The sequence below is a fragment of the Engystomops pustulosus genome, chromosome 10 (genome assembly GCF_040894005.1).
Source record: "Engystomops pustulosus chromosome 10, aEngPut4.maternal, whole genome shotgun sequence".
Classification (NCBI taxonomy): Eukaryota; Metazoa; Chordata; class Amphibia; order Anura; family Leptodactylidae; genus Engystomops; species Engystomops pustulosus.
The window spans coordinates 40,561,823-40,683,718 of record NC_092420.1 but is presented as its reverse complement, the minus strand read 5'-3'; the positions used below and the strand labels follow the sequence as shown (position 1 = coordinate 40,683,718).

The following is a 121,896-nucleotide window of genomic DNA, read 5'->3' as shown; positions in this document are numbered from 1 at the left end:
CATTTCAGGTACATCAATAGGAATTATAACAATTCCAATATATGTTCACAGTATTTACATCATATTCCTCATACAAAACATTTACAATGCATGGAACTGGCTCCTGCGTAGGTGCACAGACGGAAATCCCGGTGAGTCAAGCCAGGGCCCGCATATTTTCTTAAATCGCTTCTCTGCCTTCCTTTTGATATAAACCCCCTTTTCCAACCTTATTATCTAATTAATTTTATTAATGAACTCCTGTTTAGTCAGGGGAGCGGCCTGTATCCAATGGTACGCAATCAATTTTCTTGCTTAGTACAACATACGGGCTATGCCCAGCTGCACTCCTCTTTCATCTGACACCTCATCTACCCATCCCAAGACACAGACCATGGGAGTGGCAGGGATCTGCACATCATATACCTTCCTTGCAAGTGCTAGTACCTCCTTCCAGAAGCACCCAGGTGAGGACACTACCACATCTGGGTCACTCCTTATACCAATCCTACATAACCACACTGGGGTCTTGTATGTTCTATGACACATGAATAGTTGTGAGAGTCTTTGCTAGGAGACAGCTCAGGTGTCCAGACTAGGATAGATGTCCTAGTCTGGACACCTATCCTGTCTATTTTTCTGTTATGAGCCCTTTATCAGCTTCCCACTTAGATTGTCAGCGGGAATTTTTTATGGTATTCGTCAAGTAGTTGCCTATATATTATCAATATTTTTCCCCTGCCTCTCCTGGAGAAATCAGAATATTGATTACCAAATGATGTTTAATTGTCATGGGGGTACTCCTCATTTGAGTATCCAAAGCATGCCTTAGCTGAAGGTACCTATAAAACATGCTATGCGGCAGCTGGAACTCCTCACATAACTGCTCAAAGCTCTTTACTACGCCATCTGATACTACTTGCGCTACCCTATGGATCCCCTTAGGTGACTAAATTGCAAGATGTTGGAGTATGGGAAACTGAGGGAGTTGCCGGTTCCTCCATAAGGGAGTATATTTCGTGCAGCCCTCTAGTCCCAGCATCAGTTTGGCCCTACTCCACACTTCGATTAAGATCGCCACCGTAGGGAGCATGTCAGGGGGTTGGGTCTGGGCACCTATCTCCAGAAGATAGAGAGGGGGTCTACCTCCATTGCAGAAAGGCATTCCACTATTATAAAGCTACCCGGCTGTTCCCACCCCTTCAGCTGCTGTAGCTGGGCAGCTAGAAAATAAAGATATGGGTTGGGCACTGCTAGTCCCCCTTCATCTTTCGCTCTTTGCAGCGTCTCCAAACGAATTCACGCCACTTTCTTCCGCCAGATCAAGGACTTAAATATACTTTGTATACGATAAAAGTTTGACATTGGGATCTATACTGGTGAATTGTGCAGTAGATAGAGAAATTGTGGCATTAATACCATCTTGGTCAGGTTTGCTCTCCCGACTACAGACAGGGGTAACTTACACCATGCATCCACCTTTTCTAGAGCTCTGACCATCATTGGTTGAATGTTTAGGGATATATAATCCTTGGGATTAGCCGACACCCACACACCCAGGTACTTAAATGATGAAACTACTTGTAACTGACCTGTATGGAAGTTCCCAGGAAGAGGGTCTAGAGCAGTAATGGCGAACCTTTAAGCGGCCGAGTGGCCAAACTGTAACCCAAACCGCCCTTATTTATCGCGAGGTGCCACCAAAAATTAAAGCAGTAACTTATTGCTCCCTGTTTTTCAATAACTTTCAATCAAATTGGCCTCCTGAGGACAGCAACACAACAGAAAAATGGAAAATTTGCATTATTCTAGCTTCTTTCCAGTGTCCCTCTACACACAGAGAATCGTGAGGACAGCAGGTGGTCCTCCAAAGATAATTTGGTCCTGTCTACTCATTCTCCTTCTTCCTACAGTCCCAAGTAGAAAGTATCACTTTAAGATTCTTTGAGTCCTGTCTGGTGTGCTGGGGCGATGGCCTCTGACGTTTGTTGATAATGTGTTTTTAGGAGGTCCTTGCGCCTCTATCCAGTCTTCTTTTGTAGCATCACTAGGGTCTAACACATAGCTCTCCTTGTAAATTGTAAGATATTCATGCTTTTTAGCCTTATGCCCACAGATTACACAGTGAAATAGCCCTCTAATGGAGGATTTTAAAGCATCCCACAACCAGTGGGTGGACACTGAGTCCTGATTATTCCTAAAAAAATCCCTGACAGCCTCCTCAACCTCCCCTGTTGAGAATTTGTAGCTAGAATGGATTGAGGCGCTACAGACACCCACCCCTCCACCCCCGTGTCTGTAGCCCTAACCAGTGTAACCAACACGGGGAAGTGATCTGAAACACTTCGAGGCTGGTACACAACATCTACCACATGCTGTATTACCTGATTATTACCTACAGCCATATCAATTCTAGATAGAGAGTTATGGGAGGCGGAAAAACAAGAATATTGTCTAATATCCGGGTACCGCTGACGCCAAATATCCACTTCCTGCAAGAGTCGTGCCAACACCTTGGATGTCGCCCCACTCACCCCACCCATCGATGAGAATCTATCAAGACTGGGGTTAAGACACTGGGTGAAAATCTCCAACTATAATAACTGGGACCCCAAGGGCTTCTGCAAGGGCTTTTTTAGTACCACTCTCAAATATGGTGGGGGCATATAAACAGCTACCAACATCAGTTCCAGATTATTTATGCGACAGTGTAGGCAAATATATCGCCCTTCCGTATTTATATGGTTGGCAAAACATTCGAAGGGAATCTTTCTGTTAACGAGTATACCTACCCCGCTTGAATGTGTGGAAAAGATGGACTGGTATGCTACTCCCATCCACACCCTCTTAAGACCCTGTATAGAATCGGCTACTAGATGGGTGTCCATCAGACATAACACCGCTGGTTGGTACTGTTGTATTGCATTAAGCACAGCATAGCGCTTAGAAGAATCCCCCAGACCCTGAATGTTCCAAGCTACTATATTCCATTGAGTTGCTATACCTGGTGTGTGATAATAAGCTTTTATGGCCCCCTCGGTCTACCCTCATACACCTCCCATCGTTCTTCCCTTTTTGTCCCTCTCTCCGCCAGTGCATTATAAAAACACAAATTCAACACTTTCCCCACCTGTACGATCTCCGTCCCGAAACATCAAACACATTCTCCAAAGATTCATCGTACCCTTCAATACTAGAGGTGCACCTGGGGTGCAAGCAGGAATGGAAATTCCCTCCCCACAAAAAAAAGTGGATTAACTAACTCGACTGGGTAGCATTTAAAACCAGTCCTCCCGCTAAGTACAAGAATGATAGGACCCATTTAACCTTATAATATTCATGGCTCACACCCGCAGTTGTGCCAGATAGAACATGGAGTATCGTAAATCCAAGGCTCTCAATCTTCGTTTAACACTCATAAATTGTGCCCTCTTTCGCGGCACTTCAGACGAAAAATGGAGATCCTGCTGTTATCAATAACGAGGTCATTTGCGCAGGATTATATCACGGTCCTTGCAATCTAGGATCCGAATTGGCAGGCGGGAGGGGTCTAGAGGGGACACAATGTGCCCTTTCTATTGCGACCAAGGGGGTGAGGGTTTCCTTCCCGAACACCCCCATAAGCCAGTCCTCAAAGAAATCTCCGGGGTTTTTTCCTTCAGCTCTTTCAGGCACACCAATCAGCCGTAGGTTATTCCTACGTAGACGATTTTCCATGTCATCAGCCTTATTCTTTAGGGCAGCCACATCATTCTGCAGCCTGGATACATTACACTGGACTGGTAGGAATCTCTCTTCCAGCTCCCCCACATGCTCTTCCAAGGCTCCCACTCTCTCTGACACCTTGCGCATATCATGTCTTGTGATGTTGACATCTTCCCTGACACCTCCAATTGTTTCTGTGAGAGAAGTCAGGACTGCAGAACTGCAGTGTTGGACTGCAATGAACACATCGGCTAGCGTGGGTTCAGGAGGCCAAACAGTAGAGGCTGTGCCTGGAGCTGCTGCTGTATCTTTAGAGCGTTGGGGGAAGGGGGCCACGAGGTCCGCATATGGTTCTGAGGAGGCTCCCTCCAGTGTGGCTGATGGTAGCAGAGGCCATTCCTCTTGGTCATTTCCCACCTCTCCCCATTCTGTGCCCGTTGGGTCACCCATCTTCTGCTGCAGGGTTCCAGGCAACTTGGCTCACGATAAAAAATTGGCCAAGAAAAAAGGATTTGTGGTAAGAGAACCATTGCGAAAGAAAGTGGCAGCTTATCCCCTATCTATATCCTACCTATTGTTTCCCTGATTAAAGGTCTTAAATTTAAAGTATCGAATTCCCCAATTTTCGCAGATATTTTAACACCCAAATATTTGAGGGAATCTTTACACAAAACAATTTCACTTGTGTCCAGCTGTTCTCCCTTATAGACGGGTGTCTAGAGGCAGCAGAAAGGTTTTTTTCCAATTAATTTGAAACCCTGAATATTGGTCAAACTCTCTGACAATCTCCTCTATCCTAGGTATCAACACTGATCTTAATAGCCAATTGCTCAATAAAATGAGCAAAAAGGAGAGGGGACAGCCTCGTCTGGTACCTCTATTTAAAGGAAAGGGTTCTGACTCTATCCCATTTACGGCGACCTTAGCTTTTGGTGAACTGTACAGGCTTTCAACCCAGTTCATAAAAATAGGCCCAAAGACAAATCTACGCATGACTTCCTATAGGAACCTCCACTCGACCCTATCAAATGCCTTAACCGCGTCTAATGAGAGGATCGAGCTGAGGCTCCCCTCTCCCTCCTCCAAAGTTACAAATAGTCTGTTAAGACGGTCATAAACCCCTTTTGGTCCTCATGAACGATATTGGTGAAACCCTTCTGAAGTCTTCAGGCAAGTACTTTTGCTAATATCTTGGCATCAGTATTAATTAACCCTAGAATGCATACCTGGGGCCTCGCAGGCCCGCTCTGTTAATTGTTTTCTTTTTACTGCAAGATTACTTTAGTTAGAATTCTGAAACTCTAGGTATTCCTCAGTTATATAGTTGTTAGTCATTTCCAGTTGTTCATATATTTTTATGTTACAGGCATTTCGGTATAATAACATTTTTTTTTTGAATATCCCATATTCACATACCTGGGGACTTTTAGGCCCGTATTAGGTTTACATGTGATCCCAAGTCTTTTTTTCTTTACTGTTGCTGGGAAAAACTTTGACTTAGTCTTTTTGACTCTGCTGTTGCTGTGCAGAAGTTGGAAACAGATAAATTGGCCCCTATTAGCTACATCTAGAATCTTTTTATCAAGAACTGTACTAAGCACTACCATTCTAGTGAAAATGTGACAGTGGATGAACAACTTCTTGCATTTAGGGGACGTTGCAAATTCATTCAGTATATGCCCAGCAAACCTTCTAAATATGGTATTAAAATTTTCTGGATGTGTGATGCTGCAAGCTGAATGAATGGTCTGATTTACTGTGGCAAAGATGTTGATGCTCCAGTCCAGAAGGACTTATGTTGTGATGTAGTAAAAACACTTGCTAAACCAATTTTCCATCCTGGAAAAAATATAACAATGGACAACTACTTTACTAGTCTAGAACTGGTCAATTTTTTGCTTCAGAAACAAATTACAATTCTTGGTACAATGAAGCAAAACTGCAGAGAAATTCCTCCAATCATGAAGCACAATCAACATCGACAACTTTATAATAGTGTATTTGACTTCTGCAATCAAGCGACAATGGTTTCTTATAAAGCTAAGAAAAATAAATCGGTAATATTACTGAGTACAATGCACCATGATGGAAGTATAGACACCAATAACAGGAAACGGAAACCCAAAATAGTCTTGCATTATAATAAAAACAAAGGAGGAGTTGACAAGATGGGCGAAATGATTGGAGAGTATACGTGCAAGAAGCAGACAAAACGTTGCTCTATAGTTCTTTTTTATAATATGCTCGATGTGTCAGCCCTCAATACCTACATTGTTTATAGTGAGACTCATCCAGAATTCCATGCCAACAGAAAGGACAAGAGACGTCTATACTTGACGGAACTTTGCTATGAACTTTTAATGCCTATTATGATGGAGAGAAGCAGCACAAAATGTTTGCCAAGGCAAACAACAGAAGCTATGATCAGAGGTGGCAGGGCCGGATTAAGGTTGGTGGGGGCCCATGGGCGCAAAACATGGTGGAGGCCCCCATTGAATGTAGTCCAGACAGGGAACAGCAATTGCTATATACCGACCCCCAGCAATAACTATATACAGCCTCCCCAGTAATCACTGTATACAGCTCCCCCAGCAACCACTGTATACAGCTCCCCCAGCAACCACTGTATACAGCTCCCCCAGCAACCACTGTATACAGCTCCCCCAGCAATCACTATATACAGCTCCCCCAGCAACCACTGTATACATCCCCCCCAGCATCACTATATACAGCTCCCCCAGCAATCACTATATACAGCTTCCCCAGCAACCACTGTATACAGCTCCCCCAGCAATCACTGTATACAGCTCCCCCAGCAATCACTATATACAGCTTCCCCAGCAACCACTGTATACAGCTCCCCAGCAACCACTGTATACAGCTCCCCCAGCAACCACTGTATACACCCCCCCCAGCAACCACTGTATACAGCTCCCCCAGCAACCACTATATACAGTTCCCCCAGCAATCACTATATACAGCTCCCCCAGCAATCACTGTATACATCCCCCCCAGCAATCACTGTATACAGCTCCCCCAGCAATCACTATATACAGCTTCCCCAGCAACCACTGTATACAGCTCCCCCAGCAATCACTGTATACAGCTCCCCCAGCAACCACTGTATACAGCTCCCCCAGCAACCACTGTATACAGCTCCCCCAGCAACCACTGTATACAGCTCCCCCAGCTATCACTGTATACAGCTCCCCCAGCAAACATTATATACAGCTCCCCCAGCAATCACTATATACAGCTCCCCCAGCAATCACTGTATACAGCCTCCAGCAATCACTGTATACAGCTCCCCCAGCAATCACTATATACAGCTCCCCCAGCAATCACTATATACAGCTCCCCCAGCAATCACTATATACATTCCCCCTATAATAACTATATGCACCCCTATAATAACTATATACACCCCCCTATAACAACTAAATACAGTGCCCCTATAATAACTATATACACCCCCTATAACAACTATTTACAGTGCCCCTATGATAACTAAATACACCCCCCTATAATAACTATATACACCCCCCTATAATAACTATATACAGTTCCCTATAATAACTATATACAGACCCCTATGATAACTATGTACACCCTATAATAACTATATACACCCCCCTATAATAACTATATACAGTATCCCTATAACTATATACAGTTCCCTGTAATAACTATATACAGACCCCTATTATAACTATGTACACCCCTATAATAACTATATAAACCCCCTATAACTATACACAGTGCCCCTATAATAACTATATACACCCCCTATAACAGCTATATACAGTGCCCCTATAATAACTATATATACCCCCTTAATAACTATATACAGCGCCCCTATAATAACTATATACACCCCCTATAATAACTATATACACCCCTATAATAAATATATACAATCCCCCTATAACAACTTTATACAGATTCCTATTATTGCTATACACCCCCCCACACATAATAAATATATACAAACCCCCCCCCCCCCCAATAATAACCATATACAGTTCTAGATATAATACTAAAATTGTACTCACCCTCCATCGTTCCCACGATGCGCGCTGTCTTCATCCTCCCTCGCGTTGTTAGGGTGGAGATCGGATGTAAACAAAGATGGCGGCGCCCTGCTACAGCCCGCGCCGTGAGTCGCGCCGCGGTGACGTCACATGCTGTGACGTCACACTCGGCGCCGTGACCCAGCGGCAGGGCGCCGCCATCTTCATTTACATTGGATCGTCTATGGCAGAGCAGGGAACTTATTGTTCCCTCGCTCTGCCATAGACTAAAGGCAGAAACATCGGCGGGATTCGGCCCGCGGCCTGGGTAGCCCGGCGCCGAATATATTGCTGGCGATTCGGGCGGTCATGCGACCGCCCGAATCGCCCCAATTTGGTGGGGGCCCCTCTTAAAGGCGAAGTGGTGGGGGCCCCGGGGCTCGCGCCCCGCGAGCCCCCCCTATGATCCGGCTCTGAGAGGTGGTATACGTTTTGAGGAACATCCAGAGCCAAGAGATAAAAAAGAAACCGATGTTACATTTGTCCAGCAAAGAAGGACAGGAAATCGGAGCGTGTCTGTACTACTTGAGGACAAAATGTCTGCAAGGATCATTCTTCCGAACAGATAACGTGTGAAAGATGTTGCAGCCATTAGTAAATTCAAAAAGGAAACTTTGAAAAGGGATATTCCTGCAGCATGTTTACTGCAACTTTTATATAAAAAAACTTTTAGACAGAAAAACGTTATTATAAAGAGTTATATCGAATGAGTATATTGGGCGTTTTAAGCCCGTTCAGTTACTTTATTGTTGTTTTTTGCACAAAATTATTTTGAATTATTCACATCTTAGGATGCATTCTCACTAGCGCTGGTGTCTGCCAGGAGGTGATCCGTAATGGATATGATCTCTTGGTAACTCCAGTTAAGGCTGCCGGAATGCCCGGATTCTACCAGCCTTTGCTGGGGACACCAGGAGGTCAGATCCATTACAGATCCCCTTCCGGCAGACACCAGTGCTAGTAGGAATGCATCCTTACTTTGCATTTTTCAAATAAACTTTGAAAAGTATTTTTATTTAAGTTATTCCATGTTATTTGCATACGGGCCTAAAAGGCCCCAGGTATGTAATAGTGTAGATTTCTATGGTCATGCATTCTAGGGTTAAGGAAATTGGTCTATAAGACCCCATGTCCAGCAAATCCTTCTCCATTTTAGGGATCAGAATCATACATGCCTCTGCCATGGTATCGGAGACCCTCCCTCTCCTATAAATTTCTTCCATCATATCTAACATCATAGACAGCAGCACTGCTGCCCAAACGGAAGACCGTCTGGTCCTGGAGCTGTATCTTTAGTACATGTGTCTATCGTTATCCCCAATTCTATAAGAGTAATTGGTGCTTCCAACATATCTACCTGTTCTTGAGATAAGCGTGGGAAGTTAATATCCTCCAAATATCCCTCAATCTCCGCACAGCTTTAATTGCATGTAGACTCATATAGGGCCTTATAAAAAATTCTGAATTGTAACCGAATCTGATCTTGATCATTGTACAGTTTCCCATTATATTGTCTAATAGCTGTTACGGTCTTATTTCCACTCCGCGTATTTTTAATCATTTTCACCAGCAATTTCCCTGGCTGCCCTCCTTCCGTTAAGTTAGATTGTCCAGAAAAGAAAATCTTATGTTGAGATTTCTCCACCAAAAACCCATCGTATTTTTCTTTTGCTTCAGTGTATCTATTCTTATTTTCGTCACCCCGTCCACACTTGTAAGGGAATGTTCCACTGCCTTTCTCAAAGCTTCTTCTATTTTTAGCAAAATTAATAGTCTGCGAGAGTGTACTTCTAATAAATTTAAAGGAGTTAACATGATCTATCCTGGACATAGTATTGTGTGTTTTACTATAACAAAAGAATACCTTTCTCATTTCATATTTAGCCCTCCAAATATCATATAACCCTGTGTCATCACAGAAATTGATGACAAACAGTCCAGTTTAGCACCAAACACCATATTTTAACCCTTACATGACTCAGCCTCTTTTGGCGTTAAGGACGCGGCCCCATTTTTCAAATCTAGCCCGTGTCACTATAAGGCCCCTTCCACACTAGCGAGTGTGATGCGATGAACTCGCATCACACTCGCAACGCAAGCTGCCGGGAACGCACGGCCCGAACGCTGCACCGCGGGAGTGAACTGACATGCTGAGTTCACTCCCGCGGTGCAGCGTTCGGGCCGTGCGTTCCCGGCAGCTTGCGTTGCGAGTGTGATGCGAGTTCATCGCATCACACTCGCTAGTGTGGAAGGGGCCTAAGTGGTTATAGCTTTGGTACGCTATGAGATATTCAGGGGATTTTGAGACCGTTTTCTTGTGACACATTGTACTTCAAATTAGTTTTAAACTTTGGATGAAATCTTTTGATTTTAGTTATGAAAAAAAACAAAATTTGGCAAAAATTTGAAAAAATTCTTTATTTTCAACGTTCTAAATTCTCTACTTTTGATGCAGATAGTCATAGCACCCAAATAAATTCATAACTTACATTTCCCAAATGTCTGCTTTATGTTGGATGGTTTTTTAAGATTCCACATTCCACATTTACTAGAATGTTATGAGGCTCAGAATTTAGGTATAATTTTTCACATTTTTTGTAAAATCACCAAAACCCATATTTAGATGGACCTGCTCAAATTCTAATTGAAACTGAGAGGCCTAAATAATAGCAAGACTCATAAATTACCCCATTATGGAAACTACACCCCTCAACGTATGAAAAACCACTTTTAAGAAGTTTGTTAACCCTTTAGGTGTTTTATAGAGGTTAAAACAAAATGGAGGTGCAGACTACAATTTTTTTTTTTACAATACACTCATTTTGGGTGGAAAATTAAACATTTTCAATGGATTAAATGAAAAAAGGCTCCACAAAGTTTGATACCCAATTTCTCTCGAGTACACCGATACCCTATATGTTGTGGTAACCTGCAGTATGGGCGCACGGCCGGGAATAGAAGGGAAGGAGGCGCCATGCAGATCAGATTTGCTATGTCCCATTGTACAGGCTATAATTTTTTTCTTTTTTTAATGTGGACCTATAGGGGCTTATTTCTTTTGCCTCATGAGATGCACTTTTCTGGTATGTAATTTTGGGGCATCTATAGCTAACTGGTGAGATTTTATTAACTCTTTGTTGGTAGTGGAAATGAAAATCATAAATTTTTAGGAAAAATTTTGTGTTTTTTTTTTTTGGGCCATTAACCATTCCATAAAAATAGTTTATTATTTTTATTCTATGGGTCGCCACCATTACGAAAAAGATCTTTTATTTTTTCAAATTTTTACTGAATAAAAAGTAATTTGGCAAAAATGTTGTTAATTTTAGCATCACCGTCTTTCATTTGCATAACTTTTTTTATTTTTCGCCTCACAAATCTGCTTAAGGGCTTATTTTTTGCAAGAAGGACTGCATAACATTTTTTAAATCACTTGTTAGAGCATTTTTTATAGGGTATTAATTGAAAATTATCTTTTTTTTGGAGCTTTGCGATCTTTGCGGATCTAATAATGATTCTGTTTTATTATGCAGATTGTTACGGACGCAGGGATACCAAATATGTGGGGGTTTTGTGTATTTTATTCAATTGTACTGTATAAAAACTAATTTGGAGAAAATCATTTTAGCATCATCATCTTTTTATATGCATAACTTTTTTATTTTTCAGCTGACAAATCTGGTTAGGGGCTTATTTTTTTGCCAGAAAAGTTGTTCTTTTTAGTGGGCTTATTATAGAGTGCATAACAAAAAATAGGGAGATACAAAAACGCCAGGATACATTCCGTATCTCCTAAAAAGCAATGCAAAAAGACAAATCTGCCACATTTATCAAACTCTCCCCAATCAATCTGTAATCTATGTTTGAGTGTATCAATACTGACACCCCTCTTAAATATATATCACAGTAGGAATGGTATTCCTAAGCCACCCAATGTTTCGTGGAAGCGGATTTTTGTGTGTGCTAAGAGTGAATCTGTGGTGTGGGTGATTGTGGACTGAGTATAAATGTGATAGCAAGGCACTTTCTTAGTTTCACAATTTAAATAGCTTTTTTTTCCTCTTTCTTTGCCTGGGCTGCTAATTGGGAGGAGGGATTAGTGTTTACACCTGATAAATTAAGTGGGAGTAACTCAGTTTTGATCTTGCTCAGTTTTGGCTTGTGGTTCTGAGTGGAGTTGAAAAAAGCAGAGTTTGAAAAAGAGAAGTCCACAGAACTGTAAGTAATCTTTATTTTATATCTCCATTTATATACTCCTCACAGTTTTGTAACTAGGATATGGCTAGCAAGATTGGTGGAATGCTCCAGTGCACACTCAGGTTGAATACCGCTGCGACAGATGTGCCCATATTTTACTACTGGGAGCTCGTGTTAGAGATCTGGAGAAAGATATTGCACAGCTGCGAGCAATCGTCAATCTTGAAAGGAGTATGCTGCTCACTGAGCAAGCAATAAGCAGGGTAGAAGTGGAGGGTGGAGAGCTAAGCCAGCAGGGCCAGGTGGGTAGCTGGGTTACTGTAAATAGAGGGGGTAGAAAGGGGTCAAAGAAAAGGAAGGAAGACTCTGAACATCCAAGCAAAATTGTGCAATGATGTAAGGACCTCAGCGTCAGAAATTCTCCGGAATTCTACCTGTGCCATGTGCTACACAGAGAAGACAGCGGGAGCTCAGGGAGTTAAATGCATGGCTCAGATCCTGGTGTAGAGCAAAGGTATTTGGGATCCTAGAGCACTGGGTTTACTTTTCATTGGTGTACAAGCTGTTTTCCGCAGATAACTTGCACCTAAATGGAAGGGGGGCTGCTGTGCAGCGGTGGCGGAGTATTTAAACTAGGATCGGGTGAGGAGGAAAAGGAAGACACTAAAGGGGTAGACAGGTCAGAGAGGGGACAAGTTATTTTGGTGGGTGGTGAGGTGGGCGGTGCATGCGGGACTAATGCAGTGGATAAGGAGATCCACAAGTTACAAAGCAGTAGTGAAGATATATGTGCCGGTAAAATTACTTTAAATCAGATAAATAAATAAATGTGGAAAATTAAAGTGTATGTTCACAAATGCCAGAAGTATCACAGGCAAAATGAGTGAGCTTGAGGCTCTGCTATTAGAGGAACAGTTAGATGTTGTTGGTGTAGCAGAGACATGGCTCGATGCATCGCATGATTTGGGGTGTTAACCCCTTCCCGACATTTGACGTAATAGTACTGCATCGCGGGAGGTGCGTTCCCGCAAAATGCAGTACTATTACGTCAAGCTTCTGGCCCCGGCTCCTGAACGGAGCCGGGCCAGAAGCTGCGGGTGTCGGCTATATGTTATAGCTGACACCCGCCTCTAACACCCGCGATCGGAGATTTCTCCGATCGCGGGTGTTAACCCCTAACACGCCGCGGTCGCGCTGACCGCGGTGTGTTAGAGGCATTTAAAGTTATTGAAAGTTGAATCGGACCCCCCCGCGGCGCTTACTGGGGGGGTCCGCTCCTCCGATCGCAGCCCCGGGACTGCCGGTGCCCGTGGCTGCGCGATCCTCCTCTCGGTGCCGGGTCCCTGCCTCCTGGCAGGACCCGGCTGTAAGACACTGGGCATGCGCAGCATGCTCAGTGTCTTACATTACACAGTGCAATACATCTGTATTGCACTGTGTAACCTGTAAAATAGCTTGAACAAGTGATCAGAAGATCACTTGTTCAAGCTAAGATGTCAGTAAATGTAAAAAAATTAAAAATAAATAAATAAAGGTTTTTTACAGTAAAAATAAATAATAAAAGAAAGTGAAAGTCCCCCCAAACACCACATTTCCCTTTACACAAGTAATAAAGTATAAAAAACACTAAATCACGAAAAAACCCCACTCATTTGGTATCGCCGCTTCCGTAACAATCTGTACAATAAATCCTAATCATAATTGGACCCGTTCGGTGAATGTGGTAAAAAAAAAAAAAACCAAAAACTTGCCAAAAATTAAAACTTTTTATCAAATTGCTTTACAAAAAATGTTCTAAAAAGTGATCCGAAAAAGTTACAAGTACCAAAATGATACCAATAAGAAGAGCAACTTGTCACACAAAAAATAAGCTTACAACCAGCTCCGTAAACCAAAAAATACTATAATTATGCTGCTATAAAAATGGCAATACTAAAACAAATGCAATTTTTTCTATTCTAGTTTTCCTTCAATAAAATTGGACAAATAAAAATAAAACTATATAAATGAGGTATCACCGTAATCGTAGTGATCCGTAGAAAAAGATAATATATTATTGTTATGCTACAGTGAACAACCCCCCAAAAAAATGCTAAAAATCCAAAACAAGAATTGATGATTTTATTTTCCTCCACACGTAAAAAGTTAATAAAATTTCTTCAATAAGCTAAAAACCCACTAAAATTAAGTTTTTTTTTACAGTGCATCTCGTCTCGCAAAAAATAAGCCCTTATTTGTCTAAATTGCTTAAAAAATAAATAAAGATTGTATAGCCTATTCCCAACGAGCGTTGTTATAGAACGGTGCGGCGGGTAGTGACTTTCCAACACCGGTCAGGGTAAGACGGCGGCTGTTCACTGATCGGGGTAAGACGGTGGTTGTTCCTGACAGCCATCCATCCTGCCCCATGGACCAGAAGGGTTACGTCCCCCCCACACACCCCCAGTTTATTATCGCTGCTATTGGCTCATCAATTCAGACGAGCCGATAGCAGCGAATTTACTTATGACGTCAGTAATACCGGTCACCATGTCTATAGACACGGTGATCGGGGCAGGGTGGCGGCTGTTCCTGACAGCCACCAATTTTGCCTTGCGGTCCAGAGGGGTTTTGTTGCCCCCCTCTGTCCATGTTTGCCGCTATTTGCTGGTCGATTTGGTCCAGCCAAAAGCAGCAATATTCGTCACAATGGGCATCGCTAGGGTGAATAAAAGCAACACTTGGTGATAATTTCCCTACTAAAACGAAGATTTGGTACAAAAGTGCGGGCCGTGTACATTGTACAGATTATGGTGTACAACTCTTACGAGCTGTTCCAATGTGCAGGTCCTGCCGTATCATTTCTCCGTTTTCAAGAGGAAGATATTAGGAAACTAATATTGGGACAAGAAGGACGGGCCCCAGTACCTCTGGTTTAAATGTTCCTGTGTTTTGCCAGGACAGCATTTTCCCGGTGAATTCTGCTGCTTCTAATGGTAGGACTCAATAAAGAGTCTGTTCCAAAAGAGAAGTTAGGATGGACACTACATACTACTAAGAGACCTGCGACAACTCCAGAGTGACAAAAGTTTAGTTGGTCCCCTGGTATATTCTACCTCCTTATACACATTTCACAATTCACGCCCAACCTATTGTGAATTAATTTCGGTAAAATGAATAATTGTAACAACTGTTATGTCCCGTTGCTCCCTATAACCCTCCATTATTTCATAAGGGGCGCCACATAACGGGCACTGAACTTTCCAGAAATAATTGCAATTGCCATCTTGGACTCCGTTGCACATCATATTTGGAAACCACCTATATGTTCAAAATGCTCATTTCACCACGTGTATTACACTACACCACATATTACACCTTGCTATATTCCCCAAGGGGTGTACATTCAACAATTAGGGTCACTTTTCGGGTTTTCCTCTGTTTTGGTACCACTACGGCTCTCCAAATGCATCCTGACACATGTGAAGGATTTCTTACAAATTTGGCCTCTAAAAGACAAACATCCCTCTTTTCCTCTACTGTGCGCCCATAAAGCATTTTATATGCACATGTGGGGTACTTCTACACTCGGGAGAAATAGTTTTACACCTTTTTTGGGGTTATTTAATATATTATCCCTTGTGGCTTACATAAATTAGGGGTAAAGTGACATTTATAGGAAAATTTTCACCTTTTTAATGATTCGGGCCTAATTGGATCATTCACCTGTAGGGGCAAATACATATATTACCCATTGCAAAATTCTCTAAGGGGTGTGCATTCAAAGATTAGGGTCACTTTTCGGATTCTTATCTGTTTTATACCACTAGGGTTCTCCAAATGCATGTCAAACATTTCTGTCAAATTTGGCTTCTAAAAGGCAAACATTCCCCTTTCCTTTTACTGTGCGCCCATATAACATTTTATATACACATGTGGGGTACTTCTACACTCGAGAGAAATAGGTTTACACATTTTGAGGGGTTATTACATTTTTTTATCCCTTGTGGCTATATAAAATTAAATAGATAAAAGGTGAACATTTTCTTATAAAGGTCATTTTACTCCTAAGTCCTAATTAAATCAAACACCTTTACGGACAAATACACATATTACACCTTGCTAAATTCTCTAAGGGGTGTGCTTTCCAAAATGGTGATACTTGTTGGGGTTCCCCTCTGTTTTGGTACCGCTACGGCTCTCTAAATGCATCCTGACACATGTAAAGGATGTCTGTCAAATTTGCCTTCTAAAAGGCCAACGCCCCTCTTTCCCTTCTGAGCTTCACTGCGTACCCATACAACATTTTATTTGCATGTGTGGGGCAATTTTATACTCGGGAGAAATGCTAGTACACATTTTTTGGGGTTGTTTCATCTTTAATGCCTTATGGGATACAAAAATTAGCCGTAAAAGTGACTTTTTTGGGAAAATGTTCACCTTTTTCCTTTTAGGGACCTAATTGAAGCAAACACCTGTAGGGGAAAATACACATATTACACCTTGCTAAATTCTCCAAAGGGTGCACTTTACAAAATGGTGACACTTGTTGGGGTTCCCCTCTGTTTTGGTACCACTAGGGCTCTCCAAATGCATCCTGACACATGTAAAGGATGATTGTCAAATCTGGCTTCTAAAAGGCCAAAGCCCCACTTTCCCTTCTGAGCCCTACTGTGCACCCATACAACACTTTATATGCAAAAGTGGTGCAGTTCTGTGCTTAGGAGAAATAGTTTTACACATTTATGGGGTTGTTTCATCTTTTATCCCTTGTGGCTTACAAAAATTTGGGGTAAAAGTGACTTTTTTGAGAAAATTTTCACCTTTTTTCCCTTTTGGGGCCTAATTGAATCAAACACCTATTGGGGAAAATACACAAATTACACGTTGCTAAACTCTCCAAGGGGTGTACTTTCCAAAATGGTGTCTCATGTTGGGGCTTTCCTCTGTTTTGGTACCACAATGGCTCTCCAAATGCATCCTGACACATGTAAACTTTTTCAGCCATATTTGCCCTGCAAAAACGAAACAACGCTCTTTCCATTCCAAGTGCCCCCCTGTGCCCGTACAGCAGGGTACAGTGACAAAATGGGTATTGGCATACTCAAGAGGAATTGCCCTCAACATTGTAAAATGCATTTTCCTTTTTAACCCATTGTGAAGGTGCAAATTTTAGTGTTAAATGAATCTATATTAAGATAAAATTACATTTCTCTAATTTCACTTTCATTTATCTTTCACGCTCATGAAACGCTCATAGGGTTAACAAAATTCCCAAAGGTTGTTTTGAATATTTTGAGGGGTGTAGTTTCTAAAATGGTGTCATTTGTGGGGGGTTTCTGTCATGTGGGCCTTATAAAGCCACTTCTAACTAAATTGACCCTCCAAAAGTAGGTTTTGATGATTTTCGTAAAAATCTGAAAAATTGCACCTAAAGTTATAAGCCTCCTAACATCCAAAATAAAGGAAAAGATGTTTGAAAAATGATGCCAAGTTAAAGAAGACATATGGAAAATGTTAGTTATCAAGTTATTTTAGTGCTATGACCAACTTTCCAAAAAGTAGAAAATTTTTAATTTGGAAAACATTGTTTTTTTCAAAATTTTTGCCAAATTTCCATTTATTTCATAAATAAATACTAAATATATTTATTAAATTTCTCAACCAGCATGAAGTACAATGTGTCACGAAAAAACAATCTTAAAATCAACTGGATATGTTAAAGCGTTCCAAAGTTATAACCACTTAAATAGACACATGTCAGATTTTAAAAAATGGTCCGTGTCAGGAAGGTGAAAAGTGGCTTCAGCGTTAAGGGGTTAATATTCAAGGTTTTACATTCTTTCGGAAAGACAGGGCAAATAGGAGAGGAGGTGGTGTATGTCTGTATGTCAGAAGAGACTTAAAAGCAATTGTGAATGAGAAAGTGGTCTCAGAAGACTGTGAGGAGGTTGAAACTTTGTGGGTTGAAATTCAAAGCCAAGAGAGCTTTGAGAAAAAGATTTTTGGTGTAATTTATAGACCTTCTAACATCTCTGAGGAAATGGAGTGTGCTGCACAGGAGGAGACCATAGTGATAATGGGAGACTTTAACTTTCCAAATATAAATTGGGGTCTGGGCTCTTCTTCATCTGTGAAGGGGAGACATTTTATCAACTTTCTCCAGGATAATTTTATGGTGCAGCTTGTACAAGGTCCCACTAAAGGTGATGCATTGTTGGGCAATTAATGAGAAAACGAGGGCATTCAAAAAAATATAAATTTGACGGGTCACCTGAGGCTTTCAATACTTACAAAAAAACTTACCAAAATTTGTAAAAAAAAAGAAATCAAAATCATCCAAAATACAAAATGAAAAGACAGGTGGCTAAAGATAGTAAAAGAAAATTTTAAGTATAGCAATGCAAAAAAAAAAAAAAGGGGGTCAGAACAGGTTGCACCCCTTTATTCTGAAAATGGGGCATCGCTGACTGGAGACCAAGAGAAGGCGGAGATACTTAATAGGTTTTTTAGCTCTGTTTACACGATAGAAGAAAGAACTTCTGACGTGGGTGGTGCCAGTGTGGGTCATGCAGCCTGTAATATACTAGACTGGCTGAATGTAGACATGATCCAATCAATAAAATCAATGTGCACAAGGTCCCTGGACCAGATGGGTTACACCCCAGAGTCCTTAAAGAACTCAGTTCTGTTATTGAAGTACCGCTGTGTAAAATTTTCAGGGATTCTGTAATGTCTGATGTGGTGCCAAGTGATTGGCGCAAGGCAAATGTAGTACCGATATATAAAAAGGGCTCTAGAACTTAACCTAGCTTAACTTCCATTGTGGGGAAAATATTGGAAGGGTTAGTAAAAGACTATATACTGGAGTATGTGACATCAAATAGTATAATAAGTGACAACCAGCATGGGTTTACTAAGAATAGAAGTTGTCAAACTAACCTAATCTGCTTCTATGAAGAGGTGAGCAGATGCCTGGATGAAGGAGCAGCTGTGGATATTGTGTTCTAGGACTTTGCAAAGGCATTTGACATGATCCCTCGTAGATGTCTGGGGAGACTAGACTTGACTAGTGCGAGGATGGAGGACTAGCCCTGTGGGGAGGGATTCTGGGGGAGGATAGAGGACTACACCTGGGGTGGTGGGGGTTTGCTGTGTGAGAAAAAAAAAACTAACCTCGGTGGCTCTTCATTTTTTACAACACCATGGCAGTTGTACGAGAGGTCTCAGTTTTGTAGGCCTGGAGAAAGTGACACTGAATATCAGAGGAGGTAACCTTACACCTTTACTTCTACGTAGTGAATCCAGATGGATTTATACGCTGGACACCATGGCTCCTAGGGGCCTGAACGAGGAACTTTTGTTCACCGGTCACTATAAAACATAAATCTTTGATTCACCATCCCATTTTCCTGTTCACCCACATCCCTTCACGGCTCATTCCTATTTTCCACATTCATTTGTCTTTAGGACATCATACTCAGTCCATTCCGTACACCTAGACTGCTTCCATTTCACATTCACTCTCACACTCTTGGACCCCTTACATTTTTGTGTTTATTTTTTTTTTTTGGGCCCTCTTAAATCACTACAGTTTGATGTTTTTGTTTTTGCCTCTTTCTCACTCTCCTTTTTAAGTTTCAGATACTATTCACTCCTGTGGAATGGGATGGTTTTGTGAGACACGGTAACCGGTGATCCGTTCCTGACTACGCTTTATAAGAATATCTGCGGTGTTATCCTTGGAACCTCCTCCCCATACTCCAGGCCACGACCTCCACGCCACTTCATGCTCTCCTGCGTTGTCTTCTTTGAATATATCCTCATGCCTTGACGTGGTCGCTTTGTCTAGACTTCATTTGGCTCATATTACTGATTGTCCTTTGCTGCTCTCGGGTCTGTTCCTTTTAGCTTTTGGGAGGTGTTGGTATGTCTGTATTTACATATTTATTCGTTTAGTGATCATTTTTTTATATATATACTCTATATTACATACTTTATCTTGTTATACCTATTTCAATTTAATATATTTTCCACCATTTATGCATATGATTGTTTTTCCTGCTGCTCTGGCTTGGTCCGGCCTGCCCCCCCCCCCTTTTGAGGCTTCCCCCCCCCCCTCCCTTTCTTCTATAACAAACTGCATTATTGACTAGGTTCCCTATAGATATTTCGTCGTACAAAACATGCCTTTACCGTGTTCTAATGCATTCTATGTGGACTTCCAATCCTCAGGAACCTTATAAGGAGCCTTTTCCTAGGTTATACGTTGGTTGGCACATGCCCTTAAATTTTAATAGGGGTTATTCCCATAGAACTCCTGGTAGACATGTATGAATTGGATATATAGTGACATCATTCATACATGCTGACGTCTGGGCTTGTCCCAAATGGCCGCTTCATACTTAGGTTCAGGTCATACTTTCCAAGTAAGAACGTTCGAGCTTTTGTCGCCGTTCAGCCAATATTTATCTCATACCCTGGAGGTTTGATAATTAAGGAACCACATCACCGCATAAATCCAACCTTTGTTGGTACCTCATCCTATTTCACGCATATTTGGACATGATTTCACAATTTATTTCTCTATTCTTGCACCGTATAGATATTTCTTATCCAACATGGAACTGTACTGTACTGAACTGTACATCTTTGTGTTTTTTATTTTTTGTGCCACATGATCACCGACGCCCAATGTCGATTGATTTATGTTTCAATGTTCACAGGTTGAGATGTAGAATCATACACCCACACCTTGTCTTATCCTTCATATGTTTTTACTTTATCTATGCGTACATTTTCGTGCCTACGACAGGCACCGCATTGCTAGGCTTTTTCTTTGAATTTATTTGTAAGACTCCTTTTGATATTTATGTCTTATCGATATACATACGCCGTCTATGCAATCTGCTCCAGCCTCGTCTTGTAGGATGCGGTTTCTAAGGATCTACACTTTACTTATATTTTCATACAGTCCTATTTATGTGTAATATATATTTATGTGTATTATGTTTGTATCTTTCTGTCTATTACACATTTTTCGTATTTATTTTCAATCAGCAGTTTTCTATTGGGATACACTGTGTTTTCACATACCGTTTAAATTGTGACAGCTTGATTCACATTTATTTCTATTTATTTTTGTTTTCTGTACAATGGGTTTTTCATTGCGCTCTAGTTTATAATAATGTGTTATGAGAGGCGCCACTCACTCTATTCAACAATAGTAGTACATGACTCTCCTTGTTAGGAGGGTTATATAACTTTTTGCAAAACGTTTTTAGGACCTCCATGGGTGACCTTCTCATTGGTCATATACTATTATACCATGCGCCGAATAATATCTATAGCCGCCGTATCATACAGTACATGATTGACTGACCATCTCTGTCTGTGTTGCCAAATGTTCCCCTTCTCTGTACTTACCTTAATTGAAGCATTCCGACTATGGACACGCTCGTTTTAAATTTATATCGATAGGAACCTTTAGTCCACCAGCAGCGTTCCCGTTCTTTTTGGGTATACACACCCCACTTCCGGTCCGGTGGAACGCACCACCATCTTGGATCAGGTCTCCGCGCATGACCGGATATGATGTCACGTGGGGGTGGGACCTCCCCAGGGGGGGTGGCCGGCTTGTTTTGTGTCAGAGCAGCAAGGTATTTAAACCAGATACCTACAACAGGTAGACATCCCCTGACGAAGCCCGTGCATCGGGCGATACGCGTGGGGCCTCCCTGCTCTCCCCTCTCTGTACGGTAATACTATTTATTTATTGAGTATATTGTTTACACTATTGGGCATGATTGTGATTGCCTTATCTTCATAAGGCTGCTATTATTTATTTGAATGTCCTTGTTTGTCACATATCTTATTCCACTCAGTAGTTACCGTATTTGTATACATTTGCACTATTTTTATACTTGTGCTTTCAGTACTATATAATGAATTCTGCCATGCTGGGGAGTATGTCTGCTTTGCTACCCTTTCTTACAGGGTTTTTAATTGTTTTTAAGATTCACATATTCTCTAATAAAATTTGATATTTTTTCACCCATATACATCTGCCTTTCTGTGTCTTGCCATTTATGTTGTTCTCAGATGTGGGTTATTTATTACTTGGCCACACACTGCCCCAATTCTATACATATCAGATACTGTGTGAGAAGGTGGTAGCAGACATGGAGGGGGGCTACTTAAACCCTTAGGACGCAGGGTTTTCTCGCTCTCCACCTTCAAATATCCATAACTTTTTCATTTTTACGTGTACAGAGCTGTATGAGGGCTTATTTTGTGCTTAACAAATTTTACTTTCATGTGCTGCAATTTATTATTCCATGCGGTGTACCAGGAAGTAGGAAAAAAATTCCAAATGTGAAAAAATTGAAAAAAGGGCATGTGCGTCACATTCTTGTGGGCTCAGTTTTTACTACTTTTACTCTGCACTCCAAATAACACCTCTACTTTATTCTTTGGTTTGGGACGATCACGGTGATACCAAAGCGTTTTTAAGAAACTGTTCCTCACAGGGGGAAAGAGATCTTCAGGGCCTCAGATTTCATATAATTGATTTTAAAATTCTAAGATAGCTGTATCTTTCAAATTCTTGACCTAAAGACTGGAGAGAGACACAAAGTGGAAATATGTATAGAAGGTTGTACGTGTGCCGCTTACTGGGGGTTCCGATCTTTTCTCGGCAGAGGTCTGCTGAGTGCCCCGGGGCTTCCCTGATGTCCTGAGAAGTCAGATCCCTTCAGTTTTAAAAAAATTTATAAAAAACCCTAAAAATTCAAATCCCCCCCCCCCTTTCCCTTGAACTGATATAAATATTAACCCCTTAACCACTTGGCCTTTTTAGTTTTCACTTCCATTTTTCACTCCCCACCTTCAAAAATCTATAACTTTTTTTTCCCATATAAAGAGCTCTGTGATGGCTTAATTTTTTGTGTAACAAATTGCTCTTCATAGTGACTGTATTTAATATTCCATGTTGTGTACTGGGAAGCGGGAAAAAAAAAAATCCAAATGCAGTGAAAATGGTGAAAAAAAAAAAAACGCATTTGCGACGTTTTCTTGTGGGCTTGAATTTTACAGCTTTCACTGTGTGCCCCAAAAGACATGTCTACGATAACAAATTTGTATAGGTTTTTAAAATGTTCATACATTTACAAAAATTAAAACCTCCTGTCCAAAATAATTTTTTTTAAAATTTTGCCATTTTCTGTGACTTTTGATGGTGTTTTCATTGCTATAATTTTAAGGACTGAGCCATTTTGAAAAATCTATTTTAAAAAAAAATCAATAAAAAGTGATCAAAAGATCGCAATTTTCAGCTATGGGGTAAACAAAGTGAAAAAACGTTATTATATTTTGACAGATGGGGCATTTTTGGACGCTGCGAAAATCTCCACTGAACATTTTTTTCACCATTTTCACTGCATTTGGAATCTTTTTCCTGCTTCCCAGTACACGGCATGGAATATTAAATACCGTCACTATGAAGTGCAATTTGTTACGCAAAAGATAAGCCATCACAGAGCTCTTTATGTGGAAAAAAAATAAAAAAGTTATAGATTTTTGAAGGTTGGTGAGTGAAAATGGAAGTGAAAAAACTAAAAAAGGCCAGGTCGTTAAGTGGTCAAAAACAAAAGTTCTACTCGGTTGGATACGTTAGAGCTTTCCGAAGTTATAACCACTTATAGTGACACATCAGATTTGAAAAAGATGGGCCGTGTCAGGAAGGTGAACAGTGGCTTCGGTGTTAAGTGGTTAATTTACCATTACTCGTTCTGAAAAAAAAGGTTCTATAAAACATACTGAAAATCACAATATTTGTTTCATAAAAAGTTATGTTTTAGTATTCCACATTATGTTCAGTGATTGGAGTTTAACGTTTGGAATACATACTGGGAACCATACTGGGAATTGAATTCGATCTAGTCTAACTACAGGGAAAACAACTTTAGATGTATACAGGTGGTGAACCTAGCCTCTCTGGTGCCTGAGGCGAATTATAGAAAGAAACCCCCCCTCAGGTCAAAATGTTATATACTGTGCTTAGTGGTAAAATTCAATTGGGGTACCCATGGATCACAAAACTGATTGGAGAAACTTGTCACCCATGCTCCCTGCCATATAATGTGCCTCTGTCTAAAATGCTTTTTCCGTTGGCCCCATCTGTGCTCTTTTTTCTGTTGTCTGCCTTTATATGAAGGCGGCTGCAGAAAAGGGGACACTATAATACCCCTTTTTCTATACTCCCACATACAGCTATAATATCCCCTAGTCTTTGGCCTTTTCACGATGAGAGGAAAAAAAAAACTATACATAACGTATGTTCCCTAGTATAAGCAAAGGCACCTATTCTCACCACAAAATAAAATAAAAATGCAGCTGCTATGTTTAAATAAAATGTTCATTGCAGAGCTCCCCCCCCCCCCCGCTAATGAAATGTGCACTGCAGAGCGCCCCCCCGGCTAATGAAATGATCACCGCAGAGCCCCCCCCCTCACTAATGAAATGATCACTGCAGAGCACCCCTTTGCTAATGAAATGATCACTGCAGAGCACCTCTTTAAAGGATCTTTAATGAACAGCGAATTGAAAATGTGTTATTTTCAAGAGTATATACAAGAATCTTGTCCTTAGAGGAATACCCCTTTAAGTTAAATTATGAAAACAAAAATACATTCACACACAATTTAAATATATGGGTATATTTATGTATTTTATTTTTTACTTAACATTTACAAATCGCATTTGTGTTTTAGGTTACTCATACAATAAGTATCATCATTGATCCTGGCCAGCATAAAAGCTAGGAAGAAATTCAGTAGGTTGTGGACTCTCAGTCTCGTGGAAATATCGCATAATGTGTGTTCTTTGCTTCCACACCTTGATAGTTTCTTCTAAATCCATCTTCCCCTTTAGAAAAAACCATAACAAGACAAGTTTAAATACATTTGACACATTTTAGGCAACAATTGCAAAAGAAAGTGGTTATGACGATAAAGCTTTTAACATCCCCCAGTTGTTGCAAAGATTGTACTTTGTCTTCTTGAAAAACAAATTGGGCGATATAAATGGTCACATATTTGGAAAAAAATAAAAATCACCATTCATCATTTCAGTCATAATTTAAGTCACACAGCCTAAATTACTTGATAACAGAAACATAGTAAATGTGTTTATAAATTCTGAATACAATGAAGAGTGATTTGAGAGGGATATTTACATAGTTACTACTAAAACCAGATCTATTACTATAATAGAAGTATGAAAAATAGTAATGAATTATTGAGCAAAGTCCTTACCATAGGCATTGAGGCTTTGAACTACAAAGCCTCATTTGCACATGTTAATTACATCTAGAACATGAGCCGAGACGAAATGCCTATTCCTTCAGCTTATACAGCAGACCTACACACCAAGGGTATGCTACATGAAGGACACATCAAAAAGGGCCTGACAAAGGTATTCGATCTTTCACGCCTTTCCAGACCTCACGTCTTATCACAGGGATCAAATGAACAAGCCTGGTTGTGGTTTAGTTCCCTCCAAAAAGTTAAACAATGGAAAATCATATCCATAACTTTTGACATAATGTGTAGTTATGAACCCCCACCAATGGGGTAGAGTTGAGGGATATTACTTTAGCTTCCTTTTAAATGCCAGAATTGTTGCGGCTTGGAAAGAGGTTCAAATGACATAACACCCCTGTTCTTAGGCATTGCCATTGGCCACTCCCAGGGGACTAGAGATATAGCTCTGCATACAAAAAGGTACACTCTTTTCTTAATGAAATGTGCAGCCTTAGCATAGCTGCCTCCCCCCTGAAGCTTCCTAATTAATAAAGCTCCACATTCACTCACCATTGACTGTAAGTAAAAGGACAATTAGAGAGCATGATTAGCACCAAAAGGGAGCCCCACAGCACCCTGGTGCCGTACCAGGAGCACCCGGGCATAAGTAGCATAATTTAACCCCTTAACGACGCGCGCCGTAATAGTAGGCAGCTCGTCGGGTGTGGATCTTCCAAAAGACCTGAGGCTCTCTCGTTTTAACCCATTCATTACAATGTGCGATTTATACATTTTAATGAATGAGGTGTAAGATCTCCATATACTGTCATACTGTAGTATGTCAGTATATGATAGGATAAATCAGACAACCTAGGGTTAAAGAACCTTAGGGGGTCTGTAAACAATAAAAATAAGCTTAAAAAAACCTAAAAATTCAAATCACCCCCCTTTCCCCAGAACTGATATAAATAAACAGTAAAAAGCATAAACACATTAAGTATCGCCGTGTCCGTAAATGACAAAGTTTATTCACTGCGTTCAACCCCGTAACGGAAAATATCTCCCAAAAATTGCACTTTTTTGCCATTTTGAAAAAATATAAAATAATTCAATAAAGATACCAAAAGGTTGTACAGCCCTAAAAATTGTAACATTGAAAAAGTCATCAAAAGTCGCACAAAATGACACCACCCACAGCTCCGTATGAAAAGGTTATTAGCTCCAGAATATGGCAAAATCAAAAAAACATTTGTAGAGGAGGTTTTAATTTCTGTAAACGTATGAAAACATAAAACCTACACAAATTTTGTATCCTCATGAACATACCGACGCAAAGAATAAAGTAGACATGTCATTTGGGGCGCAAAGTGAAAACCGTAAAATCCAAGCCCACAAGAAAATGGCGCAAATGTGTTTTTTTTTTTCACCATTTACACTACATTTTGAATTATTTCCCCGCTTCCCAGTACATGGCATGGAATATTTCAATACAATCACTGCGAAGTGCAATTTGTTAGGCAAAAAACAAGCCGTCACAGAGATTTTTACGTGTAAAACTAAAAAAGTTAGATTTTTTTTTTTTTTTTTATAAAGGTGGGGAGTGAAAAATGGAAATGAAAAAAACAAAAAAGGGCCAGGTCGTTAACCCCTTCCCGACATTTGACGTAATAGTACTGCATCGGGGGAAGTGTGTTCCCGCAATTTGCAGTACTATTACGTCAAGCTTCTGGCGCCGGCTGTATATTATAGCCGACACCAGCCTCTAACAACTGCGACCGTAGATTTCTCCGTTCGTGGCTGTTAACCCCTAACGCCGCGGTTGCAGCGGCACAAGGGACATTTAACAAGAATCCGACCCCCTGCGGTGCTTACCGTTCGTAGCCCTGGGACTGCCAGTGCCCTGGGGCTGCACAATCCTCTTCCAGGAGCCGGGTCCTGCCTTCTGCTCAGTGTCTTAGTTTTTAAAAATAAAAATAAATAATAAGAAAGTGAAAGTCCCCCCAAACACCACATTTCCCTGTACACAAGTACTAAAGTACAAAAACACTAAATCACAAAAAAAACCACTTATTTGGTATTGCTGCATCCATAACAATCTATACAATAAACCATAATTATAATTGGACCCGCTCGGTGAACGAGGTTTAAAAAAAATAAAAAAAAAAATTTGAAAAAAAATGAAAATTTTTGGCAAGTTTTTTATTTTATTTTTTTAAATAGCTTTACAAACAATGTTCTAAAAAGTGATCCAAAAAAGTTACAAGCACCAAAATGATACCACTGAAAAGAACAGAACTGAAAAGAACTTGTCACACAAAAAATAAGCTCACAACCAGCACTGTCAACCAAATAATACTATAGTTATGCCGCTGTAAAAAATGGAAATACTTAAACAAATGCAATTTTTTCTATTCTAGTCTTCCTTCAATAAAATTGGGCAAATATAAATTAAACTATATAAATGAGGTATCACAGTAATCATAGCGATCCTTTTACACAACACATTCACAATTCATGCCCAACCTGTTGGGAATTCATTTCGGTAAAATGAATAATTGTAACAACTGTTTGGTCACATTGCTCCCTATACCCCTCCATTATTTCATTGTGGAATAAAGTTTGCAAACTAGGGGCACTTGTGGGTTTTATGTTTTTTATTTAGGTTTTCTATTTCCCCTCCAATCTCTGGATTTGTTAGCACATCCTTTATAATTCTCCAAGTTCTTTATTTATTATTATTTATTTATATTCCAAGTGCTCTATCATTTTGGAGCCCTGCTGGATTTTCTGGCTAGCATTTAGGATCACATGTTGGGTCTTTCTCGCATCAGGAAATATGGCTTCCTAATCATAGAGCCGACATTTTACAGTGGCACAAACTGGGCACCACATAATGGGCACTGAACTTTCCAGAAATAATTGCAATTTCCATCTTGGACTCCATTGCGCATCATATTTGGAAACCACCTATATGTTAAAAATTCTCATTTCACCATGTGTATTACACTACACCACACCACACATTACACCTAAATTCCCCAAGGGGTGTACATTCAACAATTAGGGTCACTTTTCAGGTTTTCCTCTGTTTTGGTACAACTACGGCTCTCCAAATGTATCCTGACACATGTGAAGGAATTTTGTCAAATTTGGCTTCTAAAAGACAAATATCCCTCTTTTCCTCTACTGTGCGCCCATAAAGCATTTTATATGCACATGTGGGGTACTTCTACACTTGGGAGAAATAGTTTTACACCTTTTTCGTGGTTATTTTTAGGGCCTAACTGGATCATTCACCTGTAGGGGCAAATACATATATTACACATAGCGAAATTCTCTAAGGGGTGTGCGTTCAAAAATTAGGGTCACTTTTCGGATTCTTATCTGTTTTATACCACTAGGGTTCTCCAAATGCATGTAAAACATTTCTTTCAAATTTGGCTTCTCAAAGGAAAACATTCCTCTTTCCTTCTGTGCGCCCATACAACATTTTATATACATATGTGAGGTACTTCTACACTCGAGAGAAATAGGTTTACACATTTTGGGGGGGTTATAACATTTTTTTTTATCCTAAAAATTAGGGGTAAAATGACCTTTATAGGAAATGCTTCCCCTTTAACCCCTTAAGGACGCAGCCATTTTACAGCTTAAGGCTCAGCCCCATATTTTGGATTCTGACTTGCGTCGCTTTTTATGGTTATAACTTTTTAATACTGTTACTTATCAAAGCGATTCTGAGATTGTTTTTTCCCACATGTTGTACTTCATTTTAGTGGTAAATGTTGGCTGATAAGTTTTGCGTTTATTTGCCAAAAAAGGAAAAAATGATGAATTTTTTTTTTTTTAAATTTCACTTTTTTGAAATCATTACATTTTCAGGCAGATAGATCTACCGCCTAAATAAGTTGCCGAATAACATTTCCCATTTGTCTACATTTTCATCATTTCTGAAATGTCTGGATAATTTATTTTGATGTCGTGCGGCTTACAAATCGAATAGCGATTTTCCGTATTTTCAGAATTTACTCTTTTGCGGATAAATACTGTTTTGAATGAAATTTTACATATTTATCATCAAAACCCCCTATATAATCAACCCATTTTCAAATATTCACCCCTCAAACTATGAGAAACAGCTTTAAGGAAGATCGTTAACTCCTTGAGATCTTCATAGTAGTTGAATCAAAATGGAGGTGAAATTTAGAATGGTCAAATTGTGTCGGTTATACGTTCATTTAGCCCTAAAATTTACACATTTCCAAAAGATAAAAAGAGAAAACCCACCATACAATTTTTATGCAATTTCTCGCAAGTACAGAGACCCCCACATGTGGCCGTTACTTGTTTTATGGGCGCACAGCGAGGCGCAGAAGGGAAGGAGCGCCCTGCAGCTGCCAGGATTTTTGTTTCCTCATTGGCCCCTTTTGTAGGCTATAAAATTTCCGCTTTTTTGTTGTTGGGGCCATGTGACAGCATTTTTTTTGCGGGATGAGATGCTTTTTCCAGTGTTGCCATTTTGGGGTTGGTATCACCTATTGTTGAAAATTTAGGAACTCGTTTTTGAGGGCAGGAGTAGATAAGCATCCATTCTGTACTGGATTTTTCACCTTTTTTTTTTCGTGTTCACCGTTTAGCCTAACAATCATGTTATCTTTATTCTATGGGTCGATACGATTACGGTGATTTACTAAATTTGTCAAATAAAACCGTAAAGTGGGAAAAATCTATCATTTTTGCATTGCAGTCTTCCAAGTGGCATAAGATTTTAACTTTTTTGGCTACAGAGCTGGTTGATGGCTTGTTTTTTTGCGGGAGATATTGTACTTTGCACCAGTATCATTCTAGAGTACAGGCAGTCCCCGGGTTATATACAAGATAGGGTCCGGAGGTTTGTTCTAAAGTTGAATTTGTATGCAAGTCGAAACTGTATATTTTATAATTGTAGATCCAGACAAAGAAAAATTTAGCCTCAGTGACAATTGGAGATTAAACATTTTTTTTCTGTAATGGGACCAAGAATTATCAATAAAGCTTCATTACAGACACCTTTTCACTTTTTTTTTTTTTTTTAACGGCGTTCATCGTACGGGTTAAATAGTGATTTATTCTACGGGTTGTTACGGACACAGTGATACTATATATGTGGGGTTTTTGTTATGATTTAGACTTTTTTTGGGTTATATGTCTCTTTATATGTTATTGGGCTTATGGGCATCTTTATTGATTACTTTTTTTTTTTATTGAATAACATTTTATTTTTTATTTTTTTTTTAGTTTTTCACTTTTTCCACAATGGGACATGAACAAGCAATAATCTGATTGCTTGTTCATTGTAATACTCTGCAATATTCATGTATTGCAGGGTATTAGCAGTGTCAGCCTATGCACTTGCATAGGCTGCCACTGTGCCAGTAAGTTGACGTCACTGACGCCATCTTACTGGAAATGCCTGCAGGCAGTACTAGGGACCAGATTGGACCCCAGCACTTCCATAGTAGCGATCGATGCCCCCCGTAAACGGTTCAAGGGGGCCAATCATGGGGGAAAGATCCCCCAGAGGCATTTAACGGGTTACACACCCGCGATCGGAGCCCACTCCGATCGCGGGTATTACACTGGGGTGCCGGCTATTAGTTACAGCCGGCACCCAGTTTTTCCCGATGCCGGTTCGGCTCCGATCCAGAGCAGAGCCGGCATCAGCTCTGGGGGTTAAGTCCTAATTAAATCAAACACCTTTATGGACAAATACACATTTTACACCTTGCTAAATTCTCTAAGGGGTGTGCTTTCCAAAATGGTGACACTTTTTGGGGTTACCCTTTGTTTTGGTACCACTACAGCTCTCTAAATGCATCCTGACACATGTAAAGGATGTCTGTCAAATTTGGCTTCTAAAAGGCCAGTCCCTCTTTCCCTTCTGAGCTTCACTGCGTACCCATACATTTTATTTGCATGTGTGGGGAAATTTTATACTCTGGAGAAATGCTAGTACACATTTTTTGGGGTCGTTTCATCTTTAATGCCTTAAGGGATACAAAAATTAGCCGTAAAAGTGACTTTGGGAAAATTTTCATCTTTTTCCTTTTAGGGACCTAATTGAAGCAAACACCTCTAGGGGCAAATACACATATCACACCTTGCTAAATTCTCCAAAGGCTGCACTTTTCAAAATGTTGACACTTGTTGGGGTTCCCCTCTGTTTTGGTACCACTAGGGCTCTCCAAATGCAACCAAATGTAAAGGATGCCTGTCAAATTTGGGGCCTAATTGAATCAAACACCTGTTGGGGCAAATACACAAATTACACCTTGCTAAACTCTCCAAGGGGTGTACTTTCCAAAATGGTGTCTCTTGTTGGGGCTTTCCTCTGTTTTGGTACCATTAGGGCTCTCCAAATGCATTCTGACACATCAAAACTTTTTCAGCCATATTTGCCTTCCAAAAACAAAACAGCGCTCTTTCCATTCCAAGTGCCCCCCTGTGCCTGTACAGCAGGGAACAGTGACAAAATGGGTATTGGCATACTCAGGAGGAATTGCACTAAACATTGTAAAATTTATTTTCCTTTTTAACCCATTGTGAATGTCCAAATTTTAGTGTTCAATGAATCTATTGTAAGATAAAATTACATTCCTGTAATTTCACTTTCATTTTTCACCCTCATGAAACGCTCACAGGGTTAACAAATTTCCCAAAGGGTGTTTTGAATATTCTGAGGGTTGTAGTTTCTAAAATGGTGTCATTTGTGGGGGGTTTCTGTCATGTGGGCCTGATAAAGTCACTTCTAACTAAATTGACCCTCCAAAAGTAGGTTTTGATGATTTTCGTGAAAATCTGAAAAATTGCACCTAAAGTTATAAGCCTCCTAACATCCTAAATAAAGGAAAAGATGTTTGAAAAATGATGCCAAGTTAAAGCAGGCATATGGAAAATGTTAGTTAAGTTATTTTAGTGATATGACCAACTTTTTAAAAAGTTGAAAAAAACAATGTTTTTCAAATTCTAAATTTTCCACAAATTCTATTTATTTCATAAATAAATACTAAACATAATGCTTAAATTTCTCAAACATGAAGTACAATGTGTCACAAAAAAAAAAAATCTCAAAACTGGATATGTTAAAGCGTTCCAAAGTTATTACTACTTAAATAGACACGTAAGATTTTTTAAAAAATGGTCCGTGTCAGGAAGGTGAAAAGTGGCTTTGGCGTTAAGGGGTTAAAGGAAACCTACCATTTGATTTGAACATACTTTAGGAATGCTGTAGCTACACTGGTGCAGGATCATATCTTGGGTAATCCCTGTGCCGAGTAGTTGCTGATAAAACAGATATAACATTATGATAATGAAGCTCTGTTCCTTCTATGGCTCCTTCAGCACTTGCTTCCGCGTTTCTCCTAGCTTGTGAGTTTTTCTTGGCCGGAGAAGATGATGCAAATCACTCTTCTCCTTGCCAGACAGAATAGTTAACTGCTGCACCCTCCCCCAACTGCTGTGTATGAGTGATCCAGCTCAGGTAGATTAGTGCTTGACTTGTCATGCTCAACTAACTTCCATTTGTAATTACAAGCTCAGTGTTGATCTAGGCAGCCAAGCTGTCCCAGCTTTCCCAAGGTCCTGAATGTTCCAATTGTTTTTTCAGCAAACCACTCAGCTCGGGGATTTACCAAGATATGATCCAGCATCAGTGTAGCTACAGCAGTCTCAAGGTATGTTTGCGTCATAATGCATCAAATCAAAAGGTAGGTTTCCTTTAAGGGGTTAAGAAACGATTTTTTGCAAAAACAATAACATTTTATCTCTATTGCAGATAAGATCCTGCATCACGATACCAAATGCAACAAAAAGGTATGCTCTCTTTAAATTGTGGTTTTCCTAAGTGGAAGACACAGCCACCATCAGTGAGGTAGTGGGAGAAAGGAAGGTAAAGAATTCCTTTTATTTTGGCCAGGGAGTTCGGAGAAAGAATTCTACTGTATTCATATGTGATATTTAAATAGAATGAGATACACTGGAAATTGGAACTGTATTGACACAGTTTTAAAATTACACTAATTTTTTGTATTGGCTTTAGAAATTTATATCCATTTCTATTAAAAAAAAATTTGCATTAAATGTAGTTATATGTGCTTAAATGGTTATAAATATAAGGCGACGAGGGGGGGGGGGGGGGCGCGTGATTTGCGCATGGAGGAGTGAAGACGTGCCGCAACTGAGCTCCCGGGCCTGACTACTCCAGTTGTCCTCCATAACCCAGTGAACCCGGAATTTCTCACCATATGGGAAACAGGAGAAGGACCAGAGCCTCTAGCGCAAGTCACACCGGCGATCGCGGATCCATCGCTTCATATTTTGACTCGGCTGAGTCTTCCAGCAACGCAGTGTGCAGATCCAAGATGCCCACGGCGCATGATTCTCCGGCCTGCTCGGAAGCTACGCACATGTCACCACCGCCCTCACAGGTACCTCCATGTCAGCCCACAGCATAGACTCGGACCGGCGTGCTCACCTAGAATCACTCCCGACCAAGGCACACCTGGAAGGCCTGGTGAGCTGTCTGGAGGCCTCATATAAGAAGGAGGTGGACTCGGTGAAACAGGAGTTGAGACAGTTGGGCCATAGAATTGCTGATGCCAAGTCCAGGCAAGAGGATATCTGGGATTTTCTCTCAGAACACCACAGGGTAATATAGGCCCACGCCATGTCCATAAGAGACATCTTCTCCGCCCAAGAAGATCTGGAAAATCGTCATAGACTGAACAATATACGCATTAGGGGCTTACCCGAATCTATAGAGGCTAAAGAACTGGACTCTGTAGCTCAACTGCTGTTTGCTGACCTACTAGATGATCCAGCGCTACCCCCAGTCGAGTTGGATAGGATTCATTGTACACTAGGCCCTAAACCTACAGATAACCAACGTCCCAGGGACGTAGTGTGCAGAGTTCATTTTTTCAAGATGAAAGAGCAGTTAATGAGAGCAGCTAGAACCAAAGAGCATGTGCTTTACCTGGATTAAAAAAAAAAAAATCACTTTTTTGCCTGATTTGGCACGTCGCACCATACAGCAACGAAGACAGTGGGTGGAAGCACTCAATGCAATACTACACATGGAGGAGCTGAAGGCTAGTGATGAGGGCAAACATGACCTTTTTCATAATACTTGGAGTCCCTGGATCACTTTTAGAACCCTCCCAGCCACAGAAACTTGGCCAATGGCTAGCAACCCAACATCTTCAAATATAACTTCTGGACCCAGGGTGCGTCTCCCTACCCTTTCTTTCCCCTATGTGATCTTGTGTACCCATGTTGTTCACACTATGTTAATTGCATTTTTGTTTGTGGTTCTTTTTGGACTGTCAGTTTTTTGATATGCCTGTTCCATTACATTTGATATCATAATGCACTTAATTCTGCCAATCTAAACATTCAACATAATAGAACCCTTATACTTGATATGATCAATCAATTTAAACTCTTCCCTTCAAGCAAGAGTGACACCATAAACAACTCAATGTGCTACAGTATACAATAATTCTTTACATTACAATATCTTCCGTTTTTAAAAATTTTCAAAACACAGAGCTCTGCCTCTACTCTCCCTACCTCTCTAACAACAATCTAACAAATGAACAGGAACCTCCCAGGTCATCACTCGAGTAAACAACTCCCACATTTGCCCAGAACCTCCAACCTACCCCATCGTAAAAACTGCTGAAATATGGTTGTAAAGTGTTAGACCACTCACATATCTGCTCCACTGAAGAGACTTCAGTTTATTTTGTAGGGTGTGTTTTTTTTTTTCAAAATCAGAGACAATCCCTTAAAAGTGCCTAAAGTGAAAGAAGGTGAGTTATGGCAGAAGAGGCTGTGCCAATAGTATTATTTTGAATGAGGGTACAATACTCAACATCTGACAGTGGCAATTTATACCAGATACAAAAATATGAAAGAAAAAAAAAAATTCAGGGGCCCACATTGCCTTTAGCTGTGTGTTTATGACGCCGCCCTCTATGCAGACAGCTGAAGGGATAGAGAGCCTCCTCTGCTGTGAGGGAAAATCTCTTCGGTACTTGCTCATCACAAGACTCTACCAAGGAGAGATTTCCCTTGCTACATAGAGGTCTAGGAGGGAGAAGGCACAAACTTGGTCTATTATGGGCCTAACATTAATTATCCGATCAAAACTATGGTCATCTCTGGGTGAGCACTGTGTTTTATTGGCAGAATGCAAAAACATCAATGGCTTCGAAGCGCATCCTATTCATGGCCGTGTAGAACCTCACAGTGTGGTGCAAAATGTGTGTACTCCCCGACTGTCTGCTTCTTTACTAGCCCCATAAGCAGTATTCTGCCACAATATTTTTGTATGTTTTTGCTGCAGTTGCGGGGTCAACTTGTGCATAAAAAGAAGTGGAGTTTTTGGCAATATGTTGTGCAGCATAGAGATCTGAAGATTATAATAAAATTTAAGAGATATGATTAGATGCAACTTAAGGGTGGTGTGGAGATTTAACCTACCAATATTGAGTATAGAAGGCAGGACATTACTACTCAAATGCTGTAGATTCTAGGTTGATGGGAGGATTTTTCTTTAGCTGAAAGCTTCAAAAGAGTTGTGTTTCATTATAAGCCTCATGTACGGGTAGAGATGTGTCTACTTCCATATCACTCTTTATGCTAATCCATTGTCCTTTTTATTCATTTTTTTTTTTTAAGACTATGCATTACTCTATCAAGACTGCAGTTATAGTGGATCCAGAAGCAGATGAATAAAAATATCCAACTCAAAACGGAAATTCCAAAGAAAATTAACCACCTTTATAAATTATTTAAATATAAACTGGGAAAGCGGAGTCTTAAGTTTTTGTGCCACATATACTAATGGGGAATGCGTGTCTTACAAAGAAAGCGGACAAACTACAGGCTTTACTGAACTCTGGAGGACCTGTTGCCTCTTGTGTTTTAGTGAAACTTGTTTACATGGTGATGTCAATGAAACTGCAATTTCTGAAGATGGTTTTTTTACGTTTAGGGGGGATAGAGTGGCGAAGTTTTGTGGTAAGCGAGGCGGGGGCTTCATAGTTTACCTCAAATGTGTGCCTCAAATCAGATTACCATCAGGCTACAGTTTTGTAGTAAGGACATTGAAATATTGGCATTTGTGCCAAGACCCTAGGGAATTTATGGCAATTATGGTATTGTGTACATTCCACCTTCAGCTGTACTGAATGATGCTTGTTCTAAACTACATAATGAAATGGCCATCTTACAGACCAGATACATACATTTGTCATATGTGGCGATTTAATCATGCTAGAATCTGTGACCTTTTTCTATCACCCCACCAGTATGTCAAGTTTCCAACTAGAGGCAGTAAAATATTAGATTTAGCCTTCTCAAATGTTCTGATGTTTTCAAGTGAGTTTAAAGGAGGATAAATCTGACTGTACGGTTTGGGGTTTACCTAGCATTGACTTACATAAGGACTTGGATGAAACCATAGATTTAGTGACTGATTTTCTCTGTAAAGCAAACCTTCGGTTACAAAGGACCTAAAAGATGCTATTTGGAAAAAAAGAGGCAGGCGTGCTTGAAGGGTAATGTAGACAAACCTAGGACATTGCAAAAAGCTCAAAACATAAAATCAGGGAGTGTAAAAAAACAATTCTAAAACAAAATTAGAAGCTTAAATCTGTCCCATTGAATCTATTAAAAAACAAAGTGTCTGAGGTAAAACTGTTCTAGTTGCGCATAGAAACCAAGCAGAGTACAGCACTAAATATTATAAACAGCTGTGGGAAAATGAAATCTGAGTTCTTATTGGTTTCCATGGCAAACTAGAACAATTCTGCTCTCAGACATTTCTCCCCCAATGTGACCGATACACCGTCTCCAGTATTTACTGCTGTAGCGTTTTCTACAGGGAATACCAGCAGCTTAGATGTGATGGAGGAAAATGTTTGCAAACTACTATTGTAAATTGTGATTAATAAATCAAGTGGTCCAAATGGAGCGTATGCAAGGGTTCTTGGTACAGCCAGTCGGTAATTGTGAGTTATTTTGTCTTGGCTGTTCAATGCCAGTTTTAAACAAAGGATACCCAGATAATGGAAGACCTCAGAAATTTGCCAATAGCCAAGAAATGTCCTCCTGTTAAGCTAAACGTTCATCTGATTGACATTTATCCTAAAAATCTTAAAGCGCTTTACAACATCTTGCCTCTTTGGTTGAGCCGTTCATGAATCCACTCCAGTTCGTGTACAGGAAAGGAATGGGTGTTGAAGATGTATTGGAAAGCTTTAGTGCAAATTCTTTTTTTTTTTATTTGAGCAGTGCATTTAACACTATAAAGCCTAATATCCTGTGCGCGAAGCTGGCAGAAATGAATGTTTATAGGTACATTACTAGTACCCAGTTACAATAATAATAATTCTTTATTTATATAGCGCACACAGATTACGCAGCGCTGCACAAGCATGTCAAATTTGTCCAAGAGACTAATGTCACTTCCCTAGTACGGGGTTTATTTTCAGAAGAAGTGGTTTGCAGTAACGAGGTACCACAAGGAAGACTGAAAACAACTGAAATGTGAAAAAACATTGTCGGCGTGAAAAAGCCCTTAAAGCGACCCTGTCACCAGGGATGTTATTTTTAGATGGTAACCTGCTCCAATAGCCTTGGTTTGCAGATTTAATGCCAAGTACCGTATTTTTCTGACTGCGCCTTAAAAGTCCAGTGCGCCTTATATATGAACCGTACTTTCAGACAACAGCTGCCTTGAACTGTGCACAGGTCTGCCACCTGCTGGTCATTCATTATAATCAGGAGCGCCTTACATATGAACCTAGTCGTTTTAGCAGGCATTTATTGATGGTGCGCCTTATAGTCCTAAAAATACTGTAATGTGAATTAAACCAATATACAAAACTACTGAAAGGATTCAAAATCATGACAAAAGGATGACCATAGGCTATTGGAATCCAACACCAGCTTAAAATGACATTCCTGGTGACAGATTCACTGTAAGGACTCTTTCACACTAGTGTCGAGTTCATTTAATTCTATTGCCATTTTGTGGTAAAAATATTTTTGTAAATGAGAAATAAAATTGCAATTTTACAAAATGGAATAAGTGGAATTAAAGAGGCAAGGATTGCTTTACCTTGATTACCAGAAGATCAATCACCCTAGGATCTGTTACATCTGCATTTTTCTGAAACTTTTCTCTCACCATTTCTCTTCCTTGTTTCACAGTGATATCCAGTTGAAACACATGCACTGCAAAGGAAAAATTTGAGAAAAAAAAATTACTCATGATCAGTAAGTCATGTGAGCATGCAATAAAAGATCAATTATCAAAGTATGCAGCCTTATGTAGGGGGCAACAGATAGATCAGTACTGGTTTAACCCCCACAGGATTCAAATGACACCTTCCCTTTATTCTTTGGGCCAGTATGATAACAAATACTGAATTTATATAGGTATTATATTTTAATACGTAGAACTGTGCCATTTCCCCATATAATGAGTACATACTTTTCATACTTCAGTGTACGGGGCCGTGTATGGTGATATATATATTTTTTTTTTTACAGGCCGAGGCAACGTTTATCAATTTCTTTTTAATTCAACTATTTATGGTTGAAAAAAAAAAAGGAAAAAGGGAGCGATTTTTGAGGTTTTTACACCCACTAGTGTACTATATACTGATCTACAGGGGGAAGACAAACACATCCAAGATGGCAGTGAGCATGAGCCAGTGGCATTAAAAACCTGCGATTAGTGATAACACCTACAGTCATGGCCAAAAGTTTTGAGAATTACACAAATATTTTCACATGATCTGTTGCCCTCTGGTTTTTAAATGAGTTTGTTAGATATTCTTATCACATACAGAAATACAAAATGACAGAATGAGTTAATGCAGCAAGTCAATATTTGCAGTGTTGACCTTTCTTCTTCAGGACTTCTGCAATTCTCCCTGGCTGCTCTCAATCAACTTCTGGACCAAATCTTGACTGATAGCTGTCCATTCTTGTTCAATCAATGCTTGCATTTTGTCACAATCTGTTTGTTTTTGTTTGTCCACCCGTCTCTTGATGATTGGCCACAAGTTCTCAATGGGATTAAGATCTGGGGAGTTTCCAGGCCATGAACCCAAAATCTCTATGTTTTCTTCCCTGAGCCATTTAGTTATCACCTTTTGCTTTATGGTAAAGTGCGCCATCATGCTGGAAAAGGCATTGTTGATCACCAAACTGCTCTTGGACGGTTGGGAGAAGTTGCTCTTGGAGGACATTCTGGTCCCATTCTTTATTATAGGATGTGTTTTTAGGCAAGACTGAGAGAGCGGATTCCCTTGGCTGAGAAGCAACCCCATACATGAATGGTTGCAGGATGCTTTACAGTTGGCATGAGACAAGACTGGTGGTATCGCTCACCTTGTCTTCTCCGAACAAGTTGTTTTCTAGATGTTCCAAACAATCGGAAAGGGGATTCATCAGAGAAAATGACTTTACCCTAGTCCTCAGCAGTCCACTCCCTGTACCTTTTGCAGAATATCAGTCTGTCCCTGATGGTTTTTTCTGGAGAGAAGTGGCTTCTTTGTTCCCCTCCTTGACACCAGGCCTTGCTCCAAGAGTCTCCACCACCACAGTGCCTGCAGATGCACTCACAACTGCCTGCTGCCATTCCTGAGCAAGCTCTGCACTGCTGGTACCCTGATCCCGAAGCGGAAACACTTTTAAGACAGTCCTGGCACTTGCGGGTCCTTCTTGGGTGCCCTGGAGTCTTTTTGGCATCAATGGAACCGCTCTCCTTGAATTCCTTGATGATGTGATAGATTGTTGACTGAGGTGCAATCTTTCTAGCTGCGATACTCTTCCCTGTTAGGCCAGTTTTGTGCAGTGCAATGATGACTGCACGTGTTTCTTTAGAGATAACTATAGAGAGAAGAGAAACAATGATGCTAAGCACCAGCCTCCTTCTAAAGAGTCCAGTGGTGTGATTCTTACTTAATCATGACCGATTGATCTCCAGCCCTGTCCTCATCAACACCCACACCTGTGTTAATGGAGTAATCACTGAAACGACGTTAGCTGCTACTTTTAAGGCAGGCCTGCAATGAAGTTGAAATGTGTTTTGGGGGAAAAAGTTCATTTTTTAGGCAAATATTGACTTTGCAATTAATAGCTGTTCAGATCAGAATGTTATAAAGAGCTGATCACTCTTTATACCATTCTGGAGTATATGCAAATTGCCATTATAAAACCTGATGCAGTAGACTTAACATTTGTATCATTCTCAAAACTTTTGGCCATGACTGTACGCAGCAAACATCCACAATATAAGAAGAGAGCTCAGTACGTGAGCAATTTTACATACACAAATAAAACCAAAAGGTACAACAAAGAAGACACTAAACCCCAATAAACCATATATTTTCTGAAAGCAGACATGTGCCCTATTTTCTAGATTGCATTAAGAAGTTTAAAGACAAAGGCACCTTCACGTAATTTTGGTTCAAAGTGTAAAATTTTATTTACAAAAGGTTCAAATTTAATGGCAAAAAATGTGCTCAAAACAGAAAATAATTAGCTTCACACTAATTAAATGTAACAGATGAAGTTCATAGATATCTAGTGGTTATATGTTGACATGAGTAATCAAAAAAAACTAAAAATGAAATAACCAACACACACAATTGAAAATCTGTAATTTGTTAATTTTCTTTCCCTAAACCACAATAGCACCACCGGAGAGGGTGGGGGTTCAGCACTAAGCGGTGCTGTCGTGGTTCAGGATAAGAAAATTACCGGTCCGTCATTACAGATTACCCCCTCACCACAACAGCACCGCCAGAGACCGTACAACACTGCTTAGGAACAACAGAGGATAGTACCCTACGACCAAATGATAGATCTTAACAACCCCCCACATTCAAACGTTAGACAAAAAAAAAAAAAAAAAAAAAAACTGTAGACAGTAGCTACAGCTCTGGTAGAATGAGCCTTCAGGTAGCTGCAGAAATGGCAAGTCTAATCCATCCAGCTATGGTACTGGAAGAGACTTTCCCACCAAACAGAACAAAGAGGCTGACTTCCTCTAAGGCAGTGATGACTAACCTATGGAACTGGTGCCAGAGGTGGCACTCAGAGCCCTTTCTGTGGGCACTCAGGCCATCACCAGAGAGGACTCCAGGTATCTTCCTGCAGTCCCAGACAGCCCAGGACTTGCTGTGCACAGAGCTATTTTAAAGTGACAGCTCTACCTGGGACTATTTTCTGCTTTATTGGTGTCCTAAGGGTGCTGGTATCAATGAAAACTGTGACAGAGAAGGGAGTATAAATCACAAATTAAATTTCTGTGTTGGCACTTTGCGATAAATAAGCGGATCTTTGTTGTAGTTTGGGCACTCGGTCTCTAAAAGGTTCGCCATCACTGCTCTAAGGGGCCTTTCTATCTAGGTATTCTAATATAGCCTGCCTACCATCTAGATTATGAAATTCCTTTTCTTGTTCTGATGGACTGGCACAGAAAGAGGGAAGAATTACTTCTTGGGATCTGTGAAACTTGCATACCACTTTAGGAAGTAAAGTCAGCTCTGTTAGCAAAATTACTCTGTCCTCAAATTTTTGTGTAAAAGGGTTTGCAGAACATTCTTTTGCATGCAAAAAAGATTCTAGAATGTAGACTAGTCTCACTTCCATATGAAGCTGAAGGTGGCAAGAATTTATTTGGGCCCATGGAACCGCTAGAATAGCTGTGGTAGGGAGACCTAATGCTGACAAAATCTACCCTCTATCTGGAAGGTTATTATTCAATAATTCCTGTACTGTATACTGTATATACTCAAGTATAAGCCGACCCGAGTATAAACCAAGGTACCTAATATATATATATATAGCCAGTGCCTGCCCCCCAATATATAGCCAGTCCCCCTCCGCATATAGGCAATCCTGACCCCCCCTTTAAAAAAAAATCCAAAAACTCTGTACTTGCCTTTTCTACCACCGCAGATCATCTTCTGTCTTCAGCTCAGTCTTCTGCTCCCTGCGCAGTCCTGTCACATACACCATGACATCATAGTGGGTGCCGCACACGCTATGATATCAGCAAGCAGCTGACGTCATGGCGTGTGCGACGCAGCCAATTGGACCGGAAGATGGAATTGGAGTCAGAAGAGGACCTGCAGGGGGCGTCGGAAAGGAGAGTACAAGGAGAGTTTAGCTCCTTCCCTATAGCAAACTTTAAGTTCGCAAACTTTTTTCTCTCTTTTGTGGGCTCCCAATTACCTCTATTCAGCATTTAACACAATTTTTGTGCTTTACTAGCACTCTCTTGCATTGGCCAGTCACGTGATTGTGGGCGTCTCCTCTGGTCACATGATCAGGGGGCAGGGCCTGGACACATGTCTAGGGCTTTAATTGTCGGCCAGTTTATATGCTTGCTAAGGTATGAGTAAGGACCACTAAAATGTAAAAGTCCGAAACGCGTCACCCAGTCCTGTTTGTACAAACATGTTTTCATCATGTTTTGTTATTTTTCCACCATGTTATTTGTTTTTACTATTTTTTTGCTATGAATAAACTTTGAAGATTTTTTACTCAAGCTGGTGCCGAAGGACGCCTTCCTTTTTCATCCATATTCACATATCTTACCTGGGACCGGACCAGGCTTCTTCTAGTCCCGACGAGCACAGCTACATTTATATGGAGCGACCCTTTACTCTCCACAGGTGAGCTTACACCTTTTGTTTTTCTTTGTTTGCATCATCATATTTTTTTCTCCGGCATTTTTGTGTATAGCTCCCTGTTGCATAAACCAATAAGAATATACATATATATTTTTTACATAAGAGACTGGGTCGCCCGTAATATATTTTTTTCTATATTGTCACACCAACATTTTGTTTAAAACCTTTTTTTTTCCCTCACTGTAAGACATAAACCGCAAAATCTTTTGGACTCTTTCCTTTTTGCAAGCATATATTTCTATCCTTGACATTATGGAGCAATCCTCTAATGGACAAACTACGGATTTCTACAATGATCACCAACGCCTACATAAAGTTAAATCCATCTTTTCCCAATCAGAAACAACACCAGATGTCGATGCTCAAACTTGGGGCATAAAAAAGGAACTGGAAAAAGCGATGTCAATGAGACTCAACTATGGTGGGATTCAACCACTTTGACAAATTATTTACAAAAACGCATGATTCCCAGGGGACTACGTATATGCAAATACCCCACCACCTCATATGATGCAGAGTTTACAAATCGGTGGAATCATACTCTCTCAGAGTGCTCCTTTCAGCTGATGTCACTAATTATAGAACAAGAACAGAAAAACATCCAAACTATACAAACGAACATAGAAACGAACCACACAGCTGAAACAACAGATCACTACTGATTCCTATGACTCTTTTTTACAACAGACCAAAGAACGCTTGGACCAACAAGAAAAACGAATTATGGAAGTGAAAAAAAACAAGTTTAACCGGGATAATGTTGACTACTTAACAGACAGAGTCTATGTGAGGGATTCTAGAACACCTTGCTCAATTCTGAGAAAACGCAATCAGAGGAGACGTTCATCCAGTAAAGTCTCCTTCTCATCATCCGTATACGAGTCGGACTTGAATACGGAACATTCAGACACAGAAAGACCCACCACACACAATGCAAACCAGTCAAAAAACGAGATCTCTCCCTCTTCACACATTCCTACAAAAAAAAAAATGCGGTGAGCAGGGAGAAACTTCCAAAGGAGAAAATCAATACACAACTCGCCAAACCAACAAGAACAAAAACAACAGAAAGAACTAACGCATTGTAATAGTGTGATTAATCTGTCTGCGTGTACTCTATCAAAAAATCAACTATCCCTACTGGCAAAAGGTCTAAGCTATGCACCTAAGAAAAATATGGATCTGTTTACCACTATGTGTGATGTCAATAAATTTGTTTGAGCTCTCACAATTAAAAAGCATTTTTTTACTCCATCACAACCTAATATGGAAGTTGCTACCTCGGTCCCTCTAGACCAGTGATGGCGAACCTTTTACAGACCGAGTGCCCAAACTACATCCAAAATCCACTTATTTACCGTGAAGTGCCAGCATGGAATTTTATACCTTAACTTACTGCTACCTGTTCTTCCACATCTTTCAATTGTATCGGCTGCCTGAGGCCACCAATATAGTTGACAGAAGGAAGGCAAAATCAAACTCATAGTTTCTTTCCAGGGTCTCTCTGAACAGTAAGAAATGGTGGATCCAGCAAGATGACCTCCAAAGATAATGCAGTTCTGTCAACACCTTCTTACTTTCCCTGCTGTTACAAAGACCCAATAAAGTGTCACTTTAAAATAGCGCTGAGAGCAGCATCTCTTAAGTTGAAGATTCAGTGTTTGGTGAACTCTGTGTCCTTGGACAAAGGCCTGAGTGCCCACAGAAAGGGCTCCGAGTGCCACCTCTGGCACCCGTGCCATAGGTTCGCCATCACTGCTCTAGACATTACGGATACAAGGGATAATGCATATAATCTGGAAATGCGTTTTTCTGATTTATACACTCTTTTCCAGCGAAATTTTCACTGTTGTTCCAGTGAAAATGTCGATACATCGACCCTAGTACAGAGGAGTAATCCAAATTTTTACCCCATCAATTCAAGGGTCCCCGAAATGGACCTCTTCCAAGAGGCAGTAGAAAGAGATCTTACTCTACTACATACCACTACCGCTCAATCAACAGATCACAATCTTACCAGAGGGGAACAACTGGCCATAAAGGAAATCAAAGATAACCCATTTATAGCGGTACGACCCTCTGATAAGGGGGGCACCATAGTTATCTTAGACAAAGAATTATATCGCAGATCCGTTTTACTTTTACTGGATGATGAAGTCACATAAAAAATTACCCAAAGATCCAACACCATCTGTCAGTCAAATGTTGACAAACCTCTTACAAGAAGGAGTGCATCTACAGCTTTTTGACAAAAACACCATGGACTTTCTATTACCTTCTCACCCAATATGTCTTCTATGCTTTACCTAAAACGCATAAAGGCACCTTTCCTTATGCATATCGCCCCATTGTATCGGGAAACAATTCCCTATTAGAAAGATTGGGCTCATGGCTCGACACTCTCCTGCAGCCCCTTGTCAAGCGACTCCCAGCCTACATCAGAGACAGCAAAGCAGTCCTCGCAGCAATGGACAACTTCACCTGGACACAAAACTGTACATGGCTGTCGTGCGACGTCACAGCACTCTATACCTCAATCCCCCACGGTCTTGCCTGCAGTGCAACAGCATATCATCTTTCAAAATACAGCCAATATTCACAGATTCTGCAGGACTACATTGTTCTTGTTTTACATTTTTTTATTATCTAACAATTTTTTCACTTTTGATAACCAGTTTTTTCTTCAATAGGTGGGATGCCCTATGGGGGCCCGTTTTTCCCCCTTCTTTGGCAAACTTGTTTGTTGCCATGTGGGAGGAGCGGGTCCTATACCACGAATCCAACCCCTTCTTGTCAGACATCCAATGGTATGGGCGTTACATCGATGACTGTCTCCTGGTGTGGTCTGGACGCCGGGAGACAGTCACCGACTTTGTGGCGTACCTTAACAACAACGAATTCAATTTGAAATTTACTTATGATTTTCAGGAGTCCACCATTGCTTTCTTGGATGTCCGTCTGTCCGGACATCCAGACACCAACACAGTAACTACAGAAAGCCAACATCAGGTAATACACTACTCAGAGCGGACAGTAATCACATCAAACATACCATTAGGAATTTACCGATAGGGGAGTACATCCGTGCGAAAAGGGCTTCCTCTTCACAACAGAGCTATCACAAAACATGTAAAGAACTTGAAGTCCGTCTAAGGGAAAGAGGATATGGCAAAGCACTATGCAAAAGAGCCCAAAGGATAGCAGACACGCAGCCACGATCACACTATCTCAAAGATAAAGTTTCCAATATTTCCGACCAACAAAATAAAATTTATTTCAGCACTCGTTTTAGTAATCAATATGAACAAATCATCTCCATTATCAAAAAATACTTACCCATCTTGTACCATAACGACTTTTTGAAACACATTCTAGACAATGGCATTAATTTTGTCCCCACCAGAGCTGTCACACTTGGCAATTTACTTTCACCCAATGTTTTCATCTCTAAAGAACTACAAACCCCCTGGCTCACCCATAAAGGCAGCTTTTGCTGCGGTGGTACCAGATGTAATATCTGTAAACTTATGCACAAATGCCACACCTTCAAATCTCACAGTAATGGCAAAAGTTTCTCTATCTACAGTTACATTAATTGTGAAACTAGTTGGGTCATTTATGTTATTGAATGTACCCAATGCTGTCTCCAATATGTAGGATGCACAGCCCGGAAACTTAAAGACCGCATCTCAGAACATATTACAGGAGCCAACCCGAGAACACTTGCCAGCACCCGAAGTATCACGGGCGCTTCCAAACACTTTCGTGACTCACATGGGGGGAACATACAGTACATGCGGGTCACGGGAATAGATCGAGTTTTTCCCAACAAGAGAGGTGGAGATAGAAACAAACAGCTGTATCTCAGAGAGGCGAAGTGGATTCTTACCCTAGGCACACGTCATCCTCAGGGTTTAAATTATAGAAACGATCTGACATACATATATTAACACTTTTGCATCTTTACTTCTCAGGTTCTATTTCTTTATTCCATACCTTAGATTTGCATTCTCATTTCTCTTGTTTTTCCCCCATTTACACCTATACAGCCCTAAACGCAATCACTGTGTTTCCTAGTCTTTTTCCTGTACCTTATAGTCACATGACTTGTGGGCGTCTCCTTTCGTCACATGACTAGGAGGCAGAGCCTAGGTGCACGTACTATGCATTTAGCTCCTTCCCTATAGCAAACTTTAAGTTCGCAAACTTTTTTCTCTCTTTTGTGGGCTCCCAATTACCTCTATTCAGCATTTAACACAATTTTTGTGCTTTACTAGCACGCTCTTGCATTGGCCAGTCACGTGATTGTGGGCGTCTCCTCTGGTCACATGATCAGGGGGCAGGGCCTGGACACATGTCTAGGGCTTTAATTGTCGGCCAGTTTATATGCTTGCTAGGTACGAGTAAGGACCGCTAAAATGTAAAGGTCCGAAACGCGTCACCCAGTCCTGTTTGTACAAACATGTTTTCATCATGTTTTGTTATTTTTACACCATGTTATTTGTTTTTACTATTTTTTTGCTATGAATAAACTTTGAAGATTTTTTACTCAAGCTGGTGCCGAACGACGCCTTCCTTTTTCGTCCATATTCACAAGGAGAGTATAATTCTTCTTCATTGATTTGAGTATAAAACGTGTTTTTCACATTTTTTGTGCCGAAAAAAAAAATAAAAAATTCAGCTTATACTTGAGTATAAATAGTAAATCCCTAAATTTTGCAGACCTCATCTGGGGGAAGAAAAGATTTGACTGAAAGAATCCAGGCGGATCTTTTTGACTGTGATGATTTTAAGGGTTTACTTTTAAATTTATAAAAATCAACCCAGTTGACACAATCTCCTGAACTCAAGTAATTGGGATGAAACCGCTTCTGCTGATTCTACCAACAAAAAAATTAATCCAGACAGGGGACAAATAAATGGTATAATTGTATTAAGGAGTCTATTTCCGCTATAATTTTAGTGAATACCCTAGGAGCAATGTCCACTGCAAAAGGGCATAGCCCTGAATTGGAAATGTGTGAAGGTTAAAAAATTTAAAAATACTGCAACCCTTGGTAATATGCGTCAGATAAATCGATTGACGCCATGTAATGGAAAAAGTGAATTTATTGCGGATTTTAATGTCTCCATCTAAAATTTTTCAACCAACAAAAAATTATTCAGAGGTTTTAAATTAATGATAATAATTAATTAATGATTAATGAGCCATCAGGTTTTCAGATATGGAATAGGGTCGAGTAGAACCCCAATTCCTCCTCATGTGGTGGGACCTTTATTAGAACAGCCTTCCGAAGAACAACATTGACCTATAAACTCCAGCAGATCTGGGTTTGAAAGATTTTAAATCTTCGTAGTGGGGGTATAAGAATAGAAGCTTCAGGCCATCATGAATGACAACTGGCACTCATTTATTATTATTAGACAACCGCTCTTTTTAACCATACAGCCTTCTCTTCTTATACCATAATCTAACATGTGAAGGATATCTAATTGGATGAAACAGATAACTGAAGTCCCCATAGATATAGTTGGCTAATTAGTGGGCACTGTTTTATGGTGACAACTGAACAAATTTCTTTTCTTTGAAATGCATAGGGATAGTTGTGCGGCAGCATATCACTGGTTAGACATCAGTCTACGCAAACAGCAGACCAACTGGATAGTGTAGAAAAAAAAACAAAACATCTACCTACCATAATAGTTGGTTCAGTAGCTTATGAAAAATCCAATTAACGGTAAAACTAATTTGCATCTGAAGTAACAGATGATTTAAAACGTTAGGGTAGAACTGCAGACAATGCTGACGTTTCTCTAAAACGGATATAAAAATAAAAAAACAGTAAAAATGTCTGATCAATTAAAATACAAAACCAGTGAATCCCAGCATTTAAGCCCGGGACGGGCTTCATGTTCATTAGAACATGAAGTCTATGCCTGCGTGAGCACTAAGGGTTATGAGCTTATCTGCACAGAGCTGATAAAGCCAAGTGAAGTGAGCAGCATGAAGAGCAGAAACAGACAAATAAAGTTCTGTAGAATCACAGACTGGGGTGGAGAAACCGATAGGGAACAGGGAAATCTTGAACCTCACTATTCTGTGCAGGAGACATCTGCATACACTGTCACATCCTCCTCCTCTGTGAGAAGGGAACAGGAGCTCCATTAAACTGACCGGGAAACAAAGTATGGATTCATAGGGCTTGTCAGCGCATGGAGAGGAGGATGCCATTGCAGTACTGAGGTAATCTGAGGGGCAGAGGGTGCACTAACATTTTTACAGAAGGGTAATAATACTATTTTTGGGGAAGTATTTTCAGCTGAGGAGGAATATCGGTAATACACACACACACACATATACACATACATATATATTATCTCATAGACGTATACACTATAATGCTAATAGATGCTATTTATACAAATACAAAAATAAAAATCATCTCAGTCAGTACCTTCTGTTCTCCTCCTCCCCCTAGCCGCTGATGCCACCAACCACCGGCACACACCAAATACATAGAGTGCAGTGAGCACTCACTCACTCACCCAGCACTGCTCTCAGGTCCTGCCTGGATCAAAAAACAGTAGTTACACACCGGTAATGATGTTTCCTTGTACCACGACGGCACCAACCAGAGAGAGGGATCCGCCCCCAGGGACAGGAAACCTGAGCATATGTATATATACACACACTTTTTTTCCAAACACCCATATGACCGCCACTAAGAAAAAAGTAAGAACACACACCCGGGTGGGAATATACCAGGTGCCGTCATGGTACGAGGAAACATCATTACCAGTGAGAAACTACTGTTTTTCCCCAGCACCATGACAGCACCAACCATAGAGATTTTCAGAGAGAAAAAATTATATTTAGGGAGAGATAATAGAAGAGAGTACTCTTATCCCAAAGGAAAGGTCAAAAGAACTCGCCACATCTAACCAGTAGTGCTTAAAGAAGGTGTGGGGGGGTAGACCAACATGCCGCCTGACATATCTGATCTAGAGAGGCATGCCTAAACTCAGCTCAGGAAGTGGCCAGTGCACGGGTTGAATGGGCATGAATGCTTTCTGTGACAGATTTCTTGGCTACTTCATAGGCCAACTGGATAGTAGCCCTAGTCCATCTAGCGATGGCTGTTGAAGATTCCTTTGTCCCTTCCTGAAAAAAGAACAAACAGACTGTTTTACGGAAAGATTTTTAAACTTCTAAATACAGGATTACACAACGCCTAACATCCAAATGATCAAAAGATGTTTCCCTTTTTGACTTTGGATTTGTACAAAAAGATGGAAGGATCACCTCCTGGAACCTATGGAAACTTGAAACTACCTTCAGTTGAAACTCCGGGTCAGGTTTCAAAATTATTTTATCTTCACACAAAGTAAAGTACGGGGGTCTACAAGATAACACGGCCCTTTCACCAACTCTCCTGACCGAGGTAATGGCTACAAGGTTTTAAGGGTAAGAAGTTTTAAGGATCTAAGGGCTCGAAGGGATGATCTGATAGTGACCCTAAAACAAGGGATAAATCCCAAGGGGGGCATCTAGACCTAATGGAAAGGCAAAGTCTTAATGAATGCCTTAATGAATCTAGTTAACCACGGGTGATTAGCTATATCCTGGTAAAAAAAAAAAAGAGCCGCTAAGGCAGACACTTGAACCTTTAATGAAGCTGGTTTTAACCCTTTCTATAGGCCTAACTTTTGAAAACTCTAGAATACTACCAAAATCTGGATTTCGCATATCAATGGATTTATGGCCCATAAATGACAAAAAAAGCCCTCCAAGTTCTTAAATAGATTCTATATGTAACCGGCTTTCTACTCTTCTGAAGAGTTGAGATAACCTGCCCTGAAAGACCCTTCTTTTCTATTATCAACCTTTCAATAGCCATGCCGTGAGATGCAGACCCTTCACCTCTGGATGATAAATAGGCCCCTGGTATAATAGGTCTTTCCTCTCTGGAAGGATCCAGGGGTCCGCTATCGACATGTCTTTTAGTCATGAAAAACAGGCACGGTGAGGCCAAAAGGGGGCAATGAGAATGACCTTTGCTTTGTCTCGTTTTATCTTCCCCAGAGTTCTTGGTATTAGGATCATGGGAGGGAAAGCGTACAGCAGGTGATGACCACCCCAATTTTGGGAGAAAGCATCTACCGCTAATGGACAATCTCTGGAGTCGGGAGAAAAAAAAAAAAACTGTTCTACCTTTCGATTTCTTCTGTTGGCAAATAGGTCTATGTCTGGGAGACCCCAAAGTCTGCCTATCATGTCGAACACTACTTTGCTGAGGGCCCATTCCCTCTGGTGATATTGCGGCTCAGAAAATCTGCCTGAATGTTCTGTGACCCCTTTATGTAGACTGCATTCAGGTATATTGGATTTGCCTCTGCCAACCGAAAAATCTGCATAGCTATATTTAAGAGATGTGGACTCTTTGTCCCTCCCTGCTTGTTAATGTAGGCAATTGCTGTAGGGTTGTCTGATCTTACTGAAATACTTTGACCCTTTAGTAGTGGAAGAGCTTCTTTTAACCCTTTCAGTACCGCCAAGCATTCCTTGCTATTGGAAGATAGTCTTTTCTGAGGGCTCCACGGTCCCTGGAACACTCTGTCCTCTACATGTGCTCCCCAACCACAGGGACTGGCGTCTGTAGTGATTATCTTTTCTGGATTTGATACCCAGGGGAGACCCCTTCCCAGATTCTGTCCAGGAACTTAATACCCCTTCTGGAATTATCTCTGTCTAGGGAGGTTGGATTTTTGTCCCAGGACTGTAGAAGAAAATTTTGTTTTATTCTTAAGTGACACTGCGCCCAGGGAACTGTTGGAATGGCGGCTACTAAGCTTCCCAATATGTTTTTAACCTAGATTTACTTCCCCTTATCTTCTCCTGTTTTTCCTAAGGGAAGAAAAGATTTTTGACAATCCGAATCAGGTAGAACCCCTAGAAACAATTTTTGACAGGAAGGAATTAATCTCAGATTTTTCTACATTTACTGTCCACCCCAGGAAATGTCGAATTTTGTGTATTCTGACTACCTGGATTTTTACTGCCTCTTCTGATGGGCCCACCAAAAGGAAGTAGTCTAGATAGGGTATAAACAGACCTAGTTCTAACCTTATAAAGGCTGCCATTTCCGATACAATCTTGGTAAATACCCTTGGTGCTATGGCTATTCCAAAGGGAAGAGCTCTGTATTAGAAATGGACGATTTCTTGCCCTATCTGCAACGCAAATCTCAGGTATCTTTGATACTCCGGGTGGATAGCTACGTGATAGTAGGCATCTGTGAGATCTATTGATGCCATAAAACAACCCGGGAATAACAAATTTACTGCAGACCTTAGAGTTTCTATCTTGAAGCTTGGTACTCTGAGGAATTTGTTTAACTGTTTTAGATTTATTATGGTCCTCAAGGCCCCACTCGGTTTCTTTACCCAAAAGAGTTGAATAAAACCACTGACCTCTTTCTCCTAATGGGACTGGACACAGTACCTTTTTGGAAAGCAGCCCGGTTATTTCTGACATGGCACTGCCCCCTTCCCCCACTGGAATCTTTGTTATCCTGAACTTCTGGGTAGGGGTATTTATGAAGTCCAATGTTATCCCCTGTAGAATGGATCTGAGGATCCAATCGCTGTTCGAAATCTGTTTCCAGGCAAGGAAGAAAGTGGGATAAACTTCCTCCCACCTGGAGCCTCACGTCATTGTGGGCGGGGATTGGGTTGTCTAGATTGTACCTGTTGCTGACCGAACAGGTAACCTCTATTTGTTTGAGGTGGTCTGGAGGAGCGCGTTCTTGGTTCTCTATCCCACCTCTGGAACCTTGTCCTCCGAAAGGATTTGGATCTATAAGGGGTGGAAGGGAAGGGGAAACCTTTTTTCTTGTCTCCCGCTTTCTCTAATAAATCATCAAGTATAGGACCGAACAGGAAATTTACATCACAAGGTATACCACAGAGTCTGCTTCTCCCCGACCAATTTTTAAGCCACAGAGCTCTTCTGGCTGAATTGGACATGGCTGCAAGTCTAGCCAAGAGTTTTTAAACATCCACCGATGCATCTGCCAGGAGGGCAGCACCTTTCTGGATATTTGCGACTGATACTCCCTGGATACTTTATTTTGAATGCCCCCTTCTAATTGGTCCAACCATAATAGAACCGAGCTGGCTACACAGGCTGCTGCTACTGCTGGCCTAAAAGAAGTGGTAAACGATTCCCAAGATTTTTTGAAGAAAGCCTTCCGCCTTCCTATCCATGGGATCCTTTAAAGAATGTATGTCTTCAAAAGGGAGAGAAGAACCGCGGGACATCTTTATAATAGAGGCACCTACTTTAGGTGGAGGGCCCCAAGATGAAGTAGGATTCTCTTCAAAAGGGTATTTTCGGGGCTCTGCCACTCCTTATTAATTAGGGCCGTTATAGTATTATGTAAAGGAAAGGTGCGTCTTTTCCTTTGTCTGCCAGAACATTATACCCTGTACTATTTTGGGTTGTTTCTTCTCTTCTACATCCATGGAAGATCTGACCAATCTCAATAAACTCTCCATATCCTCTTTTAGGAATAGAGAACGTCCTGTTAATTCCTCTTCAGAGGCCGAAGAGTCTAATTCCTCTCCCCTTTCTCTCTCTTCTTCAGTAGCAGAAAGTTCCACCACAGGATTAACCGCTGAGGATGGGCCCGGGAGATCTTTCTCTACTGAAAATGGCCTTGGTTCAATAGCTTCCTTAACAGTCACCTGAACCTCCTCCCCAATTATAGAACGTAGGGATTCAAGCCAAGAAGAGGATTCTTCAGTAATCATTTTAGAAATACATGCTGAACAGGCGTTTTTTTCATAGTTTGATGGAAATTTTCTACCACAGATTCTGCATTCTCTGTGGTGAGTCTTTTTAGTAGCCTTTTTGGGAGTATCTTCTCACTAAATTATGTTAGAAAATCACCATCAGTATACATGTGAGAATAAGCTCCAAACACACTCACCATACCAAGATTACCGGAGTTGGAGTTCTCAAAGGCTCAGGAGCTTCACGTCTTTCTGCCATCCTGGTAGAGTGTGAGGCACCGAGTCTATTTTAGGCGGGAGGTTTTATATCATAAGCTCCGCCCCCCTGCCGGGTCAGAAGGGGATGCGGTGACCCCCTTCAGTCAGTGAGTAATATGTGCTGCACAAAGCAAGCACGCTCTAAACTATTTGTATAAACCCAGGAGGAGGACTATATCCCCTGGGCTCCCCCTGGTTTTGCAGAACGCTGCTCTCCCTCGCAGCACCGCAAACCGGAAGTAGTCATACCTTGAGTTCCGGTCGCGCCATCAGCTGACTCTCCACGCCGGTACACTGCAGCTCCATACACTGCCGTCCTCCCCGGTCACTGGGGATTCCTGCAGCCCGGAGGAGGAGAACTTCGGCGTCTACACCTGGTCCCGATGCATCTCCGACAACGGGTGCACTCCATGGATCGGAGGCCGCTGTTTGGGATGGTGAGTTCTCCAGACTGCCACACAGCAGTCTACACATAAGAGAAAAAGAAAAAACGATAGAACTCATGGTCCGGAGCTCAGGTCCCCTCTAGGGACAGGAAACCACTGAGGCAGGATTGGAAGAACACGTTTTTTTATGCTCAGGTTTCCTGTCCCTGGGGGCGGATCACTCTCTGGTTGGTGCCATCGTGGTGCTGGGGAAACAATGGCGGCTGCTGCACAGGCCTGCAGAACGGGCAGGGAGTGCTGGAGAATGACTTATCAATGAACAGCAGCCCGTATGTCTCCCCTGGGGCCGGGGCTCTCGCTCCGGGTCTCTACAGTGCTGACATGGATCACTTTGTCACGTGTGCTGCTGATATTTCCCTCCTTTGCAGCGCACACTGAACTGCTCAGATTGTACGCTGCAGGGGATAATTGCCAAGCATACCTTTACACATGGCAATTATTTTAGGGAGTAATGGCGCCTCATCATGCGTCTATGATACGCCTGCATCTATAAAAGAGAAAAAAAAAAAAAAACACCTGTCTTTCATTACACAATGAACATGGGCATACAAGAGACCGCTTATGTAACAGCCCCTTTGGGCACAAAAAAGAAAAAACATTCCAAGAGAGGAACAGGAGGAGGTAGACATAGATCCAGATACTCTGTCCGCTGGGGAGAACTCGTTTCTACCATCTGTCCTCCAGCCCAAGCAAACCCTGCTCCACGCTGCTGTATGGCACTAGCTGCCCTCGTTCCTCTCCTCCCCCGGACAAGCTTCCCCTGTCATGTCCCTCCAGCCACGGAAGGTGATATACTGGAGGTCGGGGTAAAGGCCAAGTGTGCAGAGCTGCGTCCGTCCTCCTGTTTCTACCCTTCACTCTCAGCACAGCATCAGCTATCATCATGGCAGAGGAGCCATGAGAAGAAGCTCCCTCAGCTGCCCTCCTCATCACCAGGGGAACTGCCAGCTCTGATGACAGGACTGCAGGGCACCGAGGCCAATGCACTGCAACAGAAGATCAAGAACTCCATTTGGTAAGCTGCAGAGCCCCATGTCCTGTCATTCATGTAGCATGTTATATCTGCTATCCTCCTGTACACGTGACTGACATATATGACATGTATAACATGGAGAACACACGACCAAATATCTTATGTATGTATTTTGTACATGTCACTTTTTACTAAGGGCCATGCGCCAGTTTTCTGTCGGACTTTGCACATTCTATTAGGTGCAACCTGCTTGTGCCGGCATTTAAGAAGTGTCTGCACCACATTAGTGTTGTAGGCTACCGTTTTGTGGCATGGCTGCACTACTTTTTAAAACGACACATTTCTGCACTGAACGCGGTGCCAAATTTGTATGACAGAAATGTGTTGCATGCCCATGTTAAAGGTGCACCAAAAAAGTGGTGCTCTACGGGGCACTATATTCATGACGAACGTGCACCAAAAATCCTGTACCCGATGCGCCCTGCACAGTAACACAGGAAACTGCACATAATACAGACTGCACTGTTCTTAGTAAATGTGCCGCACTGACTCCCCTGCTCCACAAGAAATGCGGCAGAACCAGGTATTAAAAAAAAAAAATTGAAAAAGTGAGAGACTTTAGCTGACAAGGATCGCCTGCCTGCCTATGTTTAGTATTGCATCACTATCAGTTATATGGTTACAGGGTAAAGGTAATACAATTTAGGCTGCTTTTACGCATTCCAGTTGACTTGTGTTAAGAAACGCGAGTGAAGCGGAATGGGGAGGGGCTTTGTGCGATCATACGTGTTTCAGCTGACACGCATGTGATCTGTAAGGGTGGGGTCACACATACTGCTAGCACTGCATTTACAAATGCAGCACTGGCGTGCGGGGGCGAGTCTTGGGACAATAAAATATGCTTTTTTATGGTGTGTACTCCTTGTCGGCTACAAATACTCCTCCAAAATGCCAAGAGGAGTATTTTTACTCTGCCTTGAAAAAGTATTTTTACTCTGCCTAGTCATATACACTGTTAATAGCCAGCCCCAACTTGAGATAGCCCATCCCAAAACCAATGCACTTGAGCAAATTGCCGCTTCAATACCTTAACGTTTTAATTAGCTTAAACTTAGGGAAATGTATTGCAGGCTTGAATACATTCTATGGCCAGTATACTATGCTTGTCTTACCACTAGTACAAATCACCTGCGTTACCTCATATAAAACATCTGCTAACATTATTCTATACATTTTGCGGCCAGTATACTATGCTTGTCTCACCACTTGTATAAATCACTTTCTTTACCTCATATAAAACCGTTTGTCTCACCATCTGCTGTATTCCCTACAATACCAAGCACTGTACTCATTCATCCATCGATGCATTGATCTATCTGTGTATGTTTTCGTTCCTGGATCTATGCCTAGACGCATGGTTCCATTCCTCCCAGAGATCGCGATAACGCCTCTACAAGCGTCTATTACACCCCCAAAAAACCACCATGCGTAGAAATATGCTTGAAGGTTTTCTTGTTTAACCGCGGGCTGTCGGCACTTGCTGCGATCCTGCAAAGGAGCGCCGCCCCCTTCTCCCCTGCCAAGCCATCTTGCGATTGTGATGGAAAGTCATGTGATCGCAGCTGAGGTCACATGACGTTCTACATTGGCCGCGGGCTGGAGCAGTGAGTAGCTCCACCCATCCCCATGGCCATGTGCGATTATGCACACACAGCCATCAACAAGATTGAGCTGTCTATGAGACCACTCAATCCTGTACTGTGACGGGGGATAATATTATCAGCCACTTGTATTTTCACCTGCCCCTGTATACAGTAAGAGGCTGCAGGGAAGGTGCTATATGCATCCTCTCTGCATGTCTCTGTATACAGATCTTATGGGCTCTTACCATTAGATCACTGTCATCTGTGCTCTATATATAAGATTAGCAAGGAACACGTGTGCTCCTGTAAAAAAAATAAAATAAAAAGAATTATGCCCTGAATCCCCCAAAAATAAATTTAGCGGTGCCAGCCCCTGCCCACTCTGTTGGGGTTTGGGGCTGGCATGAGCCCCGGCCTGCTCTGTGAGAGGGGGAGTGTCTGGGGCCGGCGTCAGACCCAGTCTTCTCTGTGGGGAGCTCTCTTTCTGGGACTGGCTTTAGCCCCAAACCGTGCTCTGGGGGCAGTCTGGGGCCGGTACCAGCCCTAGATATTACTACAGTTGTCTCAAGTGGCTACTTAAAGGGCATCTACACCCAGGATGAAGGAATGTATGCAAATGAGCATGAGGGCCTCCAGGCTCCATAGGTGTTAATAGAGACTGGAGCACCACAGGCTCATTTGCATACAGTCTTTCATCCTGGTGGTAGATGTCCTTTAAGCACAAAAACACTGATCTATAACAATTTTCTTGTATAAATAGACAATAATAAAAATATTTATTTGTACAGCGCCATCCTATTCCGTAGCGCTTTAAAAATCATGGGGGACATATACAAATTACAAATATACATATACAAATTAATAATAAAATACATTACAGAGTAGAAACATATGGAACAATAGTCAATTATATGACTGTTAATTACATATTTGTAGTACTGAAAATTCCATACTCCTCCTCAGCTGAAATTACTCCTCAAAAATGGTAAGGAGCATTATTACCCTTCTGGAAAAATGTTAGTGCGACCTCCAATTCCTTCTATTTATTTAATTATTCTTCTCCTGCCATCATCCATTTCGCATAGGGTGTACCTTGCTCTGGCTCTCATTTTCACAAGTGGCAGCCTTCTCTTCAGGCACACGGGCACATTACTCGAACACCAGTTATTCCATCTACCTACAATAGTCTTGTGGCCGCGGTCTTTCATAGCGCGGTAGCGCGGACCTTGCTCCAATGCGCACGCCCATCTTAAGTGAGCTCGATGCGCTCGGTAATTGATTATACCGTAGTGCGCAAACGCACAAACTCAGGTCTAGGAGATCCCCTAAATTGCATGTGCAGGCGTGCTTGGAGGGATGCCAGCCAGTTACCACCGCACAGAGGGACTTGCTTCTATCAACAGGTGGGTGCATCTACATTAGATTACAATAAGAAACATAATCCAATCTGCTTATATCATTCCACAATACTCATGACCCACCCTCATTACATTGTATGTACATCCAACTGGGAAGCCATCTGTATATATGCATCTAATTACTCATCTGATTGTTTTTATACATTCATTTATGTTTTCATGACGATACAATGTTATACATTTTAAAAACTAACTATATACATTTTTTGCCTAACCACACCTATGTATTGGCATTTTGGTTCCAACTGGTTGACATTAAGTGGTAACCTCCCTCCCTTCCTGAAATTTGGGTTATATATTGGGAGAACCAATATATGTCAATTGTCTTTTATCTTATGAACTGGTCTGATGAAAAGAATGTAAACAGAACGATAAAACAAAAAGAGAGGACAGCGCCTCGTGTAATACTGTTGGGATCAATGGTTGGTGAGAGAAGAGAGTACTGCTCACCTGAAAGCACTTTGTTACAGTGCAGTTTGTAGCCCACCCTGGGGAAGGATTCCGGATTGTATGGCTAATTGAAGCCACACACACACACATATTTTTTATGTTTTATTGATTGATGGATTTGCCTTTTACCATAATTATACATTAGTAATAATAAATTTGATGTGCTCTCTATTACGGAGTTGAATCAGTTAATCAGCTATTCTGGTGTAGATACCCCAAACTGACAAGTTCTTACTACCGCATGGGTGCTCTTTTTTTTTTTTAAATCCTACTGCTTTCATGCGTCTATGCCACATGGTGAGGCATGGTGCGATCTCTGCTAAGGGAGATAGCAAAGAAATTACTGCATATATTGATTTGTGGAAAAAGAACCCCTTTAAGTTACTCTTTAATAAAAAGTGATCAAAAACATTTTCACTGCATTTGGAATTTTTTTCCTGTTTTCCAGTACACGGCATGGAGAATTAACCCCATTATTGACCACCCATACGGTTTTTTAGGTCTGTCACTAAGGTACCTTGGGCTAGGTGCCTTTTCCATTGGCCTAGCCCAAGTTCTGCACAGGGAAGAACAGCAACAACTGCCGGGACCCTCGTCTAACTTGAGTGCCAATCCGGGCTGTTTAAGCCGTTAGATCCCAAGGTCAATGCTGCTCCCTCCCTTCCTGACATCCCGCGATGCTGTCGAACAGCAGGGGAGCTAATGAAGGTGCCTGGGTCTGTCATCGGAATGGTTATTACAATTCATTAACATGAACTAGTGATTACATCATCACTATATATGATTTTTTAAAAAGTGGGAAAAAAGTAAAAACACTACATATTAGGCATCACTGTGTCCCAAAATTCTCAATGTGTAAAAAAATAAAAACAGTTATTCATGGCAGTGAACCCCGTAACAGAAAAATGCGCCCAAATGTCCAAATCGGCACTATTTTACCATTCTGCAACATAAAATTTTTTAAAAAGTGATCAAAAGGTCGTGCAGTCCTCAAAATGGTAGCAATGAAAACGTTAGCTCGTCCAAGAAATAAATAAGGACATCGAAGTATGAAAAAGTTATTGGAGTCAGAATATGGCATGCATATTTGCAATTTTGTTATGCAATTTCTCCTGAGCACAACGATTTAGATTTTTTTTGCGTTACAAGTCTCTTTATATGTTATGGGGCTTATGGGCATTTTTATTGATTTATTACTTTATTTTTTATTGAATAACTTTTGTTATTTTTTACTTTTTGATTGTTTCCAACATGGGACATGAACAAGCAATCATCTGGTGGCTTGTTCATGATAATACTCTGCCATACTGATGTATTGCAGGGTATTAGCAGTGTCAGCCTATGCAGGATGACATTGTGCCTTTAAGACGCCATCACAGACGCCATCTTTCAGGCAGTGCCTACAGTCCCTGATCGGACCACAGGGTTGCCATAGCAATGATAGGCACCACCCCTCCCCCCCCCCCCTCAAGAACGGCAGGGGGGCCATCATGGGGGAAAGACCCCCCCCAAAGGCATGTTAAATTTAACAGGTTAAACATCCGTGATCGGCACCCACTCTGACCGCAGGTGTTGGCTATTAGTTTTCCGATGCCGGTTCGGCTCATATCTTGAGCTGAACCGGCATCAGAGCTGCGTCCGATATATCGGACGCTGAATGCTAAGTAACTGCGCTCAGTGTCCGATATATCGGATGCCGAGCATTAAGAGGTTAAACAGAACTTCCAGAACTCCTACGGCGCTTACCCTCTGCCCCCGGTAAGCGCCGCGGGGGGTCCAATCCACATGAGAAGCACTGGTGTCCGGTGAGTGCCATGTGGCTGCGTGAAGTCTCCCTAAACTGGCCTTGCCTCCTTGCAGGACCCAGCTGTAATCCACCGAGTCAGTTCACAGTCAGCCCCGGAAGTAGGGAATTCCGGCTCCTCTTAGTGAGCTGGCTCATTAGGCTCAGCTCACTAAGAAGAGCCGGCTCTTCTGGCTCCTGAACGGCTCCCTATTAAAAATATAAATGGAGAGCCACAGGCCAGTCAGTCACCGGACACCACATCACTTTTAACCCGATTTTATCAGGTTAAAGGGAATGTGTTGAGCCGATTAGGGGCGGGGTTTAGTGAGCCATCGGCTCATTGACAGGAGCCTGCTCAGGTCGTTCACGAACAAGAGCCGGTTCTTTGTGCCGTCGCGTTTGCGAACGACCCATCACTACCCGGAAGGTGTCCGACTGCTGCAGGCATTGGGCAGCCCCAGGGCATTTGCTGGATCTTGGGGCTGCCCTAAGGAGGATCGGATCCCCTGGTAATCGGCAGACTCAAGCCACTCATTAGTGACAAGCATCACAGTTTAACCCTTAGGGTGAAGTCAGACGTGACGCTTTGTCTGCGCTTGCAAACGCAAATGCAGACAAAGCCACGCCCCCCGGGGCGGCCCGATCACATCGGCGTTTCTATGGAAACGCCTGCGTTCGGGAACGAGACGCCGGTGTTTTGCATTAAATTAACGTTCCCGCAGGCATTTCCATAGAAACACCAATGCGATCGGGCCGCCCCGGGGGGCACGGCTTTGTCTGCGTTTGCAAGCGCCACGTTTGACATCACCCTTACACGCACTACAATGTCATAGTACGCCGTACAGTAGCTGGTGTACGGGGAGAGATCATGGGTTCCCAGCACATTGCATTGTAGATTTTGCGGTGCCTCTAAAGCATACAATTGGTTCTGCAGATAACAAGCCCTCATGCTTCTCTGAAAACGGAAAAATAAAAAATATTAGGGCTTTTTTATGTTCAAAAACAACACGACTGAAAATAGTTTGCCTGTTATGATTTCAGTCAATGTTAACCTATTCACGGTTCTAGAGGAAATATAATAACACTTCAACTAAATACTTGTCCCCCAGAGGATCTCTGAAGGTCAGTAACGCTAGTACTAACCCATTTGAGCTCCAACAACCCTCACCTGTATTAGGCACCTCCCGGTACCAAGCCCTGTACAATTCTCGCACTCTCCGTTTAGCATCACTCAAATCTCGGCTGAGGATCGGTTTAACGCTGCCAATTACACGGCTTGCGCATTTGGACGCAGCCATTTTCCAAGGGTGACGTCTGCACCGGAGTACTTCCTGTTGTGCATGACGTCGAGGGGCGTGACTTATCGGAAAAAAGGCGTGGTTTCCTTCATGACAGGAGGCTGGAGGGTGTGCAGCACTAGTTATAGGGATCTGTCTGCATACGGAGTTGTGTGTGGCAGGGATAGGATGGAGAGTCAGAGGGGGAGAAATGTCGGGTTGTCTGCAGTCGGAGCCTTTCACTTCCTACTTCACCTCCGTCTGTCTCGCTGTTTTTCTATGTGTTTTGTGGGAATAACTCTTTTAGAAGATTATTCCTTTACCTAGAGATTTCATTCAGTTTTTAGGTTTACATACCTATAGCAGTGCGGTTTTGTATCACCAGATCACTTAGATTTACTGGAGTTTACACACGGGTAGATGGAGGTATTGATTGTACTGTATAGTATTAGGTTACATGGTCGATACAACCTGGTGTGTACATGTAGGGAAGCAGTTTTTAATTGTCTGTGTATTTTGCTATATCATGTCTAAATAAAATAAAATGTATTCCATTTTTGAAGCCATGCGGGCATACCGCCGTGTGCTGGAGAGGAGGAGGAGGCGGCCCCTCCTCCCTCCATAGAGAATAGCGACGCACGGCCGCACACACGCCAAAAGATAGAGCATGCTCTATCTTTTTGCGGTGTGCGGGCCGGATCGGTGCCACACGTGTGGCACAGCATCTGCGCCGCGTCGCTATTGCCGTCTATGGGGACGTACATGCGGCCGCAAATTTGCGGCCGCATGTACGTCCCCGCAGACGGCCATGTGAATGTGCCCTTTGGTTGTATTTATGCATTTGTAGTGTATTGGCTGTTTACATGTTAATTTTACCAATTGTGCTCCCAATTTTGTTTATGTCCGTCTGATCATTTGCATAAACGAGGGAAAGGCGATCGCCTAGGGCGCTACCCTTGCCTCCCATCCTAAGGCCCCTTCCACACGTTTTTGGCTGCGTTTTTGTTCCATTTTTCCTTGGAGTAATTAGCGTTTTTGCGTTTTTCACGCGCGTGTTGTTAGCGTTTTTTTTGCGTTTTCGGCGCATTTTTCACGCGCGAGTCAATAGGAGACTCAAGCATTTTTCAAAGGGACCATGGTTTGGGATTAAAATGTGTTATTTAATTGAAAAATAATGTCTTCTGATAAGTTGCAAACATCTGCGATCTATTCTTCACTGTTCCCCGTGTATATTATCTCCCGACAAGTTAGCAGATGTGAAGAACAGTGAAGAATAGAATAAAACCAGTGAACACAGTGAAAACAGTGACCACAGGATCATTTAAGAGAAAAACACAGTGCAGAACACAGTGCAGAATAGATTACAGATGTTCGGCACATCTGCTTACTTGTCGGGAGATACGCGCGGAACGGTGCGGCCAAAATAGCATGTGAAGAACAATATATATGTGTGTGAAGAACAAATTGCAGATGTTTAAATACATCTGCAATGTGTTCTTCACACATATATATTGTTCTTCACATGCTATTTTGGCCGCACCGTTCCGCGCGTATCTCCCAACAAGTAAGCAGATGTGCCGAACATCTGTAATCTATTCTGCACTGTGTTCTGCACTGTGTTTTTCTCTTAAATGATCCTGTGGTCACTGTTTTCACTGTGTTCACTGGTTTTATTCTATTCTTCACTGTTCTTCACTGTGTTGTTTTAATTAAATGATCGTTCGCGAGCAGGGGAAATACTGTTATTCTGGTCACCTAGCAACCCTTACGTTTAAAACGCATTGCACTCGCATTGCACTTGCAATGATTGCGAGTGCAATGCGTTCTTGATGCATCTCCATAGACTTGAATGGGGCGTGAAAAACGCGCGTGACTCGCAAAAGTAGAGCATGCTGCGATTTTGACGCGCGTGAAAACGAACGCAAGCGTGCAAAACAACGCTAATGAAGAAAGACCCATTGAATACAATGGGACAGAGTGCAATGCAAGTTCTGCGCGTCAAATAAACGCGCAGAACTCACGCGTGAAAAACGCCAGTGTGGAAGGGGCTTAAGGCACCAGCCCGTTCATTAGTAACTGTTAGAGATTTTTATCTAGGGTTTAACTGCCCTTATTTCAGTTATACAGGTGACTTTCAAATTAACTTAAACACAAACCAAGACATGTCAGTCTCTTAGTGTATGATCTTCACCCCGTTTATTTCACACACAAGCGCATATATCAAAAGACATAGAATCATCAAAAAAGCGTGAATAGAATACTGCAATGCTATTGGCCACAATGAATCCACCAGCACATTCTCCGAAAAAGTCAACAGGCCTTGTTCACAGACATGTTTACACTAATTTCCCTGAGAAGAAAAAGATAAGCTGGCTCCAGAACCAAGATATAGAACTAAAGATGAAGGACAAACTGGATTCTCATTAAATGTCAAAGGAAATTAGTTGGCAGGCAAGCAAACCGGTTACATAAAATGAAGTTTGAATCATGACATTAACTGGACAGTGCTTGACCCCCTGGCGTGACCCCTGGCTAATACTTAAAATGGCGAACAGTAGTCAAGATAGCATCCGAAACCAGTGCGATCTCCTTAACAGTAATGATCATTTTTAAGGATACACATAGGGAGTGCAGGAAGGTTTTTTTTTCTGCAACAGGGGGAAGGCTGGATCCATAATACAGGGGGGGCAGGCTGGCTCTATACTACGGGGGTGGCCATGCTGGCTACAGGGGGGGTAGGCTGGCTCTATACTACAAGGGGGGTAGGCTGGCTCTATACTACAGGGGGGTAGGCTGGCTCTATACTACAGGGGGGCAGGCTGGCTCTATACCAAAGGGGGAAAGACTTGCTCTACAGTATAGAGTGGTAGGCTGGCTCTATACTACAGGGAGAGCAGTCTGCATACCTCACAACATTTCCGAAAGAGAAAGAGGGACAAAATAGCGGCACATGCCACTACTCGTGCAGCGGCGATCCTCCTAAACCACACCCCTAATAACGCCCAGGCAACGCCCCAAATTTTTACCATAATATAATAATAATCCTCGTCTCAATAATAATAATATTAAATAAATTTATGTCCAGGCTGGGAATTGAACCAACAACTTCTACACTCCACCTGGCTATGGGCTTAGAGCCTCAATCCACTAGGCTATGTGGTTGTCAATGTGAGGATTTAATGTAACCAAGAGATTAACTGTTACACTGTGGCACAGGCTCCATGCACTGGTATATAGGGATACATTTTCTCAGAGAGTATTATTGTAATTATTGAGACAATTATTATTATTGTTTTTATTATTATTATGGAGATGATTATTATTAACCCCTACGCGCACCAGGACGTTATAGTACGTCCCTGCGGGAAGATACTTCCTGCACGGGGATGTTCTTAAACGTCCTGCTTCTGGCACTGGCTCACGAATGGAGCTGGCAGCAGAAGCAGCAGCTTTCAGCTGTATATTACAGCTGAAACCGCACTGTAACACACGCGTTCGGAGCCGGTCCTCTTCTCGGCAGCCCGAGGTCTGCTTAGTGCCCTTGGGCTGCCCAATGTTCTTCACAGTCAGACCCCTTCCGGGTCTGACTGTAAACTGTCTGCGCATGCGTCTGCATGCTCAGACAGTTTACACTGCTCTACAATTAATTAATATTATAGGGCAGTGTATTGGACTTGAACCAGCGATCATACATCAAGTATGTATAAGTAAAAAAAAAAGTTAAAAACACTAAAGTTTAAAAATTAGAATAAATAAAGACATGAAAATATAAGCCCTTAAAATGTCACTCTCCCATAAAAACACTTAATAAAGTATAAAAAACACAAACACCCAAAAAACACCCACATATTTGGTATTGCGTCTCCGTAACAATCTGTATAATAAAACAGTATCGTTACTGGACCTGCATGGTAAGCGTTGGGAAAAAAAATGCAAAAAACTTTCAGGAAAAATATTTTAATTAATACCTTTTAAAAAATGCTCTAAAGAGTTACCATATATACTCGTGTATAAGCCGAGTTTTTCAGCACAAAAAATGTTCTGAAAAACGTCCCCTCGGCTTATACACGAGTCATATACGAGTTAAAAACACTTAAAAAATAATAAACGTATATACTCAACCTCCGGTGGCCCCGATGTGCAGCGCTGCTCCCCCGATGTCCGCGCGGCTCGTCTTCAGGCTTCCGCGCCCGTCTTCTTTCTTCTGCCCGGGGGAAGAACAATGGCGGCGCCTAATATGACGTCATCAGCGGCGCGTCATACTAGGCGCCGGCCTAGAGAGAGAGCAATGGCGGCGCCCAGCAGAAGAAAGAAGACGGGCGCGGAAGCCTGAAGACGAGCCGTGCAGACATCGGGGGAGCAGCGCTGCACATCGGGGACACCGGAGGGTGAGTATATACGTTTATTATTTTTTTTAATACTGGGGCAAGCTGTATACTACCGGAGGCAGGCGTATACTACCGGGGGAAGGCTGGGCTGGGCTGTATACTACTGGGGGCAGGCTGTATACCACACGGGGCAGGCTAGGGTGCTGTATACTATTGGGGGCAAGCTGTATACTACTGGGGGCAAGCTGTATACTACTGGGGGCAGTGCTGTATACTACTGGGGGCAGTGCTGTATACTACTGGGGGCAGGCTGTATACTACTGGGGGCAGGCTCTATACTACTGGGGGCAGTGCTGTATACTACTGGGGGCAGGCTCTATACTACTGGGGGCAGGCTCTATACTACTGGGGCAGGGCTGTATACTACTGGGGGCAGGCTGTATACTACTGGGGGCAGGCTGTATACTACTGGGGGCAGTGCTGTATACTACTGGGGGGCAGGCTGTATACTACTGGAGGCAGGCTGTATACTACTGGGGGCAGTGCTGTATACTACTGGGGGCAGGTTGTATACTACTGGGGGCAGGTTGTATACTACTGAGGGCATGCATCTGGGCAAAATATGTCCTTGGGGGAGTAAATCTGAGTCCCTTGTTGAGAAGGACCTGGGGGTACTAGTAGATCATAAATTGAATAACAGCATGCAATGTCAATCAGCTGCCTCTAAAGCCAGTAGGATCTTGTCATGTATCAAAAGTGGTAGCGATATAATATTACCACTGTACAAGGAATTGGTTCGGCCTCACGGGGAATATCCTGTCCAGTTCTGGGCATCAGCAGGGACAGCAGAGAGCTTCAAGAAGGGTCTAGATGCCTTTTTACACCTAAATAACATTGACGGTTATGTTACATAGGCGTTCGAAACGCCTAGGTCTTATGGTTAACTCCATGTAAGCTGCAATTTTAATGGATGCAAATAAAGACTAAAGTTTTTAGCCGTATGGAGTGCCGGTCCCAACTCACTTTTTTATTATGACTGTCTATGCCCGATAAGTATGATGGGGACCCCAAGCTGTGCAGGGGCTTTGTTACCCAGTGCTCTCTGCACATTGAACTTATGCCATCTCAATTTTTCACGGAGCGATCCAAGGTGGCATTTATCATCAGCTCTCCTGGAAGGCCGTGGCCTGGGCTACGCTTCTTTTGGACAGAGATGATCCGGGCACAATGGAATTCCGGTCCATGTTCGAAGAACCTCCACAGGCCTCCTCTGCTGAGACTGCGTTGCTGAACCTGCGCCAAGGCGACTCGTCAGTGGGAGAATATGCAGTTCAGTTCCGCACCCTGGCCTCTGAACTTTCCTGAAACGATGCAGCCCTGATTGCCACCTTTAAAAAAGGACTTTCAGCTCAAGTCAAAGACGCTTTGGCTGCACGTGACCTGCCATCTACTCTGAATGGTCTCATCACACTGGGCACTCGGATTGACGCTCCAGCCTCCGTCCGTACCGTCTGCAGAGGAGCCTATGCAGATGGACAGAGCCAGACTCTCCTCCCAGGAGCGTTCCAGAAGATGTCAGGGGAACCTCTGCCTGTATTGTGCCAGTCCAGAGCACTTCATTGGGGCTTGTCCTGCCTGACCCCAACGTACGGGAAATGTCAGCACCTAGGGTTCTTGGGAGAAGAATCCTTAGTTACAATCAAAGCTCTCCCACATCTGACTATTCCTGTGCTCCTCAGCTTTGGCACCTGCTTCCAGATCCAGGTCTCAGCTTTCTTGGACTCTGGTTCTGCGGGGAACTTTGTGGATGCCTAGTATCACACTGAGCCAATTTCCCTGCAAGTCGGTGCTCTGCATAAGGAGAGATTGTTCTTCCACATGCTGCGACGCTCTAACTCGTCCCTCCTTCTGGCCCTTCCGTGGTTGCAGCTCCATACAACTGTCCTTAACTGGATGACGGTGAGAAATTCTTCGTTGGAGTCCGCAGTGTCAGTCCCGCTGTATGGTGGCATCTCTACCAGTATCAGTCTTGACCTCATCTGTGACTCCTAAGCCTTTGGAGGGCCTATCAAAGTCTTCCTGGGCTTTGCCAAAGTCTTCTCCTAGAAGCAGGCAGAGACATTGCCACCACACCGTCCCTATAGATCTGTTGCCGGGTACCTCTCCTCCCCAGGGTTAGGTGTACCCTCTCTCCGTTCCTGAGACCGGTGCCATGTTAAAGAGAACCTGCAGAGATGGTTTATACGTAAGTCCTCCTCTCCGGCTGGTGCAGGCTTCTTTTTTGTGACCAAGAAGGATGGGTCACTCCATCTTTGCATTGATTATCGCAGGCTTAACAAGATCACGGTCAAGAACCGCTACCCTCTGCCGTTGATTACAAAGCTCTTTGACTGCCTCCGCAGCTCCAAGGTCTTCTCCAAGCTGGACCTTCCGGATCCGCAAGGGTGACGAATGGAAGACGGCATTTAACACTCGTGATGGACATTTCGAGTACCTTGTGATGCCATCTGGACTTTGTAATGCTCCACTGTCTTCCAGAGAAGTATCTGTTCCACCAGGGAAGCCTTTCTTTCCTCAGCTACATAATCTCAGACAAAGGTCTCCAGATGGATCTGCAGTGGCTGCAGCCAGCCAGAGGTTCCTAGGTTTCACAAACTATTACTGGCAGTTTATCCCACATTTCTCTACTCTGGTGTCTCCCATCGGGACCCTCACCAAGAAGGGCGCCCTCGCCGGCTGAAGAAACCTTCTCAAGGTTAAAGTCCTCCTATTTTTTGGCTCCTGTTCTCGCTAGGCCTGATAGGGAGAAGCCCTTTCATCTAGAGGTGGTTGCATCCTCCGTAGGTGCTGGGGCGGTGTTCACATAGAAAGGGCCTAAGTGCTGAACACTCACCTTCAGCTTCTTTTCCAAAACTTTTTGTCCCGCAGAGAGAAATTATTCTATAGGAGATATAGAACTTCTGGCCATCAAGCTTGCCCTGGAAGAATGGCGATACCTTTTGGAGGGAGCTTGCCATCCGGTCTGTGTATACGGACCATAAGAATCTCCTGTATGTCCAGACAGACCAACGTCTTAACCTTAGGCAAGCTGGTTGGTTCATTTTTTGTTCTCACGCTTCAACCGTCTGCACGCTCAGACAGTTTACACTGCTCTACAATGAATTAATATTATAGGGCAGTGTATTGGACTTGAACCAGCGATCATACATCAAGTATGTACAAGTAAAAAAAAAAGTTAAAAACACAATCTTTAAAATTAGAATAAATAAAGACATGAAAATATAAGCCCTTAAAATGTCACTCTCCCGTATTGGATCCACTTTCGTCCTGCGGAGTAGAATATGAAAGTGGATGCTCTCTCTCGTGCCTCTGATGTTAGTGGGGAAGAACCGGCTCCTCGGCATATCATCCCTCCTGAACGGCTCGTGCTGGCTGCTCCAGTGGACCTCCAGCAGCTCCCACAGGGCGAAACCTGTCCGAACCTGCCCTTCAAAAGAAGATTTTGATTTGGGGGTATTACTCTTGTGTTGCTGGGCATCCCGGGGCTCTCTGTAGCCCTCATTTCCCATTACTATTGGTGGCCAGATCTGGTCAAAGACATCTGGATTTTGTGGGTTACTGCACCTCCTGTGCTCGAAATCACGCCATCATGCCTCAAACCCGCTGGTCTTCTGATGCTGCTGCTGACACCCAGCTGCATGTGGACTCGTGGCCATAGACCTTCCATCTTCTTCTAGGAATACCGTCATCTGATGCTGCTTCTGATGTTGCTGCCGATACCCAGCTGCATGTGGACTCATGTGGCCATGGGTCTTCCATCTTCTAGGAATACCGTCATCTTGGTGGTAACAGTCCGCTTCTCAAAGATGTCTCATTTTGTCCCGCTGCCAGGTCTGCTGTCTGCTCCTCGCCTTGCCTGCCAGTTCTTCACCCACATCTTTCGGCTACATGGACTTGCATTGCACATCGTTTTGGACAGAGGGGTCCAGTTTGTATCCCGCTTCTGGTGATCTCTATGTAATCAGCTGCAAGTGAATTTGGACTTCTCTTCTGCGTATCATCCGCAGTCTAATAAACAGGTAGAGAGAGTTAAACAAACTCTGTCCACTTTGTTGCCGTGGGCAGAGTTCTCCTATAACTATCTGGTGCACCCCCCTTCTTTAATGCCTATGGACGAATTCCATGCCCGCCTCTTCCTCTGTCCGTTCCCTCGGATGTTCCTGTGGTGGAAGAGTTGGTGCAGGAACTCAGGTCCATCTGGGAACAGACTCGTCAGTCTCTACTTCGGGCGTCTGCCCAAACCAAGACCCAGGCATCCTCCAGTCTTCTCACGGGGTGACAAGGTATGGTTTTAATCCAGATATGTTCAGCTGAAAATCCCCAGCTAAAAGCTTGGACCAGGCATTCTGGGGCCCTTCGAGGTGGTGAAGCGCATAAACCCTGTGGCATGCCCAAAAGACATGGGAGGCATTGGTCTACCCGATTGTTGTCTTTATTACCTGTCAGCAGCATACTCCCGGGTCCCAGATTTCTTCCATGCCAAATCCTCTACAACCAGGGTAGAACTGGCCCAAGGAATATCACCCAGAGACCTCACAACCCTCCCCTTGGCCCCCAATTTAACGTCCAGGGTCCCCGCATCCCTCTCCTTTACTACAACCCACATGATCCGAACTTTGCGGAGACTAGGGACAAACCTCTCCTTGATAGACTTGGAAGGTCCTCTGCTCCCGATTACGGACAACCCTGCATTTCCACCGGGGCAATCCAAAACTCCCTTGCACCAAACCGAGTAGGTTTCCACAAGTTTTGGCGGGGTCCACGCTACAGCCCCTACAGTTCCTACTACCCCATGAGACGCTCACTCCAACACATTACCTCCAATACAACCAGCTTAAACACTTCTACGACTCCATTAAGAACCACAATAACCTGTTGCGCACCCTCTCTGACTTTGAACAAGCATTCTTGAGCCCCAACCCCACACTTCATTCTATTTCCTTTATTTACAAACTACTAATAGCCAAACGCTCTTCCTCATTCCTCCCATGCGCTTCCTGGGAGACTGAACTAGAAAAACATTTCTCCCAACCACAATGGTCAAACTGTTTCTGTCTGCGGTCACTACCAGACATCAATTAACCAGTTATAAGATTCTATCCAGATGGTACAGAGTACCCGCTCAACTACATCTATGGTATCCGGAGGTACCTGATGTCTGCTGGCGCTGCGGAGCTAGTGGCGGCACCATGACCCACATTTGGTGGTCTTGTCCGAAGCTCAATAACTTCTGGCCCACGATTCTCTCTTGTGTCAAACACATTACTGGCGCCACGATTCCAAGCACTCCTGAAGCAATCCTCTTATTTATGTTTGATATGCCACAACACAAATACAAGAAGTCCCTCACACGCCACCTAATTCAAGCAGCCAAGACAGTTATCCCAAGAAAGTGGCGATCAGAATATCCTTCTGGCTAGCAGAAGTATCTTCAACGCACAGAATGGAGGAACTCATAGCACAATCCCCTACAGACCGCACCCGCTTTTCCAACACCTGGCTACACTGGCAAATATTCTTATCCTCTCCTGAATACCGAGCACTCCAGGACTGAAGACTGGATATATTGCTCACACTCTCTCCCGACTCTCTGGCTGTCTCCTCCCCCTGACATCATCCCATCCCCCAAACCTCCTTTCCCCCATCACACCCCCCTTCCCTCAACCCCCCCTCTTTTTTCTCCTTTTTTTTCCCCTTTCTTCACTCCTCAGTTACCCAAGAATACAAATGATTGGCTTTAATTCCATTGCAATGCCTTACAAGGCGCTACGCTGGTATCACTTTTCTGTCATGCCATCGATGTTGTATCTTTATCTGAGATCTAATAAAGTTTTTTCTTGAATGGAAAAAAAAAAACCAAAAAAACCTATGGCATACAAACCTCGTCTTCCTCCCTCCATGCGCATCTAGAACTCCTTCCACGTCTCTGTCTTGAAGTTCATCCTGAACCGTTTCTCTCGGCAAGTGCCTCCTCCTGCTCCTGAGGCTGATTCCATCAATGTCTTCCAAGTAAAGGATGTCCTGGATATGAAGACAGTGAGAGGGAAGCGGTTCTTCCTTGTTGACTGAAAAGGGTTAGGGCCTGAGGAAAGATCATGGGAGCCCAAGGACAATATCCTGAACCATTATCTCCTGCAGAGATTTCTCCATCCTAAGAAGAGAAGGAGGCCAAAGTGGGGGGAACTGTCACGGGTGCTCCCGCGATCTGCTCCTTGCTGTTATTTCGGTGTATTGACCCCCCTTTGTGACCTCGGACCTGTTCCTGATTATGCTCCTCCGTTGCCAGACCTTGAACCTCTGCCACCTGCATCGACCTACTGCCTGTCCCCGACCACAAAATTGTCTGCCGATTGTGTACCTCGACCTTGGCTACCACCGCGACAAATCGTGCCTGTGGAACAATCTGGTGGTACCACACAGCAGCAAGACCAACCTGCTTTGTGGCAGGCTCTGGTGAAGACCGGGTGCCAATTAGATTCTGGTCCCAGGTGTCGGCTTGTGTCATCGTCCACGGTGGTCCAGGGACGACCAGCCCTGACAACCGTACTCACTTAAATTTAACAAGGGATGGTTACAGAAACTACAGACAACACTACTATCAAGTGTTGGCTGTATACTACAGGGTCTGGCAGACTGTATACTACAGGGGGCTGGCTGTATACTACATGGGGCTGTCTATATACTACTCCCTTGGCTTATACTCAAGTCAATCGTTTTTTCCAGTTTTTGGTGGTAAAATTAGGGGGTCTTGGCTTATACTCGGGTCCATTTTTCTAGTTTATTAACCCATACGCGCAACAGGACGTATTATAACGTCCTGGTGCTGCAGGGGGTGTATGGAGAGCTCACGGGCTGAGCTCTCTCCATACACAGTCGGTGTCAGCTGTTATTGCCGTGGTTGTTACTGGCACCCATGTGTTAAACTGTTAAGTGCCGCTGTCGCCTTCGACCGCGACACCTAACTTACCATCCCATGGGCACCGCCATCTTGGCCCTCGTCATCAGAGGGAGGAGATTGGGAGGAGGGATGAGGTTGCCGTGGTAGCTTACAGTTTCATTGAGACTTGTAGGCTTGCCATGTGTAATGGTCTCTAATAGCCAGCAGATGGTATTATGCACAGCCTCCCTCCCCCATGGTATTACGCACAGCCTTCCCCCCTGGTATTTTGCACAGCCTCCCCCGCAATAGTATTATGCACAGCCCCCCCTCAAGGTATTATTCACAGCCTCCCCAAAAATAATAAACCTGGTACTTACCTCCAGAAATCGGCGATCCCCTGCAGCTCCTTGTGCTCTTCTTTGTCATTACGCATGCCGGCCTGTATCCTGCAAGAGTGGTGCGCACAGGCACGCTGTGCTGCACTACTCTGCCTATCAACCATATCGCTGCCTTAAAGGCGCCAATGTAATTCATTTTTCAGGTAGTGCAGACTTGCCAGCATTTGGCAAGTAAGAATTACAAAATGTGCCAGGGGCATGTAACAGATAGCGGCGCATGGGCCCCGCCATCTTAAAAGACCCCAGGACTAGTAATTTCTGAATATCTGAAATGACCACAAGGGGTCTAAAAAGTAGTAAAAAAAACCCCAAAAAAGTTAAAAGATAATGGGGCTTATTTACATAGGTTCCCGCGGCTGCATTTTTGTTGGGTTTTACGACTTCAGGGATCGCGTCGGGGGGACTTTTCTTACTGTATGGCGGTAGTATGGATGGTGGAGCAGACAGGTAACCGGAATACAGAAATAGGTCAGTGTTCACACTGGTAACAGAAACCGACACAAGACAGACAGGAAGGTGGGGTCACACTAGGAGAGAAAACAAGTGGAGTCAAACAAACCGGGTCAAAACCAAGATGGCGGCAAAGGTACAGATTTGTATAGCAAATAGAATGGTCAGTAGGCAAAGCAGAAGTCAATACACAGAATAGCAAGAAACGCAATGGCAAGAGCACTAGATACACAGATAGACTGCAATAGCCAGCATCAAATGAAGGGGCTGGGCAGAATATAAGGCAGTAATGGACACTACCTCCAGCACTGATTGGCTCAGCAGTCCATTACTCAAACTGCAGCTGCAGACAAAACGATTACAAAGACACACCCAGAGTCAGAAATGGAGCTGTCAATCACAGGCAGCTCTGAGTGTGGTTTTCCAGCAAGAAGCCGGAAACCTGATCCCATCAGTACAATTCGCGAGTTTTGACACATACAGTGAGGGACACTACCACCACACAGTGGGGAATACAGCCATGCAGTTAGGAACACTACTATCATACAGTGACGAACACTACTGCCAGGCCCGGCAACAGCACCCGACTAACCCGGGCAAGTGCCGGGGCCCAAGGGTGCTGGAGGGGCCCACCCGGGCCCCAGGATCAATTGTACCAATGTTGCTTTAAGACACTGGTACAAATGATCACCATCCGGCTCGTGTACTTTTCTGCCTCTATGCTGCGCTTGTCGGGAGCGCAGCATAGAAGCAGAATCCAAAACTCACCTTTCCTCGTTCCCCCAAAGTGGCGTGTTAAGGATATTGCACTGGCCTCAGATGCCATTTTGCATACTTTCAGCCATTTTAAGGACACAGCATTCATTTTGCATAACTTTGTGTAGTGGTGGGATTCGTTGTTGAGTAAAGTAAAGCAGAAAAACACAAAGACTTAGAGCTTGCTAGCACCACCTAGGGGAAGGTATCCAGGTGGATACACTGGAACACAGAGGAGGTCAGGTACACAGGAGACACAGGAAAGCAGAAGACAAAGGAACGCATGAATCGCAGGCAAATCGCAGAGTAGCTTTCTCTCAGGCTGTGAGGCACGAAGATCCGGCAAGGGCTTGCAGGAAGAGGCAGGCTTATATAGAATTGGTGAAATGGCCAGCGCCAATTAATGGCGTGCTGGCCCTTTAAATCCCAGCCAGCGCACGCGCGCCCTAGGAGACGGGGACGCGTGCCGAGCCGCGGGAGCTGGGGAAGGTAAGTGGAGCCGGCCCCCGGACCACCCATGACACTGTGGTTGCAGAAGCACCACCAGCCACACGTAGAGGGGCGTGCTTCAACTGTGGGGAGGAAGGACATTACGAAACGACTGCCCCCAACCTCAGAAGCCCCGACACAAGTGTGGCAACCAGGGCAGGAGTAGAAGACGTCAGCAGGTCCAGACACGTCCCGACAGCAGTGACCCCACCTAGGGAGTTGCCCCTGCCACCCACTAGGAGGCAGGCAACCCCGTGTTCCCTGTGAAGGCTGTTGTCTCTACGACAGGCACAGTCACAGGCGATCAGCTACTTGATATTAAGCTGAATGGGGAGTTCCTTTTGTTGTAGACACAGGGGCAGCCATCACTGTTATCAACAAGAAGCATCTGAGACCTTATCAGATCTCCAGACAGACCACAAAATCCTCTGGATTTGATGGACAGCAGGCGACCTATCATTTGACTCACCCCCCTTTCACTTGACTTTGGGAAGATACTGGACCACACTTTAGTGACTAAGTGTCTGGTGTTTGAAGGCAGGGGACAGAGCTTGCTAAGAATGGATGTGTTGCAGGAACTGCAGGCTTGCATCCGCTATGACCCTGATGGTGCTATAACCCTCTCTTCAGGCCTCCCTGAGAAGTATATTTGTAAAGTGCTAGCCCTGGCCATTGACCCCGTGATCATAAATCAGCTCCAACATGATGCATGAGTAGACAGTGAGGTCCCCACGGGTTTCTGGGCCACCTCCAAAATTGATATAGGGCTGCTGCCAGTCTGTCCAGTTAAAGTTGAACTGTCACACAGTAAAAAGCCCCCTATGTTGCGACAGTACCCTGTTACTCCGGCCCAACAGGATGCTGTCAACACCCAGATCCAAGACCTCGTAAAAGCAAAAGTGATTAAGCATACCCAGTTCCCAGCTAACACTCCTCTGTTCCCGGTCAAGAAAAGACCCAGAAAGGGCAGCTGGATACATACAGGATGGTCCATGACCTCTCAGCTGTCAATGAGTGTACTGAAGCTATCACCCCAGTTGTCCCCAACCCACACACGCTGCTGGCAGCTGTGCCTGAAGCTGCTACTTTCTTCACTGTTATTGATCTGGCAAATGCATTCTTCTCTGTCCCCTTACATGAAGAGTGCCAGTATTTGTTTGCTTTTACTAACCTTTTCATCCAGTGCACCTGGTGCAGACTCCCACAAGGGGGGAAGAATTCCCCCACCCAGTTCTCTGCAGCCCTTCAAGAGGTGCTGGCAGATTGGGTGCCCCACCTGATGTTGTACTGTTACAGTATGTGGATGATTTACTTCTGTGTGCTCCCTTGTTACAGGCCTACCAGGATGCATCAATCAATCTGATGTGTTTCCTCTTTGAGAAAGGGTGCAAGGCTTCCAGAGACAAACTCCAGTACTGCCAGGAGAAGGTGCTCTTCCTGGGCCACTGCATCTCAGCCGCAGGCAGACACCTAACAGAGGAAAGAAAACTGGCAGTCCAGAATATGCCCCTACCTCGAGGCCCTAAGTCCCTTTGCATATTTCTAGGCCTAGTCAGCTACAGCAGGCCTTGGATAAGGTCTTGCTCCAGCCTGATGCAACCTCTCTATCCTTAAGCTGGCAATCCTATCTGCCCCAGCCCTAGGCACACCCCAAAACACCAAGCCTGTTGTCCTGTTTTGCACTGAGTACAGAGGCCATGCCACAGGTGTCCTTTTCCAGGAATATGGTGGCCTCCCCAGACCAGTGGTCTACTATTCAGCCTGTTTAGACTCAGTTGTGAGGGGAGCCCCCTCCTGTGTCATAGCAGTATTTGCAGTCAGTACTCTGCTCAGCAAGGCTAGTGAGTTGATCCTAGACCACCCAGTCACTGTACAGACCCCACAGTATTCTTACCCATGTGCAGCCTAAACATCTGAACATGGCCAGACAACTTAGACTCCAGTGTGCACTCTTGATGCCCCAGAATGTCAGACTGAAAAGGTGCACAGCTCTGAATCCTGCCACCTTGTTGCCAGCCTTACAGGATTCACAGGGGGGGAAGGGGGAGGGAGGGTCCAGGCCCCTCCCACCAGACTCTCTGTTTTTGCACAGCCTCTCAGATGAGGAGCTTTTTGAACTTGAGCATGAGCATGACTGTTTTTCCCTTATCCAACAGGAGACATCTGGTTTTGCTCATGTCACTGACAAAGAACTACTTAACCCAGATGTTGAGTTTTTTTGTAGATGGCTCCAGGTCTGCAGGAGAAGATGGATGGTTCTACACTGGATATGCAATGGTCAGTGGTGCAAATGAGGTAGTAAAAGCAGAACCACTCCCTCCACACAGGTCAGCGCTGAAGGCGGAGCTGATGGCACTCAAGGAAGAATTAGAGCTTGCAAATATCAACACAGACAGTAGATATTCCTTTGGGGCTTGTCATGACTATGGCCCTATATAGCACTTCCTCACCTCTCTCATGGATGATATCTTACTTCCACAAGATGTGGGGATAATAAAAGTAAAAGCACACACTAAATTGGCAACGGCACAAGCCAAAGGCAATGACATGGCCGACAGGGCAGCCAAGGCAGCTGCACGGATGGAACCCAGTCTGTCCAGTCGTCTGTCCAGTCATCTCAACAGTAAGTACAGAGCCTGAAAAGTTTGATCTGCAGGTATTCCAGTCCCTGGTGGCTCAAGTGTCACCGGAAAAAAAGGGAGTGTGGAGGAAAGTTGGAGCCCAGATGCAAGCTGATGGGATCTGGATGCTGGAAGAGAGAGTGTGCCTGCCCAGAATCCTGTACGCGGTAAGTCAAATAGCCCATGGACACACACACACATCCAAAATGGCTATGCTAGCGCTCATAAAGAGATACTGGTTTTCCCCGAGCATTACTATCCGTGTCACTGGAGTACTGGAAGCCTGCATAGCCTGCACAGAAGGTGACACCCAAGCCACTGGATCCCTTCCGGAGACTGCAGATGGATTTTATCCAGCTACCAAAAAGGGGCATGTATGAATACGTGCTTGTGTGCATTGATCTCTTTTCAGGGTGGCCAGAAGCTTTTCCCACGACTAAGACTACTGCCAGAGCTGCAGCCAAGAAGTTGGTGAGTGAGATTTTCTGCAGGTTTGGACTACCAGAGACCATCGAGTCTGATTGTGGAACCCACTTCACCAGAGAGGTAATGACTGAGACTCTGTCCCTCCTTTGCGTAGAACAGACCCTACACACCCCTTACCCGCCCCAAGCTAGTGGTAGGGATGATAGACTAAATGGCACTCTTAAGTTAAAGATCCAGAAAGCCATGGCAGACAGAGGGTAACCATGGCCAGAGTGCCATCCTGCCGCCCTCTATTCAGTCAGGACCACCCCCAACAGGAAGACAGGATTGTCCAGAGCAGTATATATGTGGCCATGGAGAACTGTCATACAGGGAAATTTGGGGCATTAAACAATAAGGACCTATAGTTGTTTAGTGTCCCAAAGCCACCTGACTGCTGCCTGGGTAATACACACAGAGCAGCTCCTCCCTCCTCCTGCACTTATCTGTACTGGGCGCTGTGTGCTCTGGCCCTAGTGCCTCTCTCCTGGTGTTTCTGGGCTGCAGGGAAGGAGGGGGAGGGAGTGGAGGGGACTCATCTTCTGCTGTGTCTCTGAGGCAGGACTAGACTCCTCATTTAGAAATATCTAGGTAACACAGAAGGACCTTTTCTATCTAGTATATATTGAGAAGATGTAATTTAAACAGTAGGTTGTATAATGAAAGCTGAGCTGTGATTTGTTGCAGTGAACAACTAGAACAGTTTTTTTCTCAGACACTTCTGATAAATGTGGCCCTATAGTGTCAGCAGACAATCAGTCCTTGTGTAGAATGTAGGAATCTTTCTCCTGGTTCATCTCATGTTGACATGCTGGGGCGGATTTATCAAGCTGTCTAAAAAGTCAGAATATTTCTAGTTGCCCATGGCAACCAATCACAGCTCCCCTTTAAAATATTCATGAGCACTGGTAAAATGAAAGCTGAGCTGTGATTGCTTGCCATGGGCAACTAGAAATATTCTGACTTTCAGACAGCTTGATAAATCTGCCCTGTTGTCTATAGTATAGCAATTCACATTCAGTTTTTAGTGTATATATATGTATTTATTTTGTATTAGATGTATGATGCACTTTGTTTCTAGTTAGCTATTAACCCATATGCGCACCAGGACGTTATAGTACGTCCCTGCGGCTAGATACTTAGCGCACCAGGACGTATTATAACGTCCTGCTTCTGGCACCGGCTCACGATAGCAGGTGTTCCCGCTATGGATCGGATCCCCCGTGCCGCTTACCGGGGGATCCGATCCTCTTCCGAGGTCTGCCGAGTGCTCCGGGGCTGCCCGATCTCCCTTGCAGTCAGACCCCTTCCGGGTCTGACAGTAAACTGTCTGCGCATGCGTGTGCATGCTCTACAATGAATTAGTATTGTAGAGCAGTGTATTGGACTTGAACCAGCGATCAGAGCATTGCTGGTTCAAGTAGGGAAAAGTAAAAAAATGTAAAAACACTAAAGTTTACACATTAGAATAAATTTTTAAAAATACATAAAAATATAAGCACCAAAAATGTCACATTTCCATAGAAACACTTAATAAAGTATAAAAAACACAAAAAACCCCACACCCATAGAAACACTTAATAAAGTATAAAAAACACAAAAAAACCCCACACCTAAAAAAATATTCGGCTCTCTAAAATAAGACACTAAAAAGAACAACTCTTCTTGCAAAAAAGTAGCCCCTAACCAGATTTGTCAGCCCAAAAATAAAAAAATTCTGCATATGAAAAGATGATGATGCTAAAATGTACAAGATTTTCTCCAAATTAGTTTTTATGCAGTAAAATTTAATAAAATACACAAAACCCCCACATATTTGGTATTGCTGCGTCCGTACCAATCTACATAATTAAACAGAATCGTTATTAGATCTGCAAAGTGAACCCCGTAAAAAAAAACCCAAAACGCTCCAAAAAAAGATAATTTCTAATTATTACCCTATAAAAATGCTCTAAAAAATGATTAAAAATGTTATGCACTCTAAAATAAGACCACTAAAAAGAACAATCCTTCTTGCAATAAATAAGTCCTCAACCAGATTTGTGAGGCGAAAAATAAAACAGTTATGCATATGAAAGTCGGTAATATTAAAATTAACAAACATTTTCGCCAGATTACTTTTTATTCAGTAAAAATGGGAAAAAAATTTAAAATCTGTATAAATGAGGAATTTTCATAATTGTGGTGACCCATAGAATAAAAATAATATACTGTTTTTAGGGTATGGTAAACAGCCAAAAAAAAAATCTTCCTAAAAATGATGATTTTCATTTCCTCCACCACCAAAGAGTTAATAAAATCTCACCAATTAGTTATAGATGCCCCAAAATTATGTACCAGATAAGCCCCTATAGGTCCACATTAAAAAAAAGAAAAAAATGATAGCCTGTACAATGGGACAATGCAAATCTGCTCTGGATTTGATCCAATTTATTAAAAAGTGTTTTTATTAAGTGAAAGTCCCCTAAACACAAACATTCCCTATACCAAATAAAGTACAAAAACACATCATGATCACATCAAAATCATGAAAAAACCCACATATTTGATATTGCCGCATCAATACACCAAATTTCCGTTTTTTTTCATAAATAAGCAAACAGCAAAACACCAGCAAAATGTTTCAATCAACATGAAGTACAAAGTTTCCAGAGAAAAATATATTTCAAAATCACTTTCATATGTTGAAGCTCCAAAGTTATAACCACTTATAGTGACATGGGCCGATCTGAAAAAACGGCTGCGGGAGGAAGTTGAAAAGTGGCTTCGGCAGCCGAGGGTGTATGAATAGGGCTCACGGGCTGAGCCCTCTCTTTATACAGACATGGGGTTTGCTGCATATCGTAGCAATCACCCATCACTTACAGCCGTGATTGTTGCTTGCACCAATCACAGAAGTTAACCCCTTGATTGGTGCCTGTAGTTAAAAAAATAATAAAATATTAAAAATTCAAATCACCCCTTTTCCCTAGAACTGATATAAAACTAAATAAACAGTAAAATCACATCAATATGGTAGGTATCACCGTGTCTGTAATCTATCAAAATATAATAACGGTTATTCCCAGAGTATAAACCCAAAAAATAGCAGAAAATAGCGCCCAAAGTGAAAAAAATGACACCAAACACAGCTCCGTACACTGAAGTATGAAAAAGTTAGAGGGAGTTAGAAGGAGGATAGAAGACAGGAGGCCACAGGAGGCTGGAAGACAGGAGGCCACAGAATGAGGAAAGAGGACAGGAGGCCACAGAATGAGGCTCAAAGACAGGAGGCCACAGGAGGTTGGGGAACAGGAGGACACAGAATGAGGCTGGAGGACAGGAGGCCACAGAAGGAGGATCGGGGACAGGAGGCTAGAGGAGGAGGATGGAGGACAGGGGGCTACAGGAGGGGGAAGGAGGACAGGAGTCCACAGGAGGAGGATGGAGGAACAGAGGCAACAGGAGGAGGATGGAGGAAAGGGGGCTACAGGAGGAGGATGGAGGACAGGTGGCTACAGGAGGAGGCTGGAGGAAAGGGGGCTACAGGAGCATGATGGAGGATAGGGGGCTACAGGAGGAGGATGGAAGACAGTGTGATGCTGGAGGAGACTGGGGGACCGAAGGAGGAGGCTGGGGGACAGGAGGTGGAGGCTGGAGGACAGGAGGCCACAGGATGAGGCTGGAGGATAGGAGGAGGATAGAGGATTGGAGGCTACAGGAGGAGGATGGAGGACAGGAGACTACAGGAGGAGGATGGAGGACAGGAGGCTAACAAGAGGAGGATGGAGGACAGGAGGCTGAAGGAGGAGGATGGAGGACAGGAGGCTACAGGAGGAGGCTAGAGGACAGGGGGCTACAGGAGAAGGCTGGAGGACAAGGGGCTACAGGAGGAGGATGGAGGACAAGGCGCTACAGGAGGAGGCTGAAGGGAAGGGGGCTACAGGAGGATGATGGAGGACAGGCGGCTACAGGAGGAGGATGGAGGACAGGTTGATGCTGGAGGAGACTGGGGGACAGAAGGAGGAGGCTGGGTGACAGGAGGTGGAGGCTGGAGGACAGGAGGCCACAGGATGAGGCTGGAGGACAGGAGGAGGATGGAGGACAGGAGGCTACAGGAGGAGGATGGAGGACAGGAGGCTACAGGAGGAGGATGGAGGACAGGAGGCTACAGGAGGAGGCTAGAGGACAGGGGCCTACAGGAGAAGGCAGGAGGACAGGGGGCTACAGGAGGAGTCTGGAGGACAGGAGGAGGATGGAGGACTGGAGGCTACAGGAGGAGGATGAAGGACAGGAGACTACAGGAGGAGAATGGATGGCAGGGGGCTACAGGAGGATGATGGAGGACAGGAGGCTATAGGGGGAGGATGGAAGACAGGAGGCTACAGGAGGAGGATGGGGGACAGGAGGCTACAGGAGGAGGATGGAGGACAGGAGGCTACAGGAGGAGGATGGAGAACAGGATGCTACAGGAGGAGGCTAGATTATAGGGGGCTACAGGAGGAGGCTGAAAGACAGAAGGCTACAGGAGGAGGCTGGAGGACAGGAGGCTACATGAGACTACAGATGGAGGACAGGAGGCTACAGGAGGAGGATGGAGGACAGGGGGCTACAAGTGGAGGATGGAGGGCAGGAGGCTACAGGAGGAGGATGGAGGACACAAGACTACAGGAGGAGGATGGAGGACAGGAGACTACAGGGGGAGGACGGAGGACAGGGGGCTACAGGAAGAGGATGGAGGCTACAGGAGTAGGATGCAGGGCAGGAGACTACAGGAGGAGGATGGAGGACAGGAGATTACAGGAGGAGGCTGGAGGACAGTGAGCTATAGGAGGAGGATAACCAAATGTTAAGGGAGGATAAAAATTAAAGAGGGGTTTTTATATGTTTTACATGTTGCAGAGTTGCATTAGGGGGTATTATATTGGTCCACGGGAAGGGGGGATTCAGAGCATATGCTATTGATCAAATTAATTATAACATCAGGAGAGGAGATCGGAGCAAACAGCTCTTTGATAAGGAAGCTTTCTGGATACTCCAATTGGAGACCAGATTCCTTATGGGAATGAATTATAAGCAAGAATTTATGTTCCACTATTAGTAAAATCCTTAAAGCTACTTACCGTGGGGTTGTCTTCTTTTCGAGCCATGTTCCTTAATAGCCTTTCTTTCCCCTTTTGATTATCTGCCCCCAGTAACTGCACATGTACGGCGATACTAGTCTGAATAGACCACTATGTTTTGCGTTTTTTTTCTTTTAGTTTGTATACACACAGTTCAGACAGCTTACTGCGTTTAGTGGGTATATTAAATACCTATCGAATACGGACATTCCGCTTCACTACCCATATTTATCTACTATGGGTGCGCACATTATCATACTATGTATCTCCCACTATTTTCTTTAGTATACTAAGTCCACTATGAAGCAGGTACATAATTAGTTCCCAAACCGGGTCGACTTTTAATAGTACTTGCTAATTTCCCCTGCTTCTTTTTCCCCCAGCAAGGCACAAATACAACTTTGCAATCATACATAATGTATTTCTCTTTTTGTGTCCATGGATTGCTATGTGGGTCGCCGCAGTTCCCTTTTTGCCCAGCCTGCATGTAGTGCCATACCAGCCAAGGGGGAGGGACCACAGATGTGTACCCTGATGGTTAATGGGACTCTTGTTTCAGGACTGTTGGACTCAGGGAGTTTGGTCACTCTCATCTCGGCCACTCTCCCTCACATTATGGCCCCCGGGAAAACTCTGGGTGTCACATGCATCCATGGGGACACCAAGGTTCACCCAGTGGCTCAGGTTATGCTTGGGACAGACCAGGGTACTGTGTTGCACAATGTGGGGGTTGTTAAACAACTGATGTATGAGGTAATTGTTGGATGTGATTGCCCTCTGTTCTGGGACCTATGGGCCAAGGGAGCTTTGCAAAGTTCCCCAGAGAACCCAGTCAACTCTGTTGATGAAAATCCTGAGGAAACACCAGGGTTCCCTCTGAATGTCCTAATAGGGGAGAATGAGGAAGATTCAACGTCAGAGGAGGCAGCTGTCCAACTCCGGGACATGACCTTAAAAGGGGCGCTAGAGAATGTTACAGTGTTAAATGGGGCTGCTCAAGAACCTGGGGCAGACAACTGGTACCCACATTTTGCTCTGAATCAGGACCTTTTATATCGGGTGACTAAAATAAGGGATGAGATAGTGGAGCAGCTACTAGTCCCACGGCCATATAGACGTATGTTGCTAGAGAAAAGGGATACAAAAGCGCTACCTGGTGTAATAAATTAAAAAATCAATTATATGAAGGGTGGTGTTTAAATTGCGCTCACCTTAGCGCGTTGTGCAATCAGGCACAACACTGTGGAAATCGCACATCGGATGCAGCCTAGTCCTTGCCGGTTGGGAAACCCCGGGTAGAAAGCATATATGATCCGAAAGGTAGAAAAGATTCCGTCCTTACGGTAGTAGGAAAAAAGGACTATACTCCCGGCGCTTCTCCGATCCAAAAATGGTAGTTTTTATTTTAACATATAAAATCAAAAGTTAAAAATAGAAATAAAATATCAGACAACGCGTTTCGCGTCCTATTGCACGGACGCTTCTTCAGGTCTAAATTACACTTGTTAGCCCAACATTATAAATACCCATCTTATAGGAAGTGATGTCAACAGGAAGTGATGTCAACTAATGATCTCACATATAAACAATTTGCATTTAATATTTTATCACAAAATAGTTCTAGATTATCTCATGTAGTGCAAGACTAAAGCTAGAACATGTCTATATTTCTTTGTTACAAAAACAAGTTAATTCGTAGGACGTAAGTCCTGAGAGAGGTGTTTGGAATGTTGGTGGAATACACCTGGGTGGGAGTGACATCTCTCGATCACATGACGCGATCTCGATCACGTGATCACGATCACATGTTGTCTCTCGATCACATGATCACATCACGTGACGTCTCTCGATCACATGACTAGTCCCATGATCGACATCTACTTTCTTTAACTAATATTTGGATGCGCGATATTATCAGTGTATAACTGACACACAACGGAGCCGAGCGTCACAGAAACAAGCTCGCAGGAAATCCAGACTAAAGGTAAGCATAAAAAGTAAACATGAATTGAGATAAAAGGATTAAATAATGGTTTCTGAGACTTCATTCATGACGTCAGGATTGAGAGTCTGCAACTTAAAAATCCAATATACCTCCCTACATAGGGTCTGGTATCTATTATTAACACTTTCTGGAACATGGTCTATAGGCATAATACTAAGTACATTTTCGTTTTTTTGATGTTTAAACAAAAAATGTTTAGAAAGACCATGCTTAAGGAAGCCTTTTTTGATGTTATTTCTATGTCCGGTGACCCGATCATGTAATTATTGCGTGGTCCTCCCTATATACTGGAGGCCGCATGGGCATTCTGCCAAATAAATCACATAGCTCGACTTGCAGGTCATAGTCGTTTTTATCGGGTATGACTGCTGTGTGACATTCGATTTAAAGGTAATGGCTTCATTCTTTATAACAGAACAGCATAGACATAGCTTATGGTTGCATTTCTTAATCATTGGGAAGTCCTTCCCTGACACTTTAATATTCATGCTTCCCAATGTCTTATGTTGTTTTATTTGGCTGGGAGCCAGAATATTTTTGAGAGTCGAGGCCCGTCGATAAGTAATTTTGGGCCTAGGTGGAAGAATAGTCTTGAGAATTTTGTCTTTTTGTAAAATGGGCCAGTGCTTATTTAAAATTTCTGTGATTTCCCTAAATTTATCATTATAGCGAGTCACAAAATTAAGAGAATGATCGTTAATTTGTGTTACCTTCTGTTCAGATTCTGATTAGAGATGAGCGAGCACTAAAATGCTCGGGTACTCGTTATTCGAGACGAACTTTTCCCAATGCTCGAGTGCTCGTCTCGAATAACGAGCCCCATTGAAGTCAAAGGGAGACTCGAGCATTTTTCAAGGGGACCAAGGCTCTGCACAGGGAAGCTTGGCCAAACACCTGGAAACCTCAGAAATAGATGGAAACCCCACGGAAATGGACAGGAAACAGCAGGGGCAGCATGCATGGATGCCTCTGAGGCTGCTTAAACGCACCATTATGCCAAAATTATGGGCAACAGCATGGCCATGACAGAGTGACAGAATGAAGCTAGATAGCATCTAAAACATCCAATAATTGACCCTGACACTATAGGGGACGGCATGCAGAGGCAGCGGCAGCAGCGGCAGGCTAGAGAGTGGCATGGCGACATACCCTAAATGGACTCAGGCTTCAAACCAATGGGTGGCAGAGAGGAACCAAAGGAGGTGAGCAAGAAGCGCTCAAATAATATCGGTACATGATAAAAGTTTGCCAGTATATTTTGTGGATTACACAGCAGGATGGCGACAAAGTTAACATGGAAGCCATGAAAACAATCCAAAATTCTGCCTGACACAGCTCGTTTGATAAGGGGACCATGTATGGAGGCAGTGAACTAGTAGTAGATTAAAGGTGCTGCAGTTAAAACTATGTTAGTTGGATCTTGGGATGGAGCTGGCGCTCCGCTGCCAGGCGAGCTTTCGCCAATCCAAGCCCCTGTCTCTAGGCTACTCCCCAAACAGCACTTCTAAGAACCTTTTGTATAAGATCAAGTGTAGTAGCGTTCTTATAAGTTTGGGATATGGCAGGTGAGGGGAATGTAAACAGATGCGCAAGAAGCGCTGAAATAATATCGGTAAATGATAAAAGGTTGCCAGTATATTTTGTGGATTACACAACAGGGTGGCGACAAAGTTAACAAGTTTGTTGTGGAAGCCATGAAAACAACCCAAAATTCTGCCTGACACAGCTCGTTTGATAAGGGGACCATGTATGCCTACATCATGCCAGTCGCTGCACTGGCTGCCAGTCTCCTTTCGAATACAGTTTAAAATAATAACCCTCATCCATAAAGCTCTGTATAATGCTGCACCCCCTACCTCTCCTCTCTTATCTCAGTCTATCGCCCAACCCGTGCTCTTAGATCCGCCAGTGATCTTAGATTAACCTCTACCCTAGTGCGGACCTCCCACTCGCGTCTCCAAGACTTCTCTAGAGCTGCACCAATTCTATGGAATGCTCTGCCCCGGACTATCAGACTAATACCTAACCTCCAAAGTTTCAAACGTGCTCTTAAAACCCATTTCTTTAGGCAAGCCTATAACACTCATTAACTGCATGAAGTTTTAACTCTTCTACTAACCCGTCCTGTGTCGTCCTCCCATCTGTTATCCAGCAACCAACAGGCACCAGACTTCTCTGCAGTCCCATTCACCCTGGACCTGCTATATAAGATGACGGCTGAGTAGTTCAAGCGACAGCAATTCCATTTATTATATTTTGTTCTATTCCCTAAGAAGAATGGCTTGACCATTAAATATTCTTTTACCTCGTGTTACCCCATCATCTTCATAAACCGTAAGCTCTGGCGAGCAGGGACCTCACTCCTGTTGTTCCATACAAATGTTGTGCTCTGTTATATTACATTTGTATTTGTTTCCTATGATTTGTAAAGCGCTACGGAATATGATGGCGCTATATAAATAAAGATTATTATTATTATTATGGAGGCAGTGAACTAGTAGTAGATTAAAGGTGCTGCAGTTAAAACTATGTTAGTTGGATCTTGGGATGGAGCTGGCGCTCCGCTGCCAGGCGAGCTTTCGTCAATCCAAGCCCCTGTCTCTAGGCTACTCCCCAAACAGCACTTCTAAGAACCTTTTGTATAAGATCAAGTGTAGTAGCGTTCTTATAAGTTTGGGATATGGCGGGTGAGGGGAATGTAAACAGATGCGCAAGAAGCGCGGAAATAATATCGGTAAATGATAAAAGTTTGCCAGTATATTTTGTGGATTACACAGCAGGATGGCGACAAAGTTAACATGGAAGCCATGAAAACAATCCAAAATTCTGCCTGACACAGCTCGTTTGATAAGGGGACCATGTATGGAGGCAGTGAACTAGTAGTAGATTAAAGGTGCTGCAGTTAAAACTATGTTAGTTGGATCTTGGGATGGAGCTGGCGCTCCGCTGCCAGGCGAGCTTTCGCCAATCCAAGCCCCTGTCTCTAGGCTACTCCCCAAACAGCACTTCTAAGAACCTAATTTTGTGGATTACACAGCAAGGTGGCGACAAAGTTAACAAGTTTGATGTGGAATGCCCTGTAATAGCTCTTGGGCGGTGTGCCTTTTATCGCCTAGGCTCAGCAGTTTGAGCACCGCCTGCTGTCGCTTAGCGACGGCACTGCTGCTGTGCCTAGAGCTACCGACTGATGGCGCCATGCCCACGGATGGTAATTCGGAGGTGGAGGAGGGGTGGGAGGAGGAGGAGGTATAGTAAGCCTTTGAGACCTGGACCGAGGTAGGCCCCGCAATCCTCGGCGTCGCCAGTATATGACCAGCCCCAGGGTCAGACTCGGTCCCAGCCTCCACCAAGTTAAGTGTAGTAGCGTTCTTATAAGTTTGGAATATGGCGGGTGAGGGGAATGTAAACAGATGCGCAAGAAGCGCTGAAATAATATCCGTAAATGGTAAAAGTTTGGCAGTATATTTTGTGGATTACACAGCAGTGTAATCAACAGATGCGCAAGAAGCGCTGAAATAATATCGGTTAATCATAAAAGTTTGCCAGTATATTTTGTGGATAACACAGCAGTGTGGCGACAAAGTTAACAACTTTGATGTGGAATCCATGAAAACAACCCAAATTTCTGCCTGACACACCTCGTTTGATAAGGGGACGATGTATGGAGGCAGCTATATGGACGACTTTTGGAGGTAGCAATGGAGACAACGTGTGGAGGCTGCTATGGAGACAATTTAATTTGGATAGTGCCTGTATGTGGCAGTCCAAAAAAGTTTTCAAACCAGAGGAGCAGGTAGGTGGCCCTCCAGAAAAATTGAATAGATTGAGTGCCTGTATGTGGCAGTCCCAAAAATTGTTTAAAACAGAGGACCGGGTAGGTGGCCCTCCAGAAAAATTAAATGCATAAAGTACTATAGCTAGAGCCAGTGGGCCCTGTCAAAAAATAGCCAGTTTCCTCTGCTTTAGTGTACAAAGAGGAGGAGAAGGAGGATAATGAGGAGGAGGAGTGCATAAATTATTCAGGTTGAGCTTCCTTCACCTGGTGGAGATTGGAAATTATGAGAAATCCAGGCTTTATTCATCTTAATAAGCGTCAGCCTGTCAGCGCTGTCAGTCGACAGGCGTGTACGCTTATCGGTGATGATGCCACCAGCTGCACTGAAAACCCGCTCGGACAACACGCTAGCGGCAGGGCAGGCAAGAACCTCCAAGGCGTACAGTGCCAGTTCGTGCCACATGTCCAGCTTTGAAACCCAGTAGTTGTAGGGAGCTGTGTGATCATTTAGGACGATGGTATGGTCAGCTACGTACTCCCTCACCATCTTTCTGTAAAGATCAGCCCTACTCTGCCGAGACTGGGGACAGGTGACAGTGTCTTGCTGGGGTGACATAAAGCTGGCAAAAGCCTTGTAAAGCGTACCCTTGCCAGTGCTGGACAAGCTGCCTGCTCGCCTACTCTCCCTCGCTACTTGTCCCGCAGAACTACGCACTCTGCCGCTAGCGCTGTCAGAAGGGAAATACTGTTTCAGCTTGTGCACCAGGGCCTGCTGGTATTCATGCATTCTCACACTCCTTTCCTCTCCAGGGATGAGAGTGGAAAGATTTTGCTTGTACCGTGGGTCCAGGAGAGTGAATACCCAGTATTCGGTGCTGGAATAAATTCTTTGAACGCGAGGGTCACGGGATAGGCAGCCTAGCATGAAATCTGCCATATGCGCCAGAGTCCCAACGCGCAAGAATTCACTCCCCTCACTGGCCTGACTGCTCATTTCCTCCTCCTCCAACTCCTCTTCTTCTGCCCATACACGCTGAACAGTGAAGGACTGAACAATGGTCCCCTCTTGTGTCTCGCCAACATTCTCCTCCTCTTCCTCCTCATCCTCCTCCACCTCCTCCGATATGTGCTGAAAAACAGACCTGAGGGTGCTTTGGCTATCAACAAGGGAATCTTCTTCCCCCGTCTCTTGTGACGAGCGCAAAGCTTCCGACTTCATGCTGATCAGAGAGTTTTTCAACAGGCCAAGCAGCGGGATGGTGAGGCTGATGATGGCGGCATCGCCACTGACCATCTGTGTTGACTCCTCGAAGTTACTCAGCACCTGACAGATATCAGACATCCACGTCCACTCCTCATTGTAGACTTGAGGAAGCTGACTGACCTGACTACCAGTTCTGGTGGAAGTTGACATCTGGCAGTCTACAATCGCTCTGCGCTGCTGGTAAACTCTGGATAACATGGTTAATGTTGAATTTCACCTCGTGGGCACGTCGCACAACAGTCGGTGAGCGGGCAGTTGGAGGTGGCGCTGCGCTGCCCTGAGAGTAGCAGCATCTGTGCTGGACTTCCTGAAATGCGCACAGATGCGGCGCACTTCGTGAGCAAATCAGACAGATTGGGGTATGTCTTGAGGAAACGCTGAACTATGAGATTTAACACATAGGCCAGGCATGGCACATGTGTCAGTCTGCCGAGTTGCAGAGCCGCCACCAGGTTAAGGCCGTTGTCACACACAACCATGCCTGGCTTCAGGTTCAGCGGTGCCAGCCACAGATCAGTCTGCGCCGTGATGCCTTGTAATAGTTCTTGGGCGGTGTGCCTTTTATCGCATAGGCTCAGCAGTTTGAGCACCGCCTGCTGTCGCTTAGCGACGGCACTTCTGCTGTGCCTAGAGCTAGCGACTGATGGCGCCATGCCCACGGATGGTAGTTCGGAGGAGGAGGTGGAGGAGGGGTGGGAGGAGGAGGAGGCATAGTAGGCCTGAAAGACCTGGACCGAGGCCCCGCAATTCTCGGCGTCGGCAGTATATGACCAGACGCAGGGTCAGACTCGGTCCCAGCCTCCTCCAAGTTAACCCAATGTGCCGTCAGCGATATATAGTGGCCCTGCCAGGCAGCACTCGTCCACGTGTCCGTGTTCAGGTGGACCTTGTCAGAAACGGCGTTGGTCAGGGCACGGATGATGTTGTCTGACACGTGCTGGTGCAGGGCTGGGACGGCACATCGGGAAAAGTAGTGGCGGCTGGGGACCGAATACCGAGGGGCGGCCGCCGCCATGAGGTTGCGAAAGGCCTCGGTCTCTACTAGCCTATAGGGCAGCATCTCCAGGCTAAGCAATCTGGAGATGTGGACATTAAGGGCTTGGGCGTGCGGGTGGGTTGCACTATATTTCCGTTTCCGCTCCAGCGTCTGGGGTATGGAGAGCTGAACGCTGGTGGATGCTGTGGAGGATCGTGGAGGCGACGATGGGGTTTTTGTGCCAGGGCAGGGGGCTGGGGGCTGACTATCAGCTGACACAGGGGAAGGAGCAGTGGTGTGCACGGCCGGAGGTGAACGGGCTTGGTGCCACTGAGTGGGGTGTTTAGCATTCATATGCCTGCGCATACTGGTGGTAGTTAAGCTAGTAGTGGTGGAACCCCTGCTGATCCTGGTTTGGCAAAGGTTGCACACCACAGTCCGTCGGTCATCCGGTGTTTCCTTAAAGAACCTCCAGACTTCTGAAAATCTAGCCCTCGCCGCGGGAGCCCTCGCCACGGGAGCTTCACTACGTGACACATTTGGCACTGATGCACCAGCTCTGGCCCTGCCTCTCCGTCTGGCCCCACCACTGCCTCTTCCAACCTGTTCTGGTCGAGGACTCTCCTCCGTCTCAGAAGCACTGTGTTCACCCGGCCTCTCAACCCAGCTTGGGTCTGTCACCTCATCATCCTCCGATCCCTCAGTCTGCTTCCCCCTCGGACTTCCTGCCCTGACAACAACTTCACCACTGTCTGACAACCGTGTCTCCTCATCGTCCGACACCTCTTTACACACTTCTTCCACTACGTCAAGAAGGTCATCATCACCCACAGACTGCGACTGGTGGAAAACCTGGGCATCGGAAAATTGCTCAGCAGCAACCGGACAAGTGGTTTGTGACTGTGGGAAGGGTCCAGAAAACAGTTCCTCAGAGTATGCCGGTTCAAATGCCAAATTTTCCTGGGAGGGGGCAGACTGGGGGGGAGGAGGCTGAGGTGCAGGAGCTGGAGGAGTGCCGATTTCGGTGACATGGGTGGACTGCGTGGAAGACTGACTGGTGGACAAATTGCTCGAAGCATTGTCGGCAATCCACGACATCACCTGTTCGCACTGTTCTGGCCTCAACAGTGCTCTACCACGAGTCCCAGTAACTTCAGACATGAACCTAGGGAGTGTAGCTCTGCGGCGTTCCCCTGCTCCCTCATCAGCAGGTGGTGTCTCACCCCGCCCAGGACCACGGCCTCTGACCCCTGCAGTAGTTGGACGCCCACGTCCCCGCCCTCGTCCTCTACCCCTAGCCCTCGGGTTAAACATTTTGAAAATGAAAGTTATAACTTTAATTTTTTTTTTGTGTTTTTTAGTTTTTAAAACCAAACGATGCTATCCTATTGCTATGGCTATTTTCTAGCCAAGTATGAAAGCACACTGCTATGCCAGATGAGATGACGCTGAGTTATGAAAAAATAAACGTAAAATAGAAAGTAAATGGCAGACTGTGCCTAATTGAAATCCAACCCCTAATAAATTGTCCCACTTCGGTCTTTGCGATGGATATGTGCGTCACTAAGCGCTAAACACAACGGACGCAAGTCTCACTGCAAATTCCTCACAATATGGTAGTAGATGCACTACAGCAAGGCCAGCCACCAGCAGATCAACCAGAAATAAAATATATAACGCTATTGTAGGCCCAAGTAAGCCGTTTGGATTCTCCTATGGCTATTTTCTAGCCAAGTATGAAAGCACACTGCTATGCCAGATGAGATGACGCTGAGTTATGAAAAAATAAACGTAAAATAAAAAGTAAATGGCAGACTGTGCCTAATTGAAATCCAACCCCTAATAAATTGTCCCACTTCGGTCTTTGCGATGGATATGTGCGTCACTAAGCGCTAAACTCAACGGTCGCAAGTCTCACTGCAAATTCCTCACAATATGGTAGTAGATGCACTACAGCAAGGCCAGCCACCAGCAGATCAACCAGAAATAAAATATATAACGCTATTGTAGGCCCAAGTAAGCCGTTTGGATTCTCCTATGGCTATTTTCTAGCCAAGTATGAAAGCACACTGCTATGCCAGATGAGATGACGCTGAGTTATGAAAAAATAAACGTAAAATAAAAGGAAACTGGCAGACTGTGCCTAATTGAAATCAAACCCCTAATAAATTGTCCCACTTCGGTCTTTGCGATGGATATGTGCGTCACTAAGCGCTAAACACAGCGGTCGCAAGTCTCACTGCAAATTCCTCACAATATGGTAGTAGATGCACTACAGCAAGGCCAGCCACCAGCAGATCAACCAGAAATAAAATATATAACGCTATTGTAGGCCCAAGTAAGCCGTTTGGATTCTCCTATGGCTATTTCCTAGCCAAGTATGAAAGCACACTGCTATGCCAGATGAGATGACGCTGAGTTATGAAAAAATAAACGTAAAATAAAAAGTAAATGGCAGACTGTGCCTCATTGAAATCCAACCCCTAATAAATTGTCCCACTTCGGTCTTTGCGATGGATATGTGCGTCACTAAGCGCTAAACACAACGGTCGCAAGTCTCACTGCAAATTCCTCACAATATGGTAGTAGATGCACTACAGCAAGGCCAGCCACCAGCAGATCAACCAGAAATAAAATATATAACGCTATTGTAGGCCTAAGTAAGCCGTTTGGATTCTCCTATGGCTATTTTCTAGCCAAGTATGAAAGCACACTGCTATGCCAGATGAGATGACGCTGAGTTATGAAAAAATAAACGTAAAATAAAAAGAAACTGGCAGACTGTGCCTAATTGAAATCAAACCCCTAATAAATTTTCCCACTTTGGTGTTTGAGGTGGATATGTGTGTCACTAAGCGCTAAACACAACGGTAGCAAGTCCCCCTGCAAATTCCTCACAATATGGTACTAGCTGCAAATAAAAAAAAAAATGTATAACGTTATTGTAGCCCTAAGAAGGGCTGTTGGGTTCTTGTAGAATCACTCCTGCCTAACACTATTCTAATAGAACAGCCTAACGCTTTCCCTGACCAGCAGCAGCTCTCTCCCTAGCGGCATCCAGACACAGAATGATCCGAGCAGCGCAGGCAGGGGCTAGTCTATTCCAGGGTCACCTGATCTGGCCAGCCAACCACTGCTATCGACGTGTAAGGGTACCACGTCATGCTGGGTGGAGTGCAGAGTCTCCTGGCTTGTGATTGGCTCTGTTTCTGGCCGCCAAAAAGCAAAACGGCGGGAGATGCCATTTTCTAGAGCTGGCGAAGTATTCGTCCGAGCAACGAGCAGTTTCGAGTACGCTAATGCTCGAACGAGCATCAAGCTCGGACGAGTATGTTCGCTCATCTCTAATTCTGATCTGTTTTTTGTGAGACAGTCCTCTTGTGTTAGAATACTGGTCTTTTTATACGCTTAATTTTAAAATATATTTAGGGTACCCTTTTTCTAGGAACCTTGCCTTTAAAATTTTAGACTGTTGTTTAAAAACCTGTGGGTCCGTACAATTTTTTCTAACTCTCTTGTACTGGCTAAACGGTATATTCTTTTTCCACTTACTAAAATGTAGACTATCATAATTAAGATAGCTATTTGTATCCACTTTTTTTAAAAAAGTGGATGTATAAATAGATTGATCCTTAATATAGAGATTGAGATCTAAAAATGTGATGGTATCATTTTGATGTTCAGCGGAGAAAGATATCCCCCAGTCATTTGTGCAGAGATATTCCGAAAAGGCTATGGCTTCTTCAGGGGACCCAGTCCAAATGAGGATGAGGTCGTCTATATATCGACGGTAAAAATGTATATATTGTCTGTATGGGTGATCACACAATATATATCTGTTCTCGAATACCCCCATGAACAAATTTGCATAGGCTGGTGCTAGTTTCGTGCCCATCGCCGTTCCACAGGTCTGATGAAACAGGATGGAATTATAGGAAAAAAAATTGTTCTCTAGCACCAGTGATAAGAGCTCTAGTAGTAGGGATTTAAAACTATCGGAGAGAGATGCATCGTCATTTAGGTATGATTCAATGCATTTTACGCCTATTTCATGTTTAATATTAGAATATAGAGATTAAACATGAAATAGGCGTAAAATGCATTGAATCATACCTAAATGACGATGCATCTCTCTCCAATAGTTTTAAATCCCTACTACTAGAGCTCTTATCACTGGTGCTAGAGAACAATTTTTTTTCCTATAATTCCATCCTGTTTCATCAGACCTGTGGAACGGCGATGGGCACGAAACTAGCACCAGCCTATGCAAATTTGTTCATGGGGGTATTCGAGAACAGATATATATTGTGTGACCACCCATACAGACAATATATACATTTTTACCGTCGATATATAGACGACCTCATCCTCATTTGGACTGGGTCCCCTGAAGAAGCCATAGCTTTTTCGGAATATCTCTGTACAAATGACTGGGGGATATCTTTCTCCGCTGAACATCAAAATGATACCATCACATTTTTAGATCTCAATCTCTATATTAAGGATCAATCTATTTATACATCCACTTTTTTTTTAAAAAGTGGATACAAATAGCTATCTTAATTATGATAGTCTACATTTTAGTAAGTGGAAAAAGAATATACCGTTTAGCCAGTACAAGAGAGTTAGAAAAAATTGTACGGACCCACAGGTTTTTAAACAACAGTCTAAAATTTTAAAGGAAAGGTTCCTAGAAAAAGGGTACCCTAAATATATTTTAAATCAAGCGTATAAAAAGACCAGTATTCTAACACAAGAGGACTGTCTCACAAAAAACAGATCAGAATCTGAACAGAAGGTAACACAAATTAACGATCATTCTCTTAATTTTGTGACTCGCTATAATGATAAATTTAGGGAAATCACAGAAATTTTAAATAAGCACTGGCCCATTTTACAAAAAGACAAAATTCTCAAGACTATTCTTCCACCTAGGCCCAAAATTACTTATCGACGGGCCTCGACTCTCAAAAATATTCTGGCTCCCAGCCAAATAAAACAACGTAAGACATTGGGAAGCATGAATATTAAAGTGTCAGGGAAGGACTTCCCAATGATTAAGAAATGCAACCATAAGCTATGTCTATGCTGTTCTGTTATAAAGAATGAAGCCATTACCTTTAAATCGAATGTCACACAGCAGTCATACCCGATAAAAACGACTATGACCTGCAAGTCGAGCTATGTGATTTATTTGGCAGAATGCCCATGCGGCCTCCAGTATATAGGGAGGACCACGCAAGAATTACATGATCGGGTCACCGGACATAGAAATAACATCAAAAAAGGCTTCCTTAAGCATGGTCTTTCTAAACATTTTTTGTTTAAACATCAAAAAAACGAAAATGTACTTAGTATTATGCCTATAGACCATGTTCCAGAAAGTGTTAATAATAGATACCAGACCCTATGTCGTAGGGAGGTATATTGGATTTTTAAGTTGCAGACTCTCAATCCTGACGGCATGAATGAAGTCTCAGAAACCATTATTTAATCCTTTTATCTCAATTCATGTTTACTTTTTATGCTTACCTTTAGTCTGGATTTCCTGCGAGCTTGTTTCTGTGACGCTCGGCTCCGTTGTGTGTCAGTTATACACTGATAATATCGCGCATCCAAATATTAGTTAAAGAAAGTAGATGTCGATCATGGGACTAGTCATGTGATCGAGAGATGTCACGTGATGTGTTCATGTGATCGAGAGACAACATGTGATCGTGATCACGTGATTGAGATCGCGTCATGTGATCGAGAGATGTCACTCCCACCCAGGTGTATTCCACCAACATTCCAAACACCTCTCTCAGGAATTACGTCCTACGAATTAACTAGTTTTTGGAACAAAGAAATATAGACATGTTCTAGCTTTAGTCTTGCACTACATGAGATAATATAGAACTATTTTGTGATAAAATATTAAATGCAAATGGTTTATATGTGACATCATTAGTTGACATCACTTCCTGTAAGATGGGTATTTATAATGTTGGGCTAACAAGTGTAATTTAGACCTGAAGAAGCGTCCGTGCAATAGGACGCGAAACGCGTTGTCTGATATTTTATTTCTATTTTTAACTTTTGATTTTATATGTTAAAATAAAAACTACCATTTTTGGATCGGAGAAGCGCCGGGAGTATAGTCCTTTTTTCCTACTACCGCAAGGACGGAATCCCTTCTACCTTTCGGATCATATATGCATATAGACGTATGGTTATGGATATGGCCCATTCACATGTGTCGGGAGGTCACCTAGGGGTGGACAAAACACTTGAGAGGGTACTACAACGATTATATTGGCCAGGTTGTTACTGGGAAATCAGAGATTACTGTCAATCCTGCCCTATCTGCCAGATCACATCCCCAGTGGCACATTTCCGCAGCCCTCTGGTCCCTTTGCCAATTATTGAGGTCCCATTTGAAAGAATAGCAATGGACCTGGTAGGACCCTTAGTGAAGTCAGCTCGGGGGCATCAGTACATCCTAGTCATTGTGGATTATGCAACACGTTACCCTGAGGCTGTCCCCCTAAGGAACCTCTCCTCCCGAAATATTGCCAGGGAGTTGTTCTATGTTTTTCCCGCACAGGGATTCCCAAGGAGATCTTAACGGACCAGGGAACCCCGTTCATGTCAAAGGTGATGAGGGAACTGTGTAAGGTGTTAAAAGTCACCCAGTTGCGCACATCAATGTACCACCCCCAGACAGATGGTCTTGTGGAGTGATTTAATAAGACCCTGAAAGCCATGCTGAAAAAGGTGGTAGAGAAGGATGGGCGAGACTGGAACTGTCTTTTACCGTATCTTTTGTTTTCGATTAGAGAAGTGCCCCAATCCTCCACCGGGTTTTCACCCATTGAATTACTTTATGGCAGGCACCCCAGAGGTCTCTTAGGTGTGGCAAAAGAAACTTGGGAAAGTGAGGTTACACCATATAAGAGTATGTAGCTCAGATGCAGGAAAGGATGTCCAAGGTGATGCCAATTGTAAAGGAGCATCTTCTCCAGGCCCAAGAGTCACAGGCCAGGGCCTATAATAGATCTGCTCGTGTGAGACAATTCCATCCAGGAGATGGCATACTGGTGTTAGTCCCTACTGAGGAGAGCAAGTTCCTAGCAAAATGGCAGGGGCCCTATGGAAAAGGTTGGGGAGGTCAACTATAGGGTCCATCAGCCAGGGAAGAGGAAGCCCTTCCAGATCTATCATGTCAATCTGATCAAACCCTGGAAAGAGAGAGACCCCCCCTGAGGCTTCTTGCCTAGTGACTCAATCAGTCAGCCATCGAAGCAGTAAAAATTTCAGAGACCTTATCCCCTTCCCAAAAACAACATTGTAGGGAAATGCTGCAGAGGAACAAGGATCTCTTCACAGAAAGCCCTGGTTGTACTAATGTGATAGAACATGAAATCCTCACAGAGCCTCATGTCAGGGTAAATTTAATGCCATACAGGATCCCTGAGGCCCATAGGGAGGTAATCTGCAAAGAAGTCCACAGGATGTTAGAACTGGGAGTGATTGAGAGGTCCAAAAGTGGGTGGTCCAGCCCCATAGTGTTAGTGCCAAAGCCAAATGGTGAATGGAGATTCTGCAACGACTACCGCAGACTCAATGAGGTATCCACAGTGGATGCTTACCCCATGCCCAGGGTGGATGAGCTAATAGAGCAATTAGGGCCAGCCAGGTACATCAGCACCCTAGACCTTACTAAGGGGTATTGGCAGATTCCATTGTCTAAAGAGGCTAAGGAAAAAACAGCTTTTTCCACACCTGAGGGGAGTTTCCAGTACATTCGGATGCCATTTGGGTTGCAGGGGGCCCCTGCCACTTTCCAGAGAGCCATGGACCAGGTTCTACGTCCTCACAGGAAGTATGCAGCAGCGTACTTGGATGATATTGTTATTTTTAGTCATGACTGGGAAAGTCACCTCATTAAGCTTCAGGCTGTTCTGAATTCTCTAAGAAGGGCGGGATTTACGATTAATCCAAATAAATGTGCCCTAGGAATGGATGAAACCAGGTATCTGGGTTACATAGTGGGAAGAGGGGAAATTAAACCCCAACTGAATAAAGTGGAAGCTATTCAGAATTGGCCCCGTCCACTTAACAAGAAACAGTTAAACCAAAAAAGAAAAAAGTTCCAGAAAAAATATTTAAATATTGATAAATTTTATTATAGAAAAAATCTAAAAGAAACATATATGTACACACAAATTGATGGACTGCTGTGCCCAGGCGGAGTGTACCCCGGCACTGAACAGCGTGGGCAAGAGCTATATATACTGTTTAGCACAATGGCAACATTTGAACCGTATGATACAAATGATAACATAGGTTGTCATGTAAGCACAGGTGAGAACAATGTAAGAACAAACACCAAATATGGGACTTGTATACAAAAATAATAACAAGAGACAGTAAATACATAGACAGACATGAGCTATTAAATTATAATAAAGTGCATAAATGCATCAAGCTGTCCTCACCCATAGTGTGAATGAGCCCCACGCTGACCCCAACGCACGCTTTAAGATATCCTTGTGATTTTGAGATTGTTTTCTTGTGAGACATTGTAGTTTATGTTGATCCGTTCCTTTTTTAGGGGGTAAAAATTCACAAATTTAGGAAAAATTTGAAAAAATTTACAATTTTCGAAGTTTCAAATGTTATACTTTTTAGACAAAAAGTCACACCACAATTTTTTTTTGGTAGAAACCTTTTGCCATTGGTCTTCTTTTTATTTTCATTATTTGTTTTACGTTTCCATTTTCTTTATGGATGTGAGAAGGTTTGAAGTTTTATGTAACAAAAGAGAAAGAAAGACGGATGCATATATACAAAATCAGACAAATTTCGTTTTTATTCTTCAATGTATAGACAAACATATAATTTAAAACACCATTAAAAAAGTCCCAACTTGGACATACATGAATAACAAGAACAGGCAGAGGTATGGGGCATGTAAGTGGAGGTAGCAATAGTAGAGCAGCAGATATGTGCGTTATTATGGAGACCACAGCAGAATATATAAAGTAGAATGCAAATGACCATGTGAACTACGGTCTAGAATGAAGTAGTACCAGCCGCTTGGTCTCTAGGAGGTCTATGTGGCCAGAATCAAACTTGCCACCAGTTACATAAGGCACAATCTGAATACATCATGAACAGATATACAACAAATTTTTAGTCCCAACCTGTGTCTGGAGAGGAGAAACCCGACGCGTATCGCCTATCAAGTAGGCTTCATCAGGAGTGAATGACTGCTGGGGGAGGACTGCCCTTTATACCCGTTGCTGCTCAGTGTTTGGTTCCGGTCCGAATTATGGCGCATGCGCAATGCATTATTTCTCGTCTGCCGGAAGTACGTCATCCAGCATGATTCACCTGGTCTGTGGAACGCAACTTGCGTCTCACCGGACCAGAGATGGAACAGCGCATGCGCGCCACTGACCAATGGCGCTTCGAGGCACCTGGGAAGTACGGTAAGTAGAGCACAAGACAAAAATTAGAATGGTAGGTTATATCGGCGCAATATTTCAGTATAGTGCAAAATGAGTACAGTGTGGGTCCTATAAATAGTACAAGTCCCTACAATAATATGGTACAGCCCTGCAGTATGTGACTACAACAATCATATGGTGCCAGAAGTAGGCAGGTATTGCATAATCAATACTCCACCTAAAAGGCGGCGTTAGATATCATATCATGGAGTAATCATTCCATTGTGTCGAAATAAATAAATAAATAAACAAGATAATTATTTATATAGACTAAACAATATGCTGCTCATAACAAAAGATGTAGAAAAAAGAATTGAATTGGTTCGGCGCAATATTAAAGAGAATTGGTTCAGCGCAATATCAAAGTACGATATTATCATGCTATGAGTAGCAAGCAAGAGATATTGAATAGAATATTTCACAGGCGATTTACATGGTTGGATTTGCCAAGGGTACCATATAGATGACGAAAGAAGAAAAGGGAAAGAATTTATGATTGCTTGGATATAAAATCAATGCATATTGCGCGTAAAACATGCATATTTAATATAGTTAGCAATGCTAAAGTCGTGCACGTAAGAACGACATCGACTGAAACACTCATATAATTGGGTATTATACCCAGCGCAAGGACATGATGGTATAGATAGATGGCATGATGGGTGGAAATCCCGTAGTGCCAATAGTAGACAAAGGACCGTGCTGTGAACTGAAATATATATGGTGCCATCAAAAGGCCATATGATGATGAATTGAATCGACAAAATATTGTGACCGCATAAGAGAATGGAAGGAGGTTGTCGTTTAAGGTATCACAAAAAAGGTTTATAAAATTTAGCATATCTCAGGTGCCATACAAATGTTCAATACAATACAAAGTCAAAATTTCATGAAGCTTGTGACATACATATTAAAACTGTGCATATTAAATAAAACAAGATTTTAGGACAAGTGCTCATATAATAAAGTGATACGTGCTAAAAGGTTCAAATATCTTAAAGTGCTATGCCATTCACCAGAGGTCATGCTGCACGGTTCATGCTGAAAGCATTGGTATAATTATATTGTACTAAGTGACAGTTGTCATAATGCTACGATGCAATTCAGGATGTAAAGGTGCAGCCATGACTTAAAGTGACTAGTGCTGGTATCCTCGAGGTAAGACAGCGAAGTGTCTTATAAATTAGAAACATGATTCCAAGAATAAATGCGGTTGCAATATCTAACTGTCAGGTGCGTGGAAACAGCGCTGGGCAAAGAAAAAAGGGGCAGTCCTCCCCCTAAAGGGTTAGTATTAATACCATGAATAAGCAAAGTTATAACTGAACAAGGGGATAAATATATGAAGAAAAGAGGGGGGGAGGTGAGTAATACTAAACGTAGTAATTTGCCTGGTCAGAGTTACATTAGTATGAGGTCGAAGGCATTTTTAGACCTGGTATACAGAGCCGAGAAAGTGCCGGCTGACACTTTGTATAGGAAAAAAGGAATGCTACCCAACTCCAGTTGGCAATTTCCGGCAGCAAGAAGAAAAGTCTCTAGGTAAGTATGGTCTCCGGGTACTTAGGGATCGGATCAATGTCCAAACGATGCCGAGGTCCGGCTAACAAGTTCCAATTCAGTAGGAAATAGGGTCTCGGAGTGAGAGGATGTCAACCATCAATATCCAGGTAATCTTGAGGGTATGGTGATAGATGTTGAATTCTCATTGCATAATCCCGGTGGATCGGATAAAGATGTAAGAGAAAGCCAATGAGCAGTTTATAAATACTGTAACTTAAAAAAGGAGAGAAAAAGAGTGTTATAGACAATATACAGAGGAATCTATAGATTGTGATACTTAGTGTCAAAAGACTGGTGCATGAAACTAGTGTGCTTGCTGTTTACAGGGGTTAACCTGTGGGTGGGGAAAATGGGGGGAAGGGGTTGGAAGGAGTGACTTGTGTGGGGAATACACAAGAAGTGTGGTGATTGTAGTGGTGTATGGGGTCCAATGCACAGATTCACTTATAATAAGGGGCCCAAAATCTTGTATGTGTAAGGGGTCCAGCGCAATGGGTAACTGTAAGGGACCCTAATATGTGAACTATGGTGAAAAGAGGGAGGAAAATGGTGGGAAAGGGGGCTATATGGATAATTTTTATATAGATGGTGAAGTGGGAGACTAAGATGTAGATGTTATTATTTTTTGTAGAAACCTGTAAAATTGAGTTCCTCATTGAGGCCCTTAGGGGAAACGCAGTCCAGTGTATAAATCCACCTGGATTCTTTTTGTAACAATCTTGGAGTGATGCTGCCACCCCTTATACTCTGAGCGATCTTTTCTAGGCCCACTACCCGCAGATCTTTTGGGTTTCCTCCATGTTGTTGTGAAAAGTGTGTGAGGAGAGCATCTTACCTTTCTGGAAATCTGATGCGGCATTGTTGATGTTCGATACATGTTGCTGGAAGCGTCTTCTCAATTCTTGTGAGGTTTGTCCTATATACACTTTTGGACAGGGACATAACAGGGCATAAATCACAGCTTTTGACTTGCAATTAATATATTGTTTGATCTTATATTTACCTTGGCCCACTGGATCCTCAAAATGTTCCGTACTGATGATTTGCGGATAGAGATGAGCGAACATACTCGTCCGAGCTTTATGCTCGATCGAGCATTAGTGTACTCGTAACTGCTCGTTGCTCGGACGAGTATTTCGCCCGCTCGAGAAAATGGCAGCTCCCGCCGTTTTGCTTTTTGGCGGCCAGAAACAGAGCCAATCACAAGCCAGGAGACTCTGCACTCCACCCAGCATGACGTGGTACCCTTACACGTAGATAGCAGTGGTTGGCTGGCCAGATCAGGTGACCCTGGGATAGACTAGCCGCTGCCCGCGCTGCTCGGATCATTCTCTGTCTGGATGCCGCTAGGGAGAGAGCTGCTGCTGGTTAGGGAAAGCGTTAGGGTGTTCTATTAGCTTACTGTTAGGCAGGAGTGATTCTAAAAGAACTCAACAGCCCTTCTTAGGGCTACAATAACGTTATACTTTTTTTTTTTTTTTATTTGCAGCTAGTACCATATTGTGAGGAATTAGCAAGGGGACTTGCTACCGTTGTGTTTAGCTCTTAGTGACACACATATCCACCTCAAACACCAAAGTGGGAAAATTTATTAGGGGTTTGAGTAGAATTAGGCACAGTCTGCCAGTTTCTTTTTATTTTACGTTTATTGTTTTAATAACTCAGTGTCATCTCATCTTGCATAGTAGTGTGCTGTAATACTTGGCTAGAAAATAGCCATAGGAGAATACAAACGGCTTAATTACGCCTACAGTAGCGTTATATATATTTGTTTTCTGGTTGATCTGCTGGTGGCTGTAGTTGTTGCAGTGCATCTACTAGTAAATTGTGAGCAATTTGGAGTCAGACTTGCGACCACTGTGTTTTAGTGACGCACATATCCATCGCAAAGACCGAAGTGGGAAAATTTATTAGGGCCCGGGGTTGTATTTCAATTAGGCACAGTCTGCCATTTCCTTTTTTATTTTACGTTTATTTTTTTCATAACTCAGCGTCATCTCATCTGGCATAGTAGTGTGCTGTAATACTTGGCTAGAAAATAGCCATAGGAGAATACAAACGGCTTAATTACGCCTACAGTAGCGTTATATATATTTGATTTCTGGTTGATCTGCTGGTGGCTGTAGTTGTTGCAGTGCATCTACTAGTAAATTGTGAGCAATTTGGAGTCAGACTTGCGACCACTGTGTTTTAGTGACGCACATATCCATCGCAAAGACAGAAGTGGGAAAATTTATTAGGGCCCGGTGTTGGATTTCAATTAGGCACAGTCTGCCATTTCCTTTTTTATTTTACGTTTATTTTTTTCATAACTCAGCGTCATCTCATCTGGCATAGTAGTGTGCTGTAATACTTGGCTAGAAAATAGCCATAGGAGAATACAAACGGCTTAATTACGCCTACAGTAGCGTTATATATATTTGATTTCTGGTTGATCTGCTGGTGGCTGTAGTTGTTGCAGTGCATCTACTAGCAAATTGTGAGCAATTTGGAGTCAGACTTGCGACCACTGTGTTTTGCGCTTAGTGACGCACATATCCATCGCAAAGACCGAAGTGGGAAAATTTATTAGGGGCCGGGGTTGTATTTCAATTAGGCACAGTCTGCCATTTCCTTTTTTATTTTACGTTTATTTTTTTCATAACTCAGCGTCATCTCATCTGGCATAGCAGTGTGCTTTCATACTTGGCTATAAAATAGCCATAGCAATAGGATAGCATCGTTTGGTTTTAAAAACTAAAAAAGTTAAAAAAAAAATTCAAGTTATAACTCTCATTTTCAAAATGTTTAACCCGAGGGCTAGGGGTAGAGGACGAGGGCGGGGACGTGGGCGTCCAACTACTGCAGGGGTCAGAGGCCGTGGTCCTGGGCGGGGTGAGACACCACCTGCTTATGAGGGAGCAGGGGAACGCCGCAGAGCTACACTCCCTAGGTTCATGTCTGAAGTTACTGGGAATCGTGGTAGAGCACTGTTGAGGCCAGAACAGTGCGAACAGGTGATGTCGTGGATTGCCGACAATGCTTCGAGCAATTTGTCCACCAGTCAGTCTTCCACGCAGTCCACCCATGTCACCGAAATCGGCACTCCTCCAGCTCCTGCACCTCAGCCTCCTCCCCCCCAGTCTGCCCCCTCCCAGCAAAATTTGCCATTTGAACCGGCATACTCTGAGGAACTGTTTTCTGGACCATTCCCACAGTCACAAACCACTTGTCCGGTTGCTGATGAGCAATTTTCCGATGCCCAGGTTTTCCACCAGTCGCAGTATGTGGGTGATGATGACCTTGTTGACGTACTGGAAGAAGTGTGTAAAGAGGTGTCCGACGATGAGGAGACACGGTTGTCAGACAGTGGGGAAGTTGTTGTCAGGGCAGGAAGTCCGAGGGGGGAGCAGACTGAGGGATCGGAGGATGATGAGGTGACAGACCCAAGCTGGGTTGAGAGGCCGGGTGAACACAGTGCTTCTGAGACGGAGGAGAGTCCTCAACCAGAACAGGTTGGAAGAGGCAGTGGTGGGGCCAGAGCTGGTGCATCAGCGCCAAATGTGTCAACTAGTGAAGCTCCCGTGGCAAGGGCTCCTGCGGCGAGGGCTAGATTTTCAGAAGTCTGGAGGTTCTTTAAGGAAACACCGGATGACCGACGGACTGTGGTGTGCCACATTTGCCAAACCAGGATCAGCAGGGGTTCCACCACTACTAGCTTAACTACCACCAGTATGCGCAGGCATATGAATGCTAAACACCCCACTCAGTGGCAACAAGCGCGTTCACCTCCGGCCGTGCACACCACTGCTCCTTCCCCTGTGTCAGCTGATAGTCAGCCCCCTGCCCAGGACCCTGCCACAAAAACCCCATCGTCGCCTCCACGATCCTCCACAGCATCCACCAGCGTTCAGCTCTCCATACCCCAGACGCTGGAGCGGAAACGGAAATATAGTGCAACCCACCCGCACGCCCAAGCCCTTAATGTGCACATCTCCAGATTGCTAAGCCTGGAGATGCTGCCCTATAGGCTAGTAGAGACCGAGGCCTTTCGCAGCCTCATGGCGGCGGCCGCCCCTCGGTATTCGGTCCCCAGCCGCCACTACTTTTCCCGATGTGCCGTCCCAGCCCTGCACCAGCACGTGTCAGACAACATAATCCGTGCCCTGACCAACGCCGTTTCTGACAAGGTCCTCCTGACCACGGACACGTGGGCGAGTGCTGCCGGGAAGGGCCACTATATATCTCTGACGGCACATTGGGTTAACTTGGTGGAGGCTGGGACCGAGTGTGACCCTGCGGCTGGTCATATACTGCCGACGCCGAGGATTGCGGGGCCTACCTCGGTCCAGGTGTTTGAGGCCTACTATGCCTCCTCCTCCTCCCACCCCTCCTCCACCTCCTCCTCCGAACGACCATCCGTGGGCATGGCGCCATCAGTCGGTAGCTCTAGGCACAGCAGCAGTGCCGTCGCTAAGCGACAGCAGGCGGTGCTCAAACTGCTGAGCCTAGGCGATAAAAGGCACACCGCCCAAGAACTATTACAGGGCATCACGGCGCAGACTGATCTGTGGCTGGCACCGCTGAACCTGAAGCCAGGCATGGTTGTGTGTGACAATGGCCGTAACCTGGTGGCGGCTCTGCAACTCGGCAGACTGACACATGTGCCATGCCTGGCCCATGTGTTAAATCTGATAGTTCAGCGTTTCCTCAAGACATACCCCAATCTGTCTGATTTGCTCACGAAGGTGCGCCGCATCTGTGCGCATTTCAGGAAGTCCAGCACAGATGCTGCCACTCTCAGGGCAGCGCAGCGCCGCCTCCAACTGCACGCTCACCGACTGTTGTGCGACGTGCCCACGAGGTGGAATTCAACATTAACCATGTTATCCAGAGTTTACCAGCAGCGCAGAGCGATTGTAGACTGCCAGATGTCAACTTCCACCAGAACTGGTAGTCAGGTCAGTCAGCTTCCTCAAGTCTACAATGAGGAGTGGACGTGGATGTCTGATATCTGTCAGGTGCTGAGTAACTTTGAGGAGTCAACACAGATGGTCAGTGGCGATGCCGCCATCATCAGCCTCACCATCCCGCTGCTTGGCCTGTTGAAAAACTCTCTGGTCAGCATGAAGTCGGAAGCTTTGCGCTCCTCACAAGAGACGGGGGAAGAAGATTCCCTTGTTGATAGCCAAAGCACCCTTAGGTCTGTTTCTCAGCGCATATCGGAGGAGGTGGAGGTGGAGGAGGATGAGGAGGAAGAGGAGGAGAATGTTGGCGAGACACAAGAGGGGACCATTGTTGAGTCCTTCACTGTTGAGCGTGTATGGGCAGAAGAAGAGGAATTGGAGGAGTTGGAGGAGGAGGAAATGGACAGTCAGGCCAGTGAGGGGAGCGAATTCTTACGCGTTGGTACTCTGGCGCATATGGCAGATTTCAAGCTAGGCTGCCTATCCCGTGACCCTCGCGTTCAAAGAATTTATTCCAGCACCGATTACTGGGTGTTCACTCTCCTGGACCCACGGTACAAGCAAAATCTTTCCACTCTCATCCCTGGAGAGGAAAGGAGTATGAGAATGCATGAATACCAGCAGGCCCTGGTGCACAAGCTGAAACAGTATTTCCCTTCTGACAGCGCTAGCGGCAGAGTGCGTAGTTCTGCGGGACAAGTAGCGAGGGAGAGTAGTTGAGCAGGCAGCTTGTCCAGCACTGGCAAGGGTACGCTTTACAAGGCTTTTGCCAGCTTTATGTCACCCCAGCAAGACACTGTCACCTGTCCCCAGTCTCGGCAGAGTAGGGCTGATCTTTACAGAAAGATGGTGAGGGAGTACGTAGCTGACCATACCATCGTCCTAAATGATCACACAGCTCCCTACAACTACTGGGTTTCAAAGCTGGACATGTGGCACGAACTGGCGCTGTACGCCTTGGAGGTTCTTGCCTGCCCTGCCGCTAGCGTGTTGTCCGAGCAGGTTTTCAGTGCAGCTGGTGGCATCATCACCGATAAGCGTACACGCCTGTCGACTGACAGCGCTGACAGGCTGACGCTTATCAAGATGAATAAAGCATGGATTTCTCCTAATTTCCAATCTCCAGCAGGTGAAGGAAGCTCAACCTGAATAATTTATCCACTCCTCCTCCTCCTCCTCCTCATTTTCCTCCTTCTCCTGCTCTTTGTACAGTAAAGCAGAGGAAACTGGCTATTTTTTGACAGGGCCCACTGGCTCTACCTATAGTACTTTATGCATTTAATTTTTCTGGAGGGCCACCGACCCGGTCCTCTGTTTTAAACAATTTTTGGGAGTGCCACATACAGGCACTCAATCTATTCAATTTTTCTGGAGCTCCACCTACCTGCTCCTCTGGTTTGAAAACTTTTTTGGACTGCCACATACAGGCACTCAATCTATTCAATTTTTCTGGAGGGCCACCTACCTGCTCCTCTGGTTTAAAAACTTTTTTGGACTGCCACATACAGGCACTCAATCTATTCCATTTTTCTGGAGGGCCACCTACCTGCTCCTCTGGTTTAAAAACTTTTTTGGACTGCCACATACAGGCACTCAATCTATTCCATTTTTCTGGAGGGCCACCTACCTGCTCCTCTGGTTTAAAAACTTTTTTGGACTGCCACATACAGGCACTCAATCTATTCCATTTTTCTGGAGGGCCACCTACCTGCTCCTCTGGTTTGAAAAATTTTTTGGACTGCCACATACAGGCACTATCCAAATTGAATTGTCTCCATAGCAGCCTCCACACGTTGTCTCCATTGCTACCTCCAAAAGTCGTCCATATAGCTGCCTCCATACATCGTCCCTTTATCAAACGAGGTTTGTCAGGCCGAAATTTGGGTTGTTTTCATGGATTCCACATCAAAGTTGTTAACTTTGTCGCCACCCTGCTGTGTTATCCACAAAATACACTGGCAAACTTTTACCATTTACTGATATTATTTCAGCGCTTCTTGCGCATCTGTTTACATTCCCCTCACCCGCCATATCCCAAACTTATAAGAACGCTACTACACTTGATCTTATACAAAAGGTTCTTAGAAGTGCTGTTTAGGGAGTAGCCTAGAGACAGGGGCTTGGATTGGCGAAAGCTCGCCTGGCAGCGGAGCGCCAGCTCCATGCCAAGAAACAACTAACATAGTTTTAACTGCAGCACCTTTAATCTACTACTAGTTCACTGCCTCCATACATCGTCCCCTTATCAAACGAGCTGTGTCAGGCAGAATTTTGGATTGTTTTCATGGCTTCCATGTTAACTTTGTCGCCACCCTGCTGTGTAATCCACAAAATATACTGGCAAACTTTTATCATGTACCGATATTATTTGAGCGCTTCTTGCTCACCTCCTTTGGTTCCTCTCTGCTACCCATTGGTTTGAAGCCTGAGTCCATTTAGGGTATGTCGCCATGCCACTCTCTAGCCTTCCGCTGCTGCCGCTGCCTCTGCATGCCGTCCCCTATAGTGTCAGGGTCAATTATTGGATGTTTTAGATGCTATGTAGCTTCATTCTGTCACTCTGTCATGGCCATGCTGTTGCCCATAATTTTGGCATAATGGTGCATTTAAGCAGCCTCAGAGGCATCCATGCATGCTGCCCCTGCTGTTTCCTGTCCATTTCCGTGGTGTTTCCATCCTTTTCTGAGGTTCCCAGGTGTTTGGCCAAGCTTCCCTGTGCAGAGCCTTGGTCCCCTTGAAAAATGCTCGAGTCTCCCATTGACTTCAATGGGGCTCGTTACTCGAAACGAGCACTCGAGCATCGGGAAAAGTTCGTCTCGAATAACGAGTACCCGAGCATTTTAGTGCTCGCTCATCTCTATTTGCGGACATACTGTGCAGGCTCCGCATGGAAAAGACCCTTGTAGGCGTATTCCCCTTCCAAGGGGAGAGGTAGGACGTTGGAAATGACTGTTGGTGAGTAAGTCCCTTAAATTTCTGGCCCTTCTGGCCGTGAGTTGAGGTTTACTATTGATGTGAGGGAGGAGTCGTGCATCACTTCTTAGTATGTCCCAATTTCGCTCCAGAATCTTTTGTATATCTTGCCATTGATTGTTGAAGGTGGTTACAATTCTTGGTTTGTCTTGTTGGGTACGTATTTTGGGAGTCAGGAGGTCATTACGTGGACTGTCTCTCGCCCGGATGTAGGCTCTTGAAATTGTTTTACGTGGATAGCCTCTTTCCCTCAGACGGCGTGTTAAGTCCCTGGCGTGAGTTCTGAATTCCGTGTCCGTAGAACAGTTACGTCTAGTTCGTAAAAATTGGCTAACCGGTATGCCACTTTTTTGGTGATGTGGGTGGAAGCTGGAGTAATGTAACAAGTTGTTTGTAGCTGTTTTTTTGCGAAATAGCGTGGTGGATAGTCCAGTGCCCTCTTTGCGGATTGATATGTCCAAAAGTCTACACAGTTTTCCGAAATGTGTGAAGTGAGATGTATTCGCCAGGGATTAGAGTTCAGCCTTCCAATAAACTCTGTACATTCACCAAGGGTGCCCGTCCAAATGATCAGTATATCATCTATGTAGCGGTACCAACCCGCTACATATTTTTTAAAAAGATCTGAGACGTAGACCACCTGTTCCTCCCATCGTCCCAAAAACAAATTTGCGTAAGCGGGTGCACAACGTTTGAAGTTTTAGTAGCAAATTCTCAGATTTTCTTAAAATTAGAAAAATGCAAAATTTTTGGTGACCAATTTTATGAACCTAACATTTCAACCTATTCAAATCAGCATTTGTGAAGTCTATTAACCCTTTAAATATTTTTTCAGAAGCAAATAAAAATGGATTGGAAATTTCAAAATTTAAATTTTTGATTACGATTTTTCTCATTTAGCCCTAAAATGGACACATTCAGAAGGAAGTTGTGGCAAATATACATCCCAAAATTTTTGCCCTGCTTCTTTCGAGTAATACCAGACATGTGAATGTCAATTGCTGTTTCGTCGCACAGTGATGTCCAGAACAGAGTTAGTTCTATTGGGTTTTTGGAAGCCCAATTTGGCTTCAAATGTTTTGTGGTGCCACAGTGTACTTGAAGAGCCCCTGAAGAAACAGTACAGTAAAAAAAAACCCCATAGATGTCACGATTTCGGTAACTAGACCCCTCAAAGAATTCATCTGGGGTTGTGGTGAGAATTTTAACCCCCAACATGCAGGTCAAAATTGAATGCAAAGTAAATGGTGCATAGTAAAAATTGCATTTTTATTGCAAAAATTTCATTTTAGTGCCTAATATATTGCACCCAACCCACGGAAATTTAGAAAAACACCCCAAAAATTATTCTGCAGGTTGTCCCGAGTACGGCAATATCACCCTTGTGCCAATAATTGACAGGCTGGGCACACGGCAGGCCTGAGAAGGGACAAGCAAAATTCAGCTTTTGGCGCACCCTTTTCACTAGACTGATGTTGGGGTGCCCCTGAAGTACCAGTGCAATAGAAGCCCCTGTGTAGTGACCCCATTTTAGGAAAAGGCACCCCTCAAAGTATTGTTCTAGGGTTGTATGAGCATTTTAACCCCTAAGATGCTGGCCCAAATGCAATACAAAGTGAATGGGTCAGTGTAAAAATTGCAATTCTTTTTTCAAATGTGTCATTGAAGTGACAAATCAAATCAGCCCAACTCATGTCGCTGTAGATAAACACCACAAAAATCATTCTGAGAAGGGACAAGCAAAATTCAGCTTTTGGAGCACCCTTTTCACTAGACTGATGTTGGGGTGCCTCTGAGGTACCAGTGCAATAGAAGCCACTGAGTAGTGACCCCATTTTAGGAAAAGGCACCCCTCAAAGTATTGTTCTAGGGTTGTATGAACATTTTAACCCGTAAGATGCTGGCCCAAATGCAATACAAAGTGAATGGGTCAGTGTAAAAATTGCATTGCTTTTTTCAAATGTAGTGACAAATGAAATCAGCCCAACTCATGCCACTATGGATAAACACTCCAAAAAACATGGCAAAAAAGTATGGCAATACCCCATGTGTGACAATAGGTTACAAGATGGAGACACGGCAGGGCTCGGAAGAGAATGGCATTTGGTGTACAGATATTTTTTTTACATCATAAAACAATTGTAGATGCCCTTGGGTATCAGAACAGTAGAAACCCCTGAAAACTGATCCTATTTGAAAACTACACCCCTCCATGAATAAATCTAGGAGCGTAGTTAGCATTTTAACCCCACAGGTGGACCCCAAGGATAGTGCATAGTAGAAAATATCCATTATGTCAACTTGTGCCCAACTCCTGCCACGGGAGACAAATACCCCAAAAATCATGATCTGGGTTATCCCGGGTACGGCAATACCCCATATGTGGCAATAATATACAGGCTGGGCACACGGCAGAGCTCAGCAGGGAAGGTGCGGCATGCGGCATGATGTATAAGCTGTGTGAGCTGTGTGCATCAGGGTACAATTACATATCCAGGGATGTGTGGTATATGCGGAAACAATCTTTCATGCATAACCCTGGTTTCTCGGGGCATGTGTCACACTGGTAGATGGTTTGGTTTTTTATGCCCCTTTTTGAGCACGCCCTGGTACAATCCTTGATGTGGCCTCGCTTCCAGACGTACTAGCACTCCCTCCTTCCTAGTCTCTAAAAATGAACTTCTTCACTACCACTCTTGAAATTCCAGGAAAGTTCCCCTCTGGCCGGCACATCGATGCAGCACGTAAGCATTATACAATGCCATCTGCATGATGTGCACGGCCAGCTTCTTGTACCACACCCTCGACTTCCGCATGGCGTTATATGGCTGAAGCACCTGGTCCGACAAATCCACCCCTCCCATGTACCTATTATAATCCAAAATACAGTCTGCCTTGGGGGCTTCTGCACTGGTACCTCGTTTAGGGGCAGTGGCGGTGGTGTGCCCATGTATTGTTGATAGTACAAGGACGTCCCTCTTTTCCTTGTACCTAACACACAATACTGAGTCGCTGCTTATGTCAGGGTCGTAATCGACAATTAACCGGTCCAGTCAGTCACCTCAAATCAGAGCAAGTGTGCACGTTTTCAAGATAAAATATGAGATAAGATTATTCAGTTTTAATCTTAAACAAGCTCCGCACTCCAGCTTTCATGACAGCAAGATAAGACTTTATTTCCGTGTTCCCAGATTTATACAAAAGAGAGAAAGGTGTGGTTATGTGTCATACAGCATCATAATGGGCAAGGGTTAAGCAAATTTGTCTAGCATCCGATGTGCCCTGGTTGGTCAGTTCCAGTATCTGGACAGATAATGTCCTGGGCGTTGAGTTTCGTTATGAGTGATTAAGCCTTCTTGGAATCAGCAATGTTGTTCTTTTCCTGGAAATAGGGTGTTGGCTGTGTGGATGCCGGCGCCATCTTAAGTAATATATCTGAGCATATTGCTGAGGAGGAAAAATTTTAGTATTTGCCAGCTATATAAAAGTATAAAAGTATAAAAATATAAAACTAGAAGCTCATATACAAATATTCCCCTTCATGTATAAAACTATAAAGCTCATGTACAGATATTCCCCTTCACAATCCCCCCTAAATACTAAATTTTTCCTCTAATGTACCTTCGAGGTTGTCCATGAGTGGGGATAGGTCGGGGTGGGGTTTCTTCACAAACTTCGGGCAAGGCCTGCCCTTTCAGCAAAACCTCACCTCCTGTTTGCACTACACTAACTTACACTCATGGAGCCCTCCCATCTTTCCCTAAATTAGTTCTCCCCTGTATGGGGGTTTAGGCGATCGTGGTTTGATTAGGGGCATATCAGTTAATTTTTCTTCTTCCGTTCCCATCAGGGCCTCCATTTCCTGGGCCATCAAAATATTGGACTTACTTTCGGCAATACGCCTGATCAAAGACTTGTAAACCGGGATGCAACAACAAAGAAGGAAAAGGCAAAGGATAAACATTCCCAGCAGAACTACACCTATTTGTTGGAAAAACTTTTTCCATCCTCCAGTCCAGTTTAGTAGCCAATCAGCCCAGGAGGTATCTACTCCTGAATTCTTCTTCATCTCTAAGGCCAAATCTTTGAGGCTGTTCAGTGCTACCGTGATTTTGCCATCAGCACCACTATTCTGGGGGATATAAGTGCAACACGCTTCTCCTATCATCCCGCAGACTCCTCCTCTTTCAGCTAGAATCATGTCAAGGGTCATTCTATTTTGGAGGGTCATTCGAGTATTAGGGCCTAGTTCTTCGACTATACCTGTAAACAGTGTCGGACTGGTGTACCTTGGGCCCACCAGAGAAAATTTGGGGAGGGGGCCCACCGCAGTGTGAATGCACACTAACTGTGTCCAATCATCGCTAGGAAAACATCTTATTAAATTACAGTGTACTGCGGCTGTAGCTCCGTGTATGGCTGTGTACTGCGGCTGTAGCTCCGTGTATGGCTGTGTACTGCGGCTGTAGCTCCGTGTATGGCTGTGTACTGCGGCTGTAGCTCCGTGTATGGCTGTGTACTGCGGCTGTAGCTCCGTGTATGGCTGTGTACTGCGGCTGTAGCTCCGTGTATGGCTGTGTACTGCGGCTGTAGCTCCGTGTATGGCTGTGTACTGCGGCTGTAGCTCCGTGTATGGCTGTGTACTGCGGCTGTAGCTCCGTGTATGGCTGTGTACTGCGGCTGTAGCTCCGTGTATGGCTGTGTACTGCGGCTGTAGCTCCGTGTATGGCTGTGTACTGCGGCTGTAGCTCCGTGTATGGCTGTGTACTGCGGCTGTAGCTCCGTGTATGGCTGTGTACTGCGGCTGTAGCTCCGTGTATGGCTGTGTACTGCGGCTGTAGCTCCGTGTATGGCTGTGTACTGCGGCTGTAGCTCCGTGTATGGCTGTGTACTGCGGCTGTAGCTCTGTGTATGGCTGTGTACTGGGACTGTAGCTCCATGTATGGCTGTGTACTGCTCCTGTAGCTCCATGTATGGCTGTGTACTGCTCCTGTAGCTCTATGTATGGCTGTGTACTGCCCCTGTAGCTCCATGTATGGCTCTGTGCTGCAGCTGTAGCTCCATGTATGTATGTGTGTGTACTGCGGCTGTAGCTCCATGTTTGTATGTATGTGTACTGCGGCTGTAGCTCCATGCATGGCTGTGTACTGCGGCTGTGGCTCCGTGTATGGCTGTGTACTGCGGCTGTGGCTCCGTGTATGGCTGTGTACTGCGGCTGTGGCTCCGTGTATGGCTGTGTACTGCTCCTGTAGCTCCATGTATGGCTGTGTACTGCCCCTGTAGCTCCATGTATGGCTCTGTGCTGCAGCTGTAGCTCCATGTATGTATGTATGTGTACTGCGGCTGTAGCTCCATGTTTGTATGTATGTGTACTGCGGCTGTAGCTCTGTGTATGTATGTATGTGTACTGCGGCTGTAGCTCTTTAAGTAAAAGTTTTATTTTCTCCTCAGGACAGTCACAGCACAGGAGAAATGCTGCAGCATTGTGAGTTTAGGGGTAATACCCAGTCCCTCCAGTAGCCAGTATAGAGACAGGGCCTCCCCCCACCCCAGGATAGAAATAGGGCCTCACCCCCCACCCTAGGATAGAAATAGGGCCTCACCCCCCACCCCAGGATAGAAATAGGGCCTTACCCCCCACCCCAGGATAGAAATAGGGCCTCACCCCCCACCCCAGGATAGAAATAGGGCCTCACCCCCCACCCCAGGATAGAAATAGGGCCTCACCCCCCACCCCAGGATAGAAATAGGGCCAAACCCCCCACCCCAGGATAGAAATAGGGCCAAACCCCCCACCCCAGGATAGAAATAGGGCCTCACCCCCCACCCCAGGATAGAAATAGGGCCTCACCCCCCACCCCAGGATAGAAATAGGGCCTCACCCCCCACCCCAGGATAGAAATAGGGCCAAACCCCCCACCCCAGGATAGAAATAGGGCCAACCCCCCCACCCCAGGATAGAAATAGGGCCAACCCCCCCACCCCAGGATATAAATAGGGCCAAACCCCCCACCCCAGGATAGAAATAGGGCCTCACCCCCCACCCCAGGATAGAAATAGGGCCAAACCCCCCACCCCAGGATAGAAATAGGGCCTCACCCCCCACCCCAGGATAGAAATAGGGCCTACCCCCCCACCCCACCCCACCCCACCCCAGGATAGAAATAGGGCCTACCCCCCCCCACCCCAGGATAGAAATAGGGCCTACCCCCCCCCACCCCAGGATAGAAATAGGGCCTACCCCCCCCACCCCAGGATAGAAATAGGGCCTCACCCCCCACCCCAGGATAGAAATAGGGCCTCACCCCCCACCCCAGGATAGAAATAGGGCCTCACCCCCCACCCCAGGATAGAAATAGGGCCAACCCCCCACCCCAGGATAGAAATAGGGCCAAACCCCCCCACCCCAGGATAGAAATAGGGCCAAACCCCCCCACCCTAGGATAGAAATAGGGCCTCACCCCCCCACCCTAGGATAGAAATAGGGCCAAACCCCCCACCCCAGGATAGAAATAGGGCCAAACCCCCCACCCCAGGATAGAAATAGGGCCTCACCCCCACCCCAGGATAGAAATAGGGCCTCACCCCCCACCCCAGGATAGAAATAGGGCCAAACCCCCCCCACCCCAGGATAGAAATAGGGCCTCACCCCCCCACCCCAGGATAGAAATAGGGCCTCACCCCCCACCCCATGATAGAAATAGGGCCAAACCCCCCACCCCAGGATAGAAATAGGGCCTTCCCCCCACCACCCCACCCCAGGATAGAAATAGGGCCTACCCCCACCCCAGGATAGAAATAGGGCCTACCCCCCCACACCCCAGGATAGAAATAGGGCCTACCCCCCCCCCACCCCAGGATAGAAATAGGGCCTACCCCCCCCCACCCCAGGATAGAAATAGGGCCTACCCCCCCACCCCACCCCAGGATAGAAATAGGGCCTATCCCCCACCCCAGGATAGACAGACACACACAGAGGGCCTTACCATGCAGCAGCTGTGGGAACTCGCCTTCTCAATTAGACACAGGCCGCACTGAGTGTCGGCGCGGATGCGGTGACGTCATCGCCGGAACACAGGATGCCGGGACCCACCAGACCAGAGCGCCGGGGCCGCGCTGTCATCGGAGCGCCGGGGCCGCGCTGTCATCGGAGCGCCGGGGCCGCGCTGTCATCGGAGCGCCGGGGCCGCGCTGTCATCGGAGCGCCGGGGCCGCGCTGTCATCGGAGCGTTGCGACCCACAGGCATCAGAGCGTCGGGGCCTACCGGAGGATTCTCCGGTACTCCGGTGGGCCAGTCCGACGCTGCCTGTAAAGGCCTCAATGCTGTAATTTACAAATCTCTATTCGTTATAATAGATGTAATTGATCCAATCCACATTTTTGTTGATCTGAATTTGAGGAATGATAGAGGCAAATCCTGCAGCAATTTGGTCTTGGGCTTTGTATCTATTAGGGACCCCCCTTGGGACTCCTATAGAATCAATATTGTTGAGGGCAACTTACCGTACTTCTCAATCTACCATTACCACATAACCAGTAGCAGTCCATTAGAATACCGGTGTGATTGGTCAATAAGTCACGGTCTACAGTAGAGTTTTCTACACAAAATCCATCTGCAAATATCCCCAAAGAGATCCCTGATCGGTCATCATTGTTGAAACAACTAAAATTGGCCGGAAGTACATATATTTCTCCTGGGGGCCTTATTTTGGGTTTTCTGGTGACAAGGGGCTGATATTGAGGACATTTAGCATCTGTCCCCCCTTTTAGTAGAGTTGTGAAGTATTGTTTTATGTTTAATGAAAATGTTTTTATTTTTCATATACTTGCTGAATGCTGAGAATACCATAAAGACGTTTGGTGGAGAGGAGTGGACTTTGATCAGCTACAGCCATAGTCAAAGGTCTGCAAGATCTACTCTTATATACACTTCAAGGAAAACAAAGCCTTAGTGTCTCCATTGCCCATGTAATAATTTACCAACCAATGGACTATGGACATTACTTCTTTATCCCTAAATCCCTGAGAAACCATCCCAGGTCTTCCCTGTATAATACTGTGTGTCACACCCGCCTTCCTTTTGATGGCATCAGTTCGCAGAGACTGAGATTTTATACCATATGTTGTCTTGGTTTGATTTCTCCTGAGCTCAATCTGCGAATGTTACCAGTCATTAGAGAACCTGAGGTTGTGTGAATAAGGGAAGAACTTGACAGCTGGTGCCGAAAACCCATGACTACACTCGAGGAGCCGAGAGGGTCCCCGAACTGGCAATCAAGGGGTGCTTTCTGGCCATTCTCTGGACCGACCTGAGCCTGATCAACTCCACTGAACACGGTAAGTTCATTGATTTTTTGAATCTTTGTCTTATCTGTGTCGTTGGTCCAGGGTTTGAGTTAGTTGCGCTTCTGAGCCGACCCGAGGGCCGCGCCTAAGTGACAGGTCTCGAGCTCTCTGCTGTGTAGCTCCAAGAATTTATATATTGTTATAGTGTCACTGCCAACCCAGGTTACTCTAAGCCTTCTCCCGACCAGTTGTGGTTATGGTTATTGCTGCAGCTGTGGAAATATTGAGTATTGAGTTGTGTTCGGGTCTCATATAGCAGACACTGACGGTTGAATTTTGATTTTGGGCGGATGGTTAAGTAGGGAGGGATAGTTAGGAGTCCCAAGCCTTGAAGCTTGAGTAGGGGCTTGGGGCTGCCCCAAGCCTTGAAGCTTGAGTAGGGGTTTGGGGCGGGTACTGGTACTTTGTACTGGTACCCATGTGGTGTTGCCCATAGACCTGGTTACTTTTTGGTAGGGACTTTAGAGATGGATAGAGAGTCGGCGCAGCATGCTGAGGAAGCACAAGGTTCTCATAAGTCGTGGTAAGACGTCATGAGGTTGTAATTTCACAACCGGAGGAACCAGGGGTGATTTGACAGTGGGAGAACGTGAAACTGTATTAATTCCGGAAACTGAAACTGATTGTACATTGAGCAGCTGCTATCAAATTCTTTGTAAAGAGGACAGAAAGGGTTAAAGCTTGTCTGGGTTAAAGTCTTTGTTTAAAAAGTCCTCCTGGAGGCAGAGATAAGGGACCTTATTATAGAAGATCTATTGCAAGAGAATCTTACTGACCATGGCCATGTCTGTGTGATTCTTTACGTACACATTATTTAATATTAATATATATATATATATATATATGTATATATATATATATATATATATATATATATATATATATATATATAATATCCAATTTGGAGCAGAGATCAATACATTCAGAGTGGCACACAGGTTTTAGTGTGCAATCCAAAATAGTTACTGCAATAATTTTCTGCCAGAGCAGAGTACAGGGTTGTGCAGCCGCAAGAAATGACTAGGTCTGACTGAATAACGCAGGAGATGGGGACTGCAGCCCCATAAAAAGGTAAGAAAATACATGTTATCTTGCCTATAAGCCTCCTGTGTCTCCGGTCAGAATAGCTATATAGTTGGCTTCTCACCTGTACAGTTTTGACCAAAGTAAAGCTCTGGTTATTGAACCTGGTCATATACAAGTATTGATCTTCTGTGGGTTGCTAATAGTTGGAAGTTATGTAGTGAAGTCATCAGCCATCATCTGTCTCATTAGTTAGAGATCTGTGTGTAGAATCCTTTAGTGTGCCCGCTCAGCTCAGAGTGCTTGATAGAAAGAGACGGGCAATAAGAGACAGTTCAAAGTTGTTGTCGTGGAAAGCAGTTTGAAGAAAAAGAGATTTTATGTGTTTTTCCTCCCTGAAACAAAGAAGAAAGATGGCAGAGCAGCGCCCTGCTAGACTTCACCCGCTTTATCCCATATCATAAGAAGGGTGGATTGATGGAGTCAGGAGAGACTTGTTATAATTATTGTTTAAGGTAAAAGCCATTCCCCACAGTGCTTTGGTGGCGGCCATCTTAAAACAGCATACCTGTGGCTGAGCCCGGCAGCCATTTTACAGTCACGTGGAGGGTGTGGTTTCTCAAGGCTTTGAGGTTGGTTATCTGTGGCTTTGCTCTGTTGGACGCCATAGAAGCTGGTTGGGGATAATAAATTTTGATAACAGTATGTTGTTGAAATTCAAGAGTAGGAAATGCCAGTGATATTGGGGAACTGCACTTTGTTCAGGTGTTATAGAGAGAATTCTGGAACTGAATAGTGATGTTTTTTTGTTTCATGATTAAAGAAACCCCCTGTGGTTGGAAAGATTATTCAGACAAGACAGTGGGCAGTAGAAGAAGTCATTTTAAAATAACATTTGTAAAAAGGTATTCCCTTGTATTACTTTGTATTACCCCTGAGACTTGTAGTCTGACAGGGGGAGACAGGGGGGGATGAGGCTGTAGTGATAAGACAAGCATTGGCAACATTCCAGACCATAGCAAAGTGTTATACAGGCAGTCCCCGGGTTACATACAAGATAGGGTCTGTAGGTTTGTTCTTAAGTTGAGTTTGTATGTAAGTCGGAACCGTATACTTTATCAATGTAACCCCAGTCAAAAATTTTGGGGTCTCTGTGACAATTGGTTTTTAAAAATGTTGGGTTGTCATAAGAACCAGGATAAACAATAAATCTTCATTACAAACACCTGTGATAACTGTTAAAGCTGTTTATTGCAGCCTAGGACTAAAGTACAGTAAATTACCAAAATCCAGAGGTCCGTTTGTAACTAGGGGTCGTATGTAAGTCAGGTGTTCTTAAGTAGGGGACCGCCTGTATTGTCTTGTCAGATAGAAGCTCAAAGGGGGAGACTATGAGATCCCCCCCCCTCCAAGCAGCAGTGAAGAGACAGATTAGAGGAAAACTCAACAAAGCTAATTACATTTCATCAAGTTATTGGTAACCAGTGACATTAGAAACTATTTTTGAGAAGTTCATTTGGTTAGGGAAGTAATCTGTGTGGTAAGTATTGCCACCAGGTGTCCAGCTTTCTACAGCAGTGATACTCTCAAAGAGTAGAACAGTAGTCTAGTTGTAAACTTATATTGTCCCTTTTGTGTTTTTAGCCCAGAGAGCTGATTCAAGATCAAGGTTCTTATGTTATGTATAACCACTGTTTTTACCTAGGTTTATTCTAGAGACAGTTTAGAGCTCAGAAATATCAGTAGAACTCCATATATATAATTCTAAAAAGACCAGTGATCCAAGGTCACCAAAATTGAGAGGTACTGGCTCTAAGCCAAGGACAGTACAGGAAAATGATTAAGGCTCATGGCTCATCATTTAGTGAGATGAGACCCTCTAGTGTTTGAGCAGATAGTGACAGCTTATTCATTGTTATAATTATCTCTCAGATTTTTAGCAA

At 43.9% G+C, this 121,896-nt stretch overlaps 1 protein-coding gene across 3 annotated transcripts; it reads right to left on the bottom strand.

Moving 5' to 3' along the window:
- Positions 1–24,630: 24,630 nt before the first annotated feature.
- On the bottom strand, positions 24,631–62,148 carry NDUFA6 (NADH:ubiquinone oxidoreductase subunit A6). Of its 3 annotated transcripts, none has more exons than XM_072128877.1 (4): positions 61,930–62,148; positions 38,400–38,515; positions 27,104–27,184; positions 24,631–24,854 (listed from the first exon to the last, which is right to left on the bottom strand). In XM_072128877.1, the coding sequence occupies exons 1-4, from the start codon at positions 62,057–62,059 to the stop codon at positions 24,723–24,725; spliced, it is 459 nt and encodes a 152-aa protein (XP_071984978.1). In that variant the 5' UTR covers positions 62,060–62,148; the 3' UTR covers positions 24,631–24,722. The 3 variants fall into 3 exon arrangements, with proteins under 3 accessions (XP_071984978.1, XP_071984979.1, XP_071984980.1); XM_072128878.1 differs by having other exon boundaries at positions 27,104–27,173; positions 61,930–62,147; XM_072128879.1 differs by lacking the exon at positions 27,104–27,184 and having other exon boundaries at positions 61,930–62,140.
- Positions 62,149–121,896: the final 59,748 nt, after the last annotated feature.

Coding starts and splice junctions, on each gene's coding strand:
- NDUFA6 (XM_072128877.1), bottom strand. CDS start 62,059: ATGGCTGCGTCCAAATGCGCAAGCCGTGTAATTGGCAGCGTTAAACCG. Junction 38,516..61,929: donor CCGGGAGGTGCCTAATACAG/GTGAGGGTTGTT, acceptor TTTCCTTTGCAG/TGCATGTGTTTCAACTGGAT. Junction 27,185..38,399: donor TTGATCTTCTGGTAATCAAG/GTAAAGCAATCC, acceptor TTAAAAACTAAG/ACACTGAGCAGAAGGCAGGA.